At 42.9% G+C, this 122,451-nt stretch overlaps 7 protein-coding genes across 10 annotated transcripts in view; 6 read left to right on the top strand and 1 right to left on the bottom strand.

The window, feature by feature from the left end:
• The window catches only part of LOC106745985, a 17,494-nt gene extending 1,863 nt beyond the window's left edge, over positions 1 to 15,631 (top strand). Inside the window, exons 3-6 of the mRNA XM_014622074.1 lie at positions 11,681 to 11,870; positions 13,066 to 13,410; positions 14,210 to 14,624; positions 15,226 to 15,631. Of these exons, the coding sequence (XP_014477560.1) occupies positions 11,681 to 11,870; positions 13,066 to 13,410; positions 14,210 to 14,624; positions 15,226 to 15,631 (1,356 nt within the window). The remainder of the gene's footprint in view (positions 1 to 11,680; positions 11,871 to 13,065; positions 13,411 to 14,209; positions 14,625 to 15,225) is intronic.
• A 9,875-nt stretch (positions 15,632 to 25,506) lies between these two features.
• Positions 25,507 to 103,812, top strand: LOC106746131. Of its 2 annotated transcripts, XM_014622366.1 has the most exons (6): positions 25,507 to 25,776; positions 89,022 to 89,350; positions 90,380 to 90,869; positions 91,993 to 92,294; positions 95,953 to 96,208; positions 101,071 to 103,812. In XM_014622366.1, the coding sequence occupies exons 3-6, from the start codon at positions 90,609 to 90,611 to the stop codon at positions 103,486 to 103,488; spliced, it is 3,237 nt and encodes a 1,078-aa protein (XP_014477852.1). In that variant the 5' UTR covers positions 25,507 to 25,776; positions 89,022 to 89,350; positions 90,380 to 90,608; the 3' UTR covers positions 103,489 to 103,812. The 2 variants fall into 2 exon arrangements, with proteins under 2 accessions (XP_014477852.1, XP_014477853.1); XM_014622367.1 differs by lacking the exon at positions 89,022 to 89,350.
• A 4,573-nt stretch (positions 103,813 to 108,385) lies between these two features.
• Positions 108,386 to 110,639, top strand: LOC106746120 (uncharacterized protein CG13380). Its single transcript, XM_014622345.1, has 3 exons — positions 108,386 to 108,555; positions 108,900 to 109,085; positions 109,208 to 110,639. Exons 2-3 carry the CDS (start codon positions 108,918 to 108,920, stop codon positions 109,277 to 109,279), a joined length of 240 nt encoding a protein of 79 aa, XP_014477831.1. The 5' UTR covers positions 108,386 to 108,555; positions 108,900 to 108,917; the 3' UTR covers positions 109,280 to 110,639.
• Positions 110,640 to 110,977: 338 nt separating this feature from the next.
• On the top strand, positions 110,978 to 114,253 carry LOC106746122 (ATP-dependent DNA helicase II subunit 1-like). Of its 3 annotated transcripts, none has more exons than XM_014622350.1 (9): positions 110,978 to 111,076; positions 111,536 to 111,702; positions 111,853 to 112,024; positions 112,147 to 112,579; positions 112,680 to 112,779; positions 112,940 to 113,183; positions 113,290 to 113,451; positions 113,566 to 113,790; positions 113,931 to 114,253. In XM_014622350.1, exons 2-9 carry the CDS (start codon positions 111,550 to 111,552, stop codon positions 114,053 to 114,055), a joined length of 1,614 nt encoding a protein of 537 aa, XP_014477836.1. In that variant the 5' UTR covers positions 110,978 to 111,076; positions 111,536 to 111,549; the 3' UTR covers positions 114,056 to 114,253. The 3 variants fall into 3 exon arrangements, with proteins under 3 accessions (XP_014477836.1, XP_014477835.1, XP_014477834.1); XM_014622349.1 differs by lacking the exon at positions 110,978 to 111,076 and adding an exon at positions 111,108 to 111,255; XM_014622348.1 differs by lacking the exon at positions 110,978 to 111,076 and having other exon boundaries at positions 111,529 to 111,702.
• A 284-nt stretch (positions 114,254 to 114,537) lies between these two features.
• LOC106746123 (guanine nucleotide-binding protein subunit gamma-1) lies at positions 114,538 to 115,995 on the bottom strand. Its single transcript, XM_014622352.1, has 2 exons — positions 115,796 to 115,995; positions 114,538 to 115,663 (listed from the first exon to the last, which is right to left on the bottom strand). Exon 2 carries the CDS (start codon positions 115,656 to 115,658, stop codon positions 115,446 to 115,448), a length of 213 nt encoding a protein of 70 aa, XP_014477838.1. The 5' UTR covers positions 115,659 to 115,663; positions 115,796 to 115,995; the 3' UTR covers positions 114,538 to 115,445.
• Positions 115,996 to 116,522: 527 nt separating this feature from the next.
• LOC106746002 (T-complex protein 1 subunit theta) lies at positions 116,523 to 119,779 on the top strand. Its single transcript, XM_014622091.1, has 5 exons — positions 116,523 to 116,692; positions 117,101 to 117,403; positions 117,559 to 118,203; positions 118,624 to 119,064; positions 119,265 to 119,779. The coding sequence occupies exons 1-5, from the start codon at positions 116,633 to 116,635 to the stop codon at positions 119,454 to 119,456; spliced, it is 1,641 nt and encodes a 546-aa protein (XP_014477577.1). The 5' UTR covers positions 116,523 to 116,632; the 3' UTR covers positions 119,457 to 119,779.
• A 611-nt stretch (positions 119,780 to 120,390) lies between these two features.
• On the top strand, positions 120,391 to 121,508 carry LOC106746017 (single-stranded DNA-binding protein, mitochondrial). Its single transcript, XM_014622116.1, has 4 exons — positions 120,391 to 120,537; positions 120,627 to 120,717; positions 121,078 to 121,197; positions 121,275 to 121,508. The coding sequence occupies exons 1-4, from the start codon at positions 120,526 to 120,528 to the stop codon at positions 121,472 to 121,474; spliced, it is 423 nt and encodes a 140-aa protein (XP_014477602.1). The 5' UTR covers positions 120,391 to 120,525; the 3' UTR covers positions 121,475 to 121,508.
• Positions 121,509 to 122,451: the final 943 nt, after the last annotated feature.

Consider the following 122,451-nt stretch of genomic DNA (forward strand, 5'->3'; position numbering starts at 1 on the left):
AATATTATAAAGTCGGGTTAGGCAATCATCGATCAATGAATCGACGTTCGATTCTTTTTTCATTTAAAAAATCGATTGTTTTGTCGATGTTTTTGAAACCGATTATTCCCTATGTCAAGAGTTTTTTTTGTTTCGATGTTACTAAATTTTATTACTAAAAATTTTAATATCTTCACCAGTCTTAAATATAGGATATATACTGATGTATATAGTCAAAATTATCCATTTACAATTGAGTATTTTTTTAAATAGTATTCTTAAATTTATTTGATATATTAACATTCTTGATATTATTGACCAAAAAGACCATAAACGAATTGGCTTTAAATTGCAAAGACTGTAAAAGCAGAAATAATAATAGCTAGAATAATAAAACATAATTGCAATGGGAACAGTCTACATCACTCCGCGTAATTATCGGCCCTCGTCATCTCGATTCCTCGTATCCATTACAATAAATATTTCATTCCTTTCACCCTTTATGCTTTTTCCCCGCCACAATGTGCTCCGTCTATATATTCTTACGTGCATGATACTTCCAATATAAAAGATGTCATATTTCCTTGTATAACTTATTAAGTTATTATTTGCTTGGGGTCTGTTTCTTGTTTCTGCACTGACTGTATTAACTTAGACTAATTCATTTTTCATCTCTTTCTTGAGATTTTATGGAAAGAGAGGAAAAGAGTACTGGTGCAAATAGTTTGTCAAAAATACAGAAATTAATCGATTATTTTCGATGTTTATAAGAAAAAATCGATTGTACAAAATCGATATTTTTGACCATCGATTATTTGGCAGACGACGCTTTCTTTGCCAATGCCGATCCCTACTATAGAGTGTCAGTGATAACAACCTTACATGCACATTGCTATTATTATTTTTATAATTGAACCATAAAAAATGATTAGTTGAGGCTGAAAGTAAATAAGTTATATCATAGTAATTTATCTCAATATCGAATATTTCATTGTGTTCAAATAATAACGGAAGGAAGTTTGATTGAATTCACATATGACAATGAACAAACCAAGCGCGTATTGGAGGAAACCTGAATGTATTGGGAGTACAAATTAGTTCATAATAATAAAGAATCCCGTTTCATTCACCAAAATGCGTTCGTCGCGTTAATTCGACCAAACTTTTTTTTCCGCGTACAAATATCGCTGAGAAGGCACATCGAATAGTCCCTTCGTGCGCACACGACGATTCAAAATGACGGTGCTATTTCACAGGGCGCGAGCATGCTAATGCAAAAGTTATCAGTGGCACGTGACTCTCTACGACGGCAGTTGTACGACGTCGTTATTCATCCTATCCGATCCCCCCGCGTTGATCTACGCGCGCGAACGCGCTTTCGAACTTTTTCCCGACCGTAAATTTCCGACCTCCCGATGTGCGACCGTTCGACGTCGTCTCTCCTAGCCAAGCCCCGATTGCGGAACTTGGGAGAAGTTATCCGACGTGACATGTCCCGCGGGAACACGTCTCGATAAGCGCGATACGCACGAAGGGGTGCATCGAACGCGCGCGCGTCGACTATTTGCATGCTGATGGATGCGCTACCGATCCCGTTAGCGAGTCGCATCGATAACGGACAACGACTCATATCGCTGCCAATAAACGCGGGCTGGAATGCGAGGAAATTGCCGTCTTCTTTGCGTGTGTATGTTTGCACGCTTGCGACCATGGTTAAAGGCGTTACCCTATTTGTTAAGGAAAACTGCGCTTTTCGATTTACGTCAGTGTTTGCCTTGAGCGCGCTCCGGGTATCTTTATCTCGGGTCCCTTTCGATTCGCGCGTATCGTAATAAGCGGCGTAATAAAAGTGAGCTCAAAAGGGATCTAATATCGGTTACGTCAGCAAGCAAAGTCACAGAACTGTTTCATTAGATGTGTCTATGTAATGACGCAATGAAGAGCCAACGGAGAAAGAAGATGGAAAGAGGTAAAAAAAAAAGGGGGAGGGAGAATTACGCCTCGTATTTTTGCGACGAACGGAAATAGCCGTCGGCTGCCCTGGCGCTGAAGACAGGGCTTCTTGTAACAAGAGAGGGCGGGGAGAGGGGGAAGGGTGTCATATTTCAACAGCGATCCGTGCAAACGTTTGGCGAGGAGAGTAGCCCGGTGTGTGTTGAAATTACCCGCCGCGTGTCTGTAAGTGCAGATATTTCGCGTTTCGACCGGCGGAAAGGAAGATGCAAGCGTGAGTCATTTCGACGGAAACACAACTGACGCGCCGATAAACGTACCGCGCGATATCTGCGTCGGCTCCGAGTATCGATCATGCGACTTTTACCTCAGGGAGGAAGTGAAAAGTGAAGTTTCACGTGAACTCATGATCGCGTAACTCAGCGACGCATGGAAACATGAAACTTTTCATGTGAACTTTCTCGCCATCAAACTTGCTCCGGCGGAAAGGTGAAAAATCTAGACATGTGACTGACTGGCGCAAAATATAATGTTGCTACGCCGCTGAGACGCGAGAAACGTAACATTTCTAAGATCATAGCGCTACTTTAAGATTGGATGTTGGTTAGATGTTCTAACGACAGGCTCGTTTCGATTTTACACCATTAACCATGACTAACGATTTTAATTTTTTCACATTCAGAGTTACATGACTAATAATGAAAAAGTTTACGCGGAATCGGTAGAACGGATCTTGTAGTTTGGATCTTGTGTCGACCCCTCTATCCTCTATCACAAAATACCGTTGAAATTACCGGTGTTTGATTTTCCTCGATTTTTCTTATTTGTTTAAGATGGTCGGAAAGAAAAAGTCGGGGGACTCCTTTTCATATAATAAAAAATATACAAGATTAAAAATAACATGTGAGGATATAATAAATGTACAAAATAATGTATAAGTTTGGTGCTTTTAATTTTTTTTTTATAATTTTCTATAATACGGGTATGTCTGTTTTGGTGCCCAGTTTCTAGAAACGTCAATTTTCAAACATCTTAAAATATAATTATTTGCAAGAAAATATATAATAATTTGCATAAAACTCACATATTTTCATAAAAGTATTGCTGGTTCGGATCCATGTATATAATTTTAATTTTACACTTCCAACAAGGATTCATGACAGAAGCTAAAAACAAAATAGTATATCGATTTCGGTGCTTTCCCTCTAATGATTTTTCTTCATTTTAACGCTCTTAAAGGGTTCAGCCCTGGAGCGACAAAACACACACATTTATCTACCATCAATTCCGTACTGTCGCTACCTGCCAATATATCAATAACATTCAGTATCCGAGAGATTCGGGCAATCAAAACGTTGTGTCATGTTTTTGAAAACATTGGATGATGCATGTAACGTGGCGAACGTCTAAAAAATTATCCACGGCGGTTAGTTAAGGTCAAACGTAAAGCTTTGCTCGGAGACAGCTCTCAGAATGAAAGTGCTAGGGAACAACTGACAAATAGCCCTCTTAGAAGGATACACCCGCTTCGTTCCGACCTCTGTCTACCTTCCCGCTGAGTTGTTGACGAACGACCAGGTCGCAAAAAAAGGGATGATGAAAGGATGAAAGAAGAGTAGTATTCCACGGTAATAATGCCGTCATAGATCCTGCCACAAGGAAGCTGGGAAATCGAGGATATCCATTCGACGCACATTCCGCGCACTTCATCGAGTGAATACGGCGAGATGTGTCTCCTCCAAAGTAAGCAATGAACTCTAAGGGTCCATCGATTCTGCATTATTGCCTAGCCCTGCCTTTACTTTCCTCCGGATGCGCGCCGGAGAAGCTTCCGCGCCAATCTCGGATCAACGGATTTACAAAGCCCAAAATGTGAATATTCACGTGTGCAAATAGCACAAACCAGATTTATACCTATCCATTAAAGGATTTACAGAATAATGAACATTTCTCTCTTTCTCTCTTCCTTTTCTAACAAATCCTCGAGTTCCTATACTGAAAAAAGTGCTACATTCAAGTAAATAATTATTTCAATCATTTTGAGCAAATTTTTGACTTGAGTTAAATAAATTTATAAATCAAATAAATATTATTTGAGTATAAAATAAGTGCTAAATTCGAGTAATATTTACTTGATCCAAGTAAAAAATTTGCTCAGAACTATTGGAATAATTATTTTACTTGAATGCAACACTTCTTTCAGTATATATATTTCACGTTTTAATTTGAGTCTGAAGGCTTAGAAAGTACATGAATTGAAAATTAAGAGATTGAATATCCAACTGTCTGAAAATTCGATGTAGAAGTCAATGAGCTAATAACGATGCGCGATGTCTGAACGAATATCGTGCGAATATTACGAATTTTCAGATTTCCCGAAATCGTGCGAACGATTATAAACTGCATAAAAACGTCGATTGCGGCATTGACTGAATATAACGCGCCGCACGTTTTCCGCTAATTTCCGATTTCATCGAGCATTCCGGTGCTATTTGCCGAAATCTGGACGGAGCTCCGCATGAATGAGCGGCATACGCGAAATTTCCCGCAATCCCATATTCAGCCTCAGAAATTACAACACGGCCACTTGCACGTTTCCGTGAAATTATTCGGTTGCAGCCCTCGCAATTTTTACACGCATACATACACACACGCATTTCAGTTCGTGCGGCAAGCTGGTCGCACGAAACGTTGTTTGATGAAAATGTCATCGGGCATGCGTTAGATCGAACCCGGTGAGTAACGAGGTTTCGTCCCTTGCACACGTACACACGCACACGACGGTTTCGCCTACGAATCTGCCTGCAACATAAATAAAATTGAAGCTCTGTCCGTCTGTCCTATCTGTCCGTCCGTCCGCCCGGTTGTTTGTTCAGGCGTCACGTAAAAACGGCTGACCCGATTCTCGCAGAAGTCTCGCGGCGTATCACATGGGCAATCTAACTTGGAATTTAGGTGACACGCCGTGTCGGAGATTCGACTCGATAGGCGAAGGTAACGCGACGGACTCGACTGGGGAATCAGCGATGGCGCGTTTACTGTCGATTCCGCGACGGGAATTTCTCACGCGACAAAAATCGACCGAGGTTCGAGGAATCGATTTCGAGCGTGGATTTTCGTCAGCGTGGGATTCGCCGGAAATTTCGAAATCAACATTCCTCCCGCCGTCTCGGCGTAATTTTGCGGGGGGCTCCAAGGGCGTTCGCCGATCCATCAAAAGCGCGACGCTTAAATACTTAGGCGAGAAATTTATATGTTTGCCGCGCGGAGCGCGCGCCACACTTGTCGGTTATTTTACGATACTTTGAGGGAACTTCTATATCTCTGGAATGTTTTCATTACATTCTTCGCTCGACATTCTTCTTGCGCGCGCGCCTCCCGGCTCGATTGTTAAAATCGCAAGCTCGATTTCTCCCGCAATTAGGTCAAGCGTGCAGATATCTGAAAGCGAGGCTCGACTCACCACTTTACGTTTTATCGGCGCAAAAGCGGTGATATGATAGCATGGTACTTTTATCATCCTCCCGTAAACTCATTTCCGCTGTTGATCATCCGATACATCGAGAATATAACGCGACCTAATCCGAAACTATGTTTTCCGTCGTTCTTACGTAGTTCTTATATCGAGGTTACCATAATTTTCATTTGTGACACTAATTCTTCGTAAATCTCCGTCTAGGTATTATTTTTATTTTCAACACACAACTTTAAATTCCCATTGTGTTCACGGCAAAGCAAAATTAAAAGTAAAATGTGAATCAATTAGAAGAATAGGGATCGCATAATGCGCGTAGGACGCACAATATCCGGCTGATGAGAAGCGCGCGCCGTCGAGTCGCAACGTAAAGTAATGCAGGAATTTATTAGCTCGGTGAGACAGGCAGAAAAAAGTCTTGCATCCCTCAGACGCCTCGGGAGACCATTTCGAGCCCGGCGGTAGACTACCGCGCGCTTCTCTTCGGGGAACCTCGACCTTGACTATTTCTAACGTCGCACACGGCAGACAGGTGGTGCCTCGGCGTCTACGCTTTCTTTCTCCTTACAATAACGTACAACCGTTGTTACGCAATCGTCGTTATCACAACGCGAATACGTAGCCTACGTTTCACGGGGCTCACATGACGTAAAGCTTGTTACGTTCCCGGTCGGTTAAACTCGGCAAGCGCTTATTTCGATAACTCAGAGACGCGCGCGCGATGGACGTGTGATACGGCCGCTCAACGTCGTTCTTAAGTGCCTTTCATCACGGGCAACGAACCGTAACCAGATTTTCCGTGTATAATTTTCGTCGCGCCGTCGGGAGAGTCAAGCGCGATCAAGTTGTCGCCACGGAGCGGAGCAACGCACACGTATGGATCACCCTGTACACCGATGATTAAGCGGTTTAGTTTTAATTGCCACTACCGGCTAACGAACAGGCGCATGTACGTCTCGGCTGTGGTCATTACGTCTACTTTGTCTCGGTCATCTGGCCGTAGATCCGCTCAAAAGTTACGCGCACAACGCAGACTGTTATCCGACACAATCGATGAGCAGCGCGCCGTCACGACGGGGTTGCCCCCCCCCCTCTCCCCCCGCTTTTCCATTATGCCGGCTGCGAGATCTCTCCGAGATCTATTTGTCGCTTCTCCGACTCGTTAAAGTCAAACGTAAAGCGACTCCGGCGCAAAAGCTCGTTCTATCTCTTAGCAGTACGATGACGAGTCGCATCTTCCCCGTGCGTGTGCGATATTGCGCGCGTTATCACAATTGCAGGGTGCTCGACCTGCTGAAACCCCGGTTTCCACGATCGTACGGAAGCATTCGCGCAGCCTCGATTACTTCGATAATTCGGTGATTCAACCGGCAACGTGATCAACCGGACGATCGATCGCGCGAACGCCTCTCGAGCGGCGCGTTTCGCACTCGAACCTGAATTGAAATTTTAGTCTTTATCTCTTAATGGAAATCCCTGCATGTCAGGTCTAATTAGTTCTACATTAAGACCGATATTCATAATCGGATCTTATATTTAAGACCGTTTTAAATTCGTCTTCGGATATCCCGTAATCCATTCCGTAGTCCAATGAAATGAGCCGCACGGCATCTGAAGATAAACTCAAAACGGTCTTAAATCCGACTATGAATACCTAAGTCTTCAAAGTTCTTCTATTTTGGTCCTTTGATGCTACAAATAGGAAGTTATTACCGTTTTCTTCACGTTTAATGTAGAATTAAAATTTCGACTCGGAAGGTCTCAACTTCCCTTTACAGCATCAAAGGAACACTATTAGTGCTCCTATGAATTATGCTACAAGTGAGACGTTATTTCCGTTTTCTTTACTTGGTGACTTAATGTGGAATTAAGTAGACTTAATGTAGAAATAAAATTTCGACTCGAGAAGCAAGTGAATCTCGTGGTTGCAATCGTGTTCCCGTTGAAAGCCGAACTACGAGCGAAACAACTTTCTCAACGTGCGATTGCTTTGGAACTTTTCGTCGGCGCGTCCTGCTTCCCGCGCCCCATGATGTACACCTCCCTATGCCGATAAATTCTGTCGCGTCGCGTCTGCTCGAAGATGCGCGACGAGTAATTGAACTTTATTCCGCGTCCGTGTGTTCTAGCTGCGTCCTTGAATCTCGGAGTAAGTTCGCGCCACAAGTGTCCAATAAATCAGCGGGGCTTGATGGATACCTGCCGATGGATCGCCGACAGAGCGGTCGTCCGGTAACCTTGAGTCTGCATAAAAGTTGCGCCACACACGTGTCGTGCGGAGAGTTGCGTAACGCGATTACTTTGTGCCGAGAAACATTATCGAAATGTTCCCCGCGGACAGAAAATTCGTACACCTTCGGGCGAGTTGTAGCTCGTACAGAATGTGCGTGAGAATCATTCGGAAGCGTTTAAACGAAAGATTCGTCTTGGTTTGCTAGATTAGATCTTTATGTTATATCTTTATATTATGGATAATAAGTAGATAACACTTCTACACATTAATAGAAAGAATGTCTAAAAAAAATATAAAATATTCATTTAGTAGGTGCTAATAACATATTTACTTATAACAATATACACATTTTTACACTGAGAACACATTCTTTTCAAATGAGAAAATATATACTTTCTCAAATCTGTAATTTTTCATGAAAGCAATTGTTTATTTAATTTAAATAAAAAAAAATTAGAGAGATTTACGAAAATAGATGTTATTAGTACCGACCGTGAAGAAACATTTTTTATTTCCTACATATTTTTGTATACTCTCTTAGTATACTCCATGCTTGATTTCACAAGTATATTTTTTATTTCTTATTAGATTCTTATTTCTTTAGAAGTTTGTAAGAATCTTTCAAGTCGAGTACTGAAAAGATATGTAAAAATCCAATTCGATTGGAAGAAGAAACGAATTCCATCCAAGGAATGCGAAAATCTAATCTATAGTCAAAAGGGTTCGGACGATCTGGAGGATCTCGTGTATACGTGGTATTTCAATAGTTATTCAAGAAATGTATAGCGCAAAACCAACGCCAGATCAAATCCTATCTCGCTTGATTGATTTAGCCGTTGCTCGTATTCATGACGTATACGCGAACGATAGATATGTACGTATATGTGCGCATTCACAGAATCCTGGTCAGCATTCAGTCGACAGCACTGATTGTATTCAATCGTATTACCTCAAAACTGACAAGATTAAAAAAGAATAGACGAAAAGAGGCATCGTCACATTCAGGATATGAATATCGGTACGGTGAACACAGTGGTTATTTTGCAAACTAGAAACGAGTTCGATCGAGCTAAGTTCGTTACGTTACCTTGACAAAGGTGGAAAAATGATACGCGTATATTTGTTGCATTCTTCTTTTTTCCTTCCCTTCTCACGCAATAAATGTAGGATATAACAATAGACTTTTTCAATTTGAAATACTATTCATACATGCATAACCATATCACATTCCATTATCAATTTTTAATGAACATTTATGTTAAATCATTCAGATAAGGTAGAACGACTTAACGATATCCGTGAATCTTCCGTGTACTTTTCGTGAATTATGTAAAATTTAAAATACAAAAAATGTAAAATATATTTAAAGCGTATTCAGTACCTCTTTCTCGAAAGCGTCCTCTAGAATGTCAAGTAACCTCTCAAGACCGTGAGCGCTTCCGTTTTGTTAATAAAAACGCCTGTGAGTTCTTGAAAGGAAGGATTAAAGAAGGATTTTATTATCTCAATTGTCAAGTTCTGACTTTCATCCGCGTCAGGCTCTAGTTGGATTCATCTGACTCTCGAGATAAGTTGGATCGTTTCCTTGCAACCGGAAAATGCAACCGGTAAGAAGAGGGAGTATAATATAATCCTTACGAACTTATAATCGGATGATGATGGACGATGAAGTATTGGATTAGTTTCTTATTTCATCAGGACTCTCTTCTCGGATAACTCGCGAGAGAGAGAGAGAGAGAGAGAGAGAGAGAGAGGAAACTTCGCGAAATCGAATCATCAGTATTGTCGATCGAAAGAAATAGTTTCGATGGTATCGGTATCATTGTCCCGAGTTTTTCTTTACGCTTATGTTACTTTTTCAAAGTTGATTTTCTTGAATAAGAAATTTCATATGAAAAAATCACGACTTACGAACCTGCTTTCCGTTCCATAAAGAATTATTCCGTAAGACTGCAAGAAAAAAAAAACGCTTTAATTTCGCTCGCCGGTCGTATGTTTCAAACATATTCAAGCGAGTGCTGCACATCGCCGTGCTTTCAGGGATACATAATCTACTTTCAAGTATATAAATTCGTACAAATGTAAACGAAATAACGTAAGTTACGCAGCTTATTTTGTAATCCACACATCGTGTTTATTTCCCTCGACAATTTATTGTTCTCTTATTGACTGTTTTCTTTTTTTCCTTCGCCTCTTTCAGATATTCATCGCGCGATAAAAGTGCCTGCCCGTCGTAAATTCGCACCTCCCGAGACATTCATCCTCTAAGATTTACACAAATAGTTCCACGGCATTTGCAGGCACGTTTCGTTTCCGAGCGAACGCTCTTCTCGAGTTTACTAAATCCACGCCACCCCGGTTATATAAACGCCGATAGCTTCGGGGCTCGAGAGATCCAGGTTACGGCGTTCATCCGCGACTCGTAATCATCTGTAACGTAACACGGTAATTTACCCGCGTTAACACGTTGAGTACCACGCGCATTTCGGAGGAAATCTCGTTCAGGCTAAAAAATTAAAATTTTTTGATAAGAAATATTTAAGTATGTTAATTATACGATCCTGAAATTACTTATTAAACTAAGTAATTTTTTTAGTTTTATATCGTACTTTATACTGTCAGTCACCGGTGACTGACATGGCACTCAACGTGTTAATGAGATACACGGTGCCGTCTTATCATTAAGTGCGGATCAAAACACATGAGCGTGAATATGCAATTTCATGCAGAACAGTTTTTCTCGATTATTGCAATTCAATTTTTAAATGCTTGAAAATTTTTCATCTCGAAATTTTCAAGTTCGATTTAAAAATCGATTCTTAATTCTTAATTTTAGCCTCTGATGTTTCGTTTCAAGATCTACTTGTCCATTCTGCTTACAGATCTCGATATCGACGTAGAACGGGAAGCAAATTGCCAATCGCCCGAATGAAATTATTATAAAAATTATACGAGTCAAGTAAAAGGGAAAGTTGAATGTCACCAAAGACGCCGATGATACTTGGTTATCGCGCGATGATCGATGATCAGACGGCCAAAAAACCGCACGACACGTAATATTTTTACCTAGGAGCGACCGCGAAATCGGGCGAAGTTTGTATGAAGAACGATCAAAGTGCAATAAATCGAACAACGACGCCGATAAATGGGCGCCGTCGTTGGAAACTTTCCGCTCGTATCTCGTCAATGCTATCCGTCGAAAATCTCGCGAACTTTAATAACGCGCTATTTTTTTTTCTTTTGTGCGAGGGAGTGGGAGAGAACTCGCAGATCCTGTACGGAGTTTTAAAATATCATACGAACGTGATTCAAGAGTAGCTTCAGACTTTTTATTCAGATCTACCCTCGAGTCTTTCATGATGAAGAATAACCGCCTTAACGTGCATGATTAAACACGAAAAACGGGCTTGAGCCGCTTTTAAGAAGAACATATCAAGAGAATTTTTAATATCTTCGTAGCATACCCGTGTTATATATTTTTATCGCAATTTTTACCCTTTATCAGAAGTCATTTCCTAAAAGATTTCTCGATGCGTACGCGACGCACATCTCAAACGGTAAAATATAATTATATAGATAAGAAGTAGATAACACAAGCACTCTTACACATACACTGAAAGAAAAATGTCTGAAAAATAAAATGTACATTTATTCGATAGATACTGACATATTTTCTTATAACAATATATATATTGATGCACCGAGAACAAATTCGTTTCAAGTGAGAAAATAAACATTTCCTTAATTATAAATTATGAATTTTATAAAAATGTAATTATAAATTGTAAGCTCGACGGTCCTAGTTTCGAATTCAAATCCGCGTTATACCAATGCGGAAAAATATCGAAATGATCGTCAATAGGATCGTGTAGAGATTAATCCGTTCCGATCACCGGCATTATTCGCGAGAGCGGAACGACCAAAGCGCGTCGTTCAATTTTCATCCGTAGCCGAGGCCAACCGCGATCGTGCTCTCCGTTGCGTCACGGAGACTCACCGCAAAGGAGAAATACTATTATCAAATAATGGCGCTGTCAAAGGGAAGAGCGGGAAACAGAGCTGCGAAGAAACGGACAGCGGAACCGACACCGCGTCGCGGAGTTCGATCTCGTGTGAAACCGACGGGCCGTAAACCTCCGAGCACTCCGTATCGGCGACGACAACCGTACGATTCCATCAGTATACCTCAGCTGGTCTACGAGCTGCTCACCATCGATAAATACAACCGAGGTATACAATTGGCATCATGCGCTATCATTACGCTGCAGTAGATTGCCGTTGAAATGTTGGCGTTATTTTAAATCCATGTCACGAAAACACACATCTAATTTCTTTCTAACCACGATTTGGAGTTTCGTCACATCGTTAGTGATCTACAAGGTGTAACAATGAGAAAAAAAGATAGTGTGTCAAGTATAGGCAGGCAGGCAGACAGAGAAAGAGAGAGAGGGGGGAAGGGGAGATCCCTTTATATTACACAGAAAAAGATGCTAAATTCATTTAATCCAAATGAAAATTTGCTAAGGAGTATCGGAATAATTATTTATTTAAACCTAGCACTTTTTTCCATGCAATTTATCTCAACGTGGTAATTCCTTCAAATGACGGTAAAAGAGTAACACGAACGCATGCGGAACCGCGTGTCAAGAAGATTGCTCTTTGTTCGTGTCTCTACGTCGATCCATTCGCGAGTTACAGCCCTCGGAATTGTTGGCTCGATCGAACTAAGAAGCGACACACCTTCTACTTGCCCGAACTGCACGCTAATACACAATGTACTGAATGAGTCGAACGGGATGAATCACCGTACGTGAAGCGGTTGCAAGGACGTGAACAAGATTGGAAATAAGGCTGCGCCCGACAGTGGGGTGCAGTAATCTGTACGATAACGGAAATTACGAATGCCGACCGCTCCCACGCGCAACGGGAATCCCCATGTGTTGTCGCTCTCCGTTTCGGTGACGTCGAGCCGATCGAGCGTGTCGTTTGATACAATGATCGATATCTGCGCTTCTGTCGTAACAACTTCAAACAAAGACCGTCAGAAAGCTGAGGCTTCCGTACTCCGGGTGGACCTAGTTAGTCCTTCTTCCGAGAAATAAGAATCAATTATGTTGTTCACATCATTATATTGATGTTCACAACAATCATTGATGTTTAAAGTTTTTAAAATATCGGTTATCCCATAACATAAAAAAAAAATACTCAGAGATTAGTGATATCTATTGATAAGAGAAATTCTGATTTCTCTGTGAGAAACTAAGTATATCTTAAATAGATCTAAGATGAATAATAAGAATGTTGAATTTGATTTATTACACAATTACACGCGTTATAATATAGCTATAAGCGGTATTGTCTAAAAATATCAAAGCGTCCTGAGACTGTAGAGACTGAGATAATGTCTTTACGTTTGTTTTCGCAGACATAAGGAGATCTCCACGCTTCGAAACACCTCCTCGAAGAACGCGGCAATATCGAGAGCAGCAAAGATTTCCACACGGTATGGTCGGCCACCACAATAACTCGGAATCCATTCGAATGCCCGAATACATGACGGAATCTAGACCCACGTCTGTTGAGAGCCTGACGGAGGTGACGGATGCTGGGAATAGCTCGGCTCCTGCGAGTTCCGCCAACAGCAGCGTATCAAATGTCTCGATGAAACCGATCACGCTGGCAAACTCCCTTAACAGTGCCAGGGTACTCCTCAAGAAGAAGTCTTTAGTTCAAATCATTAACAATTACATTAAAGCGGGCATCGAGGAAGGTGCGTTTCCAAGGGGAACTTTCCCAATTGTGCGTTATCGCTTCAAATAATATGAAATAGTTTCTCCTTCGAGATTAGTAGTAAAAAGAAAGGCTCGACACATGTAGCAACCTTAGTTGCTTACTTATTCTCCAATTTCTTGAAGTAGATTTCTCTCGCTTGGAGTTTTCATTCCAAGCGAGTGAAAATGCCGCTACTGTAAATCTCTGGGTTACTCACTTCAAGAAATTTAGAAAGTAAATCTATGTAACAGGATAATTTTGTTAATTTTTCTTCCCAAAGTAGCGTGAAAAGCTTTTATAGTGCGCACGCACGCATACATAATTAAGTCGCATATAAATAAAGTAATATCTACTATTATCTCATAAAAAATGCCGGACCTTTGCAAGTCTCTCAAACGCGAAATAACTGTTCTAATTATTCCGATATTCTTTTACAGTCCGACGGTCACGAGCTCTTTTATAAAAAAAGAAAAGCTAATGTTCTAATTATTTCGATAATCTTGCACAGTCCGACGGTCACGAATTCTTCCATAAAAAAAAAAAAAACGTCGTAGCACGTGCAACAGTCTTTACGTGAGCAAGCGGAGTGCAACGACAATTCCCTGAGGCGGATGCATTGAACGAGCATGCGAGTCGACGTGCGCGAACGAGCGTGAACGAGCGAACAACGGCTGCTGGTGCGGCTCGTTCAGTGCATCTGCACCGCGGGACCCATCATTTCACGCCCGTTGTACATAAAAGTGCCCCTGATCGCAAGGTCAAAGTTCTCGAGTGACGATGAAACGGCGCGATTGCAGGGAAGCGACAAGCGAAAAAGTACATCCGCAAGGCGCTGTCTTTCGGCGTGAGATCGGGTTACCTGATCCCGGCGGATGCGCAAGGCCACCTGCTTCACGTGTGCCCGACCTTGGCGAGTTCCAGCAGGAAGACCAGCGACCCGGAGTCCCGGCGGAAACGGCGCATCGCCCGACACGGCGAGACGCGGGTAACGACGACCGACGATCGGAGGGCGATGCGCCGGGGAGTCCCGAGGAGCAAGACGTCGCGTCGCGAGGACACGACGACATCAGGTAGAAGAAGATATAAGAGACACCCTACCGAGAGTCCCGCCAGTAGCTTGAGCGCGAAAAACGACGGCCCGAGAACATCGCCCGCCCGGTCGAGACTGCGCGAGAAAAACAAGTCTGGTAGCAGCGGCGCGCCTAGAAATAGGTAGGTCGGCTCTCCGTCCGTGAAACAGCAGCAATTTCATTAACTTCGTGCGATCTGCCTGCGTGAGATTTTAATCTCGCGCGAATAATACCTACCTCGGCCTCGTAGTTATTGTTTTAGCATGCAGCAATAATAACGACCGTAAAACAACGAAAATAAATCGCTCTGGATTAAAACGCAGCGCGAAACAGTTTTTTTATATTTTCTCAGCAAAACTGCGCCGTCGTCGAATGCGAAAGTCGAATATTACCTCTTCGTTTCTTCGGTGAAGTCATCCTACCGCTGAAAATATTCTATTTTTCCATTCCTAATGCCAGATAATGCCTTGAAGAGTTACATTTGATTTCAGAAATCTTTTAACGGACTTCAGCTCGTAACACGGGTGTCTTCGTAAACACATCAGGAGTACCTTAATCGATTTAGGCGCAGAAAGCGAGAACAATATAAATATGTACATCACGGCGAAATTAAATTTCTTCTTTCACCCGTATTGTACTCTCTTGCGGCGATGACGCAATGTTCGCGACCTATATTGCTGTAGACTTTTTGTCAGTGTTCTTCTCGTGTATCTGCATGCCTGGGAAAAATTTTACTTATTCAGACCGTGTCTGTTTAGCAAAATCAACGCGAGGGCCAGCAATAAACGGGAGCGAAAACGGGGCGACAGCGAGGGCGTTGAAAAGCCAGTCAAACGACGTCGCACAGCTTTGTCTCCGAGACGCGCCGGAAACAATCACGTACCGGTCGTGGAAAGTTACGAGAACGCGAAAGACCGGGATCGCGATCGGTATAAAAGCAACGGGGATAATCACAGGGCAACAACCGAGAGGCGGAAACCGACGTCGAGTCGAGAGAACGAATCGAGGATAGAGGGACAAAAGGCTGGGTTGAATATCGACGATGATCGCGATGATGTCGGGCGTAAAATGGACGGCGATGACGACAAGTCCGAAGAAGCAAGTGTCGAGCGTGACGCAAACGGCACCAACGGGGAAACGGTTGCTTAAGAAATTGACCGCTCAGCCGAGGCCTACCTCGGAAACGAGAATCTCCTCCCTTTTGTACTTATTTATTGTTTGTAGAATGTATTTGTGGTGTACACTTTCTATACATCCATTTTTGGAATTACACTTTCACACTGCAAGCACTGCAAGCGTAACACGTGATTTTCTCCCATCACACTGTTTTATCGATTTTGAAAGAAAAAAGATTGTTACGTAAATATATGTGATTTTATTAAAAATTGGTTATAAATCTTATTCTGTGAGAGATATTTTTATTGAGTTAACTGAGAAAGAGGATACGATAACGCCATCTGCAATGTTTGCGATAAATAACACGAGCAAGCAAAAAGTTATAGAGAAAAATAAACTCCAGGTGAAAATGCAAAGCATTAGCTGTGAATGCTTAGTATCGCACAAAAAAGTCTTTTTAATATTTGCCGTGGGAATTTTTCGGCTGTCATTGCGTCAAAAACGCGAAATTTTATTGAACAGAAAACGCCCGTGAGATCGTAGATGTCCGACGATCGTTACTTCGCAATCAAAACCATTGCTATTTTAATCGAATACAACGAATTGCCGCTGTCACAAACATTTCAATTTCATTCTATGATCAAACAACGCTACGGACAAAATCGCGCGTTCCGCAGTATTAACGGATTTAGAGCTGTCGCTGTCGAGTCTACTTCGCATTTAAATCGCAATTGTCTTTATAAAAATAATCTGCAAAAATTAGTTTACATTGATAACTCGAATCGATCATTCGAACGATATATAGAAATGACAATCACATGTGACTTTGTGTTGTTAAATAAAGGACGAAAGACAAGAGAAGAAAGCGGCGACCAAAGGAGCCGCTGGTTGCGCTTCTCCTTTAATCTTCAATATCTTGGAAATTCCTCGACAAAATTCCGCGCCACGACCGACTGATTATTTGGAAAATCCGAGAAATCTCAGCAGACGTGTCCGACGTAAGAAAATTTCCCACGTGATCCGACCTGCCAGGAAATATCAGAACCAACAGTAAGCACAAAATGGCTCGCATAAAGAGACATCGAAACGCGAGAAGTCGCCGGAGAATGAGTGAGTGATTATCTCAACGCGCTAAAGAAAGAAAAAAAGAGATTTCTTCCCTCGCATAACGGAATTAGAGTATAATGTCTCTATAATTATATAATGTTAACTATAACGTGTCATCTCAACGCGCTGAAGAAAGAAAAAGAGATTTCTTCCCTTGCGTTTCCATAACGTTCGATAATAACATAATATAATTAATATAATTAATATAATATAATTAATATAATATAATTAATATAATATAATTAATATAATTAATTATATTATTCTCTATATGTTTATAAAATGATATGCGACAGACGCTGGCGTGTATGGTCTTTAACGTGCGACACTGAAAGCAGTTAAATAATCGTGTCCGTAATAAATTGCGTTAATGAGTATAAATGGATATAATGGATATCATGATGTCTCATTAATTATGTTAAACCAATAATCCGCTTCATTTTGTATAACACCGGCATTACATATGGTCTCATACCGTTCGTAAAATCGGAACCGTAAATGCGTACGAATCCGCTCGTATTATTTAACGATATCGGCGGGGATTTCTCTTCTGTGTAGCTTAGATAATCGTTGAATAAATTACTCGCGAATTTACTGCACATCCCAGATATCTGCGAGACTCTTGGGGCCGCGACACGCCAAATGCTCGATCCGAGGTTCGTCCCCTCAGGTGTAACGTAAATATCCTTTCACTCTAACGTAATCCGCAGAGCGGCGTTATCGCAAGCCCAATATTCCGGAGTTGATCTACAAGTTTCTCGTCACGGAGGAGGCTGCTCGCGACGCGGGACGCGCTTTTGCGACAAGGTGTCGCTGCTGCGGCCAAGGACAACGCGAGGAGGTCGTAGATTCCGCGGATTTTCCGCAAACCGCCGACGGAAACATGGGTTACAGAGCCCGCAAGAACACCGGTAAGGTCTCGAAATCTCGCGTTCTCAAACGGCATCGCTCGTCGAGGGATCTGCCGGCTGCGTACCTGCAAAAATGCGTGGGCGGCGAAGGTACGGAATTAATCGATCGCGTAATTATAGATCAAAGTTAAATTGGCTTGACGAGAATCGGGGAATGCGAGGATGAATCTTGCCTACCGCAGCTATAAATATCACGCATTGATCGCGGCATTTTGAATATGTTACATAGCTTTCGAAGTGGAATTTAATAATAGCTCCGTAATATGATATTGCATTGACGTATGGCGAGCGTATTATTTTAGTCGCCCACTGTTGAAAATTCAATCGTAACTTACCGAAACGAGTATCAGCGCGACTCTGTCGAGAGTAAAATCAAACGATCGATGTGATAATTTAAACGTCTAATCGGAATTATATCGAACGATAAAATTATGTCAACAAATTCTCGTGATCTGTGAAACGTAAAGTCCGCAAATAACTGCATCCTGAAGAAAAAAAGGACCGATAACGATGTATTGCAGCTACTGTAAGGAATGGCAACGTCTTATCTCGGATAAATAACGTGAATCTCCCTTAACAGAGACGAGAAAAGCAAGAAAATATATAAAAGAAGCGTTGGACTTCGGTGTCGAGTCCGGCTACCTTATTCCCTCTGATCCCTCGTACAAAGTCTTACGCGTATCCTCGGATCTGATAAGGAGAGATTCACGGAGGAACAGGATAAGTACATGCGACAAGGCCGTCGCTCAGGAGCAGGACAAGAGTCTGCGTGACACCCCGACCAGGCTCGACGACCTGCAGGTGCAGGAGCAAAGGAGGAGAGGACGCAGGAGGCGAAGGCGAGGACGAGGAGCAAGATCGCGAAGTGTCTCGCGCCGTAGGGGCAGTAGGAGGAGGAGAAGGAGGAGGAGGGGAAGGAGGAGCAGGAGCAGGAGTAGGAGCAGGTCGCGCAGGAGGAACAGCAGGTAAATGTTCGGAGTGCAATGCGAGTATGGAAAAACGTAGACGCGTGAGAGTTGTATAAATTGCAAATTCGACGGGAGTCACTCGTGCTGAGACGATAACTGAGAGTCCGACGACGAGCTCGGTTACTTTTAATCTTTAAGTTGCGACTCGAATATTGATTTTACATTGAAGCAGACTGCAAAACTGGATAAATAGACGATTTATTGTCGATTTAAGAGCGACAAAACTTTAAATATTTATTTAATAATTAAGTTAGTAACAATTGAGACGGTAAATAGAAAAAGACATATCTGCAACCCAGCGAGAAGTGGTTCGCGTCGATCGATGTCGAAATCGATGGTGAAAAGTTCAAATCGACATCGATTAAACATCGTTTCGATCGACGAATCATTTCTCACTGGGAATGTAATCGACGACGAGCTTGATTATTTTTCAACCCTTAAATCGCGATTGGAATGTTAGTTTTATGTTGAATGAAATCGCGCAGCAAGATATACAGACAATGTAATAACAACGCGCAAAATATTGCGTTGAATAATTAAACTAGAAGCAATTAAGAGTAAATGGAAGAAACGATACCTATGCAACGTGGAAAAGTCCGTGCGATTGCGCGCATCATCGTACGCCGCGTGTACGATCGATAAAATTATTTTTACAGGCGCATAATCATGTACCTATATACGTGTATGTGTGTGTGTGTGTATCTGTATGTGTCTCTGTTGGGCAAAATAATTAGAATCTAGCGTCATAATCGCTCGCACGCTATCGCACTGCGAACCACCTAAGTCTAGAGGCGCGATAAAACGCTCAAAGGAATTTCCAGCCCGCAGAATCCCGAAGAGGTTGCCGAGGACGAGGTGAACGATTACGAGATAGATGAGAACGATCCAAAGAGCAATATTCAGGACGGCGACGTAGAAAGAGAGCCAAAGACCGCACGATCGAACTCGCCTGACGAGAAACAATCCACGAAGAAAGCCGAGGAGAATACCTCGGACTTATCCGTCGACGAGGACGAGACTGACGACGATGAGGAGGAGGGAGAAAAGAAGGTGAGCAGCGCAACCAAATCGTAGCTTTGTTTACAAATTTAATTATAATCCGCGGAAAATCTCCCGTAATAAACAACAATTCCTTTCCTCTCATTTGATATCACATTTACTAAATGTCTTCTGCGACGGAAAATTTATTTTGTATAGAATCGCTAGATTCCTTTACTTTTTTTTTTAATATATCGGTTTACTACAAACTCGTACGTGTACGATGTCATATGTATGGTCATGGCTAGTCTCCGTGTGTATCCAATAAATGTATACTTGTAATCTGACAATAAAACAATTGCGTCACAACCAGTACTCCGAGCGACTATCATTCGCCGTATCCTGAGCCACGCACGTCCAACTTTTTTTGACATTCTATTGAAAATAAACCGGCTGATCGAAAGAGGTACGAGGGAATTGTTATTTGGCCTGTGTGACCCCCTTTTCAAAATTATAGCCGGGGACCAAAGCGCGTTTCACGACTCCGCGAATTTACGCGATTGCTCAAGAATCAATTTTCTCCTGCGAATTTATGACGTCGATCGGGAGTGAAATTCTTCTCGAGGTCGCCGAAACGACGATCCTGGTCTCCGGTTGCAGCAATGAGACGGACGTGTGGCGCATTGGACACATTGCGTTAAAACGCGGAATTCGTATTTAATGATAACACTAAAAAAAAAAAAGAAGAAGAAGAAGAAGAAAAAGACGAAGAACAAAAAAAGCATTCTTCCAGCAAAAAATCCGTTTGTAGCCCGGGTTTGTTTTATTTTCTCGCACCGCAGCCATCGATTACGGAGACCATTCTACTTCTGAAAAACGAAACAGGCTGTTGACCAACTGACTGGAGCTTAGCAGCTGGTGCCCAATCCCACACAAGCTGCGGACAATCCGTGTTACGCCGCGTATCCGCCGAAAATCTGACGAGCGAAACTGATCCGAATTGTGCGCTTTGCGAATCCTTTTCCGTATCCCGTGCAAATAGGAATCAATCCAACCGGGTGATCCTGCTGGGACAAATAGATCGTGCGCGTATGCTACCGTAAATCCCGAATAAGGGTTCTGACCCGAACGATCAAATACGGTCACTGGAGACCCTTCATCCACTTATATATACTAAAAAGGTAGAGGTCGTACGAGAACGGAGATAGGTGAACACCGATGGACGCACGTATGCGTGTGTATACGTACATAATAAAATAATAATAATAATGTATCGAAGGTCCGCAGTCGCTCGTAAATTCGTGGAACGTGATCGATTTAAAGAAGTTCGCAGATGTAGGTCAGAAACTGTTAAGACGCGTGACAACAATAACCGACCTTCGCGTTAGGATCTCTTCTATTACTGAATGTATGTTTTACGATTTTTTTCATTTTAAGAAGCGTTCTCCGCTCGAGACTATTTGCCCCACGATTATTGGGAGCACGCTCGATGTTATGTTTATCCTCAATTTTTCAGCTGGATATTTTATCGCTTGTTAATAAAACCATTGACACATATGATGCCCTTAATTATAAAAATTAACTAATTATATTAAAATATATGGAAAATATTTGTGTAAAATACTTTATGGGAAAAGAGAAAGAGAGAGAGTTTTCATCAGAGTTCGCCATTCACTGAGGCTTTCCCCTGATGCGGCATAATGGTAGCAAAAAAAGAAAAAGAAGCAAATGAGACAAGGGTCAAAACAGCAGAAAGCGAGAACGGTGTTCTTTCGAGCGGGCAACGGATGAGTAATCCTGACAAGCGAGCAAACCGCGCAAGCATAGGGACAAATTGGCCGTTAGTCAAACCACGTGTAGATCCCCGAGGAGATCTCGATCTTCAGCGCGTGCACGTGCTACGCGTGACAAAGTGCGTCACAGAATAGCATCTTCGGAATCATTGCTTCTGACGAATAAAGAAATAGGTGAAAAGACGGATAAAGAGCGGAGAAGAGGGAGAGAAAGCGAATGTAAAGGTCTGCCAATGGGTTACGGAAATCGTGTCGGGTCTCCCTAGTAGTAAAGGGCGAATCTTAATTGAGCGAACAAGATTAGACGAACGAAGGCGACGCCCAATCGGGCCGGTCACCCATGTGGATAGCCGCAAGAAATACGAACAGGCGTATCCGGAATCCTCGGAATTTCTGTCCCGCGACACAGAAGGCGTCAATAATACCTTCCAGTTCCGGTTGAGGAATTTTCGGGTCGAACGGATCGTGCGCGAGTATTCGTGCGACATGACTTGATCGTGTTTGATAGTGATAGCAGTTGTACACGTACATACACACACATAGATACGTACACTCATGTGTGCACGCGCGTGCATTCAAATACACACATACAGTCGGTTAATTAAAAGTTGCAACACTTTTTCTCGATGAGTTTTGCAACACGTCTGTATCTAATAAGAAAATGTGTATTTCCCCTGAGAATTGCTAAAAACAAATTCTCATATTAAATATGGGATAAATTATGAAACTCGACGAAAATCAATGTAATCTTCAATCAACCGACTGTAAATATTGAATGGAAATATTGCCGATTGTAATATTAAATCAAATAGTCGACTGTAAATATTAAATTAAATATGTAAATATTTATTTGAATTTAATTGAAGTGAGGTTGGAAGATAAAGGTTAACAGGTTATATAAGCGATATAGAATGAAGGAAGAAAAAAACGGTTTCGACTTCTCTAATCAAGTCGTTGCGAGTAAACGTGTAGATACGATGCGTTCGATATGGAGCTCTAAACCAGAGGTGGAAGGCATTATTGGCACCTTTTATATTACGAACCTTTTTCTTGCTTGATCCTTTGTGCTGGAATATCCTTGCATGAAACGACTCAAGACTTCACTGCAAACAGGAAAACGATAGGTATTCCTTTATTTGAAAGTTTAACGAAAATTTCGTATTCTTATCATCAGCTCTGTATTTCACGCGGCGTATAAAACGATGCTTTGCTTCAATTTGAAACAGTCTCAGCGAGTAAACCTTTCGTCTTTATATTTTTTCAGAAAAAAATTCGAGAAACTAGGAGCTTTCGAACTTTGGAGTTTTCCGGCAACCTTAAAAAGAACAAAATATTCGCTTCGAGTTCCGAGTCTGCGACACACTTAGTTTTCTATCCTTTCAGAGACAAAATTACTTTTCTTCGGTGGTAAGACATCGTTTAACACATTCGTTAAAATTAAATCAGTCGTAGCAAATTATAATCAAGATAAATTACATCAAGTTTTTATTTTTCAGAATTTACGATTATAAATCAAGTCTGTGCCTTGTCGTTATCTGTATTACATAATCTTCTCGATAGAACCTTTCGATGAAACAAATGCATGTGAAAATACATTTCCCCCGACAAATAGTTTTTTCATCGATGTTCGTATTTATAGATCAATCAAGCTCCCGAACGACATTAATCACTCTCACTTGTGCGTCATCGAATAATTGATGAAATACGTTGGTGGCGTTACATCACCAAGTTCGTGTCAGTCGATCGGCAACGATATAGTGCGAAGCCCACGATATGCCATAGAATTTATTGCGGGTTACGGGTACAAAACTTTACGTAAGTCCAGCTTCTAGGTTACGACACCAGTTTCATTCAATTGCACCGGAAAACACCCACTCAGGATGTTTCCGGTGCACTTGCGCGAGCTGAACAATTGCATGACCTTGACTAGTTTTCAGGCTTCGAAATATATCGACGGAGCATCGTCTTACTTCTTCTTTTTATTACGTTGTCTATTCGACTCTCTTTCTCTCTGCTCACTATCGTCACGTTTTCAAGCATTCACCGTCGCGTTTCGCTTCCTATTTACCAGCGTGAACTTTGTTCTCTTTTAACGCAGTAAGGAACCGTAAAAACAGCCTTTTAGCAGATACATCAACGACAGAGATAACGGAGGGGCTGAGTGATGTCCTTGTGCCATTAGACTCTGATTCTCAAGATTACATTTCACGTTAGACTACAATCCTGCCCACGCTTTCTATCGCGAACAAACTATATAAGATTCTAAAGAGGATCTCTAAAGCAGATTTAAGCATATGAGCAACGAGCACGACGAAAACGCGCCGTAAATCTGGTTTACAATGGATGCTTTGTTTCGTATACAATACAGCAAAATACCTGAGGACCATCGTACGTATCATCCGTTCAGAACATAAGTACGTCGCGTTACGCATCAAAACGCTCGTGCGCGCTTCACCATCGTTTCCTCGACTCTTCAATCCCGTCATTTCCCGAGAAGCGTCTTATCGGTACGACGGAGGGATTAAACGCGCAATACGAGGTTATAGTACATCTTGATAAGACCGCCGTCAACGCTCTTTTTCTTTCTTTCTTTCCACTTCTCGGTGCCGAGGTGTCACACCACGGCATTGCAGTGTTCCTTCCAACTCGCAGTCATTATTTTCTGGAACTTCTACAGAATGTCAGAAAAATTGATTCCATATATGTTTCCAGAGATAGAGTCTTCTCTCACTTGCGTATTGTGTGCTTGCGATTGAAAAACGCGGAAACATACGTGTGTAATCTTTTAACCCTTGCCGTTTTGCGCATATGAAAAGCCATATATTGATACTCGATCTCTCGTTGAACTTCGACGTTTAAACGCGCGAGTTTGCACATCTGCGAAGCACGTCGTTCAAATGTATCTCGTTTTTTACCGCTAAATGGTGCCGTTGTTTAATGTTTTTGTTTCCTTTTTGGTCGAGTCTGAAGTTGGACCGGTAGTGTATCGGTGGTGTTTTTATTGTATTAATAAAAAAATAATAATAATAATATCACATACATCCATCTTGTGTTTATCTTTATATAGTATTTAGAATTTTCTGTTTACGTATCTGAGTTGGAAACAGTAAGTTCGTTCACTCTTCGTTGTTTATCCACGCTCTTTTATTTAAATGTGCAAACATTAGATGTCTATGAAAGGTCAAATATACAAAAAAAAATGTTTCCAATATTTTTCCGGAACTCATAAGATCATAGATAATTATTTAAAAAATTTGAATTTCTAGAAAAATGTACGCACCAAAGTGTTAAATACTCTTTTCTCCTGCTTTTCTTCTTCTTTAAAGGAAGAGGAAGCAGAGTCTCTTTCTTTTTGTACTGCTTTTTCTCTTTTCCTCTTCCACACTTCCTGTTATTGTCACGATATTATTATGTAACGTTCATAGAAGAGGACTCGCCCTAGAATGCAAATGAACGCTTTACCTATCTCCCTCGTTACGTCTCCCGGTTTTCAAGATTTTCTCGCGCGACGTAATCCCCCGCGTCCGCGAATACGTACGGTCGCATTTACGAATTGCACGTCCCTCGTTCGTCCCTCTCAAGCTGCAATTACGGAGAACGAAGGATTGCGGCACGTGACCTTGACTAGCCCGTGAACTCTACCCCGAAATTTACGAGCGAACGCGCGCGCGTACTTTTTCCCCGCCTTGCGTCTTCCAGCCGTCGATTCCGCATACCACCCCGCGCTCTTTCCTCTCCGTCGCGCGTATTATCCCGAGCATTGTGTTCGTCCTGCTCGCACCCCCCTCGCGCTGCACAAAGCGGGAAGCGGATCGATCGCAGGGCTGCATCGCGCCTCTTCGTCGACGGGTCGTGCAACGGGACGTTTCCCGCTCCGACGACGCCCGGCGTCGTCGGTCGCCCGACGATTGCGCACCACGTGGACGCGAGTTCGCGCGAGAGTCCTCTGGCGAACCGCCGGCGCCGGCGTCGAGGGGGTTGAACGCGGGGCGATATCGGCGGTGGTGGTAAAGGTGGAGGCAACGCCGGCGTCGGCGGCGGTGGGCATCTCGATGTTGGCAGGCGCGCCCGGACACGCATCCGACACTGTGCGCCCTTCTCTCCCTCGACGCCGCCGGAGAACGGTAGAAGAACGACGACGGCGGGCTTCAGTCGGCACGCGGCGTCGCGACGCAACCCAACGCGCGTGCATCGTGCCGGACGCGCGCACCTGTGTGCTCTCTTTCTCTCCGTCTGTCCCTCGCCTCTCTCTCCCGACTCAATGGGACCGTCGACCTCTCCTGACACAAATCTGCCCGGCGAGTGATTCGTCTGTCGATTGCCGAGTGATCGAAGGGTGTGCGAGAACGGAGGACGGAGGACACTGCGGTAGTGCAGCGTCGCGCGAATCGTCCTAACGACGAGCCGATCTTCTCTCTCAGGTGAGTCGACAAATCTACCTGTCCCTCGGCGGCTCACGATCGCTTTCGCGTCGGAACGATCGGTGTGACCCGAGCATTTTACGCTCGCCGCAGGTTTGCAAGTTTGTCGACTGCATTTTTTAACGAACGTCCAGCGAGTTCCGCGGGGCGCTGAAATTTTTCTCGAGCACGTTTCTCTCTCGGGGGCAAATCGTCGGGCTCGATTTGCGATCGCACGCGGCGGGACGTGCGAAACGCGTCGTCCGGATGTTCGCGCGTCTCGTCGGAAATTTCAAGTGCCGTTTCGTGAGGCGGATCTTTTTCAAATATGGTTATACGTTGAACGAACGACCGAGTGAATGTGTAATACGCATGTGTAAGTTCGCGTCTAAACGCGAACTTGCTTTGATAGACCATCTTACGAGCAATATCGGTTCGAAACGTTCTGTTCGTACTCGTTATGATTTCGTTTGCATGTTTGCCGATTCGTAACGAGGAAAGTTTGCCGTTCATCGTTCATCCCTTGCTCACTCGCTCAGTGCATACCTAGACTGCAAGCTCCAATGGGTGCGCCCATGTACGGGGTCAACGCGCACCACTTGTACATACATGCAAAGAAAGCAAGAGTTTAGCGGCGCGAGAGTAATTAACACGCCGCGCACGGCCGACACGCGTCAAAGGGAATAATTTTGTCACATCGGAAAAGCCAGCGAGTGTAATTAAAAGATCCCACTCGCGCGATTTAATAATTATCGTCCCTGCGACAAATTACATTTAATCGTGCCCTCTCGCCCCGCCCGTTTAATCTAATCGATCATTTCGCTCATTAAACTGACGCCTTTTACTCCATCTGCAGATGTGTTACGTTGTATGTGTATGCCGAGATGTTCGCCGAGAACGATATCTGTTTACTTCTCATTTAACCTATTTGAATTGTCATATTAATTGCTAATCCCGTTGCTCAACTTGCTACGCAAGCCAACAGTGCTATATAAGCTAATGCGGGGGTTATTTTTTTTTTTAGTTTACGTTTAATCGTGGAAAATATGACCTCCACGCGTATATGTATCGTGCAGAGAATTTGGGAGGAAAAATTATACCTAGGAAATTTGCATTTTTCCGAGTTTGCAATTACCATATCATATATCACGTGTATGTTGTTTTAGAATTTATTTTACGACGGATTTTTAATAGCGGAAGTTACGGAATTACGACTATTCGTTTACGAAACGCCTATACTGAGAAACCCATTCAGTTGAATCAACTAAATTCTGGTTTGGCTATGGGCAAACACATTTTTTGTTATAGGAAACCAAGGTTTGGTTCTCTGAATCAAAGGTTTGGTTCTTTGAAACCTCTGAAACTTCAGAGAACCAAACCTTTGCTTCAGAGAATTAAATCTTGGTTTCTTATAACAAAAAATTTGTTTGCCCATAGTCAAATCAGAATTTAGTTGATTCAACTAAACGGATTTCTCAGTCTCTAGCGTTACTTACGTTTCCCGCGATGAAACGAGCGTAAGTACAAATCATTTTGCGCGAACAAATACTTATGAGACATTCCCTTTAAGTTCGAAGTAATGTAATTCGAACAAGTGCTTAACTAAGTGATATTGAAACAATTATCCTCCGGCACCGTCACTGTCACCCTCTCGTAAAAGAGCTAAATTAGATTTCGCGTCGCGTCCGGGCCTTTCTCCCTTTCCGAAAACAGAATTTAACATTTTGGTCGCGTACGCGACAAACTTTCGAGCAGAGAGATGAGCGGGGCCGGCGGAATTCTTTCGCCGGAGACACAAAATCAGCCGGAGGGCTTCGCGCACAGACGAACGGATCGATTCGCCATGGCAATTACTCTCGCATGCATATTACGAACGAACTGGCGGCGGCGGCGGCTTTAAAGGAGAGATATGCATTATGCATTGTTAATCTAACCGTAGCCGGCCTCGCCAATTACACGCACGTAGGCATCGTTCCCACATTACCCGGTGGCAATAGCATTGAATTTCGTTCGTACACGGTGAGACACGCGATAACGTAACACCTGCCGCCCACACCGCGAAGACGCATTTCGAGCACGTCTCTTTCGAACGCGAGGCGAGTCGAGACGAAGCGAACGTTCTCGCGTGACACGTCGCCGGGGAATTTACATACGGTAATTGAATCAATCGTTCCGCAATAGTGGCGAAAGTAATTTCCTCGCGGACGAAACGTGGGAATGATGAAACAGCGCTTTCGCGCAGACAGAGGGTAATTAGACGGCCGCGTGGGTGATATATTGTTATTGTCGGAGATGTCGTGTATAAAATGTGCGAATCAACGGAAGAATAAGTATCGTTTTCGACGCTCCCTTTCTACTCTAATTATTTCGCGCGATGTGTATCTCAGCTTAAGGCCGCGCGCTCTTCCGATTGAATTGCATTGCTCCCGTCGCACTCGGTTATATTTATCGTCGAGAGCAGGGAAGAAAAGCTGGTGCTAAAAAAATCCTGTAGGAAAGCATTTCGTGGAAAACGTCTCCCAAGCAAACGAACAATGAGATTTCGACGAATAACAATTTTTGAAGGAAACAATCGCCGCCCCGGATAGAAAACAAATCAGAATCTAATTAATAACTGGTCAAGAATTCTGATTACTGTTCAGTATTTATCCAATATTATTGCCTGCTTTCTAAAATGTAATTAATATATTAACACTAAGAAGCAGTCCATAGTCACTGATCGTCATAATTAAAAGTATAGCACCGCAAATCAGTAAAATCTCGTTGATGGAATCAGTTAATAGCAGCGACTATTTGCATCAGTGAAACCTGACTGCAGAAGATAATGAAAAAAATATATTATTTATTTATTTTTTTTCTTTATTATCTTAACTAATCTTAATTATTCTTAAGGTATTATCAGTGATTTTGTGAAAAATATTCTTAATTATACAATAAAAAATTTTGTATTAAAGACGGTCTGATATTTTATATTACTTTAACATATGTGTTAAGAAATACATAAATGTAATGTTTAATTGACATATTCACGTTGTCAATACATATCAACACTGATTTATGCACTTTTTTTAACATTCCCCGTGTTAAAATAACACAAAATATCAGTGAACTGTTTTCAACATAAAACTTGTTACCGTGTATATGTGCCATTTAATTGATTTATATTGTACTTGAAAGATACGATGATGGGACTTGAATCTGGAACCTCTAAGCTCTTGAGTCCGCTACTTTACCAGCTACGGCAAATGCAATGTGTGGTTGAATATGTACACATATATGTATATATTTGTAGTTTTGCAATAAAATGTGTAACAGTAATTCGCAGTAAATTTTCTACCAGTGAAAGTCAGTGATATATAAAGTGGTAGAGCTGGATGGAATTGTTTCTACTAAGAATCAATAAACATTCATTTATTACCAATGAAATACTCTTTTACTAATTCGATCGGTGCAACTTTTATTGATTTGATTTAAGAGAGCACTGTCCGACTGCACTGCAATGACTGTCTAAAACGTACGAGCTAGAATATCACCAGTTTTAAATCAAGACATAAACCAACTAGCGTTTACCAATCTATTCGGCCCGGCTGGTTTCTGGCGAGTTTTCGGCTAGTTTCATCCGAACATGATTTCCTACCGAGTTATCGAACAGTGATCGTCTAATAAAGCCTAACCAATGAAAACTGATTTATTTCTGGCTAGTAATCAGTTTTTTTTTTCCCGGAAATACTTCCACTCGGAATATCCGCGAATACTCACACGGTCGGCACTGCATATCGAGCAGAGAATGCCGCTTTCTGATTTTAATTCTCGGAAATCCGAGGGTCTTTACGAAGCCGTCCAAGTTGACGCGAGCGAAAACGAAGGCGGCACGTGGACGGACGGATGACAGGGAAATCACACGATCGCGTGCGCTGAGGCGCGCGCTCGCGCAAGTATTTCAACCGTAATCTAATGTAAGTCCACACCGAGCGCGAAGGAGAGGAACGACGGAACAACGGACGAAGTAGATTGGCCCGTGCCCGATAGGCACGTGCCGGCGTACGGCATCTTAAACAACAAACTAACTTTCGCAGTTCCGAATATCTTTAGCCGCCGATGTTGGCCGAGACGCCGCGCTGACCCGGCTTAAACCCGGAAATTTCCCTAGAAATTTGTCAGAGCGACGTTCGCGGGGATGTTCCGAGATCGGCCAGATAGGTAAAGTCTGAGATTGCTGATGAGCGAGCAGATGCGGACGGGGGATAATCCCGTCTAACGGGAGGATTACGTCGGAAAAATTGGGCGATCCGGCCGCTTCCGCAATGATATTGCGACGTATTGAGTCGAGTTATTCCTGGTTCGTCTTCTCCCTCACGTTTTCCCGCGGGATTTCATCCTTCTCGTGTTTACGTCGATTCTTTTATTCAACTCCGGGTCTCACCGTTACATCCTTCTTCTTTAACTTTCATTTCACATCCGCCGTCGATCGATCATGGGTATCTCTCTGGGTGCCGTTCGGGGGTCGAACTGTCAATACGCGCTTCACCAACGGTTCAAATCAGATCGCGCGGTCATCTGCATGTTTTATATCAAATGTTTGCATACATCTGCATATCCGCCCGCGCTTCGTTGAAAAGTGACGTCGGAAGCTCCACGACCGTAGCTCTCGTGGTCGTCTCGTCCTTTTACATTCGCGCACGTCCGCCGAGATAGATAGAGACAAAACACCGGCCGCGTTTTGGGAAACCGTGTCACTCGTATACTTCAACGCCAGTGTAGCAAAATCCGGCCTGCGCGCGGAGCCGAAAAACCAGAGAGAGTTAAATCCGCCTATGGACAAGAAGGGGGAGAGACCGAACGAAAGGTCAATACGTGCACGTCGACGACGTCGGAGTACAGAAGTGTGTCCATCGATTCTGTCCTCGCGACATCCGGGATTCCACGGATGGAGAAAAACGGCACGCCGCGCGAGAAATTAGAGATCGGAATTGCGCGCACGAATGCGCGACGCGCGATTCGCGAACTTTACCCGCCGCCGTTTTATCGTCGCGATCGCGCGAGACAGACACGACCGCTCGCGGAGAAGTTTCGCGCACCGTCGGAATGTACAGCTGCGGGCGAACGTGATAAATCAGCGGAGGGAGCGCGCGCCTCCCTCCTTACTTTCGAACTTCAAACGAAACTATGTTCGAAATAACCGGGCTGAGAGAAGAAGATGGAACGTTCGGCATCACGCCCGGACGATTAAACGCACTGCGTCGCGCGACACGTCTCTCTTCCGGGTGAGTTTATACAAGTTGACACGTGCCGAATAAGCTTATCGACACCCCTCCCGCCCGCGACCGAACGAGCACACCGGCACTCGGGGTTCTACTCGTAACACGTGCCGTGAGAAAACAGAACGAAGGGTCTTATCTATGCGAAAGGGTGAACCATTTGTTGTCTAAGCGGTCCCGACGGATCGCCGGGAGTAAAATGAAATCTACTTTATAACCAACGAACGCGGAAGTTTCTCGCTATAATCGACGGTGTATACGAGAAAAATGTGTTTCGGGAAAAATGTATCGTTAGCCAGAAGCTAGCTAACATTTACTAATCCGTTTGGCCCGGAGGCAGGTTTCTGGCTAGTTTTCTGGCCATGAAATATGAACTAAGTATATGCCGAGTTTTAACTGACCAGAAACTAGCCAGCATTTACTAGTCTGTTTGGCTACACGGTGAAAAATTTTGTGTTAAAAACGATCTACTAAAACTACTAAAACGTGTGTAAAATTTTGTGTTAAAAACGATCTACTAAAACTTTGTGTTACTTTAACATGGGGAATGCGTTAAAAAGTTAAAGATGTAGATATAATGTTAAATTAACACATTCACCTTGTCAATTATGATGTACCGGTAAGTTATATTGTTTTTGTTCTAATTTTAGTATATCATGACACAGAAAATTCCTTCTTTGATATATCGAATTATTACGAGTAGCTACAAGTTATGAAGGAAATTCTTATATGGTCAACTTCTTGCAACTTAACCTTTTTTTTCTCATTCACCTTCCTTTTCACACTTCCTTGCTTTCACCTTTATTCGCTTGCTCTAAGAACCACCGTAGAAAAAAAGCCGACTTTCGATATATCGAATTCAGTTGCTCTTCCCTATTTATATCTAAGACTCTAGTTTCTAGACAGCGATCAGAATTCCTGACTGGCTAGATTCTTATTTGTTTTCTACTCAGGTAGTCGCGAAACGCGAGCAATGTCGTGGAGATACACTCGGTTGTAAACATGAGAGGGAGAAAAAGCTACCGGAAAGCGAGCCGCGTCAAATTCGGTATTTTCCGACCGAACATTCAGCAGAGCCGCCCTATTCTGAGCTTCGTTCGTCTCGCATGAAGGTCACGTGCGATGTTATTTCAGCTTGAAAACGAGACGACCGCGTATATATTAGTGCGAAATGTGCAGTCAGAATACGTAGCGAGTAAGGCCAACACGCAACACATATCGGGGAACGCATAGCTCCGCTGTTATCAACCACGCGCCTCGGGGGGCCACCCTGCATCCTATTTCGCGTACAACGTTCAACTAATAATCGATATCCCCTATATGCCGCTTTTTTTCCTACATAGTCCGAATCTAGATATGAGCTGATATCGAGCGTCTTTATATTTTCTTACCGAAAAGAAAATATCGACGCCGAATATCGTGCGAGGAACAGTGCGCGGCGCGCTCTTCTTCGAGTCTGAGATGCTCTGTACAAGCGCAATGTTTACTCGTTATAAAATAATAATAATGTTAATGATAACTTTACTCGTCGCATATAAAGAAAAGTAAATAATAATAAATAGTAATAATAATATATAATAATAATAAAAAAATAATATAGAGTATAAGAGAACGTAGCGGATATAGACGAAGCAGCAGCATCGTAGCTGCTATTACTGCCCTGCTTGAAAAATTGTAGTGATCCTAGTAGAAATTTCGTACATTTTTGAGCAGTTACCGGACAGTTACTAGACACGGGAAAAAATCTAGTTGCATTAACCAGAAAGGGAACAACCAGTTCTGGTTGAAAGGAACAGAATTTCTGATGAAATTTGTTTGGATGCAATAAAATGTATTAAATTTGAAGGAAAGTCTTCTCAGTGCAGATGTCGCAAACTGCACATATTTTACCAGGAAACCTGTATCAACCACTGAGTAAAACTAGATCAAGTTCTTGTTCATTTCCTATGCAATATTGTTACAACTCATGAAAATGCAATGACGCTTGACAATAACTGGACGTCTAGGAAGACTGCATACATTTCTACCAGGGGATTACAAAGTGAGACAACATGAAGTACGCCTCTCACATTCCATAATAATAAACTCATACTGTTGATGAGTTGATAATAAATTTAATAATAATGAAACCGTACAGAGAAAGAGAGAGAGGGGGAGAAAGAGAGAGAGAGAGAGAGAGAGATAACAGCGAAATTGGAATCGAAGATGCGAGTTTATTTAACTTAAGAGTATGCTCGCGAATGTGAATATTTTCCGCGCTACCTCGTAATTGAAAAGAACTAATCTCGGACTCCACTTTGATTGTTATACGTGAAACAACACAGCGGGAGAAAATGAGAGATGCAGCGGAGTCGGTACATTAATGTTTACATTTTCACGCGCGTATGCGCACGTGCTAATCAGTGACGGAAACGGAAGACCGTCCCACCCGCGCGTAACTTGCCTGAAGGCGCCGTATTGTTGACTTCATCTTTTTGAATTAAGGCTATGTCGCGCGCGATACGGTCGATAAATATTACTGACGTTTAATTATATAGACTATTAACGGGGCTCGCGCTAATAATCGTTACATAACATGATCGTTTAGACAGGAACCGGAGAGAAAGCGCGACGGCGGTGGCCGCGCGCTACACACCGGCGTTTGATATCTCGGTGTGTGTAAATCTCTGCGGATCGACAGATAAAATTCGATATCTCGCTTCGTCTCCCCAAAGCTGCAGTCTCTGGTTACCGTGCTTTTAAAAGAACGACAGAAACGTCCCGCGTCCGCGATACAATTCTCGTTCGAGTTATACCGGAAGCTTTCTTCATAAAACGCCCGGCTACCATTGTGGAAGTTAAGCGAAATTTCATTCAGCGGATTAATCCCCGGTACAATTACGTTTGAAAATTAAGAATAGTGGGTGGTGAGTGCGGCTGAATGTTGCGATAATGGATTTGCCCGACGCTTTCTCGCGTTAAAAGTTATCTCTGTCGCCGCAAGGTGGGATAAAAAAAAAGATCTACCTCACACGCGCGCCCGCGAAAGCGTTGCAATTTATTTCCAAGGCAATCCGGTTGCACGAAAAGGGTTTTTAAAGCGATACGATACGAGTTGATTGACGACGTAATGACTCGAAGCAAGAACGAATAGCCGAGAATTGTCGGAAAGAATGTTTATTGTCGGGAAGATCGACGAAACCTATCGCTCGCAGCACTCGAGCTGGTGAGGCGAGCGCGGTGAGAAATGTTCAAGTTCGACTCGAAAAACGGATGTGCAGGCTTCAGTGCAAGACTCACGCCGACGTGCCGAGCATTTCGCGAAGGATGACAGTGTCTACGTTCGATACTCGAAGAGGGTATTGCTCCACTATAAACCCAGATTCTATTTTTGGCACGCAGTCTAGGCTTCCGACTTTACACTGTACCATTCACGTGACGCGGCGCGATTGCACGTGCGCTGCACGTACGTTTTCCGGGTTTCGATCGTCTATTCTCAATCGTCGATTATCGTCCGGTCGTTTTCGAGTTTTATTTGATTTTTTTAATATACACCTCGCCGACAACGATCTGAGAGAGCTACCGAGTAAAGAGAAACTTTGCTTTGTTACGCTCACTTGACTCTGTTGTCTCCAACGATTAAAAATCAAAAGATTGACGTGGGAAATCACATCGAGATACGTTTAACGCGGTTATCGCGGGTGAGGTAAAGTTATATGAAGCAGCCAACATCCGATATTTCGAATCCCCGAATTCTTCCGATCCTTTTAAATACTCGTGAACTTTCGCGTACCCGCCGTCAAGCGCTTTAACGCTTGATGGGATTTTCAACATCAGTCTTTCGTTTTAAATCGCCTGAAATAGCAAGATAAAGTAGACGTAGTACAAGGTAAAAGACGAGGAGCTCCTTCACGCGCTGCGTATATACGCACCTATATTTATACATATAGTGGCTAAAAAAAGCATTTGCACGCGTCGTCTTTTTTTAATTTTGCGTGATGAAGAAAAACTTCCCGCCACTGTGCTGTTGTCTTGCTCGATCTATTTTGACATTAACGAAAGATACACTGGTAGAAACGAACCTTCAAAACAAATGAAATAAATAGGAATTATTTTTCATCCCCACCGGACGTATCTGAAGTTTCAAATTTCAATGCGAGTGCACGATATTTTGATATTTGTAACGTTATATTTGTTATATTGTAAAATGCACGTACGCGCGCATTCACGAATATTGACTCTAATGAAATGGATTCTAACGAATAATGTTATTTAATCGGACGGAGTGAAATTTATTTCGCTAAGGTAAACAACTTCGCCGTAAAAAGTCGCCGGGAACAATGTCACTCGGGCGCGCGAGATGTAACAAAGGTTTCAACTTAGACGCGATATAATGCGATATATATAGCGCGTTCAACTTTATACCTATAAATAGCGCCGCCACGTATTGGGAGCGCGCTGTTAGCACTAATGATGACGCTTTACTTATTTGACTCGTGCCTTTCAGAAGTTTATATCCGCACGAAGAAGGAACTATTAGCGTTAACAATATGTCCGTAAGTCCAACTATCGCGCTGCCGCACGGCAAAATCTATCTACGACAATAACGTACTTCCCGTATAATTTTACTTTGTGGTTATAAGTATTTTAAAATTATCAACTGGTACGGGCTATAAATGAACGGCGTGCGATTCAAACGCGATTTGTCATCCGTGCGGGTACTGTAACCGAAAGGGAAACAGAGAAAAAGAAACAGATCAAACAATCGATAGATTGCGACGGCTGCGCAGTTATTACCTTCGTTCTCCCCGCAGAATGATTCTGCGTAATAAAGACTCGGAGAGGCTATACATTCGTAACGAAATAACGTGTCAAGCGACGCGAATTACCGATCGATCTTTCTCGTGGAAGGAATTAGCCGCGCTCGGCGTGCATAAATTTGAACGGGGAAAAATTCGCGACGGAGTCTTTCTCTTACGAGAAGTTCATGAAAAAAAAGCGTGATAGGCGATCCATAAATCACGTCGCGCGGAATCACCGTCACTATGGCAGTTCTCGGTCTCGAGAAGACTCGGTCGGCAGCCTTGTCGGCGAAGCACAGCCGAGAGGAGGAGAAAGAGAGAGAGAAAGAAAGAGAAAGAGAGAGAGATGCGTGCGTTTTATATCGCGAAATTCAGTCCGCTCGTAAAGACAGTTGGATATAAAAAGAAAAAAAAAAACCCTTCTTGGCGGGTCGAATTGATCGACGCGTGGCCAACGACGAACCATACTGCGAGAACAATACGGTCCGCCGGTGCTTTTATCGCCAGCCTCGACGTCGCCGTTGATTTTACAGCGGAACGAAGTCCCGTCTTCGCGCTCCCCGTTACATGCACGTATGATCCTTTTTCCCGAGAATTCGCCAAGTCCGGCGCGAAGAACGACGGCAACGTCACTCTCCTTTCCCGTCCCGCTGAAGCGAAACATCCCGACGACTAATTCCACGATGGAGAATTATTCCGGAGTACGAAAGTGCGAAAGTGCGCCCCATCCGACTGAATTAAGGGAAAATTGAATTTCTCTCGCCCGGCAAGAACCGAACGTTGTCCAGCTGCGTGTCGATACGGTTCGTAACACTTTCCAGTGACGAATTGACACTCGATCCCTCTGTCTCTTTTTCCACACCTCCCTGTGAAGGGTCCGTGTTGATATCGATTCGTGATAACTCGGAGATCCGGCGTGACGCAAATCGCTTTATCTCGTCGTATCGTTCCGGTAACGATATACATCGCACCGTGTCCAAATACATCATACCCAAAAATAGTTTCCAGTCCTATTTTTGTGAATATAATTCTTTCCGAAATTAATCCTTTATTCACAACTAGTATATAATTCCCGAATTGATCCAACCCAAGAAATTAATATTTTTAATTTACACCAATTATTTTCTCTTCTACATTTTTTCTCCGACGTTTAAATATAGTTATCTTGATAAATTATTGACGGTGATCAATGGTGACATTAATGAAAAAAAAAAGAAATTATAGGATACGCAAGGAAGAAAGTTGAACCTTCGTAGCTTTTCTGAAATCCGTACAACGCGTGACTATTTTCGATTTCACAAGAAAGAACGCGTTCCGGCTGACGAAGTAAAAGCGTCCTCGAGACGCGCGAGAGGCGGAGACGTTGGACAGCCCGGACGTGTTTCGGACAGTTAAATACTCGTATTTCGTTGCGGCGGAGTAATTTCTCGCGCGATAAATACGCCACGAATGTCGAGACTGTGAAAACAACATTGGCGAACGCACACGACGAGACGCACGGAGCCTGCGACTCGTGTAGAATTCATTGGTGCGACAGACAGAGGCAGACGTGCTCTCTCCAATCGACTGCCGCTAATTATAATCCTCCTGCCGATTCCAGCGGCAAAGAGCCACGTGAAAATCGTGCTGCGTTACGCGAGATATCGATGGAAATCGGTTTAACACGTTTCATGAAACGGAACAAAAAGCGGCAGCACAAAATAATCCTATGACGTGTAATCCTGACAATACTGTGAAAACAAGAGAAGAGAGAGTGAAAGGGGTGAGGGGGGGGTAGGAGAGAAAGAGAGAACACTTGCAGTAAATACAAACGACCAAACACAGTCGTGCAAAAATATGCGAATTACGTAACCAATCATGCTTATCACGGAAACGCGATCATGTCCCGCGATAACAGCGATACTTAAATCGGATGAGTATCTATATTCACCCACGCCCACTGAAAACGATTAATCGAGTGCTGCCATGAGAAGCGAGCTCTTCACTTAAATAAAAAAAAAGGAGAGAAAAATGAAAAAAGAAAAAGTGATGTTTAAAACCGTGTTTTACCATAAATCATTTTCCTCACGTATTTTGGTGGATATTAATGCTTTTAATTCTCTTACGTTTTATGTTTCACCCGCGTTTCTCTCGTATCGTTTTGCATCGTCGTACGATTACTGCGCGAAAGTTCTTTGCCGACAATTTTAATCAAGCTTACAATGAGAAAGCTGCATTTTGTGTTTATTAATAACAACAAATAACGGCAATCAAATGGCGAATGTAAGAAAATACACGTGATATTTCCAACTGAAACTTCAATAGTAAAATCGTATCCGATATGCTGCGCAAATGGAAATAAGAGTAAAAAAGAAGCGTACCGATAATTGAAACGAGAGATTAAAACACACCGAATATCTCGTCAATCTCGTCAAGTTTCGATGCTTCCGCAGCTTGCAGGCTGCCGTGCTATTCATAAAGGGACTGCGCAACTTCGTAACTTAATTGCACGATCGGCAGCGAACAGCTCTTTTCGAGAATTCGCTAACTTCTGCTTAAGTCGCGAGAATTTTCGCAATAGGGAATTGGCTGAAAAAAGATGCCGGGTTGGAAAAAAAACCGAGTGCTAGTCGCTCGAATAGAATCGGATCGAGCTTTTAGACGCGCCATCGGATCGAGCTTTTAGACGCGCGAGATGTAATGTCTGTTATTTTATTTAAGAGAAACAGCTCGCAGCCCGTCAGAGGCGCGTCGAAAGCCCGGAAGGAAAAACAAAGAGAACTTTGCGCGAGAAAGAGGAAAATTCTCGAGATAAATAACTTTATTTATACGTTGCGGGCGACCGCTTCTAACCGCCGTATATCGAATTATTCGCTTATCTGTCACGACACGCAACGATGTGATTTTTCTTCGTTTCCATACCGAACTCAATAATTCTCCCAATTTTTACTCTCTTACGCGTATTGTCTCTCTCTCTTTTGCGTATTTTTATCCTCGAGTGCCCATTTAGCACGTCGCGAATACGTCAATTAAAACATCCCGCTTCACGTCGCGACGACAGCGATCAATCATACTATCGCTAATTAGCATTGACAGAACACCGGTTACGTGATTTGCTGCTAAATAAGGAAGCTATTACCGATCTTGCGTCATGCGGAGACGACGAGAAGTCGTCCGTGAGACGTACGCGAGTCTACGCGACACGCCTGCAACGGAGGCGGCGGATAATACCGATTACGTAACGTGGCAGCGGATAGACGCAGTGCAGGTGTTTTTCCCGACGTGCTCATCTTCCCTCGCATTCTACCCCGGCGTCTTCCATCTGATCTCACGCCACGGTTCGCGAACATGAAGCCGATTGAGCGAATTAAGCTAAGTGAAAGTAAGCGCGTATTTTTAGGATTGAAACTGAGGAGGAGCTCGCGTTGCTCGGCTTTTCTCGTCAGCAAAGCTTGAAATCCTTCATGGATCGCAGTACTTTCTCAACTCAATACATTTTACATTCATTTTTTCTTTTTCTGAAATTTCAAATCAAATGTGCGGACAAACATCTTAGTTAAAAAAATGCACGCAGAACATACTGTGATTTAGTCTGATGGTGTTTACGTCTCTTGTGCGCTTTTACGGCCCATTTAATAAATTCGTGTTTGTGCCGTGTAAATAACATTTGGGAATATCCGATGAAATTACGTGAGTGCACGAAACGGGGCTGAAGCACGTCGGAACTCATCGTTAATAAGAGCGTCGTAGCTATCGATTCTATTCGATTTGATTTAGCTAACCAAGGACAACCTCGTTACGCTAATAAAAGCCAGAACTACGGCGCTGTTTAACCTTGCATTACGTGCCATTTGTCTGCCTTTCCTTACCGCTATCGGACCTCCATCCACGCCGCTCGAATTTATTCACAATCAGATACTCCCATTATGGCACTCGAGTAATGAGGTTCCCAGCCAATCCGAGTATCTCGCACAATGTGCGAACGAAATCGCGTGTTCCATCTACGGTACGAACTCTAGTAAAATTTTGTTGCATCGAACAGACAAGTTGAATGTCTGTCTCTAGCAATATAACACGTAATTTTTCTTCCATTACGCGAAACCGTGTTTGGTGAAAATGCGGATTAGTGATTCTTTTACAGTACAGAAATAATTAAAAATTGTAGAATAACTATTTTCCTTTTTTTAACGAGATTTAACTTTCGAAAAAATCAATTCCCAAGACAGACTGTCATATGTCATTTCTATGGCGATTAGTTTAATTTGGAAAGCCAGAATAATAAATAACAAAATAAATTCTAATTACTACATACCTTAATAGCAAACAGTTAAATCTCGTGCAACGCTTTCGGAAGATTGATCAGGTCGATTTGTCATTCGAATGGCCAAGTTTACCAACGGACGCGGCATTAGATATAGCCATAATGTTAAACTAACCAAGCTGATCCGCTACGAAATTCGATTAAACTCGAGCATCTTTATCAAAGACGCCAACGTGTACTATGCGTTATTTCCCGGTAAAATAAACATACAAACTTCGATGTTTCAGAAGGTTTGTTGACACAGTCACATCACGATAATTCGCGGCTATTAGACAAGATCGATATATCACAAACGCAGAACATCAATTTACTTGCGACGTTAGCAAAATCGTTAAAAAAACCACGAGAATCCCGTCATTTTTCTCTTCCTTTTTTATTCCGAGTGCGTTATCATTTCAAGCATCGTAAACATCTTTAGAGGAAAATTTAATTTATTCTTATTATGCAATATAATCTGAGATGAGATTTTAATTCTACATTAATCCTGCAAATTCCGTTGAATTTGAAATTTCTTTCCTCTCTCATATCTTTTTCAATTAGCAAACGATAGAATCAGTGAAATAATCAGTTCAGAGATTAAACATATATCAGTGAAATAATCAGTTCAGAGATTAAACATATCGCGGAATAATGTTATGAATAGTTTCTGTATCGTTGCGGCGCATAGGTTGCGACATGTTCAAACAGATTGACCCGCTGCGATATCTTAATTGGACATCTCACTAGGCACGGCTTAGTGTAAGTATTTTCGTCCGAAGCTTTCTACTACAATAATGGTACATTTTGCACGTCTCATTGTTGTCGTTTGACGACACGGATAGAAACGTATACAGCGTATTTATAAAGATCTCGGTTCTAGTGAAAGAGTTTGTAAACAGTTGGATTAAAATATTTAGAGAAGTTTAATATGCAGAGTGACGATGAGATGGATAAAACAAACAGAGCGCAGTCACGTGAATAATGAATCACGTCGCTCTCTCACCGAGAAAAAAATCGTCCAACTTTTACGGACAGTGCGATCACATTTTTTGAGCTTTCAGCGTGGTCGAATCGATTCGGGCATACACGATGGGCCTGCAAATATTACAATTACGATAATTCCGCGAACTCGTTCCGGCATCGTCCACTGTTCTCCCGTTGAAAACCGTTCCTGTCTCGCCGATAGAAGACTGAGAAAATTTTCATGCCGCCGTAGTCCTCGCTTGGAACGAACCAGGTCAGATCCAAAATTTAAATTACCCCAGAGACCTAATCTCACATATGAGTAGCGGTGAAATTCGCGTGCGTGAAACCGTACAAACCGCAAAAAGAAAGAAGAAAACGAGGAAGAGGAGAGAAACGAAAAATACAAAGAGAAAAAAAGAGAGAAAGAGAGAGGCGGCGAACCTTTCTCAGGAATATTGCACGGAGTTTACGTTGCTATCGTCTGGTATAAGGGTTCTAAACCACTGGCCTGATCTCAAGCGGACACGTTCGCGTGGCACAATGGGGCTAATTTATGCGGCGAGAATTTCTTGCGGTGGCAGAAGTGCCTCGCAGCGGGGCGCAACGGGGTTGAAACGCGACCGCGTTCCGCGCTTCGCCGCGTGTTTTTCCGCGTGCGCTGCCGGTGATTCTTATTTGCCATTTAATTATTACTCATCGTTGGCAACGGTTGCTTAACGTCGCATAACAAATGAAACTGACGTTTACGTAATGCGTAACTTTGTCTTTCCTTTTCATAAACAACGCACGCGTAGGACGGGAAGTCTCTCCGATTACTCCGATACTTATTATTTTTCATATTTACCTTGTTAAAATAACTACTGTTATTTTAACAAGATAAATATGAAAAATAACAATAGTTATTTTAACAAGGTGAATATGAAAAGTAATAAGTTAACAAAACGAATATATTAATTTAACAAATATTTGTATACTTTTTATGTACTATTATTATTATATTTTATAATCCATTTTATAATAATTATAATTTTGTACTATTATTATTATATTTCAATATAGAAATAAATTGAGTTAATTAAAACAATCGGCAAATCGCTTTTCGCGGAGGTCGGGCGAAAAATTCTACGAAGAGCTCCGTGGCTGCTCGCAAGATACAATAATATCGCGAAATTTCCTACATAAGAGAACACGAGCGGCGACGGCCAGGCGTCGGCCACCATCTTCACCTCGGCGAGCCTTTTGATGTTACGGTGTCGCGTCAAAAACCCAAGAAATTGCCAGTAGCTTTCATAGCGGCGAAATGAAATTATCGGGACGCGACGCATTTACCACGAGAACGAACCTAATTGAGCGGGCACAGGCTTGAAATTTATATCGCATTAGACGTCACCGATGTCGTCGAAACAAAAATCGAGGTTGCGTGCCTTCGGTTGACGTTACCGTGCGCGTTCACGGACCCTTTGACGGGCGACTTGAAGAGCGCGATAATGATAATGACACGTTTCGCGAGTGACTTCTGCGAGATCGACGGCGTCATCGGATCGCCGCAGGACGAAGTAAGCATTCGCAACATAGACGCCGAGTCGAGTGAGTTAACTTCAGTGCACGCCCAGTGCAGCCGTAAAATGTTCGAGATAAGCCACGTACATTGTTTGACTAATCGCACAACTACCGTTTCTACCCTGACGTCGAGATAAAGCTAATTAACCTACCTACGCTCTTACATCCAGATCGCAGACGTGCGCGCCCGATACGTGACGTGTCTGGACGATTTAGACGCGAACGGACTTTTCGAATCTATGTTCGCCGGTCGCACGACGGTGTCGCGACGTTAACGAACGAAATGCGCAGCGAGCACAATTTTTCCACCAGCGTCCACAGCGAAACTGCATCGCGAGAAAAATACGTGTACACGCAGCGCGCGCGTTCCTCTCCACCTCGCGAAGATGAACGACAGGAATAGCTCTTCCTTTCGAAAAAGCCCAGTACTTTCGCGGAAAACTTTGCACACGGAAGTTTCCTCGTGGATTATTATCTGGAATTGGAAGCGGAGAAATGCGGAACACGCAAAACGTCGTATTCATTTATCTCGCTCACGAGGCGAAACTACGCAAGGCAACTATGCGAGATACGCGAATACTACAACCGTTGTACACCTGAGTGTTTACAGTTTGAAAATGGAAGCGAGAGATCTCATTTCAAGTTTTATTCTCCGTACGCGCTCTAATTTGAAATGCATGCCCGGCGAACTTTCATAAAGAATGGAGGAAGTGGAAATAATCACATCTGAGCGATAAATTTCAAATCTGACGCGGGCAAACGATATACTCCGGTCGGTGTCGACGCCGATGCTCGTTTTCGTTTCAAACGTCTCAAACGGGCTCTTAAAGGCTCGTCACTCGAGATTTTTTGCCGGCAGCGCCGTGGAAAATGACGTACCTCGCTTTATTATTAATATCTAATCTGAATAAACGAGATCTCGTCACATAAAATGTCACGATCTCGACGACGGAAATAGATCGCCATAACCCGCGAATACTCTCATCTGCGAAGTGTATCAAGTTCAAGCATTATCGACCATCCAGTTAGACATTCTTTCACGATGCCTTATGCACGCGCGCTTATTTATCATCCGTGCGAAAGTAACACGCCCCGCTGTTCTGCGGAACGCTTCTTATAGCCGCAACATCCGTACGTGTGTCCATTACATCTCCTGCATAATCCAACGACTTCCGATAGTTCACGATAGTCTTAGGTGGCTAACACAATATATACCGCTGCATCAAGAGCAAATCGATCCATCGCATTTTCATTCATACGAGCAAACGCGAGGGAGTGCCGAGTTCTATCGCTTGATTAAATTCGTTGTTAGTGAAGGTCCAATCGAAGGGATCGACTTGAACCGTTCTTTTTCACTGCCTCCCCCCCCTCCCCCCTTATTTATACCTTTATCCGTTTTTCATGCATACGGTCGATTCAATCGTGCATTATCGTTGATAAATGACAATTGAAGAAGTAGAAGTTTCTTTGTAAAACATGTAAAGAATTCCGAGTCATATTTCAAGTTCATAAAATCGAGAATCTCCCCCGAACCGTGAGATGGATGTGCATATTCAATATAAAAATATTTGATTTTGTAACGAATGAAAATAATCGTCAGAAATAATCGTTTTCCACATCAACGGTCAATAAATGGCGACGCGGGAGTGACAATCGCCTTGCTTTTATAGGACGGGAAAGCTCTCACGCGATTTCGGCAATCGGCCTCGAGCGAAAATGTGCTTTCTTTTTTCCTACGGGAAAGCTCTCTTTTCGCCTGGTCGGAAACTAGGTCGCCTCGTATAGTCGAAATCTGACACGAGCCATTAACGAAATCGAATCACCAACTTAACAAGTTCTCACATGACATTCCCTGAGTCGAGCTATTGTTATTTTCTTCGGCGTCAATTTTTTATTAACACTTTCCGCAGGCGGTTCGTGCGCCAGCGAGCGTCGCGTTATATCGCCCCGCCGATATTCGCCAACTCGATATTCGGATAAGATCCACTTAAGATGCATATAATGCATACCTCGTATCTGTATTTTTTACGATAACGAGTCTCGAACCCGTTCGCATAGTTTAAGGGCTCGTATTTCTGGCATTAAAAGAGAACGCACCAGGGCAGAATACAGGAGAGATTCTCTCGTGCAGTGTAAATATCGTACTGTGCAAACTTAAAAAGTTTCTCCTACTTCTTTCTTCTCCATTCTGAAATATTGCATCTCGCGAATAGGATGTCGCGCATACTTTTACGCCCGTGTGTGCGGGATATGTTGGGCAACTGGGAATAATTGCTCGTCGAGGAAGAATTTATCCTTTTCTGTGGAGTGTAACGACAATTAACGCTTAATTTTGAAAGAGCGGTCGAATGCGATGTGAAAGATCGCGTAATTGCCACCGTCGCAGCTCCTACCATTGTTCCCTTTAATTACGATTGCGCGACAGTGTTTTCTGCTATCGCAACTCGTGCCTCAACGAAATTATTTATGCCACACTTGGCAACTTCTGCCTGAACTTTTTCAAACGGAGCTTCGACAAAAAGTCAAAGCTGCTCGGAGTCCGCGGAGTCTCGTTCGCAGACAATTGTACGCGCCGTACAACTCGTGTTGCGGTTGCCCCCATGAACAAATCGATGAAAACCTATTAACGAAACGATATCGAAAACAGCCGTGACCTCAAAATCAGGCGACACCTGCTGCGCGTCCTTTATCGTTCACGTCCTTTATTATCTAGCGCTACAAAGTATATACCGCACCGTGTCCCATCGATTGCTCTTGCGCCGGCACAAAGGAAATCGCCGCAATTAAAAGCAATTTATAACTCGCCATGTTATAATGGAAAAAGAGAGAAAGAGAGAGAACTCGTGCGAATGATAGCTTTGAATTTTAATCGTCCATCCCCCTCCCCCCAAAAGAACGTGGTTTGTTTCCTGGTAAAAGCGCAGTGAATATCATTGTGCTTTTAGTGTCGCTTCCACTTATATAACTCAAAAAACGAACGATTTTTCATTTTGAAAGCTCTTCGCGACATGAAAAACAATCTTCGACATGTCGTGTAAAGGAGTAAAGACGAGGCTTGTAGATTTATTTACCTTTTTATCGCGCGCGCGCACGCACACACACACACGCATGTGTATTCAAATGCATTCAAATATTGTCCCTGTTTCAATTTCATGCAACTAATGAAGCGCAGAAGTGATAATAGCTAATTCGCAAATTTGAAGATCAATAATAAGTACCAGTTTATAATCAATCCCACGCTTGATCTGTTTAGAGTCAAGCAGATTACGATAATCGCGGCGATTTCGCCGTGGCGACCGGTTTTAACCATTGTATCCCGAACGAGCGTAGTATCTCGCACGAGGCGCATTTCTAGAAATAAAGACGCGACGGCAGGTGTATCGCGACGGTGTGTAACGAGTCTCGAGCTGGAAGGTGCAACGCGGCACGGTGGATGGAGATAACTACGGGCGTTATGGGAATACACGAAGGAGCGAGAGAGCCAGGCTAGAGAGAGCAAATCGGGAAAGTAGGCGGGCAGAAAGCAAGGATAGAAGGCAAGGATAGAAGGTGGGCAGGCAGGTAAGCGGGCAGGAGACGTAAGGGGAGCGTTGCAAGGATGATGCCCGCTGACCTGAATAACATGACCCGTATTTGTTGCTGCCGTAGGTTGCAGGATACCCCGGCGCACCAGTCCGCGAGAGGTTGTCGACCTGCGTGGGCGTCGCGCTTGCGTTTACGCTCCATGGATGACCGTCGAGCTAATTGAAATTCGAGCGACGGCGGAGTATACCGGCCGCATATTAAATCCGTTGGAGATACGCGCGTCGCATCGTCCTCGTGGTATTCCGGCGTTTGTTATCATCGGCCAAGCGAGCTACGAAATTCGCGCGATATGTGCCACCGGTTTCACCGTGCATGTGTTTGTGCGCGACGGTGCTCTCGCCCGCGACGTATTGCATTATGCACCGTGGTTCCCCGCAGCATGCTGTTCTCGTAAATATTTACGCGACGGATTGCTTAAATATTTTGCTTCATGCGTTACGCCCCATCTAACGAAAGAGAATGAGAGGGAGAGAGAGAGAGAGAGAGAAAGATTGAGCGTTCATGACGACAAGCTTCACGATGGTACGCGACAGTTTCTCGATCAATTCGCGTTGGCAGCCGCTATTTGCGACGCACATGTGCATGCGCGAGACGGAGACGGAAGTCGTAAGTTCCGCATCACGAGTCGGGGCGAGAAAATTGCATACGAAATTCGTCGCACCCGTCGCTCGCTCGTTCGCGACCTAACCGACATCGAGCGACGCCGAAGAGCGGGAAGAGCGATGCTGTTACGTTTAGGAGTACCTCCGCGAGATAACTGTATTCTCCTCGAGTGCAACACGCTCGTCTCGCGACCAAATTTTAACCGTACGCTGCTCCCCTTTCTCTCCTTTCTTTCCTCCTTCTCTCTCTCTCTCTCTCTCTCTCTCTAGAAACGACGCGTAATTGCTGGGTCGCTGCTCGAACGAGGTGTTATAATGAACGTTGTAGTACGGATAATGGGCTTAAAAATATGCGCTCAACTTCTGCTCGAACTATCGGCGATAGCGAAGTACAACAAAAGCGCCAAGTATCGGGGATAATTTGCTCGTTCCGTGCGCACGGCGGCTGCGGCCGAGGTTCGCGCTCGTTCGACGACGAAAAGCAGCGCTCAGCGGGAAAACTAACAACGAGAAAAGCAGCAGATAACAGGGAGTGCGGAAGATTCGTGATGTTCATCGCGTTTCATTGTGTTTCCATTTACGAGTTTGAGCAGAGAATAAGAGCCAAAAATCGCGTTCGCATGGCGACGGAAGCCTGCTTTCGAAAGCTTTGTATATCACGAACATATCGAATGTAAATACGAAATATTAAACGAGAATATTAAATATCGGGCGAGAAACGTTCTCCACGACTTCTTTCTGTCGGTTTCTCACTTTAAGCGCGAAATAATTATTCACATCGAATTGTTGAGCGTTATTGTACCGAGAAACCCATTTAGTTGAATCAACTAAATTCTTGTTTGCCCATAGTCAAACAAGAATTTAGTTGATTCAATTAAGTGGGTTCTCAGTGCACGTATATTAATACATATATTGTAACACTGAGTTTAGCGTAAGTTAGCAAAACGGTCGGATGGACAAAATCAGCGGTCACGCTTGTTCGCGCAAGAATTACATCAATTGAGCAAATTATGCATCAACGCGGTGATAAATCGTGTCGGTGCAGTCGCTTATCCACATTCGCGACATATATCATCAGATCAATTAATATCTCGTTACCATAATTGCATAATTTGCCCGGCCGACTCAATTCGAGCGAAAGTCTCGTTGACATAACCGCGTTTTCCCCTCAGTATTTGCACTAAATTTGTCCGTTTTTCTTCTCTCACATTTTTTACCGTCTCTCTTGCACAACCAGAAAAATCAGTCGAACGTTCCGCTGGGGACTTATCCCCTCGTATTTCAGCGAAGTCACGTAAGCTGGCGGTGAATACAACAGAAGAACAGAAAAAGCTTCGCCTTTTTTTGTCCCGCCCACCGAGTTCTTTTCACTGTTTTTTCGTATCTATTTACTGTGTAAGACCGTTGTACGTATCAGCACAATACAAAGCATCAGCCGTGACGGTCTAACTCCCAATGACAATGGCTAAACCGAATCAAACGGGAAGGGATGATGATTAATACGGGATCAAGGTACTCGTTCGATTGTGGAAAGCGGTAATATGTACACCCGAAATATCATCGGCTCGCGAATAAACGCCGACAATCGTTATCGTCCTCTTTCGCTCGCAATTACGCACCGTCGCCGGCGTTTAGACCGTCACGGCGGATCCTCGCAGTCACGCTTATCCGCAGTACCCAGTCGCCGAGACATTTTTTTACCTTTGCCAAAGGATATGCGTGTCAATTTGACGCCAGCTTGCTCCTCTTTATGATGAAAATATATATCCGCCGAGCGAGTCAAGAGGATTTCCCCTTATCGCTCGCGCGCCACGCGCGTACTTTAAGAAGGCAGAATCGTCTGCGGGCAGTGAGAGAATCGTTCTCTCATCCGAGCTCTCGTACGGAGTTTGATTTACGGCAGTTCTGCCGTCAGGGGGAATCGACCTTTCGAGGGGATGGAAAAGCAGGCGAAGGTCGCGGATAAAAGGGTCATCAGCCCCGATATCGCCTTTGTTTCTCTCTTCCTCCTCGGGGAGATGTCCCGCCACCGAGTTCTTCGGCCGCCCGCGATCCCTCCCGTCGATAAGCAAATCCGCGTGGGTCGACGATCCCATTCCCTGTTTTCGTTGGTCCCCCTGAAGTCACGGGGCGTTACGTACGGCACATCGACGCCGATTGTGCGTCGTCTTGTAACGCGAGCACGGCACGTTTATTTCGTTTGAACGCGGCGAGTCTTCGTTACGCGAGCGAAACGGAACATAATTGAGTGCAGTTTACGTTGGAACTTCTCCAGTTGCGAACTCCCGCTGCGAAAGCGAGGTAACGAACTTTGCCTTCGCTCCCATCTCGTTTCGGTCGCTGATATTCCGCGTTAATTGACGCGGGCGATGGTAAATTCGCCGGCATCGGGCACTTAGTAATATAAGCCCGTGTAAATGGGACGCGTAGTCGCCAAAAGTCCGAAGCCGGCCGAACGGAGGATCGCCCGCGAAGTGCGTTGTCGCATTTGCATTAGATCCGAATTAGCTTCGGGCCGACTGCGAAGCTGCATCGTTACGTCGAATTTTCGACGTGAGAAAAGATACTGCGATCGGCACAGTCTAGTAATTGCGATTAAGAATGTAAGTGTTAAAGCCAATTACGTCGGTTCCCTTTAGTCCCTTAACACACGGTTTTTCTACGATTAGAAAAAAATAATGTAAAACATCAAAATAGTTGTTTAATATTGTGTTATGCCATAACTTTAGTGTAATTTTAGTGTAATTATCTTTCATGCTCGAATTAACATTATAGTTTTAAAGTTTCGGAAAAAAAAACCGGGTTTCCTTTCAATTTTGCCGCGTTTTGTTAACTTCTTCATGGAAAAAAGTAAATGTGGTAGGTTTCAACCGAACACAATGAATTTTGCTAAACGAATTCTTACACCTTTGGGACAGAAATAAATCTGGGAAAGAAACGGAACCCATTCACGGAAAAATGGGAAAAACGGGTTTTCTCTGAAGTTTTAAAACTATAGTTAACACGGGCGCGTGCATCACAATAATATAAAATAAAGCGCTGCCCGCGAGTTAACTCTTGCGTATTAAGAGATTAATTGTCACATCTGTTTCATTAATTTGATTTATACTTGTTGACTTTGATACGTAAATAATATTTTGCTTCGTGACACCGCTAAAGAAGGTCTTTGTATCTGAGACGTTTGGTTTTGTAAATTGAAGATTAAACATTTTAATCCTGACCATTGGATTCACTTTAAATTTTATTTCTTTTCAATTACACCAGTGAATTTGCGCAGAGATTCTTATGGGCCTTTTTTTCTGGACTTTGATTGGATATCGAAAGAGCCGTCTTAGACTAGTTTTCCTTTAATTATATTATATCGGTCTCTATACTATCGAAGTATCCTCATGCATGTATATTTGCCGAAATTTCGAGTGTTCTCGGAACGCGAACGAATAACGCAACGAGTAAATGGAGAATGACGCAATTATGCAAATCAGACGGATCATTTTAATCGTAATTGATAAAGGTTGGTAAAGATTGGTAATGTAGTACTTTTTCAAACTATCCGACATCATGCGATCGAGTTTTGGACATGTTTTTCTCCCTTCTTCTTTCGGAAGCTCCTGATTAATTCCCAGCCCCGCTAAAAATCCGTAAATCCCTTTCCGCACAGCCCGACAAAGAGCACCTCTCACGCGAAAATTAATGAATGCCGGAAAAAAGCTGGCGGCCATTTGTCAGCTATAAAAAAACGCGATGTCGCCCGCGCCGGAAAGTCGCGAGAGTCGCGAGAGGATTTAAGAAGTTTCCACTTCGAGTTCGGCGACCTTGGCCTGTATCTCCTATCGCGAGGATCCCGCGGTCGGCAAGTTTTAAAAAGTCCACGCGAAACGGTAAACGTCAGTCGGCGGGTTCATTATCGGTATCTGAAAGTGAATTTCAGCGTAAATGGGAAACGATCTTAGCACTGCGGCGATAAAGAGCGCGACGGACTATTCCACGGACCATTTCCCTCGCATTTACGAGCGTTAAACGGGGACTGCATTTCATTGTATCGAGATGCAACGTTATCGCGACGGAACGCCGACTACGTCACTGCGAATCCTCCGGCGAGAGACGCGACGAGAACCCCGCCGGGTTTTATTGGCTCATAAATCGGCCGGCGTGGTATCGAACCTAACAGCGTGTACGTTCCGTTTCGACCGTGTCGCGATCGTAATCGTGAGAACGTGCGACGCAGAACGTTCGACCATTACTCGCGACATGTCATCGATAACTTGCCTAATTACGTTCGCGTTACGGAGGATAAATGACGGACCGTCCGAAACGAAACGCGTCCAATCGCCGTTCCGTCCGTTTTCATTATTAATATCTGAATCGTGTCCGCAGATGCTGTTCGCGACAGCAATGAAAAACGAGTCGAGGTCGATTGAAACACTGTTAAATTACAAAAACCCACCGGGATGCGACAGACACGCGTTGCAAAGTACCGCGTCAATTTTCAAACGTCTACGTCGAATTTCAAAAGAATTTCACTCTCCGTCTGTCTTGCCTGTCACGTCGAAACGAGGCGTCAAGGACGACAATCGAGGCGAACGATTCGCTCCTCCAGCGGGGAATCGATAACCGGTCGAGAGAGAGAGAGTATTTGCGGCTCCGCATCCGGGTCAATTAAACAAATATCGACGCGTACGCACGTTCGGCGGCATCACGGTCTAAATCTAACTTTTCCAGGACAAAGCTGCGTTTTCTGCACGAGCCATGTGTGTCAGGGCTAAAGCACGCGTATGCGAGGCCGGCCGCCTTTTGCTACGCAGTGACGCACGCAAATGCGTCCGCGGTCCTTGCACCTTTAATCCGGAAATGCCGCTTTCGGGATTAGCAGCGTGGGTGGGATCAAGGGGCATGATTAATAGGCGCGCCGTAACAAATGTAAAATATTTATTTACATCGCTGCACTCATTCGCTAACGCGCTCGAGTGTGTTATAAAAATAGCGCAAAGTATCGAAAAATTTACACGTCGGAAATTCCCTCTCGCCGGAAAAATAAAAGAACGTATCTGTTGTTTCATCCAACAGATACATCGATAAAGGGGTTGGTTAAGTAACTATATAAAGTCAGGCGGAACGACGCAAAAAAAAAAAACGAAAGATCCACCTCATTTTAATTTTCAGGAAAATTAAAACAGTTCGTTAAATGTGGAGAACTAATTACGACTCCGAACCGAATGAGAGTTTAATCAAGCATCTCGCGATTATACGATGTACAGAAATCAGTGATTCGTTATTTATTTGGAAGAGGGCAAGTTCGTTATACCATCCGCGATGTATTGGAAAATTTATATTTTACCAAAAGTCAAACATTCGTCAGTTCTTACGCTAGATTTATTGTTAATTTCATGTTACGTTCAACGATAACAACGTATTCCTTGATAATACGTAGCGTTAATGTGATCGAGTCTCCATTGAGACTCGATGAATATCGTCTTTTTTACCGGAAGAAGAGCATCACCAGTGCGCACTTAACATTTCTGAATAATTCAATAGACATCGCTCGAGCGTATTCGCACCAATCGGAGCACTTCCGTGATCTATCGATTCTTCGGTCGAAATCCTTTGTGCACGAATACGACTCTAAAAAGGTCAGCTCCTTAATTTATAATTCGAACAGTCGCTTGTGGTTCAAAGCTGCGCGCAGAAATCGTTGGGCATGCGGTATCACGGTACCCTTATTTCGAACGTTCCTTCCGCTCTTTCGCGAATGCGGGAAACACAATTCCGTTTGAAACTGTTAATTTCCTTCTTGCCTCGCGGCCACCTAATCCCTACCGCGGTACAAAGCGATCATCCAAGATTCCCGCATGTGTCGTGTACATGAAATATTCTTATTCCTGTGCAACGATCAGAAGTGGTTAATTACAGTTGAAACGAGTCGAAAGTTTAATTGACAGTTGAAGTTTAATTAGCATCCGTTTTGGTCGCGATGAAAAATTCCGTTTCTCCGTCGCGATCGACCGTTATAATTCATTTTAACGTCTTAGATTTTGCAATCAATTACGGGAGTGGTCGTTACCTTAAGAATATTACCGCGTTGGTTCGTTACCTTAAGAATATATTGCTCAAATAATGAAAAAGTTATGAAAAAAGTCAGAAACTAATTTGCATTGCATTTAAAAGTTACACCAAAAGTTTGACAGTAATTCAGAACCTAAATCAAAAGTTATTCCACTTTAAAGGAGATTGAAATAAGTTTGACAAGAATTCGATGAAACTTGCACTATGTATATGAAATATTATCTAACTCATTGCTCGTATTAGGAAAAAAATGGACCTTTCGAAAGCTGAGATATTTGTAATTAAAGTTAATATTTTTTATGTGTTCCTTAAAAGATTAGCGTGATATTTTTAATTTTATTTTTAATATTTTCTAAATTATAAAAATAAGATTTTAATGAAAAACTACTATAGTATTAAAGACTAATATGCCAACATTGTACACCAATTTCAGAATTCAGGATCGTTTTGAAAATACAACGGTGCAAAATTTATAATAATATCCAAAATATATATACGTAAATATTTAAACACTTATTTCTTTTTATCATCTATGCATCTCTATTAGATCAACTAATGCATAAAAAAAGCATTAATAAGAAAATAAAAAATAATATTTTCGTATTTGTAATATTGTGTATATATATCCATCTCAACTTCGTTTCAAATTAACATTTATTATTTAAGCAATAAAATAAATGTATAAGAACGTAATTTTTCTTTATAAATACTAAATTTATAAATAGTCCCTTTGATGCATCAATGAAAGTACGACACTAACGGGCAATATATCCTTAAATTGCTCATTGCGAAATTAGATATCGGAAAATCCCATATTATATAGAACGCTTATATATATATTACGTATTTTCATAACTTTACCGCGTTTTACGCGGAACGGATCATGTGAATGCATCGAGCAGCAATTTCGACGAGAGGGACGAGAATTTCTTGCATTCCGACAAGATCTGCGATACTCGAGGATGTAAGCAGAGGACAGTCATATTTGCGACCGAATATCAAACGACTTCCGACTGCCCGCCGATGTAACCCGGCGAACATATGCATTCGCAGCGAGATTAGTCTGAACTTTGTTCGTTTTTTGTCGACGCTTGAACGGGCGTCTGTATAGAATTGGAATTACAAATTATACCCTTCTTCTTCTCAAGTGTTCTAGACACGCGGCCTTGCTACTCGAGCGACACTTACTCGGCGGCCGGTATAGATTTCAGCAATAAACAGACCTATCTCAAGCAGCGTCACTGTTATCTATCTCTCTCGAGCGCGTTACGCGGGTATTGCTTTACCCCTGAACTACATTTCACCGACGTTTGTGCGAAGAGTGTGTTTATAGATTATCGCCATATGAGCGACGTCAAAGTCGTCGCGAGCAAACGAGAACCTGCCCCGCGGATCCCCGGGTTCGCGTTTGAGAATATTACTCTCAAGTTTATATTACTGTTTTAGTTTCTTAAAGCCAATCCTGACGAATTGCGGGGTAGAGATTCAATAAACGCCAAACGTTTTCCTATCGAAATTGCAACAGCATATTAGTATTATTTCTTTACTCGCTTAAGATGCGTTTAGATAATAATTTTTCATCCTAATATTCTTTCGAAGACTTTCAAAGAAGAAATCTCACATAGATTTTAAAATAAAAAAAAATTTTTGAAGAGAAACAATTACTTCCCACTTGGATATCCGAGATTGACCTTCACAGAGCGTGGTGATTAGGAATTACGATATATATTCAAGATAATAATAATAATATACGCACACGCATACTTCTTTGTTTATAACGAAATTTCTTAAATTTTGAATTTTCCGCAGAATCCTAATTCCTAAATTCCAAACAATCTTGAAATCTTGAATTGCGAGAATATACGAAACGACTGGTGAAACGAGATTTGCTCTAAAATGGCGTCCTCGAGACCGACCCTGAATTGTCTCTACGGCGCATCGCAGCTATCGACAATCGACCGCTTTATTTTCCTAATTTCACGAAACAACGCAAACCATGACCATGGACTACATTTCCACCTTTACCGGTTAATTGCAAGGTTCCGCGCACCTCAGCTCATTTGTGCGTCTCATTTGCCGTGACAGTGCGAAAACTTATTTGCGACGGCGACAACGCGTATTGAGGATTCTCTTGATCTAAAAATAAACGCCGGTGAAATGTTCCGCGCGAGATGGTCAAGGCCACGGACGCGAAATAAATTTCCGACGCCGACATTGATCTAAGTTATCATTGAGAATGCGTCTATTTTTAAATTTTCCTTCGGGTTGAAACTGAGGAGGATAGCAAAATCGGCTTTGCTCATCGCGAGCCAGATTGCGAAGCTCTTTAACTATTGACGGAATAATTAAGTCTAAATCTGTGCTTTCAACTTTTGTATATTTTGTAAGAGATAATATTGAGCATATTGAGTAAAAGGTAACTTCTGCAGGAGTAACGAACTTATTAAAATTCTATAAGATCCAGATTCTCTGAATTGTGATTTTTTCTCGAACTTAAAATGGGACACATCAGGATAAAACGTGCATTCTCCGTGTCGTTTTAAATAATGAATTTTAATTTAATCATTAATCATTCCTCCAGTATGCGATACATTTTCTAGAAATCGGGATCGATACTTCGTGGCGAACGGTCGCGGATAATCCACTCGTCGACGAGCACAAATTTCGCAATCCCCGTGTGCTTACTGTGCGAAATACACGATGCGGCTCAGCCGCGCTTATTTTCGTATTGTCGTATTATTCTAAAGCAGCGACAGATTATTTCAGTTGACGGGTGAAAATTCAACAATTCTCATCTATAACGAACGAGCGAGTATAGCTGCTAGATCGTTGGACGGCGAAGTCAAATGCAGCGAGATTAATGGTCCTACCGCTGGCCTTGGCCGTGTCATCGCGGAACGATTGTGATTACCGTTTAATCCTCCAATAGCGTAACTCTCGTTGCATCCGGCGTTTATATAACGTGTTACAAACACGAAGAAATGCCGAGATATTCTGTTCGTTTACAAGTGAAGAAAAGTACTTATATAATAAATTATCGCTCGTGCACGAACGTTTGGCGCTGACGTTACACCCGAAAACATCTTCGCTCCACTCGAAAGATATGATTTATTGACGATCAGATACCATTAATAAGAAAGTAAAAAATTAAAGATCTGAGATAAGAAGAGAACGACGGGAGAAGCGATTTGGGACTACGCCAAATAGTTCACTAATCTCAGTAAGGATGTGGCTGGTGCTGTTAATATCTTATGACACGTTCACGTACGTTTACGCGAAAACGATCAATCTTGTGGAATATTGGCACTACAATCTCGCGAGTATCCAAGTGTCAAATGACCTAAAAGCGGGAGTCGATGAATTTTAGAAGCATCCCGAGTAGTAAAAGTAAAGCCAAACGTCCACAGGCAATGTTCCCCATTTTTCTCCACTCGATTTTGCATCCAATATTGGTATCAAATTGAAATATTCACCAAGCTAATTAGAAATATATATATATATATTTATAATATATCTTAAGATTTAACGATTTACCTTTTCCGAGAGAAAGATTCCAAAGATTTCAATCCTGACAGATTATTTCATCTGTCGGGATTGAAACTTTTGAAGTCGATTTTCTCTGGAACAGTAAGTGGTTATTTGTAATCAGGTTAGCGAGATTACTTTAGTTAGATTACTTTAATCTGATATTAAAACTGAGTATAAAATTGGGTGGAGAAAAGATGGGGAACATCTTGGTCACACTCTTTTAGTTCTGTATTAACTTCTGTATTAATTTTCAAATCCCATCGAACTTCAAAGACTAATGAAAAGTCTCGAGATATAATATTATCTTTTCACTCAAACATCACTCCAAATTTCAACATATGCTGTACAAACTTTATTGTTTTACCTGAACTATACAGTTACTTACTGCATCGTTCTCTCCATATTGAAGAAGTTCAGAAGAAGCACTTGTTCAAGAATTATTTAATATCCAATTATCTTAAAATATTATACCTGCATTTAATTATATAACTTATTCAACCATAAATTGAATATATGAGATAAAAAAATATTTAATAATTTAACGATTTAATAATTTAATTATTTAATTATTTAATAATCTAACAAATTAAAGCGTGTAAAGCGATAAGGAGGGCAACACATTTTTATTCAAATTCATAATCTTTTTTTGGCATTAAAAATTTTAATAAAATATGAAAATCTTAAAAGTTTTGATAAAGAAGAAACTATACTAAAGGAAAAAAAATAACAGTTATGTATCTAATGCTGTTTATTAATAGAGATTTAAATTTGGATGTACTAAACAGAAATAAAAAAAGCATTGGCAGATGTAGGCAAGATCGTGATTCAAAAACATCATTAGACATAAAAATCAGCATTTGCAAAATTTATATTAGATTGTAAAGTCAATATTATAGTTGTGAATTATTTTGGATCTTTGAGAATATAATTAATTAGACTTATATTCATGAACTCTGCTATCTTAATTCGACTGTTTAGATTAATGCTTCTTGTGTGAAATAATATAAATACATGTATACAAGTTGACAAATAATCGAGATTCGTGAAGCTATAATTATTATTATAAGCTATAATTATTGGTAAAAATATGACGGACAATGAATGCCGGCCTAAGTTTCGATTCGGGTATCTCTTTATTCTCGATAAATCTGTCAAACGTCCGTTTAAATCGAAACCTATGTAATAAGTGATTTGACATACCTGCTTACCTTAGGAAATGTACTATGTATTGCTGCTTGTGCCCTGGAGACCTACATCCTCCATCTTGGCCTCCGATCCAGCAATTCCTCTCAGCTATTCCGAATACTCCATTGTGAGACTACACTAACACTAATATTGACACTGGCACTGATATTGGCATTATGAAACTAACACTGGCACTCGCGTGAATACAATTCGATCAGAGGAAATTACCGTGTTAACTACCGCAATGCTGACGAGAGCCCGATTGAATGTTACAAGAACGACGAAATATTTGAATCCGATAAGAATGAAAACTGAACGCACCAACACACGTAGCCTGTGCGCATACGTGTTGCTCGTCATTTTTGAAATGTAATGAAAACACTTGCGAAACGTAATGGAAAAGTCTGCGATACACGGAAGTAACTTTTGACCGCTTTGAACGTACGAGATTTTTTAAAGTATTGATTGTTATCATCGCACGACCGTTTGGTAGCAAACGACGCCAACTGACTAAGTGGCTAGCGCCACCAGAGTCACGTGACGGTACTCTGATTGGCTGGCATGATTCCTGCTCGTACGAACACATTATTATCGTTTATCTAGGTGAATTTGTGAGATTAGCGGTCACCACTGTTGGTATTTGTGTCTCGAAAATAACATCAGCTCGTAATTTGTTATTATTTTGGTGGCTTTTTCTTACTCGAGGCCACTGACGAAGTAATATTAAAGGCCGTCAGCCCTGAGTAAGTTTCCTGCGGGGCCTTGAGGGGCCCGAAGATAATTAAACGACCTTACCGACTATTTTTGGTCATTTGACATCAATACTTAGATTGTGATATTAATTTTATAATTTACGGTTACTTCGATGTTCTATCGATATATATATAAACCTACAATGAAGTATACTAAATATTTTTATGAAACTGCATTTTTGCAATTATCATCTAAGCTCGTTTGGTATAAATTTACCGACAAATTTATCGACCAGAGATTATTAAACAGCGAAATTTTTCTATGCTTATATTAGTCTTGTAAAACTAATAATCTTTAACATTATCTCGTCGGTATTGGGGCTCCCTACGATTGACTAAAAGAAGACTAGAAGACTAGAATTTTTGTCTACTTTTGTAATTCGCGCGTTGCTTACTGCATCGTGAACCGAACGGTTCTACGTCACGCCGACGAATGAAGCGCCACCCTAACATCGCGGTATAGAAGTGAGTTTCAGTTCGCACAGTAAGATGATTACAATAATTTGGTCGATGTTTGAAATATTTAATCGGGTCGCTTGTCTGTGTCGTGTTGTTTAATATGTATTTCCATAATTTTCTGATTGAATCGCGAGTGTTAATGTCAGTGTCAATGTCACGAGTGAATATCTGGAATGCCATTTCCAGACGGGACAGCTTGAAACACGATGCTACATCGAGAAGCTAGAACAGAGAATGCAGGATGCTAAAACGCGGGAAACGAAACATCATATATTTTCAGGTGAGTGAAAACACATTTATTACGCGTGATATGCAAGCCAATGTTAACGGATATTCGGCGGATTTACTGAGAATAAAGAAATATCTGAGTCGAAAGTAAAACTGGCGTTCGTTTAATCTATACCTGTGCTTAATCTATACCTATATCTATACTTATTACGTTTCCAGACAGCACAATGTCCAAAATCGGGACATAAGATGATTTTAAAACGTCTTGTGTCTCGATATTGGACATTGCGCTATCTGGATTATTTTATACAAGAAACACTGTTCGATACAAACAACCGAATAACGTTCCGTAAATAGCAATCTGTGATTATGTTTTCAACCCAAGAGATCCTCTAAATAGTTCACAATTCACACGACACGCGTGTCTGAAATATGTCTCAAAGACTTCGGACCTCTTGTTGTCTTAGAAACGTCTTGACGACATTTTGAGATATTTTAAATATCTAATGTTTCTCGGAAATTATAAATACCGGCCTTAGAATTTAATATAAATCTTGCGAGCATTCATTTGTGATTTCGGCCATTGACTCTTCAAATTCGACCAAATGTACAAGAGTTAACGTCATAAAGCCAAAATCTCGGCTCGAGATGCCAAATGCACGAGAAGTCAAACGCTGATTCGTGCGTGAAATCATCGCGCTTTAATCTAATATGCCACTGCGAATTTTAACGGAAAGTGAATAAACGCGAACTTCACCTAAAAAATCGATTGTGTTCTTGCGTATAACGCGGAGGCGTCACGGATGGCAATTGTATATTCATTTCCATTATTGCAGCAAAATTCGAGTGGCGGAAAGCTGGGCGAAAAAAGAGGTAACTCGCTTCGTGCGAGATTTATTATTTCGTAACTGCTGCACAATTGCGAGAGACTCATCGAATAAATTATTATCCGATAAATATTATAACCGGGACGCTATTCTTGTTCGAAAATGAAAACTGACCCGCGTCACTCGCAGTGATTTTATATCACAATTCACTGGCCATGAATATAATTGAACGAATCTCTCGGAAGGATTAACAAAATCCATCACAAATTGTTTCACCAAAAATTTATGAAAAAATATGAGATAGTTATATTTGTAACATTTATACGCTCGAATTAAAATCACCTGTTTAAATAATAATAATAAAAGGAAGAGAGAAGAGGGGGTGATATTTCTGCAGAAAGTTTGCTGCGAAGAAATCCGGGTTTATTACGGCTGTTCGAATCACAGTCGACTTATATCACCTTTCCTCCGAAATTGAAGCAGGGTTGTTGACCGGCAGCCGCCCCTATCTGCTCAAATCCCGAAACGACTGAAACCCAGCAATTGATGCCCCGACCCGGCACATGCCGTGTACCAATACGAATACGAAGGATTAAATACTCATTTATAATTAAATTGCCTGCCAACGCGGAGTCGCGTCTCTTCTCTTGCAAGCCTCTCTCTCTCTCTCTCTCTCTTCCCGTAATGCCTTCCTCGTTAATTTTCTATTAAACTAATTAATGCGCCGTCGGGGATCCAATTAATTTTCAACAATGCGAACTTTCGACTTGCCCCAAGTGTCGAAGTGACGTCACGCGACGGCGCCTGACTCGCCGGTTGGTCCACATAAATCACCGTGGACACGTGTATGGATCTTTATAGCTCGCGAAAAGGCTTTGTAGATCTCCGCTCGCACATGAGAGTCACGTACCGGCGGAATCGCGTCCGGCGGACGGGGTGAAATTGTACCGGTTGCGTCGCGTCGCGTCACGTCGCGTTGCGTCGCATCGGTGGCAAACATACGCCGTGCCGGCGCGAAATGAAGTATACACCGTGTACAAAGGTTCAATAACGTGGGCGAGTATTCTTCGTTGTCGCGTTATACGCTGTTCTGTTTGCCTCGCCCTTAAGCCCGCGCCAACAGTGTCGTTGATGGACTATTTCAGACGATCGCGGAGCGAGCAGAATCTGATCTCCGGTGCTTGAACGCAACGTGAAAAAGCACCGTCGCCCCCACGTTGTAGTGGATTAAAAGAGCCGGTGCGACGCGCGACAAAAAGTTCCACTGTTTGCTAATTTTGAGAATTATGCCGTGGTGATTGCTTTTTTCGCCTAGGCGAAACTCCCCATCGCGTTCCATCAATTGAGATCAATTCGAATAATGTCAATTTAAGTGAATTCCCTTGAACGGCATCGCTAACATCAGCTGTCGGGTTTAATCACTTTTTAAACGACGACTTTATCGCACAGCCTTCTGCCGTTCTGCTTCCACCTTGGAAGCGGTAAATGGATTTATTCTACGGAAAGAACTTTCGGTCGCGCGTATCGCGACGAAATCGCATTTGTCCGTATTCATTTTAGATTACCGATTACCGATTTTGTTTATAAACAAGCGATGTCCCTTAAGGACATTAATCGAAAATCAATGGCAGGTGCATCAGAAATTAATTGCCTCTCCGAATTTATTGACGAGGGCAATTTCACGGTAGGTTAGCGCAATTACCGCGATACGGTCTCGCATAATTAAGGAGGGCCCGAAAATCAAGCGCGATACGCGCCGATGTCAACCGTATGATCGCGCGCGAGTTAATCGCGAGTAATTATCTGGGAGAAGCGCACGACGATGTACATACCAACGTAGATTCTATTACTAGCCGCATCGATCGGTATAGGCAATATCATGCTCGCTTTCATGCCCTCCCCGGGAACTCTTCGTTCGTAGACGATCGAATTAAAATAAAATTCGAATTAGGTTACGATGGATATAGGTCACCGTCGTCTCGTTTATTCAAACTTTTCTAGTTTATCTCTCAAACAAGTCTCTCTCCCTCTCCCAGTCCTCTCTCTCTGTCTCTGTCTCGCTAGTATTTCGCAACTTATCGAGTCCCATTAATTTTGAATACCGCAATTCGCAGACCGTAGAATTGCTGGGAAATTAATTAAAAATTCTTTCGATCTCCTGATTGAGCCGACGGAAGGCCAAGATCTTTGTTTACTCTAAATTACAAAATCAAGGAGAAAGTCTTTACTACGAAACGTAAGCAAACTCGCCCTTAGTTTGCGAGGCACAATAAGAGAGAGAGAGAGAGAGAGAGAGAGAGAGAGAGAGAGAAATGCAACCCGAATATTTTCCGTGCTAACGTCGGTCTCTCGAGCGACAACTTGGAACCATACGACACCGTTGGACCAGCATTTCTCGAGCTCGTGAAAGAAAGCAAGAAACTGCTATCGCTCCTACGACGTGACGAGCCGGTAATCGATGCGGTGCAAAGAGAAAGAAAAACAAAAAAAGAAGAAACCAGGTAATCGATCCTTCGCGTCTGCGTTCTTACATCACTTCTTACAAATCGTCGACGCTCTCGGCGTCACGGTTGACCCATTCATCCGTTCCATCGCCCGCGAGATAGCCCGGTATCTTTGAAAGGACGGCTTTGTTCGACGAGTGTGGATTTTACGGGATCAACGTAAGAAGATCTATGTGCGGAATAAAGAGCGGATCTACCGAGTCCTGGTTTGATTAATTCATTGCTATCCGTCCGCTCTCCTCGCGAGGGGATGTCTCACGGTGTGTGTATGTACGTACGCGCGAAAAATGTCTCGGACGTTGTCCTCGGGAGTGTCCGTGTCTGCTACTTGCGCGATATTCTCATCGAAGGACATCGCGTGATATGATATTACATTGACGGTACCCTTTTAATCGAGCAGACGAAATACCAGGTCGCGTCGCGAACGTCGAGCGAGGAGCTGCTTTCTCTTTGGAGGGCACTTACGAAATCACCTGCACTAACCCGGTGTACGATCGCTCAAAGCAGGACGGTGACGGCGAAATAATCGGGTATAACGTAGTCTAAAGAGACCACCCACGGCCCGCTAATCACACCCGCGAAACTCTCAATTACACTCGCGGTCTCGAGCACACACCGGTGAATTGGGGTGATTCTTTGCAGCGTATTGTTGCATGCGCGCGACATGCGCGATAAATAAACACTTGACGGCCGGTATGCCGAGGTCTATGGAATATTGCTTGTCCGTTTGACTTGTGCGTCGTAAAGTCGGGCGCGATTGCTCCGACAGGCAGCGGACATTTATTAAAGCGTATAAATTAAACGAAATAGGCGGTCATAATAGTACGCTCGTACAAGAGCCTCTCGAAGCAAGATAAACGTTATTATGTACGTTATTATATACACGTGGTCGTGTCGTTATACACGTCTTGTGTATATTATGTTATTATATAGTTTATTATTATCATTACGTTATTATATTGTTACATATGAAAATGATAGGATATTTTTTTTTTATATTATATCTCATATTTCATATCTCTCGTGCGAAAAATGTATGATAGAGTATATAGATTATGTACGGAGATAGAGAGGCGCAGAGATTAGGTTTCACACGAATGGTGAAATTCGAGGGAGTCATGTATGAGTACTGTGTTAATATTTGAGAACCCAATGAAATCCTAATTAGAATTTAATACGTTTCCCCACGGTAAGGGGAATTCTTACATTGCAACAGGATTGTGCAAAACGAATCGAATGACGCCGGGCATGTAAATAATTTTCAAAGAATTTTTCAAATGCAATTTCTCTCTCTCTCTCTCTCTCTCTCTCTCTCCTTCTCTCTATCCAAACACTTATCTTTTATTCTCTTGGAATTTGCATCTGTTAAGCACCATCATATCCGCATTAAACATGTTCATCGTGAGGATCGACTGAAAAGAGTATTGATAATAACGTGAGATAAATTTTGAACGGTGATGGTACAGCGAAGTTAACGATAAAGTAGCGTGCACGCGCGAACGCGCATAATTACGTTATTAAACGTGTAAATAGATCATGTAAGTGGAAGCGATCACGGGTTAAGTGAACAGTATTCCAACTTCAAAGCGGCGGATCACGAGAGTTAACCTGAACCATCGCTGAAACTTATAAGGCCAAAGGCAATACACGACTCAGAACATCGCTCCCTTTTCGTGCAGCGAATACCGTAATACCACGACCTTGTGTAGGCCGTAAAAGCGAACATAAAGTTCAATGAGACATGCTTCATGATGGCACATACGCGATACGCATGATATGCGTCCGAAATAGAAGAATGATGTCACGCGTTACATCACCATAAAATCGAATTCGGAGTCGGATAGACAGTTTCTTTTTTCTGCTTTTCGTACCTCAAGTGTGACGTGGCGCGCGAAATATGGATTTCAATTAACGTCGCTTTAACGCCGAGGATAATATCGGGAAAGACAGATAATATTGGAATCGCATCATTTGTTCGGATGAGACTTTCCGACTGCATAAAACGATTCAAGCGTGAATAATGCGGTACGTTTTATTTCGCTCAATTGACCTTTAAAATAGACGGCATTTCGCGATCCCGCAACTGCGATCCCAAAAGGTCGATTTACTTATTATCCGGACAAAATTTTTTATTACCACGCTGTGACTTCATTGTACTTTGAGAACGTGACATTTGAATAACTCGACGAAGAGGACCAATACACTAATCGCCTGACACATGAAGAAGAATTGGAAAACAGGCCCGAGGTGTTTCATGTTCAATATGCCGTCGTCTTCGTCTTCCTCGCGTAAGGCGGTGATCTGCTTGTCTTCGTCAATCACGTAATACTTAACCCACATATAAAGCAGCCCTGATTCGCGATACTGGGTGACAATGCGCTCAAAGGACACTCGGTACGGATGTTCCGCCCTCGTGAAAAAGAATATAGGAAGCGTGTATACGGGTCGCGGCAACGTGTATATGCGTAGACTTCGGTCCGTCCTGGTCGCCCAATTCATTCTATCGACGGTAATATGTTGGACCACCCCCATCGTATCGTTTGACATTATTGCATCAAACGCTTCCTCCGCTCGTTTCATGACCTTATATCTGTGAAGGAGAAACAGTATCTGGTTATTCAATCGGCGCGAGTGAAATTCGACCAAACCCTCAGAGACCTTCGTAACCCACGTGGAACCTACGCGCGGCGCAAATCTAAAATAGTGATTATCTCTCTCCCCCTCCCTCTCTCTCTTACTCTCTGTCTCTCCCCGTGAAAGTTTAAAACATTTTTATCGACTTTACAGCGAAATAAAACTTCGTACGAACTTCGGCTACCACAGCACGATGCGATAAATATTTATTGATTATCCTATAAATAATTGTACATGTAGTAACTAGTAGAGTTCTGAAACGTTCAAAGTTTTATTAGCACGAAATGCATTGTGAGACGGCAACACGTTATGAAAATTCAGACGGTAAATATACTTCGGAGTATACTTGGAATAATATATTTTTTTGTTTTTCCTATTTAAATTGAAGCTTTACCTCTGTTCAGTTCTATTTTTTCTGAGATTATATATTGCTTATGAGAGATAGAAAGAGAGAGAAAGAGAGAGAGAGAGAGAGAGAGAGAGAGATGACCGACATTTCGTGACTAGTCTTTTACTGGGTACCACGTGTTATTTTCTCTACTTGATCTAGATGGGAAATCTCGATTATATCAGATATTACCTGTCGTGCAAATCAATGATGACCGGATCGTTGGAATCATTCAGGATTTGCTGGACAATGGGGGGTCCGCAGAGAGGCATACCCGAGTCCCGCAGTTCCCTCAGGTCCTTCAATAAATCCTCCGTGTCCAGATCGGCCAATGAGCTCGTGAAGGTGCTGTTGTAGACGATGCTCAGGTTCAGAGAGAAGATTATCCAAAGTGCCAAGACCGCGCGCAACGACATCTTCCTCGGCAACTCGACGCCTTGGCCCAGCATGATCTCGTAAATTTGCATGAACTTTAGCCGCTCCCTAATTAGGCCCATATGGGCCAACTTCCTGAGCGTGTACAATAGCAAGACGTACAGGAGCAGCATGACGATCGCGCATACCCAGACGGAATAGCGGAACGGCGTCAGCAGCTGTAGCACCGGGTAGTCGAGAGACCGCCGACGTGCCTGGGCGGCGAACACCAACGTTCGCTGTCTGTACAAGCAGATGACCTGCAGACCCTCGAGAACTTCCACATTTTCCGGTATCAGGCCGAATACCATGTCGAGTTCATCGTTGAGCAGCTTCCCGGCGGCTTCCGGCCAACTCAGATTAGCGTCTGTATAGTGCGCCTCGATATTGAAGAAAGACGTGAACCGCTCGATCAACATACCTCCCATGGTCTCGTAACCGTCCGTTTCTGAATCGAGGACAAAGGATTTCGCTTCGTATCGGGAGAAGATGCGGAACAAAGCGGAATCATCGATCGGACGGAATTATTAATCTCCCCCGAATACCACTAACGACGCGTACTACCGACACCTTATTTGAGGCAGATTTCTATTCAGCTTACCCGACAGCTTCAAGTGATCCTCGTCGCGCCAGAATTGTACGGTATCGCCGGCCACGGCGGCATGCAGCAACGTGCACGGCTCCTCCGCGCAGAACCGATAGAAATCGGCTGAATACGGTGCGATCCGGCCGAGATCGTTCCCGGACGGTGAACAATGGCCGATGGACCTCAGGACAATGGTACGCTTCATAACGGGCACTTGGACCGACCCGTGGTACGAGTTGTTCAGCGTGAGGAACGCTATGTCGCGAAAATCCGCGCGCCATAGATCACCGGCGAATGCGAGCACCGTTTCCTGCGTGGCCGCGCTCACGAAGAGATACTGCGTCGTGTGCAGTATCACGTCGTTTTTTCTCTCCTCGGCGAGCAACTGCCGCCGTGACTCCGTGAACTTCTCGCTGGCGAACACCACGTAGCTGACCGCGCGCAGATTCCTAACCCACAACGGCCGGTTGCTCACGACCATCGCGCGATCCTTCATGAACCGCCGTATGATCTCGTTCTCGAGCCGGCCGCATTGATAGCATATCAAGCCGACCCGATTCCCGTCGTTGAACAGACGTAACGCCGTGTAGTTCACGCAGGGGAACACCGTATCCGCCGACGCCGTCGCGTCGTACTGAATAAATAATTCCCGATGGTGGTCGTCAGCGGCGCGTGTCGCAGCGAAAACAACGCAGGGGAGGAATACGCGACGGAGAAACCGCGACGTGTATCCTTTTCCAGGGGTTTTCATCGGTACGCGGGGATAATATGTGCGTGTGTGCAACCTCGCACTCAACTCCCGCCGAAGTGTTCCGAAATGTCGCCACGGCGCGATATACACTCGGCGGGATAACATCTGATTTCTGCGCCGACAGCGAAAACGGTCGGAAGCGCTTCGCGGAAGCTTTAGCTCGTAAAGTAAAATTGCGAGACAGTCGGATCGCCGTTGGCGAGAAATTATACGTACGTGCAAATAATCCGTGGGATGTTGTGAGTGAAGAAGCGCGTGAGCTTTCATTTTCTCCGAGATTATAGAAATCGCGTGTATGAAATTGTCAGGTGTAGCGACGAGCGAAAGGAGCGTGACAAGCAAACCGACGGAAGGTCGATAAAGATTGCGACGTCACAGATAGACGAGCAGATGGATGTGCGCGAACTTCGACGAAGCTCGTGTCGTTTAAATAAATCGCAATGCGTTTGGTAACGCGCGTTCGACGGCTGCCGCTACATCGGATTTAAAATTCTTACATAATTCTGAAAAATCAAGGAAGGAGAATTGTGTGTATCAAGAAAGAGGAGAGAGAATAATTATATTTTCTACCATATTAATGCAAAGATGATTCACGGTAAGAGCGATTCTCGTCATCTCGTCGGAGAGCCGTTTTTACATTTCAGATTTATTAAAATAATTTGACCCGCTTGAATAAATAAATAACGTCGAAATGATGAAATGATCAAAATAGCGATTCACTGTGAAATTTCTTTTCATATTTTCCAGCTCACAATTACGACTGGCTTTTAATTCAACGTTTAGATTGGATGAGGATTTAAAGTATTCGCTCGTTTAACCCATACATCGCTATACATCCACACGTGCACTTATTCATGCGCGACGAATTAAACTACTCGCGTCATTCCCCTGACAGCGTGTAATTATAGTTCGTATTAAAGAGCGCCCGACTAATTGCAGTCATTTTGCAGAGGCGACTTTCGGCAAACATAATAACACAATAGCGTGGTTCGTCTTGCAAACACATCTCTGATATACGTCGAGATATAATCGATCTCCGGCGGATGGGGCGCAGTCATAACTCAAGATTTATTGCGAGGGGGGACTTTCAGTGGTACGACAGTTAAATCGCCCCGGCAGTGGCGCTGATGAGCGAGCAGAAAGATAGCGCGCGATGAACGCTCGTCGAGAATACGTTAGGAAAGTCTAATCTTGCGGTCGGAGACTCCGTCATCCCTAATATGTTTAATCAATCCTCTCATCCCTATATGCCCGACGTCCCTAACGTAAAGCCCCGACCCTCTTTACATCCTAAGTCACGGGTACTTACGTGACCGAATGAGAAAATCCTTCTGTATACATATACATGGAAATAGCTCGAAATTACTCGTTTATTATAATCACACTTCTCGACATCACGACTCACAGACATTATTGTCATTGCGCCACCGTCATTTATTATTCGATTCGTATCGTAACTTTTTATGAACGTGACCCGAGATTGCTTCCACCTAGTAGCGTTTAACATTCTCTTTTGCAGAAAAATAGAATTTCTCCACATCGCGAAAGCCTCGAGTATCAAACATCAAAGAGAGATTCCGACGGAATTTTCGGGAAGAGTATTTAATACCTCTTTCATCAAACACGTCAATTTACGAACGCTTTATGTGCCTAAGTGTGCGTATTTCTTTTTTATGTTCTTCTCTATTACGCGTGCTGGTTTATAGGGATAATCGTGCCTCGAGATGAGCGCGTTGGCAGTAAAGATCGACCGTGACCCTGACGCCCACGGTTGAGAGAGCTTGTGATCCATGGAGGGTCAAGTGCAGCAGGCACCCCGCCAACTGTTTGCACATCCGTTTCGACGAATCCCGGCCGAATGTGGGAATCTATATCCTACCGACGGAAATATAACGCATCGGAAATAACGTTAGGCAGGACATGTGGATGAGAATAATATTGCAGGACAGGCGATCGTTACCGCGCGAGGTGCATCAGCGCGAGGCGTAAATTGCGTTCCGGGGTGCTTTTCGGAGGTGCGGATAATGTAATCACGATCGAGTTAAAAACATTTTAGAGCGGATATCCCCGACGTGTTACCGCTGATGCGCCTTTTCATGCGTGTAGCTCCGTATAGTCCCAAGTTGATACCGATCGATCGACAGATCGATCGTTCAATTTCAGTCTTTTCACGATCGGTCGTGAATCCGCGACATCGGTACGATGTGTCAGTAATAACGCAAATCGCGATCGCTCTTGTCATCCGTAACTAATAAAAACATCGAAGGATAAAGGATCATCTCAAGGCAAATTTCGGGACAAATCGAAAGCCGCGATACAACAATTATACGCCGCGTCGTCTCGTGCTGCAGGCGAGCTTCAGCAAAACAGGGGCCACGAGCGATCGAAGCTCCGTAAATTAATTATGAGGCAGATTTTATCAAAGCCGACGTGTATCTACCGGGACATGGCGGCCACGTTCGCGCATGCAACGGTGTCCGAGTCGCGCGGTCCTACGATCGAACTGCGCCGGCAGCAACAATAGTGGAGAAAAAGGGAAACAGATGAAACCGGCATTTTTCTCGCTGCGAGAGTTCCAGCGAAGGAACAGTCCCGACGGTTTTTTCTCGCTAAATCGATGATCGAAGTGAAAGAGAACGTTAGCGACCGTGGCCTTGTGGAAAAGGAAGCAACTAGGGAAAAAGCTTTGTGGGCAACGGGTTCAAGACCGGAGACGCGACGCACGGCGACGCGACGCGGGGCGTCACTCTGTCTCCACGTGCGGCAACGTGCAACTTTCTTTCCGGTTGGTTACAACCGGCGATATGTGCCGCGAACAATGATTGGATAACTTTTACACGGGAGCCCGAGAGAGAAAGAGAGGAGAGAGGGGGAGGGAGGGGGAGAAAGGCACTCCGCAATTTTAACTTTAACGATTTTGCGCGAAAAGACTCTCTCGCGCACTCACGCTGCCTCGATCTTTCCTCGAGGAAAATATCGCGGAGAACCGGCATTTCCTTCAACGTTTTAATATTCGCCTTTGATAAATATCTCAATGATCAAATTGAAATTCTGCGAAGATGAAATCCATTTGGGATTTTAAACGAACGATCGTACTGTAAGCTCTTCTGCTTTCCTTTTCTCTGGCAGCACTACAGTTTTAAAAGCTCGGAAAAAGTCCGGCTTTTCCATTTTTCCGCAATATTTTTTTTCGGTCTCTTCCCGCGGATGAATAAATAAAATTGAGAAAAAAACTGCATTTTTCAATTTTTCCACGGATATTTTCAGCTTCTTTCCGAGGAAAAGTGTTTCGCAACCGCAAAATTAAATTCGCAATCTTAGAAAAAACACAATAATGTTTAATTAGAAGAAATACTCGGTGCAATAAACTTTCGGTGTTTGATACGACGTTGTTACGGTTATTACGCCAAAATAACCAATAAGGACAATTCCTTGTATTTATCCGACAACGTGGTCGGTTCCTTGCGATCTCGCTATTAATCTTCCCGCTAATGTATACAACTGTTCTAACCAGATGCTTAAGCTGCTTGTCTTCAATTTGTCCGCGTGTGAAATTCAATAGGAGCTATTCTAACGCCTCTATTTACTTTGTTTACTTATTCGATATCTTATTACCTTCAAATTTTATATGTTATCGATAGAGAAGCTAACAATACGTTGTTCTTCTCTGAAATGGAGGATTTTCAGAGATTCGCAACGCCAAAGAACCGTTGAAGAATTGAAAGCAATTTTTTTATAATTTTCTACTAGAACGAGGGAAGATTCCACTCTGTAAATTCTTCGATGAAGCTCGAAGTTAAACACACAACGGTACTGGATATTCTTAATTCATCCGAAATCTTTTGCACCTTGCCTTTCACTGTGCTTCAATTATATTGCTATGTACTTATTATTCCCTCACTCCAGATTACCTGTGGAGGCATATTGTGATATAAAATCTAGAACAATATAATTGCTTCTACCATGAGGCTCGTTGATCTCTCTATCGATAATCATAACTTTGATTATTTTGAATAACTCTGTATGTACTTGCGTCATGATTACTAATTTCACTTATTACGTTCATCAATTACACATTTTTCAAATGTGGTTTTAGCATTTGTAGTTTTTAATATATGAATTGTCGCTGCGCCAGGGGAATTTTTCTTTTCACAACGAATAAATAACGCTTTCTCTTTCTCTCTCTCTCTTTTTCTCTTCCTCGAAGAGCCTTGTTTCTCGATTTTGACGCCGAAGCCCGCGGTTTCTTTCATGGAAAAGTCGGCCAATTTGTCAAAACTCGGATGAAACTTCGGGCTTCGCCGTGTTCATTCATGCGCGACACAATGGTTTAGCACATGGACGCAAACAAATTGTCGCATGTCCAAAGGAGTACATTATCCACCGCGGGCGTAAACAACGCAGATAAATAAGTCGAAAATCGCCCGTAAAATGCCGAGCGTGCATCGCGACGATAATTCGATACATTCACGCGGCAGACAATCAACTCCGAAATTCGCGCCGTTTCCGCCGGTCTATTTCGGTACGGTATGTGATAAATCAGAGCGGCGTGCGCGTATCGCGCGACTCGTATACAATGCAAACGAGCTCCGGCGAGCATTACGATCACAGTGGTGATTAACGATATCAGTAATAAATCATTTTAATTCCGTCCGACGGCGAAATAAGAGAGCCGCGATTTAAGAGCCTGATCTTTCGCCGCCGGTTTCCCTTCGATCCGCTCCTCTCTGCGTAAATGAACGCGACCTGCCGTTTAAACGTGCGCTCGCAAAGCGGCGGCACCACAAATTCGGCCGCGAACACGACCGCTAAGTTGTCCCCGTGTATCCGCGGCGTGTCGAAGCTCACGTTACCATCGAGCCGTCGGAATACAGGTTGATGCGTCAATTTGCCGTGCGTTCGAGCAGTACCGAAAATAATAACGCGAAGCGATAGGCGCGTACGGGGGCGAGCTGACGCGGCATCAACATCGCCTCGTTTATCATGGGTTTGCTAAAACGCCCGGCAAATTGACGTAACGTCTACGCGTCCTCCTTACGTCGCCGCTCCTGCGACATACCTTTGAATGTCGTATTGGAACCGACAGATCGCGCAAAAGTCAGGGACACGTCGAGCACACGTACGAGAGATCGTCTCTCGCCTCGTCGCGCTCCGCAAACATCGGCTCGGAAGGCGGACAGTTTACGCGTCCCGACAGATACGGCAGTTCGAGGACGGCGCGCACGCGGTGCAAATCGATATCCTACGTGCTCGAGGTTCAATGTTCTCGCCGCGAGTCCTTGAATGCCCTCAAGGTATCGTCGATACGGGCGATCCGCGGCGACCTAGAAGTCGCGACGCGCGAACGAGCGTCGGGCGGCAGCATGAAACGGATCACGCGAGACCGATTGGTGATTTCATTGATCCGGGATAATTGTTCGTTCGCTTCTGCCGAATAATCTGCGTCAGTCGTGAAAGATGACCCGGCGAACGATGTTCCCCGGACGTTGCGCGCGCGTCTGCTTGGATTGTATGCGTCGTGTGAGTACTATACCGTGTTTATCCGTGTATCGATCTATTTACGAACGTAACAATGTTTAACCCGTACGGCGTATCTCAAGCTGGTACGCGAGTGGGCGCGTCGGCGCATCGCGTGCGCCGTGCGCGTTTCCGCCGGAATCGAAGCAGCGAAACTGTGATATTCTCCTGGATTTTAGCCGGTTTTCCTCTTGGAACGTTTATTGTTTCCCACTTCCTCAGCGCCGTCCTCAAACTTGAGATACGCGACGTCGCGACGTTGACGCGCAGGAGGATCGATTTCATCGCGAATTTCAACGCCGAGGACGAGATAACGAGGATAAAAGCCGCTTGACGTGTATCATCCGCGCATTAGTTTCGGAATTAATCGGGCACACGGACGCTAACAATGAAGTTATAACGGCGGATAATAGCGTCGGATGAGTCAATAACATGTTTAATTATTTAATAATTATGCATCGTGTATATCGCGCGTAACGGCGCAATGACGTCGATGATACTCACAACAGCGTAACATACATATTATCGCTCGGTATTACCCTCGCGTATCCCAGATATTTTCTTGAATGATTGTAACACGTGACTCTCAAATTATGCCGAAACATTCGCGTCGAATCGAACACATCCGACGCTTCGTTGAAAAACTTTTCCCGGCAAGACGATTAATCTCCCGCGAAAACTCGTTGCGGTAGTTTACATAAGAGATCGAAGCGTGGCCAATCTCACAGCGACATTACGTTACCGTCGAGAGTAAGGAAGAAGAGTATCCGTGAAATAATACAAGGATACACACGAAACTCCGACCGTCAGCCCGATCTAAACGCTACCGGTGGAACGTGTGACGACGCGCGATTACATCGGACAAATCTACGATTCACGCGGGCGTATCGATCTACCGGCCGGTATAATCGGCGCTTTTGATTCTTTACGCATGGCTAACAAGTCGTGACGCGCGCGCACCAGCTCGCTTTTCCCGAGGATATTATCGGCGCGACAGACGTCGGATCACGAGCGATGCGATTGCGCGCCGCCTCTATATTTAGCGGCGGACACGATCGTATCCTGATTGCGCCGTTGCTTTTCGACCGGCGATTATTTGCGATCCGCTTTGTCGCGTCGCGTTATCGTACCGTGCATACTCGTCCGGCGGGACGCAGTGGATGTGGGTGTTCCACGGCGCCGTGATGGTGATGACGCAAACGTCCTAACGCATCGAGTCGCATGAACAATGTCGTTCGGCAGTAAGCTCGCACGCTCGACGGCGATGGTGCCGCGCTGGAAAGGTGGGAGATACGAGTGCCGACAAGTCCCGGTGCAGGTTTAATCGCGCTTCTATCATTTATAAGTTGGCGCAGGGTCACGCTGAATTATGCAAACGACACGATCGAGCCCCGATACAGTGCGTTATCGGGCAATTAGTCGAGCGACGGCGACTGCGTTATTACGTCGTTCATTACGCCCGATGCTCCGAGATACCTGAAAATTACAGCGGCGATACGAGTAATCCGCTCCGTAATCAGCGCGATAAATCCCGAGTTGAAATTCCGATGCTATTTTGATGCCCCTGAGGATAGTTCGCACCTGCTTGGCGGACTGTTTTCAGAAAGGAAAAGTGCATCGAGCAGGCATGAGAACGTCTCGCTTTTCCAACTTCTTCTCATTTTCGAAGCATCTCGCTTTTTTTCTTCTCATTTCTAAGAAGAAAGAAGTTCACTTTTCTCCCTTTGTTCTTACTCGATTTTAGCCCTTCCGAAAGAAGAAACTCGATCACTGAAAATCATGTTAAATAACTTGCTTCTTTGAGGACAAAGCAAAAGATTCGAAGAAAGTAGAATGCAACGATGACTTCGACAATACAATGTTCGTGAAGTGGAGAACTACGATTTTATTTTTAGATTATTTTTATCAGGTTTCTCGGAGAAACAGACGATGGCACGAGCACAATTGACTTTGTTTTCTTTGAACGGCATAGTGGAATCGATTGTCCACGATTTGCCAACGTTTGTCCACCCGTAATTCTTGTTTATCCGCCAAGCTAGAACGAGTTATTACCAAATGAACCCTAGAAAACAAACAATGATCGTCCGGAGCACACCTGACTGTTGTCTTTAAATTACATAGTGGAATCGATTGTCCACGGCTCTATCAGGCCGGGATGAATTATTAACAAACGAACACAAGAAAATAACGATCGTCGTGTAAAAATACACCTGTGCTTCCTTTAAATTGCATATTGAATATTATTGAATTTATCCTTTGAATATTATTCTCAAGACTGACTAAGTTGGCTAATTAGTTAAATAACAGAAAAACCCGTACTTTTTTCAATGTAATGTAAAAATGTATTTTGACGATACGATTTGCCACTCATTAACTTTTGAACCTCTAATCGTACAGATTTAATTTTAACGCTACCTTGAATAACCTCCTTTCGGCGTTAAAACGACGAAAACTTGAAAAAACTTAAGACACCATCAAAAAGTCATAGTAGGAGTACATTATATTATAATTGAAATTGAACTTGTTTCGCTGTCTTGGCTCCTACTGCGTTGTAGAATGAACGGTTTAATCTAGGGGAAAATTTCAACTCGGGATAAGAAGGTTTTTATACCGCAACGTGCCGCCCGAAATTGAATTTTTCGCCGTGCCTTCGTCGTTTCGCGGATTTTATCCGAGAGAGCCGCCCGCTCTTTATCGGAAGAACCAGATTTCCGGATGCTGACGGGCGGTAACTTAAATTTCATAGATTATTCAAATTTCCCGCAACTAATTCGCGTTCCTTCAGCTTCCGTCCCGATCGGCGGAGCTTCGAGGAAACGGGCATACGTGCGTCGCATCTCAGCATGGCGCTGATTACGCCGCAAACGCAACACGACAGTACACAATACGTCCCCTCGTCGTCTTGAATGATTTTTTTCCCACACGTGCATGTCTCGATTGCACATTTAACGCTGGATGCGATCTGTCTGCGATAACGTGCCGTGTGACCTTCGCGCATGAGACAAGCAAAGCACAAATTCAGACGGCTACATTTAACGCTAAATGTGCGGTCAGAGCACGGCCCATAGCGTCACTAAATCTCGCGGTAATAATTAAACTTCATTCACCGTGTCGAGCTTTACTTGCCTGAATATTAACGCCCACAGTCTTTCTCTCTCTCTCTCCCTCCGAGCTGCTGAATTACGTTGATATTTTGCGGCGGTTCCGCGACTTGTTTTCCACATTATATTCACAAACATTTAATATTGTTTTATGTGTTAATGAATTAATTTTCGCGGATTTCGCGCTTGTCTATTTTTATGGCACGATCTCGATCAGCTTTTACGAGGGAGGCCGACCTCACTCGTCGGTTTTCCAGCGTGTCGCGGGAGAAAACTCGCGAGGGGCATTGCGAAACTTCGCGGGCGTAAGCGCGACGTAACGATACAGCGCGGTTGACGAACGCGGTTTCTCTCATCGACTTTGCTTATCGATCGAATGCACCGACGACTAGACGACGGCATCGGGTGAAATTCGATACGCGGACTCGCCGGCGCGATTTATAAGCGATACTCGACGGGGATACGCTTGGGAAATACGACTGCGCCGTCCAATTAATCTCCCCCGAGTAGAATCCGCCATACTTGCGCCGCCGGGTAATCAAACATGTGGCAAATTCGAAACGTCGATAGACACACGACGGGTCGGAGGAGTCGGGAATGCTACGCGAGATTCCGCCAGGATCGATAACAACGATGGCGGATGGATTAATTAATGCACGGGGATGCGCTCGTAACGTGACATTGACTTTCCAGCCGATAAGCCCGCACGGACGATCGCGTATCGTGTAAGACGAGCGCGCGCGAATTCCCTCGCGCGTCGTTTGACGGCTTTTACATCATTTCGTTCCTTTCATGCCGTGTCGTATACCGCGACTGTGAAGTGAAACGAATTACGCCAAACGTATTCGCGTGCAAACGATAAATTAAAGATATTATTTGCGCGATAAGCACATTTTCCTCCCCGCTCCCTCTCTCTCTCTCTCTCTGTATCTCTTTCTTTCTCTCTTGTCCTCTGTCGTCGAATTATGCGAAGATCGCTATGGCCGACGACTATCACGTTCCGAATCTAATCTCGCAGGCTGTATTCTCGAATTAATAGACTCGAATATCCGACATTCCTCGACGTGATAGATGCGTCAGACACGATGGACACGAAATAGCGATCGAGAATAAATCACTTGTAATTCGATTTTCCTACCCTTGTCACACGATGACACGACACATTTTTGCCGGGAGATTTTTCGCGCGCAATTCAGCGTGGACGATCGAGAATCGTCGATGATGAATGATAGTAACCGGCAGAAAAGCGTTTTCACCCAAAGCCACGGGACGTCATGTATGACATCATCGCGTGGTAACATAATCGATTTTGCGGGAGTTACATCAAATCGTTGCAATAACGCGAACCGGCAACATTCCAAATGGAAATGAATCATATCAATAAACAGATATATCTATACCTGCTTTGTGAGATTCAGAGATGATTAGATTAATTAGACTAGTAGGCTAATTACTAATTATAATTGTTAATACAAACATAGAAACAAATGCAATAATATAAATTGATCTAAATCCATATTGAGCCAGCCAGTATCGTTTATATTTATCATAAAAAGTGCCTCTTATTTGAAATGTAAAAGTTACTTTTCATTGATTTCATTATGATGGAAAATATTGCTATGATTAAACTTTTTAAAACATACTTCACAGAGTTTTGTGAGCTAACTCGTTAGAAATTTTTTAACATCGCTTTGTCTGCTCCGCTTTGTAAGATTATAGTTTTTATAAGATTATGCTTTTTTAAAAGAGAACATCTAATAAATTCCATGGATTGCCTTGAGAGTTTATATGCAACTAATTCACTACATACTGAAGGAAATTTTGCAAAAGTAAATTGGTAATCTTACTATCTTTCATTTTCAGTCAATACTCATATAAAACAGATACATAGATATTGTTAATACTTACACTTCATTTTTTATTTTTTCAATTAATTTATTCTGCTTAAAGTTATTGTATTGTATAGACGTTATGTAGATATTCGCAAAAATATTACCTTCAAAATAATTGAATTATGTGTATACATTTCATTTCCTTTATATAGATGGAAGCAATTATTTTACCTTAAATTCTTTCTAAAGTGTCACTTATAGACTAGTATTCATAGTCAGATCTTATATTTAAGATCGTCTTAACTTTATCTTCAGATACTTCGCAGCCAATGAAACAATCGGTACAGTATCTGAAGATATAACTTAAGACGATCTTAAATATAATGAATACATATTTTAACGACTTGTCTTTCTAGAAATAAATATTTCTTGTCAAAATATCTTATTTGAATATGATATAAATCAGATAAAACAATCTACGATTTAATTCCACCTAGGATGCTCACCGGGTCCGCTGTGCGATGCGTATTTTTTCGGATTTACGCGAAATTTTCGTGTATTTTCTTTTTATCTTGTTTTGCGAGCGTTTATACAGCATTGCAATCCAACATTACTATTGTGCGGGCTTTTTGCCGTACTGCTAATTCGCTACCACAAAAGCGACGTAACGATGCGTCTCAAAGCTCCGCTGTAAATTACTGAGCTTTCCACTTTTCTTTTGACTACTTCTACTATCTGTCATAAATAATCAGTAAAATGACGGATTAGGACCTCGCCTTTCATCTCCCGTTTGGTCGTATCGTAAGAAATGCTCTCGTTGCAACGCGATATTAACGATGAAATTATTCACAAGAAAACCCTTTTAACGTCATCTGTCGCGTCGGATCGTCGCTAATATCACATAGTTTCATGGAATTCTTGCGAAGTCAACGCAAAGACGAATTAATAGCGTATTATTATCTCGTGCTACTAGGAGACCTCAGTATGCATAAGTTCATTGAAGTCCATCGAAGTTTCGTCGACCGTGACGAAATATATAACCTCCGTAACTAGCCGGTAAAGACTTACCGAAGCGCACCTCGGGACAGGAATTTAAAATAACTGTAATTATGAGTAAATTCTTCACCTTGATGCCTGAATGCGCAAAGCTCGATAGTCTTGGAAACAAAGGACGCTTATTATTTCTATCGAGGCTTCGCCCGAATCTGCGAAAAAGTAGCGAAGCGCAATGAATTTGAGACGTGACGCAGTTCGGTGTAATTTTTATTCGCTTTTGATTTCCTTTAAGACAGGAAAAATGCTGTTGAATAAATAGAATTTCCAACAATACGCGTAATTGGAATAAATATTCTTGATATCAATAGCGATATCATTAAAACTCATACTTTAATTATTGAAACAATACATAACATAGTATACTGAGAAAAGTTTCCATCGGATAAACCGATCAAATGATATATCCGATTGTTATTTTTATTGTTCGACCAAGTGATGGGTATCTTCATGCGATGAAGTATCCGATGAAATTACCGATGCAGTCAGCGATGAAACCTAATCGGGAAATTAGTCGTCCTTTATATATCCGTTGGGATTTTCATCGGATAATGATACGATTGGATCGGATAAAATGACGAAATGACTGGACGTTTACACTTGATCGGATATATCCGCTTGTTATTTTTTAATTGGATTATCCGGTCAGATATAATCGGATCTTTTTCTCACTGTAGTTTTAATGATATGTCATCGAGAATTAAGAAGATTTATCCCAATTACGCTACTGTCGGATATTTTATTGATTCAACATTGTTTTCCGCGCAGTTATAGATCTCTTCATTTGACTGTTCGCACCCGAGAGAATAAGATAAATATATTTTGAGATCGCGCTCCTCTCTGAGTGAAGACGTGCGCGAGCCAAACCAAAAATTTTAATTCACGGATCCTAAAGCTAACAAATCACAGGGAAAGACAAAAGGTGACAAAATGTCTCAGTCCCGAGGGAGTTTCTCCGGGATAGGTGCGAGTTCGTGTTCGCGTTGCATTGAATAAACTTCAACCGACTCGCAGAAATCGATCGTTCTCCCGCAACAAAATGAATTTGCAGTTAGCGCGCTTTTCACTGGGCACGCTGCGAGGTGCACGGATCCCGCATCCCGCATCCGCCGGGTTCGACGACGAAACGCAGGTAAACGTGTAAAAGACAAATTCCGCGATAAAAGATAGGTCTCCCGCGCGCGTTCGCTTCACGAGGGGACGAGCAAATATTTTTCCTGCGAGCCTGCACGCTCGGGGCTGCGAGCAGGTAGTCCGCTTTCGGGCGGTGGAACGACGAAAAAGTTGAAACAGCATAGAATATACACTCCTGGTAGCTCGTCTCGCGGGCTAATGGTTTCAAAATAGCGAGTGGGCTAAATTGCGAAACAGGTAAACTTCCAATCTGCCGTACGCGCCTTTTTAGCGGCGTGTTTCCTAAGTGCAACGCCGTCGCGGTGGGCGTAGGTTAATGGGCAAACGGTTATTTTAAGCGATCGTTTTTTCCCCGGTGAGCGGAGCGCGCAAGCATCCGGTATGTAAGCTGAAATTTCTTTGAGAGCGGCGGTCGCGCGCATGTCGCGATAAAGCACGCTCACCAACAATTTCGTATTGCCGCGCTTTACGGGTAGAAAATACACGGCATGCGGCGGTAACAGTCCGGTGAGAGGCATGCATATTTATGCACCCTTTTTTCCGAGCCGACACGCGGGGCAGGAACGCGCGTTCCACGCGAGGCAAAAATTTATTTCAAATTTATCCCGGATTTTATCCCGAATGCATGTATGCGCGATTTCGATTTTAATCCGGTTTTCCCTCCGAATGAAACCGACACTGGGGTATGCGGATGTGATTAATTTTTCGCTTCTATTTTTGTTCCATTTTACGATCAAACCCGCCCCATTATACTCGACGCTGCGAAGGGCACATATCTCGGATTCATCGTCCCGATATTATTATTGTATGAACGAATGAACGCGGAAAAGAAAACAAGCGAAAAAGCTCCCTGTACTGAGTGCCATTATCGTAGATTTAATTGCCCGTTAAAAATTCACCGTTTACAGTGTAAAGCGACGCAACGGCGCAGCGGCACGTAATAATAACGCTCGAAGTGATTCACGTTCGAATTTTGCGCCGCCGCTACACACGTGTGCACAATCGTGCACTGCGACGATGTAACGTTGCGCGCGCGGAAATGTTTAATCGCAAATACCTGTCCTACGGGCGGGATAGATCACTGCAAGGATTCGATCGCTTTTCACCGGGGTGTTCTAATTACATCGTTGCGTTTTGGTTCTGCGCGCACGACTGTCCGTCAGCTCTCGCAGTTTACTCGTGACCGGCTTACGTGTGTGTGGATGTGTACATCGGCCGCAAGATTGCACTCGAAACACCGCAGCCGTGTTGGTAATCCCTTTTTACGGTTCGCTTACCGAACGGTAATAATCGCGAAAGTACTAAAATTTGCCCCCTCCCACCGATTGTGGTTCCTCACTCGGATGTTAATTTTAGAAGCACCTCAGGACCGCATCACTCATTCGTCGCTTGCTTGTCGAGGGAATTTCGTACTTCGCATTTACCGTGAAAGAAAACAGCACCCACGGTACGTGTATGCACGCAACGACGAGGGGGAATATAAAAGACCGCGGTTACTCCGCGTCGGTGCGAAGTACGAAGCGCGATTTTGCGCAATGGCTTTTAATCCTCGCGTATTCCCACGCTCCGCGAACCGCTGAGGTTCGATTTTCGCGATGAATGTCGCCGGGACGTTATGTAACAATTGGGACGCTAACGATAGTAAATACGCGGAACACAGCTTGCCTCAATGCGCGACGCGTTGTTCGTCGGGTGAGCCATACACATTCGGAGTAAGACGTGGATTTCCACTGCTGAACATTACGTAACTAACCGCCCCGGCGCTCCTTTCGCCACGGCAATAATGCGTTTAATTTCGGAGTACTGTTAATTAAGGAAGCTCTCGACCGAGCTTCGTGGCCGAGGTTTTCGAGCCGAAGTGATTTATCGTCGCGTGTCTCATCCCCGTCAGAGAGATAACGAAATAACCCATCGCCAAATTTGCGGGAGTCCTTAATGGAGGAGTACCGACATCAACGAACGGTTTGTCGAAGAAACTGTTCCCGGAGTTGACTCCCACGATAAGTCCGGAAAATATTACGTCTGGATGCGCGAAATTATTCATCGGTGCGACGTCGTATTAGCATTAATGCATAAATTCTACTATTTATTGTGCCTCGATCGATCGCACTTCCTCTCCGCTGCATCTCTAAGCTGAATTCAAGGATATGAGAGCGGGAGTGTGTAAACGCGCTCTCTGAAATTTTTCGAACCTTGTGCCGCCGTTATTGATTATTTAAATCCCGCGCTGCTGTGTCGCTTTTCGGAGTCGCGCCGGTTTCCTGTTGCCGTTGCAAAGGAACTCAGCGTTCCAACACGTAGCACCAGGAACTGCTTGCCTCTCGGCCGGATATTAACACAGGAAGTTGACTTTCGGTCAATATCGGCGGCTCGCAGAAATTACGTCGCGAAATTCAGAAACGCGTCCTGCACGTCAGATCACGGCAACGGAGGCATCCACGAGTCCGGATATCGCGGACGTCCGGTCAAACGAGATCCCGCCGTGAAGATATTAAATGCAAATAATAAATAGGTCAAGCGCGCATATTTGCGTCTGGGCGTATTTGAATGCTCTCGGTTCGCTTTGACTGATGATGCACAAATCAATTTGTACGTGGAAATATATATATATATATATATATATTTAGCCATGGAAAGACTTCGCGGAATTGTATTTAAATATTTCTCTCCGATCTTTTAAATATAAACGTATTCCTCTGTAATAAAGAGGAAATTGTATTTCCCGTAGACTATTTGCGGAGAAATAAATTGGAAACATGCGCGCGTGAACGTTTGTTTCGCGAATATTTCCCGGATATCGAAGCGTGCGATTAAATTCTTGCCGTTCGTGTGAAAAAAAAAAAGAGAGAGAGAGAGAGAGAGAGAGAGAGAAAGAGGAGAGAAACAATGACACAAGTATTTTTCGGATGCAACGTCGAACCTTTCGCGCTCGTTCACGCAAGTGTAACGAAGGAAAAGGTAAACGCAGCGAAAAGGGTCACGTTTGCGCTTTTTCTTCGCGTTGATAGCGCGAGAAATATTTGTTTCAACGACAACCTCGGACCGACGAGCGAGAATATTGTCTCCGACGAAAATTTGAGTTGTTTGCGCGCCTTTGCCGAAAGGTTTACGTTATCGGCGCTTTCGTTCTCGCAATAAACAGCAGTGGGTCCCCTATGTCGACACGCGTTCTGCCGCCATGCGGCGAGCTTTCCGTTCGAACAGCCGTAACTTATACCAATTAGCGTAACCTTCGACAACATCCCCATCGTACGCGCAATTCGTGGCGATCTCCCCTTCGTACGCGCGATATCAAGGTCGTTATTTTCAGGGTCTTACGGCCGAATCCACGGGGTTTTCCGAGATCCTCGTGATTATCGGCGCATCGCGTCTCGTCGAACGTGACACGTACACGGAGCTTTTACGTTCTACTCTTCTCTCCGTTCGTTGTTCTCGAGGACGCGAGCATCGCCGGGTTCCTGCAGGATAGCCATTACTCACTCAAGTTTAAACAGCGATGTGGAGAGCACGCGACATCTCGGACATCACGCGACACTTCGCGCCCTTCGAAAGACGAGCGAAAAGCACTCGAGCGAAACGAACGAGTCACGCGCTCGCGTTTATGGGATAAATAATTCGGCGCAGTATCGGCGAGTAGTCAGACAACCGAGAAAATTTGTGCGGTTTCCTATGCGAAGAGTGAAACGTTAATTAAACTCGAAATGCTTACGGTGCGCTCCAATTAACTCGGTGGCTAATTTTAATACGATTCGCACACAGCTGCCTTCCGCCAACCGTTACAAGACTTGAAATAATTCTCGCAAATGTATCTTTCCAACGAAAACTCGTTTCGATAAACTATGATTATTATGGCTCTATTAGAATATAACCAAGAAAGAATATAACCAAGAAAGAAGGAAATAATAACTAGTAAGAGCCAAATTGCGGCTATTGTAGCGATGTAAATTATTATTATTATAAGCTTTTACTTTCGTTCCATCGTAATACACGATGAGAATTTATATCCTCCCACAATAATAATTTATATATATCGCTGCAACAGCCGCGATTTGGATTTTACCGATCATTATTTCTTTCGTTTTCCCAGTCGCAAAAGTAATGTCATAATTGTTGTTTACGTAATGAAAAGAATTGTCGCGAAATGGCACGTTTAATCTATCGACAATCCGGTCTTCTTTTTTTTTCCTTTTTTTCTTTTTTACACTTCGCATCCTCCCAGCTGCTTCTTATAATAAAGGCAAACGGTGTGTTCGCGCGGGGCTGTTGGAGATTTGTCACTGAGATATTTACATCGCAAGGACGAGACGATTAGCAATGCATGACTCGATGAGACCTAAATCTGAATATTCATGCCGCCAAAGAGTGGAATAGTGAGAGGCGCGAGCTATGCTCGGAATAAATATTCCGCGCCTTTGCACCGAGACCGCCGTATTACCATTAAAAAACTCATGTATACATTAAACGGAATCTACTGGCTTCACGCGCTTTACGGATAATCACTTCGCTCCTATCAGAGAAAATCACGAATGATCTCGCGCGCGACGGAACGAGGGAGAGAGACCGCATGTTTTTCTGCCGCAACCGCGGGACGGTGACTCGTGAGTAGCGATTCGCAAAGATTTCAATGCGCGAATGCACCTCCCCGCCTCCCGAAAGATATATAACGAAGTATTAAAAAATTCTCCTCGCTCTTCGTGATTTCCGTGGAAAAGTCCGCGAGCACACACGAATGAATGCGCGCACGCATTTCGCATGGCCGAGTGAGGCGAAGCACTAAACCGATTAGTAAATATTCCGAAGTCGCGAGTGACCCGCATTTCCCGAATAGAACAACGCAGAAAGTGACGTTCGCGGAACGTCGTCTCGCACTGTGCGTTCTTATCGTCGACATGTAGTACTGGACGAAGCATGAAATCGAAACCGTGTTGATAGACCCGTCAACACAGAAGAAATAATAATAATAATCTCGCCATATGCTCCGTTCCAGTGCTGTATGTCGATGGTTCTTATCAACTTGAAATTCTCATGCGAATTCCTCCCGAATTTCGATCCAAGGACATCTCGCACGGCGGATCGTGGTTCTCCGGCGCGCGGAAGCGAAACTAGTGCCAAGGACGAGCAGAGGAGGGTGGTCGGAACATTACCCGTTCCGCTGCGCGACGTGCCGTAAACCGCAATTAAATCACGGGGATGTCGCGAAAGAAGCGCAGTCTTCGTCGCGTCCGCCGCAATTAGACGTCCAATTCCTGAGTTGATTATCAGACGGATGCCGGGTGCACGGGCTCTATCGGAAATCGAAACGCTTACCCGCGGTGGACCGCGACACACCGTCGTGGGGCCGCACGTGAGCGGATGAACCGAAATCCAACGTATCTTCGCATCACTACGTTGAAACTTCGTAACGCAATTTGTTTTCCGTTCCGACGATCGACTGCAACCTCGTGCGCTCCGCCTCGATGCGCAGAGTGCCGGTCGAATAACTATTCCGGCATTGTTTCGATGCGTTCTCCGGATTAACGTTCTCGTCGGCGGGGAAAGCTCGGTTGGAAACGCGCATTCCCCGGGATATTCGTACGCGCCACGCTAACTCCTTCCTTGAGCGAGATACTTTTTGTCAATATTTGATAGCGACGGATTATATCACGGTTCGTAAAACGCACGTTTGAGGCTTCGGAACGCAGCTTCAGGCCTCGAACACTCAGTTTACTTATCACGGCTTTCATATGCGGTGTGCAACAGTAATATCTTGAATAAAAATAATATCCCACGTTTTTTTTTTAGCGTCCTCGATTTGCGAATTTTCGTAGCGTCCCGGGTACGTTTCAATCATTTATATTCCGGCCGAAACTTTTGCAACGGTTACTCTCCTCGTCCTCTCTTTCTCCCAGTTTTCCTTTTTGCGTAAATTTGTTTCAGAAAGAGTGAGGTGTGCCACGAGTGCTTCTTTTCATCCTCTGTGCAACCTACTTCCTTAATAGAAATCCTTGAGACCCGGGGAAAAGAAAGCTGAAGGAAGGTCTTGGCAAAAAATCAAAGAAGGGAAGAATCCACGAGAAATTTTGGTTCGTGCGCTCTCGCGTTTCCCGCGTGTACCCCTCAGCGCATTGATACCGGAGAGTAAAAACGCTAAATATCCAAGGATTCGCGAAGAACGATATTTACGAAGGCCCCCGGGGAGGCATAAATAGAACAGGTGAATTAAAAGGACCTGAAACCCGAGATTTATTACTTACTCTGCGGAGATTCGCTCGCCGCTATCTTTGTTAATCGGCATCCGTAGCGGCTTACCCCAAGATGGAAATTTTCTTTGCCACGATTTATTCACGCTACCCTTCGCGACTCACTCGTTCGGATAATCGATTGCGTCGATCGCGCTGAGAGCGGAAGTGAGGGGGTGGACACTCGTCTAACGCGCGAATAATGACGGTGAGCGATAAGTAGGCGATGAAAATATGCATCTGCGACGGAACCGTCGATGTATTTTCCGTCACGATGCCCGTGATGGAATTTTGCGACCGTCGCGAAAGCACACTTGCTCGTTCATAACAACACCCGACGGGGTCCATTTATAGACTGTCGGGCGGTTGACTGGGCTCGCGTACTACGCAAAATTTGACTAATTATATAGACGAATTATACATTCCTCAGGCGGGGGAATCTCGAGGTAACTTTTCCTTTACGACGACGACTCGAGCACTCGCGCTACTTTTTCCCGCGACTTCTTAGCTTCGTAATAATAAACAGACTTTCTGGATAATTAATCACAAAGCGTTCTCTACCGCCAGCCGCACACAGATCGCGCTTTTGCCCGCGCGATTATATTATACATTCCGATTAGGAGCAACGTCATATAATCCAGGCGGCCATCAGTTTTCCGGTTAACCAATTTTCGCGCCTCGTTACTTCCTTGCTGCTTTTACTGGTTGACAGAATGCAGGAAGACCGATCGAGCGTTTAGTAACAGTTACGACGGATTACCCATTTCCCTCGACTGGCTCGGCCAGATTTATATACACGATACGGTGTACGGTACGCTCCGTCAGCACGATACCTAAACCGAAGTCACGGAATGGAAACCGGCTGGAAATATCGCTGGAAGATACCGCGCTTACGCGCGTAAAAGGTCAACTGCGCGCAACCGGTCGAAAATGTTGCAACGGGCAACTTGGCGCGAACTTGCCTCTTCCAGCCTCCGGTCGAGAGATTACACGAGCTTACACGAGCTTACAAGCTTACTCTTCTCTCGCAATCGCTTGAAAAAGTTACCAACCTCCCGTCCCCTGCGTATAACGCACGCCCGGGGGGAATTATTCGTACTAAGATATTGCATATTTTAATAGATCCTTCGTGACCTCGGCACCGCCTCTCGGTGAACGTATGAAGTATTATTCGCAGCATTTTTTATTCGAAATCTCGTAACGCATCGAGAACACGAGGGTGAAGCTACCTCTCTGAACGTTGGTCACGCACCGGCGGATCAAACGCACGGAACTACCACCCGCTTGATCCCGCACGCAAGTTTTGCAATTTCTGGGAAACTATAAAACCCTCGTCTCCTGCCACGCGGAGAAAGTTAAAGGGGGAGATTTTAATTTATCCCGCGCGCGAAACCGCAAAGTATAACACGATTTTGATAGCCTCGCGCACTCCGCAGAATTGGAAAGCTTCCGCTCCGAGGCTGGCTTCCTCCGGTCTGCGAGTCAAGATAATACAATAATAAAGAAAGTCGGGACATCTCTCGAGCGACTTTACATCGTATCTACCGTCAATAACGCGTCTTCAACGCGGCGTAAAAAGCTGCATCGCATGCCCACGCAGCTTTATTCTGCAGGGTTCCGACGCGGGGGAGGAAACAAGAGTGAAAGTTTTCGATATCGGCCGCGTTAACTTCGATGGCGTTTGATATCGCCGCGAAACTGAATCCCTTCCCCCTCCTCATCTCCTCCCGTTAAAATTGCATTCCTCCTCCCTAACAGCGACGGCTCTATTAATAACGATTACGAGCTCGAAACTAGGACGTAATGTTCGAATATGCGATGACAAAGAGACGGCCTATTCACGACCTGATTATCCTGAATAATAATATCATCGACATGCCCTGATTTTGATCGAGTCCTCGACTACGTCAAAACCACAATAGGATAAGTTCCCGCGCCCTAGCTCTGTACATAAGCTCGCGCGCGTGCCGTGTCACCTTTCCGGGTCGCGTTTACGCGTCCGACGTGACGTAATTTTGACGAGGCTGATTGCGATTCTATTCCGCGGCGAAAGACGACGGAGTAGCTACCCGGCCGAATCCCCGAGGATCACTCGTCGCGTCGAGAACGAAGGAGTATCGGACTCGTCGTGGCGATGCTCGAGAAGAAAAGAAAAAAACCCACGCTGCCGATCTTAATTACACCTCGGGGCCGCAGGAGCGCTCCATAATTGCGTGGATTCGACATTAAGCGCGCCGAGCGCTTTCGTGGCGCGTTCCAGGCGGAGATACGTCTTGGCACCTCGAAATTGATTAAATGCTCTGACGCCACGGGTACTGCCACGTGAACGCGTTCGGCAAATTGCCCCGGCTTGATTCCGACGGTATTAAAACTCCATTCACCCCCCGAAGATCCAGACGTCGTCGGTCGCCGGTCCGTCCGTGCGAGCATTAACGTTCCGCTTCATCCGAATTGCAAATGCCGGATAATGGCTGATGCACGGGTGAATTTCAACGGGCGCCACATCCCGACTATCGGCCCAGGATTCGCCTTTTTATTCGCGAACGAACGCGAGCGATTATTCTCTTATTATTAACGCGCGGTGACGCTCGTAAAGCCCGTCTTCTCTCATGCAATCAGCGCGCTCCTCCGCTCCTCTCCGCTCGTATATATTTGCGGATTGATGGAGGTGTTTGTGAGGAGGAATTCGTCATTGCCGTAGATCGCGAACGATCGTTTTCTCAAACGGGGCGATCGTATAATTCGTCAATTCGTGGGTGGACGCGAACACAATGCAAGGTGCGAATGGTTTTTTTCTCATCGAAAGCGACGAAAGCGCGTGAGAAAAATTTCAAAGGGAGAAAGAAGAGATACACGCTGCTTGCGTTTTTTTGTTTCGAATAAAAAGAAATTACTTAAGTAAGAATTTCGTTTTTATGTGTTACGTGCACGCTGAAATCGGCCTCGCGCGACAGTCCGTCGGCAATTTTTTACGCACGTGCTACTCTACAAGACAATTTTATACAATAGCCGCGCTCTATGAAAGAAAGAATAACTAGAGGCGCCGGTGTAATTTTCATTTCAGGAAACGAAGGGGTACGACGAAGTCGGCGGAATCGTAAACAGGAAAAGTTGAATAGAATAAACGAAAGAGAGAGAGAGAGAGAGAGAGAGAGAAAGAGAGAGAGGGTCAAGGACGGTAACGGCACATCGTGGCATATCGAGATATTTCCGTTTCCTGTCAGGGAATTTACGAAACTCGACGTACTCATAATTTTCGACAATTTGATCGCTCCGACATAAAGCACAAACGCCTCCGTCACGAGGAAGTCTCATTAATAAAGAGGGAAACCTCAGACTGCCGAACATAGGGAACCACAATGCTGCCGCAAGGAATATACCGCGTCGTGCAAGGTCAGTAAAACTAAACCCAGCCGCAACGCTATTACGAGCAAAAATTGCATTTTCCATATCAGCTAACCTGTCCCGCCGAAAACGAACAAACGTAAAACTGCCGGGCGGTTCTAAAATTACAGGAAATAATTAAACTCGCGGAGGAGCAATAACAACCTCTTTCATAAAAATGCCTTGCTGTACATAACAGCTTGTTTAAATTATCATTAAAAAGGTTTGCTCCCGCGACTCTGAGAAAATAAATGTTTACGATTTCAGAAACATTACACAGTAATATTACACTTGAAATATTACATTAAGAATATCATGCAGAGGGAGACAATTACCACTTTGAATATCTTCGGAAGATAAAAATATTCTATTAATGACTAGGTGAGGATGAAAAATTTATATTTAGTATTTCCGTTAGGCCCGCTAGGAGATATTCGTTTTCCCATGTTAAATTATACTGCACACGTTATAGTGAATTTAAACCAATCAATAGATTATTTATGCTTGTGAATAATTTTAATGGTGTAGTTAAATTTATGTCATTATCTTCATTTAAAACTATTATTATAAACAAATTTTTGACTTTTTATGTCTATGTATATTTATAATTTTATTTATATATTTTATTTTTCTCCTAAATGATCACAATTATGTATATCAGAGGGCGAGCTTTTCCGTAAATAGGTAAGGTAAATAAGTTTAAATAAAATAAATTTTCAGTAGGTACCCGAAGTAAGGACTATCGGCATCAATGTAATTTTTGATAGATATATTTTTCTCTTATTCTTATATAATTATCTTGAAGATATTCAAGATGCAATAGTTATCGCTTCATCCTGTATATCGACGTTGCATGAGAAAGAGAAAGAGAGAGAGAGAGAGAGAGCGAGAGGGGAGGGGTAGAGAGGGAATGCTCGCGCACGCAAATAATATAGGATTCGATTCCTTCATATTCAGCCTCTCTCGAGTCGTGCACACAATTGCTAATCCAATTATTAACGTATCCCACGAGAAACACGGTTGCTCGCTTATTTACAGCGTCGAGCAGCGGCGCCAAGCTCGTCGAGCGTCCGCGCGACACGGACGCCGTTAGTCGCGAGTGACTCACCGTCAATCTACCGTGTTCCCGACGCAACCTGGCAGTCTGGAAGACTTCGCGTCATGCCGTCGCGCGGAGGAGGACGCGTCTACGAGCGGAACTTGACCTAAGGAAGGCCGAGGCGTAGGCGAGAAAAGTGCGGACCGCCCGGACGTTGCGAGAGCGACAATGTCAGCGCTCGTCACGGACACGCTGCCGACCACCGTTGCCGGGGAACTGACGACCACACTCATACCCACCGTCACCAGGATCGACCCGCAGCTGGACGTCAGTCCCATCTCGGTGTTCCTCGCGGTCTCCATAGTGTGCATATTATCACCCATCACGGTCACGGGCAACTCCATCATCCTGGCCGCCTTTTACAGATACAAGAGGCTCAGGACCGCCTCCAACTGCCTTCTGGTCTCCTTGGCTATCAGCGACTTTGGGGTGAGTTTCTTTTTCGTGCTCGTCGTATAGCTTGTATCACCCTTGTGTATCTACCAGAAACTTGTTTGTCACGCAACGCTCAAGAGATAATAATATTATATTATAAATTTAGAAAACACACGTAATTCACGGAACAGTAATAATTCATTCTTTAAAATACAGTCAGTGTATTATCGCAGAGAAGTAGCCAATAGTCACTGAAGACCATAGTTATGAGTATAGAACTGTAAAAATTTTGCGGAAAAAGTCTGTCGATAGCAGCGACTGTTTCCATCAGGGAAATCCGACTACAGAATCGGTGAAAAGAGATATTATTTAACACGTCTCTTTTCTCTATATTATCTTAATCATGCTTTTAACAACTGTCAACGATTTTACCGATTTTATTGAAACATCCTTAATTTTATTTAATTGGTTTAATTTACTTCGTGTTTGAAAAACACGCTCTGATAGGATTCGAATCCGAGAACTTTAACTACCGTACAAATTACACTGAAAAAATTAATGTCAACATTCAAGGCTCATATTCTTATATATAAGCAAGAATATATAATATTCCCGATGAAAAATAAATAAAAAGAACGATATCTTCAAACTGATACAATTCTTAATTTGAAGATATCGTTCTCTTTATCCAATATTTTCTCCTCTCAATTTATAAAAATTATTCTTTAATAACAAGAAAATCACATTTTTAGTGGAATCATACAGAGTTCCTTCATGTAAGCAAATTTTATCTCCACATAAGTTTATATATTCTCATTTATACATAAGGATATGAATCTTGAATCGATACTGATTTTTCTCTGCGTCTGATTCAATCAGTGGCATTTTCATTGATTCGACTTAAGAGGGCAAGTATAAATCACGCAAAAGAGACTATCGTCGCTGTTCATTGTCCGATGATAGGTCACGTTAGTTTCATTGCCTCGCATTGACCGAATTGACACGTTCGTGCATTCGGGTCGCCGCTGCAAACTCGGCAAATCGCCTCTGAAACGGAGACCAGCAATATTAATCTCGCGGTCGCGTCCCTTCCGGAGTCCGGTTTATGGGCCGGCTCAGGGGCGCGACAGCCTCATTCAACGTCGCAATAACCTGTCGTCCTGATGCTCCCGTGCAGGTTGGCGTGTTTATGCCCTTCGGGATGCAACTGGAGCTCTCCGGTCTTCCGGAGAACGGCGTCAGCACGCTTTGCATCGTGCCGTACTGCATCGTGATCGCGCTCTGCAGCGTGAGCGTCCTGGTGACCGTGGCGATCGCGGTCGACCGTCTGACTTCGTTGGCGCAGCCGTTGCGCTACAAGAACATCATCACCCACAGTAGCATAGAGAAGTACATCGCGGTCTTCTGGATATACGCGATCGCGGTCGGCCTCTCGCCCCTCATCTACGCTCAAATCATCGGCGGGATGCAGCCGAACAGGTGAGCATTCTCTCACGCAGCGAAGCACCCCCTTCGCAACATTTCGCAGCCGTTCGCGGAAAATTCCCTGCAACGAGTATCGCAAGGCTCGCAACGTATCTAGTTGGCGGATATACGTTAAATAAATAAACAGCAATTTCCTTCCGCGTAAGGATTACTCTAAATAATAGATTCAAGGACCCTACGCTGCGGGGTACTTTACTACGGGGGAACTGCCATTTTACTGGAATTACCGACTCCAATAAAACCTCCCTAATTTCGGCTCGCTCGGAGTGGCGTGTACGAACTGCTCAATTGAAAGTAAATTAACGCAATGATTAACGCAATGACGTATTTTAGTTCTTACTCTCGCGAGGAAAGGTAAGGGTCATTCGTGGCCCCAGCAAGACGCGCGCGTGTTTATATTTATTATACATTGTTAGAATATTTCTGAAAAATATATTCTTGCTTATTGTTCAAGGTGATTTTCATGCCCTTTCCTTGTTTTAATCAAACAGAATGCATATTTATATTTGGGCCATTCATGAGGTCACCTCACTTTTCTGCTTACATCCTGTTATTTCACCTTTCCTTGTGAGGATTAATTCTCGACCTTATTTTTCTCTTTCATTCTGCTTTATTTCGATAAATTTTTGACTGTACTGTACAAACAAGTCTAGTAACGCTATGATGTACTGTACAAACAAGTCTAGTAACGCTATGATTCTTAAATTGGCGTTAAAATAGCTTTGTGTACCATTAAATTCGTTCGTTTATTGCCCCCCCTCTCTCTCTCTCTCTCTCTCTCTCTCTCTCTCTCTCTCTCTCTCTCTCTTTCTGTGAAACATTTTCTTTCGCTCTTCAAACGTCAATTATGACATCACGAACGAACGAGGGCGAACGGAAATAAAGAAGCAAGGAGTTCGCGTGTTGCTCGCAGGTGCAGTCAAGTTATCGCGAGGAACAGGTGTCGCGAGGAAAAACTTACCTCGTGATTAGGAAGGCCGAGCGACACGTGTAACATTGTTATCGCACAAGGGAACGATCGGGAGGCGTTGTCTGATGTGCGTCGCTCACGACGAGAAAAACCGTTAAATCCGCCGATTGTGATACGTAGATGCGAGTCACTCGGAACTCGCGCTAATAGCGTCCGGTCGAATTAACCCAGGCAGAACAAATTTCTGAAAGACCTCTTAAGGACCTGAGAAATATTTAAAAAATAATAGAACGTCTTTTAGACATCTCTAAGACATCTTTTAGAAATTTGTTCTGCCTGGGGATGTTTCGCTGATTAACGACTTCGAGCTGGTCGGACAGTCCGTTCGTATGATGTGCGCTCGTTGCAACGAACTTAAGCGGATGTTCCACGTGCAGCGCCTACAGCTTCTACACGAAAAGAATTATCAGAGAGAGAGAGAGAGAGAGGGGGAGATTGCATTCAAGTTCTATTTGAAAACTTCTATATGATTTAGATATATTTCATGCTGCGATGCGTGCCGCTTCGAATAGAGCGAATACGTATATGGATGGCATAATATCTGAAATCCGGCTACGTGCAGAGTATGTGTGCGAGGTACTACGGTGAGATCGTAAAGGCACAATCGTGTTACGGAATGTGGGGCGACTTTTTTCCTCGGGTCGGAGGTCATTTTTTAACGCTCCATTATCTAAATCCCGCTTCCCGGTGCTTCGGTGGAAATAAAGGGAGCTGCGTCAAAGGGCTTAGCGTCACCTCGCGGCGGTAAGGTGGTTTTAATTACGGCAACGTAACGCCGCGTTATTTAGCAGTTCTGTCGGAGAGAAACGATGTTAATATCGCGCGACGGTTGCGAAGATATCCTCTAGTTGTCATTTTACCAGAGCGTTCAATGTCCCCCGGCTCTGTTTTCGTTATTTCCACGAAGAGAGGAAGAAAAGAAACGTCGAACTTCTCGTTATCCGCGACGATGCCGCGGCGATGCCTTTTCTTTCCGTCCTCTCCCGCCCCGAGTGTTCAGAAGTAAACTTCGAAATATGGGATTCGACGGCGGGTGGAGAGATATTATCGCGCATAATTTTCTATTTTAAAAACCCTCGTTACCTCGTTAACCCGCGAGCGAACTTCGCGGACAGTAATTCTTCGGGAACGAGCGCAATTAACCCCGGGCATTTATCGCGAGCGACCTTTTCAACACGGACCGGACGTAAATACGAGGTAATTTTCAGCGCGGTAATCAGCGCCGCGTAACCCAATCGACGGCACGGCGTAAAAGTACACACGGGGTGTCGAATTACATCGTTCTCGGGACTTGCGGCGGGTATTAGCTTTGCGGTATATTGCTTGCGCCGCCCCGGCGAGGGAGGCGAGCTCTCCTATCCGCGCGTGAGCTCGCAGCTTGCGTCGCAGCCTGTGCACGACCGATCAAGTAACGCGCTAAAACGTGGACTACAAAGGGTGACAAGGAGGTTCTTTACCCTGTGACGCGTACCTTCGCAATCAAAGCAACCTAAGGGGGGAAAGCTGCCATCGATCTTCCGTCCGCGATATGCCGCACAGTTCAGCAGCTCGCAGCCCCCGTGTATTATATATTCGACACACACTGCACTTACGAGATATAAATTTATATTAACATTCTCGGCACGTTGCGTTATCGTCACGTGCGACCCGCACGTGAGAAAGTTGTACGCTGACGTATGTGTGTCATCTCTCTAAAACTGCTGTGAACAAAATGCATCTGTAAAAAATCAGAAACCGGTTAAATTCGCCGGATAAATCTTTATTGACCTTGAGAGTGTCACGATCGTAATATTGAAATAATATCAGAGGTCTTTCAGGCCGGTATCACGAAAAAAATGGTAGAAATCGTAGTTTTTGTGATCTTTTATGAATTATTAAGTTTATTGCCAATTTTTGTTTTATGAATCTGATCGCCGCCAGAGAAAATCAATTATCTCATTGGACCAGGCTGGTAATAATAGTGGCAACATGGACCTGACTTTTGTTCTGAGTAACAGAAATAGTGGAGTATAGTGTCTTTCGCAAAATGTGGAAGAGGGAGTAAGCGAAAGAAAATGCGTCTAAGTCTGATAGGCTTAACATGTTATTGTCAGGATTAAGCGATCTTCTCGCGCATATCTCAAGAGCGACTATTGTCTTACATTATTTGTTCATAGAATAAGGCACTTCACGGAGAGAGAAGATATTTTGTTAAATTTGATATATAAGTATAAATCTAACAAAATATGTACTATTATATATATATATATATATAAGTATATATAAATATAAATCCAACAAAATGTATCATTAGAAAATAAAAGTACATATACCTAACATTCGAGTTAGCGCCACGTCCTTCATGGATTTGTTTTCGACGTTTCGTGAACGTTTCAGCTCACTTCTTCAGGATGCCTGAAATGAATCGAGGTGAGCTGAAATGTTCACGAAGCGTCGGAAACAAATCCACGAAGGGCGCCAACTCGGAGGCCAAATCAAGTATTTATTCACACCGCGGAAGTCTAAAGGATCATAAATACATGTAAATATAAATTCATAATAAAATACAAACATTGTTTCCCCCTCTTCTCACGGATACTATATGTAACGCGCATCTTTTAAATATTAAAAAAAAGTTATGTATATATGCATAGGCGCCACGAAATGTGTGTTATCTCATTTCCCGTCTGATTTCTCCCGCAGCGCGCACTGCAGATTCGACGCGGCCGTGCTGCCGCCGGTCAGGGTGTTCCTGGTCGTGGCGGTCTGGGCGCCGAGCGCCCTTGTTCTGCTCAGTTGCTACATGTACGTCTACCTTGTCGCGCGTGCACATGCACGGGCGATTTACACGGTGGAGCTATCGTTCAGACATCAAACGCAGACCTTGGCGCTGCCTCGTTACGGACAGACGCTGGCAGTCACGGTCGGCGCGTTTCTCATCCTGTGGCTTCCATTCCAAGTGAGTAGCAGCGCGCTCGTAAACAAATTCCCGTCTTCGTGAGAGATTTACAAGCTCCGCGTCCAGGCTCGTTTATTCCACGAGCTTGCGAGGAACTCAGCCGCGCGTTTCCGCGTAGCGCCCGTGTCTGACCACTAAAACTCTGTCACCACTTAGACGTCGGACGACATCAATTTCATTTCGCCGCTGCTGCGTTACGTTCCTGTACTGTGCGCGGGAATGGGGCTTAAGTCTGATATAGTGCTTAGGCGGGATCCGGGCCGGGTGCGCGTTTTGCAGCTTGTATATTCAATGTACCTGTCACGGTAGCGACAATAATATCGGCGAAAAAATTACACGAGGAAAAGAGAGAGAAAGAGAGAGAGAGACGCATGTGAAGTACGCGAACGTTGATTAAAACCGATGCGTAATCTTACGTATAATTAAATCGCGTTATTGCTCCATCCTATATATAATTTTACTTATGTGCACATGTGTGAGATTGAAGATCGTGTAATTTTCGATCTACTCTCTAAATTTTTTGGAGTGAGTTCTAGATAAGAGTGATAATATTTTCACTCGCTCGGAGTGAGCTCTCACTCCAAACGAGTAAAAATTTACTCCAAGCGGGTGAAAATATTGCACTCTAATTTAGAACTTACTCCAAGAAATTTAGAGAACAGAGAATAATACAGCATATATGACGCCGACTGTTTAAGAAGCGCGTATCTTTAGTAGAGATCAGGAATATCCCAATATTTTTACTTCGATGAACTTCAAAATGCATCTGGTATATCCAATCTGAAAACTTATCCCCTGAGAAGTACCAAAAAACAAATTTTTCCATCGGATATGAACATTTTGCAAAATTCATTGTAAAAGAAAGGTATTTTTTTGCCATTGATTGCACAGTCCGGTGATCAAAGGTTGCAACATTTTTATTTCAATGAGTTTCGAAACGCATCTCGTCTATAAAGAAACGTATATATGAGAATCATTAAAAAATAAATTCTCCCATTGGACGCGAAATGCGTTGCGAAATTTATTGAAGTAAAAGATAGGCGACTTTTAATTATCCAACTGCGTTTTAATTCATTAGGAAGAAAAACGCATATCTATATACTTTCCTTCTGTTACATGAGCATTCGCGTCAAAATATCATCGCTACACGGAAGAAACAGTTTGGTCGGATTTATCTGAAATATAATCTGAAAAACGAACCAAGTGCGACTTTTGGTTGAAGGAAACAGAATTTCTGGTTGTAAAACCGAATTTGACTCATGAGAATGATAAATTCTGCTTCCTTCAACCAAAACGCGCTTGATTTGTCCATTTCAGGTGAGTTTTCTTCCTTCGACCAAACTGTTTTTTCCGTGGATGGTCTCGCCTATTTTATTCGGCTTTTTCTTCCCCGACGACCTAAAACCCGCTTATAGGATAACGCTTCCCGTCCAAAGTCGCTGACGTTCATCTCATCATCTCACAGACGATTACCTCGGGACACAGCAGGTAATGATTTGTTTACTCTTCGACACGACCTGCGTCATGCCATAATACCGTGCACTTTTTACCAGCGTTATTTTGTCAGCTGAACCGGGCCTACGCGTGTGTACCACTTAAGAGGATCAGACTCGGGACGTTTATTATGTGGTAGCAGGTAAAACGCGTTTATCGTCTCGCGTGGAATTTCGTTTCGCGAGATGATGCGTGGCACTACGATTGCGAGACGCGATAAATTCGCCTCTCCGAGCTCGGCACTTCGCGTTTATATTGGCGAGATCAACGCGCTCCGATACCGGGAGAACCGCGAGAGTGGAAAACTTAAATGAAAATAAAAGGTCAGCCGATACGCGATATCGCTACGATATCGTATCCGGCTCGTTGAATGCCTTTACTACGGAACGTCTTTACTACGAAAAACGGGAAGAAATACGCGCGAACTTTGTTGCGAGATACCCTGGTCTGGTCTTCCGAGCGAAAAATTTTCATAATCGCGCGACGTTACGCGGACGACGACGGGAGTAATTTCGAGGGACTTCACATATTGCTGATCGCGCGAGTTGCGTCTTACTTTGAAAACCATACATTCCGTAAACACAGTATGCAGTAACGTATCCTGAATTTTTGCAATTTTTGTGCAACGTGGGAGTCGATAAAATAAAATCTAAGAGTGAAAATAACTTTTTTTTAAAAGTAAATTTTTTCCCCAGAATCATCAAAAGTTTACACGCAGAAAATGTTTGCTGAGTAATACTAATAACACACTAATAACATAGTTTAGAGTTATTTTGCTCAAACAGGATTGCATTAAAGTTGAAATCTGTATACGACAGCAACATAAACGAATAGAGTTTGGTCAGGTATATTTTTAATTTAATGGTATATAAATATATCATCGCGCACAAGGGAAAATATCAGAAAAATAACAAATATCCCATACTAACATGCATCTTCGACGCTGCAGCTTGGATTGCGTTTTATTTCCAACGTCAGATGAAAAAGCTTTTATCTCGAGTAATAATTATTGTGTAACGTATAGTATTATTATGTATACCCGTCCATGATTTAGTTTCCACCGAAATCTTCCGCTTCAATCCGGTTCTACTTCGCGATGCGGAGCGAATGTAGTACACGAATGCAGTGTTTCCATCAGAAATGAAGTAGTAGCGAAGAAGATTAGCATTTCCTTAATTTAGTTCTACAACTTAAATTTAGTTCTACATCGGATTAAGTGCGAAGTGAAATTGGCTTGAAAGTTTCGGCGGAAATTAGAACTTATGAGAACAATAGAAAGACGGGATACTCATTTAATTGCATTTTATGTGACATAGGCTGTGGCGCCGGGAAAGCGATATGCAGTTGGAGTAATTGTGTCGTAATTAATTCGCGTTACTTTCCAAATTTTCCTATATCGCATTTGAAATTATTTCGACGTTATAGATATATCTTAGCCGGGAGCAAGACTATACTATGGTGCTCTTTTAGTTCACGAATATTTATACCTTCGAGAAAAATTCTTTGCGTGTAGATTGATTGGTCGATCAACGATCATCGAGAAAAGAGTAGATCTACCTGACCGGTTGACAATGGTTGCGTTCAGCGAGCACAACGGTTGAGTAATTCGTCAACGTAATTGGTTTAAATTTAAGGATCTAACAATAAAAATCAATAACCAATGACTGCTCACTGATCACTTTTTCCGCTAAACGCAGCTAATGTGTTAAGTGTCAGTTTGATGTTACAGTAGACTTCATTTTCCAATTAGGCGCATTATTTTTGAATAATTATACATCATGACTGCTGGAGATTTGGAGATTTCATAAATCGTTGCCGATTTATGAAATTATCAATAGCCATGATGCATAAATAATGCTTCTGACTGAAAATTGTGAATGTTACTATGCCTAAGGGATGGAACGGCATTAATGGAGTCGGCTGTACGATCGAAAGATCGACCGAAGAATAAGTAAGTTCGAAAGGAACGAGAGGAAGAGGAATTTCTTCCGCCTCGTCTTGTCCTTAGCGAGCGAAAGTGCCGTCGTAATTTACGAAAGTACAAGAGCGTGGATGTGACAGAAGCGGTAGTTACTGACCACGAAAAAGGGAGGGAACGGCGCAGTTAACCCCGTCGCACTTCGGCCGCGTCTCTCTTGTTGTTTCCTGCGAACGCCGCGCGCTGAAGAAACAGGCGAAGCCATGGAAACAACTGCAAATATTTCCACAACCTGCGGACCTCTCTCTTTCTCTCGCGGCACGGGAACATTGTTACTGCAAATTCACGCGATTCGTTTCCAAGTGTTGTGCTCTACGGCCGTCTTGCAGTACAGCGGGCGATCGCTTGGTCATGCGGTAAATTTCGGCGCAGCGCGGAAAATTCGCGCGCCCTCAGGCAGCACCGTAAACAGGTTTAACCATCGCCTTTGCGCGCGTTGCCAAAAAAAAACAATACACGCGAGAAATGCATCGTGAAGTAATTGTTCGATACTCGGCAGGCAGGCAGGAACTTCAAAGGGCGCGTTCCCTCGTATCGGCTTTGGCGCTTGCCGCTAGTCTCTTCGGAAATCGATATTATCTTTTTCGGCAACGTCGTCGCCCGAACGTATCATTGCCCAGAAAAAGAAATTAATATCGATTCAAGACTCATCTTCTCATATATAAGCAAGAATATATAATATTATACGAATATAAAACACGCTTGCACACATGAAGAAATTCTATGTACAGGATGTTTCGTAAAAGGTTGACTGGCTATATGTGGCCGTGTGTACGTTAATGCAAATGAAAAAGTTTATATCAACATAGTGGTTGAAACGCTCAGATGAATTAAGGCCGTGTAAGGATTAGGAGAAGAATATTTATGTTATCATAACGGATGCTGGTTTTCCTATTGGACGATATTTCACACGATTCATATAAAAGTATGTATGTATATGATTTATGCACGATGTTGCACCTCCACATTTCAGACGAGATTCAAGACCGTTTTTGAACAGAGCGTATCCTGAACTATGACTGAGGACCATCACGACCAATCCGTCACCCAGATATCATATACTTGTTATTCAAAAATAATTTTCACGAATTGGGAGAAAAAAATATATCGGATAGGCAGAACGATATCTCCAAACTAAGAATCGCATCGGTTTGAAAATGTTCTCTCTATTCCATATTTTTCCCTCTCAATGTATGAAAATTATTCTCGGAATAACCAGAGATTTTTAGCGCAGCTATATAGAATTTCTTCTTCATGTAAGCAAGCTTTCACATAAGATTATATATTTCTGCTTATACATGAGAATATGAAAATCTTGCTGAAATGATGTTAAATCTTTCTTTTCCGTATGGGCTCGGCGTCGTCAACACACGCTCGTCACATTTTCCAGACCTGCATGCTGGTGGACATCTTCTACGGCACCAACATCCTGTCGGACTGGTCGGTGGTGTGGCTGGGCCTGCCGATCTTGGCGCACAGCGGGGTGAATCCCTGGATCTACGCGTTCCACCACGGCGAGATGCGCGTGGCCGCGGGTAAAATCGCGGGCGACCTGATCGCCTTGGTCTGCCTGATGCCGAGCCGTTACGGCTGCTCGCCGACGCGACGCGGCACCAACACGAACCTGGAGCTCGCCGAGATCAACAACAGCAACGAGAGCAGGCGGCATCCGGTGGAAGACTGCTTCGCCGCCAAGCATCACGGTGTGCTCTACGCTAGCAGGAGGTGCTTGGAAGTGTCGGCTAAGCACAACACCAACGTCTCCCCTGAGAAGAACGACGCCGACCTCGTGCCCTCGTCCAGTAGCCGGCACGGCGACATCATCGAGGAGAACATCCACGATCTCACGAAGATGCTCGATCCGAAGTACATCATCGACCGGAGTCACGTGATCGACTCGAACCACAACATCGACAAGATCAAGAACCTCAAGTACCTGTTGGACCCGACCTTCAGCAAGATACGCCACCTGAGACGGCTGAATCGCAAGCGGATCAGCAGCAAGAACTTCCCGCTCATCAGCGAGCCGAAGTTCATATCCTACCAGAACTTGAAGAGCACCGACGGGGCGTACAGCAGTCGCAAGTACCTCCAGCTGAACGCGCTCTCCGACCCGATGCTGAACGCCGACAGTCCCGGGATGGACGCTAAGGACTTCAACGAGGTGCTCTGCCGCAACAACGTCGCCTGCGACAAGTGGAACTCCCACCTGTCGTCCATGTCGGACTCGGACATCAAGGCGGCCACAGGCCGCGCCTCGCGGACGAGCTCGAAGCTCTTCCCGGCGAGTGACGCGGACAGCTACGGCTGCTCCGTGCAGAACCTCGATCTCAATCAGAGCAGGTACGAGGGCGCGCTGGCCAGGCACACGATGATGCTGTGCCAACAGATGGAGGATCAACGTCGAGCCAAGAGCTCGCCACACTCGCGACGGAAGCTCCGTCGGTTCGGCCGCGCGAGTCCGAATTTCAGGCTGCGAGGTGACTTCACGCCGTCCTCGTCGGCGCCCAACAGCACGAAGCCGAGCTACGCGAACAGTCCGCGGCGGAGCGCATCGCCCGGCCACGTGACGATCACGCCGAACAAGCTGGCGAATCTGATCAACCTGGACCCACCGTCGAGAGGCGCACACACCCGAGTGGACCTTACTGCCAGAACTCTGACGCAGGCACGAAGGAACTTGGACTTGCTGAAGCACTCCGAGTCGATCAGCACGATCGACCCGACGACACGCGTCACGCTGTTGGAGCCGTCCAACCTGATGGACTCCTTGATCGTGCCGACGATACACTCGGAGCCGCCCAGTCCCATAGACCCTTTGCCCTCGGCGCCGCTTCAGGGCGAGGAGGCGCAAAGCCTCGAGATCCCGATGCCCGTCGTCGACGTGACGCAACGCGCCAAGTCGCCCTTGGGCAAACGAAGCAGCCCGGTGCGGTATTCGGACCCGGTGATACCGACCGTGTTGTTGAATATCGAGGACTTTAGCGAACCGTCCGACATCGACAGACGCGAGACCTGCAGAGACGGGTCGGGGAACGATCTGTTATCCGGCGCCACGCCGACCTTGGAGCCGATCGATCTGTTCGAGGCGCTGCTGAGGAACTCGGACAAGTGCAGGGACGCGAGATTGCCGGAGCCTATCTTCGCCGAGCACGACTCCACGAGATTCAGCTCGAGGCGACCCTCGGACTCGAAGTGGTCGGAGTCGTCCAGGAGTCAAGAGGTCCTGTCGAGCGTGACCGAGCACCCGACCGCCTTCCCGTCGTCCTACTCGGTCAACAACTTCCAGACGTGCTGCAACAGCGGCAGCGACCTCAACGACCTCACGTCCCTGGACCCCTTCATGTGCCCCGACGCACTCACGTCGTCCCTGCGCGAGTCCTTCTTCAGCGCGCCGTCGGTGCCCGACTCCGACATCTTCACGTCCTTCGAGGAGAGCGACCCCGGCCTCACGCCCGGATTCACCCCGGACTCCGAGCGGGACGCTCCGCCTTACAACTCGGTGTCGACGGCGAACCTGAAGAGGTGCGCCATCGAGGCGGTGATGCAGAGCCGGTCCACGGAATCGGTGCACCGCGTGAGGTACCCGTCGACCCGGTCCTGCGCGATTCTCAGGCTGGAACCGTCCGTACATTCCAGCAGACTGAGGGTCAGGCCCTGCACGAGTTACATCCTGAAGGACCCGCCGGTCAAGAGGAACCCGCGACTGGCACCCCTCGCCATCCCCACACCCACCGACATCTGCACCCCCACGTTCGACGTCGTGTCGGAGATCAAGGGCGACAACGGCGTTGGCGTTCGCGTATGAATTGCCCGCGTGCCGAAATGAGGGATCCCCCCTCGTCATGTATTGAGTGTGTTCCGAAACGAACGTTTGCTAGTCACGAAGTCCTGTTCGCGAGGAACTTTAGGCGCGACTTCGCCTCACCGATGGAAACCGGAGGCCTTTGTATCTCGTTCGTTAGCTAGTCATTTTTAATATTAAACCTTTGGACCGTCGTGTATCACACTGACACTTCCGTTTAGACGACATTCGTTTCAGAGTTATCTGAACGCGGCGATGTCTTTTTATTTGTCTTCTTACGTGTCAGCGTTTTGTTTTTCTTCCTTTATTCGTCAACATATTTTTACATCCTTGTATCCTTCTACATTGAAAGAAGAATTTAGTAATAAATAATGATTAATAAAATTTGACGAATATTTGCCGATCATATTATTTGATTATCGCAACCATATAATTTAGTTTCGAATACTAAATATATACACGGAATTACACATTATATATACAATATGCGGAATTAAATTATTTGATTGCGGTAATCAATCAATTTGGTCGGCAAATGTTCGTCAAATTTTAGTACTTATTGCCAAATCCCCTCTTCAGTATATTACGCTCTCCGTCATTTCTCATATTAGGTAATTTTCATCGTCGATCTAAAATAATTCATCGGTGAAATTATCAATCGCGTCTACGAGAACAAAACTCGGCGTTTTCGAGTGGAAACAGTTTTAATGAGCGACCTTGTGAGAAACGTGGTGCTAAATATACAATAGAGACGCGGATATTACTTTGTAACTAATACGATGGGGTATCTTAGGTAGCCGATGTACCTCAAGCTGGATTGTGATGGTGCTGCGAGTCTTCGAAGAAATCATAGATCACTAACAATGCGAAGGAGAGAAAACTCCACGACTTTGGCGTCGCTGTTTCGACGGCTGTTCGAGTTAAGCTAATTCGACGTGCAGGAACGACGGTGGATGAATCGCTGTTTCACCTGAGGGAGTCAACTGTATATTTAATAATCCGAGCGATTGACCTGCGTTCGTCGGTTGACCCGATCGATCGGCCGAGTTGGCGCTACGCGCGAATAATGTTCCGTCTTAAACATAAATTAGTTCACACATATATATCGTATCGAGATAAAAAGAGAAGTTCTCTCTGTGCGGTCCAAATATTGCCTGTGACGTGCGATGACGTTTATATTCTGCGAATCGATCCGCGAATGATCGGCTGGTTACTCAGGCGTTCTGTGAATCAGAAACGCGCGTGCCAAGCGAATTATATCGAACCTCGAGTTTCGCAGCAGCCGTTCGACTCAAGCTTGTAACCTGTTATCGCTTGTGTACCTGATGAAAGATGATATATTTGTTGACTTGAGGAGAGATCGTGTGAATATATATATCTCGCGGAATATTTATTACCAAGGATTATTCTTCAGCGGAACTTGGATGGCTGAAAGTTTTCGGGACGGTCGCGGACGAAGCGACACTTTGCGGAGCCAACGAATGCAGTCCGTATTTTTCAACAATCGTACCTTTTCGTTTCGATCTCGCCCTCTACCATTTCGCGCGGGTTCCTAATCTAATCTAAATATTTTAAGAATAAGCAAAGTGTCGGCCACAAACGCGAATTTGCTGTTAAATTACGTCCTACGACAAGATTCGTCGCGATTGTCAAACGGAATAATAATGCAGAAACTAGTCCGAGCACGTATTAGGAGCATTCATCTTTGTTAACTGTGAAGTTATTCTCGGAAATATTCGTTGACAGTGACGTGTGAATGTCAATCCGCGGAATAACACTTTGTTGCGTGAACGTGCTAGACGAAATTGCGTGGGAGACAAAATTGAGTTTAGTGAAAACGAAAAGAGAAATAACTATCGAATGTACACGCAGTTATCACGTACGGCAAAAGGACCAAAAAAAAAGAGGCAAAGCAAATATAAATTTGGACGCGAAGTAACGTAAAACAGATACTCGTTCCATGGAATATAGCGATTTCGGAAACTACTGTGCGTGCATGCGTGCGTATGTGTGTGTGTGTGTGTGTGTGTGTGGTGTGTGTTATTTTCCTCGTAACGTTCACACAACACCGTGCACAAATATAAATGTATATTGACATGTCGATTTTTCCGCGAGCATCTCCGTGAAGATCTTTAACTTTTGTATTACATCGCTGTAAAAATCGCTTCGCTAGCTCGAACGAAATTCGAGAATATATATATAAGACGCGTGAGATAGAAGGCGCGTCCAACCCTCACAAATGAATGCCAATTACATACCGAAGTACTTTTATACGTAAGATAATCAAGAGAAAGAAAGAGAGAAAGAATGAAAGAGAGAGAGAGAGAGAGAGAGAGAGAGGAGGAGATCACATGTAAATGTAAATTATTTTTATCGTGTGTACTTACATACATTTTTCAAAACGAAGTTTCCTACATACTCCATGTACCTAAACTACGGTGTCTCCGTGCGCGAAGATTTGCGATAGCGATTTAATAGCCGAAACGTGCGTTGGAGAATTTTACGACGCACATCAACAAACCTCGGGCGAGTGCGGGCAGCTGAAAAAGAAGACGTTTATTTTTTTCCTCGCGTTCAATGTCGACTGATCTTGCGATTTGTCTTCCATGCGGCGCGAACGACGTGCAAGTTTTAAATAGACGCAGAAAATCCAGCCGCGATGTTTCTTTCTGGTTCTCCTATGCCTCGCGATAACATAGCGGTGAGTGCTACCGACGAATGTATTTTTTTTCACTTTTTGTTCATTTGGAAGCTCAATTTTCGGATGCGCAAAGTGTATTTCAAATATTAATCGTCGGGACGAAACTCTCCGCCGAATTCGAGGAAATGCCCGGGAAAAGAAGGATCGTATATGAAATTTGTCCGTATATGACTATATATAATCATGTATGTCCATAACGAAAAAAATACTTAATTATTAAATTATATGCAAATACAGTCGACGAAGTGAATGCTTCTGGCTACTTGTGCTTTTGATAGTGCATGATATCAACATTTAATTAAATGATGTAACACCATTTTCTTTCATATGGACATATATGATCATATATGTAACCGCATATATGGACAAAATTCATACATGATTTTATATAATTATATATAATCATATATAATCCTTTTTCCCGGGTGTCTTTCAAGAATGTGAATTTTGAAGTGACACTTTCCGAAATATCTTCAGATATCTTCAAATATATCTCACAGCACTTGATCGCTATCTTACGGCCTGGTACAGAGAGATTTATATTGCAGCATTACAGTTTTATTTATCTCTTCACGGGACACCGTTACAATGCAAGCTCTGTAAGGATAAAGCTCCAATATTCACGGAAGTGAGACAGGCACTGATATATTTTTATGAAATACCTTTACTGTTGTTTATAGATGTTAAGCGTCAGAGCGAAGCCTCGATTCCGGGCCCGATAACGGATCGAACTAGAGTTGAAACGCATGTACTACCCTTTCTTCTATATTAGATGAGTATGATTTTGAAATTGTCGCTTCCCACCGTGCCGTAATCAGCATTGCAGCGCGCGAAACGACAAGGAAATATTGATTGAGGAAGAACGAGTGAGAAACTTTACTAGTTAAAAAGAGAAAATTTTTGATCTACATTAGATAGTCCTTTGTCCGCTTGAGAGAACAAATTTGAAAAGAAGTGAAACATACTTACGTATTAATCTGTCGCATAGGACGCGACGGAGAAAATCTAAAGCGAGAATAGGTGTGTAACGTGGACATGAAATTCCTTTGGTATGTCCTGCTAGTTTCAAATCAATACCAAATTTCCCAGAGAGCTCGACCAGCGTGATAAAAATTCAACGGGAAGTTGAGAAGTAACGATCAATATCGCCTCATTCTTCAATGTCGATTACGTATAAATCATTTCTCGGTATTTTTACATATAAACCACGTTGAAGAACGCAACGTTGGATCGAAAGTGACGAGAGAGATTACATCTGAGCACTGTAATTATACAATCACGTATATGTTTTTGTATATACGAGGAAAAATACAATACATTAATTAGATCCAGACATAATGCGTTTCATGATTCTCCCAACTTGCGCGATCAATGAATAACGCAACTGGAAGTGCCGAAATCTACAATGACGTACAATTTTCAATGAGCTTATAATGATTACGGCTTTATTTCTTCGAGAAAGACGATCTTCCGTTGATTCCAATGTATTCGATTTTTTATTTTTAATTTATCAACCTCAATTAAATCAATTATGAATTCACCGAGATCGAACATGCTGTTCCGATTTCAATTGTGACGTTCACTCCGTTTGGCTTTAGAATTTACAAATAGTCCTTTTCCTTTTTTCCCGTGCTACTTCAGCGTGCTCATATTGCTCCGCCTTTGCTTTATATTTATATAGTTAGTTTACAACTCGATGCAATTAATAGAGTGTAGAATGTAAAACTCAAGAGTGCGGATAATAGAAAGTAGAATAGGTTGAACGTCTGTTAAAAGAATCTTCGTATAAAGGCCACTATGCCCTATCAAAGGATCTTATTTCACCTAGCTTAGGAGAAATTGCAAATATAAGCAGTTTTTAGTTGAGCACCGGACCACCGGCCACGGCTTCTTGCATTCAGTAACCGCCGGGAATAATTAACTCGGAACTCGATTCGTCAGTCAAGTCGGAACTCCGAAGAAACACGGTCGACTACTATAAACTGTAAATATTAAAATAGAATTTAGTCTCGCAACACGAATGGCATCCCGTCTCTTTTACGTTCGTTCGCTTCATGTAGAGAATATACCTCTTATGTAATAATTCCCTTTATAGCCCTTTATCATAAATATTCCTTTTATTTCCCTTTATTTCATTTGATAGCGTCATTTTAGCACACGATCCCGTAATTTGAAATTCAACGTATGATTTGAAATTAGCAGAAGACCGTCTTCGCGTTCCCAGCAAGCTTCACTCGGTTGTTTATTTTCGTTACGTCTCTGTCTCAGTTTTGTGAGGGCAGTCTTGAAAGACACAGCTCGGAAGTTTCGGTAGATGTACATATATATTCGACAATCAGTTGCGTATTACTTCCTGCGTGCTCTTCCAGGTGAGTTGATTATCTTATCTCTTATCTCGACTTAGGATATTTCTTGAACGATAGAATTCAGTCTACGGCAATCTGCGTTAACCAACATGTGTCTATTGTGTTACTAATAATAAGAAAGCGTCTATGTATTTTCTAAGACGTAGACTTATTGTTTCATCGTTATACTGTAGCAAATACCGATAATTGTATTGTTTGTATGGCACAATAGAGCGTCGCAATGAATTACTTCATTTGTTCATATAACGATCCGATTATTTGACTTATGGGATAAAAAAATCTGTGTAACTTTATTGTATATAAACAGATAACGTCTAATATTAACTGTCTTATTTAAACACTTCTAGGTTTTGTCTATAAATAAAATGGATTCTAAGTTCCTGAACAAAAATGACATGATGCGCAGCCAAAAAGATAATCCAAGTATGTCGTCTGATTGTATTTGTTACAGACCACATTCCAATATTATTTGTAATAGATGTGGCTTTTGGATAAAGGGAAGGGTACGTTATTACTGCCCGCAGCATCCCAAGGTACTGTATAATAAAATTGTTTTAACATCTTTACCTTCTTAGAAGTTTCGGATAATTTTTTCAGTTCTCCCAAAGTGTTGCCAAACATTTCGACTACAATCATTATTTACTTTTTATTACAGATAGTCTTTCTACATGATCATCATCAATGTCCTCGTTGTAAAAGCTATGATTTCATGCTCACAGAGATTTAAACTAATAACAAGTTTTTTTACCAGTCTCCTTAACATACACAGCTATGATTGCAGATATTAGAGATATCTCTATACAAAAATTACCAAAAAAATTAACTTAGAGTACTATATTGTCAATATAGTATATATTTAGTTTGTTTTATACGTATACACATATGGCAAGCTTTAGTTCACAGTTTAAAAGAAATTATTGTGACTAAGGCAGCAGTTTCAATTTGAATGTTTATTTATCCGTAAGACGCAATACCATAGTGTATACATAAATACTTAAGATTATAATCTAGATGAAAACAAAAGATATTATTTTGCATATTTTGACGATAGTTATCAGGTAAGAGCAAATGGAAAGATTAACTTTAGAAATCGATAGTAACTGATAGTTTATGTCCGACATAAAGTTTCATTGCATATATTAAGATTAAAAAGTCTATTACATATGTTAAGATTAAAAAGGAGGCTCCATTTTCCTATTTTCTTTTCGAGTGATAAAGTGACCATTGTATGATATATAATGTGAAGATTCATCTAAAGTACAAAGATATTAGCTAGACGTGTGTTTTAGTATTAATTTCTTCACATATTCCATATATTTTTGTTTAGCTATATTTTTTCTCTTTATTATTATAAATCATGTTTTGTCATAATCAACAAATAATATTAGCTTGGATATGGAGTCTATTTTTGATAAACAATCACTTTGACAATATAAATAAGTATAAGGATATAAACAGTGTTTATTTTCACAAGGGTATAAAAAATCATCATTCTCTCCAAAAGCATCTCAGAATTACAGTAATTAATATAAAGCTAAGGATTATATATGAAAGACACACGTATGAATTCTTGCATAGCTTATGCTAGAATCTACAAACATTTTATATTGATTTCGGAGTAACATTTCCAACATTTTCGTGTGTCACACCACTTTAATTCAAACATCTGGATTGAAATGACAATGGTTACGTTCAGCGCAATAAAACGATCAGTGAGCGGTTAGTAATTATTTGTCTTTACTATTAGATTCGTAAATTTAAATCTGAATTTTCTTGAATTCGGATTATCGATCTTTACTGTTAGATTCCTAAACTTAGAAGTTAGGTGACGTATTACTCAACCGTTGTGCAATCGTTGTGTTTCTTGAACGCTAATATACGTACTTTATATTAATGTTAATTAGAAATCGGTTATACTTTTATTTTTCTTTGAATGATGAAGTGTTTATGTTAATAAAATTCAAATGTCAAAGTCCTGTTATTGAGGAATTCAGGTAATGCGTAATATCCAGATATATTTTTACTTTAAGGGGAATAATATAATTTTAATATAAAACTTTGTAATAAAACTATATGTCGTTGTCAAATAAAAAATGAAGCATCATTTCTTTTTTTATTTATTAGATTATTTTTCTTCGTAAGTCGTGTTTTAAGAAATAAAAGACAATTTCTGTGTTATCTAAACAACTTTAATATTAGCGCTGGAAAATGAGTATAATCGATATGATTTAGATGTACTTTTTCAGGGAGCGCGTCGGAAAATGAGACTTTGAAATCCTTAGGCCAAGTCTACAATAGGTGCAGTAAACTTTAAGCCGAAGAAATTGACCAATCCGAGTCGAACGTGAGAAGAATGATTGCGATTCGTTAATTTCTTATGGCTTAAGGCTTACTACATCTATTGTAGATCTGGCCTTAATCTCATATTAAACTATGAATAGAGGATTATGATCGGACTAATCTGGTAATTTAAATCCTTTCTCCGGTTTATATGATTAGTCCGATTATTCTGCTGTGTGACCGTGTAAATACACCTTTATAGTTTTATAATTTCCTAACAGATAGCGTGTTTAACAGAAGTGAGCAGAAATTAGTGTGATATAATAGTGTGGTATAATTAGTATAATTTTTTACTAGCCTGTCAATGGTCGGTGGATCCTGCTAACCTCTAAAAATCTAACAATTCACTTGTGAATACAGCAAGTATGTTCGTTTTCACATTTGATCCCTATCATAATTGTTATCTTAGCTTTCTAAATTATTGTCGCTTTTACCATTTATTTAATCGTGACTTTAATTGTATTTATTTAATTATGATAATTTAACATAATTCTTATCTACGACAACATTAAGTTTGTTTCGTATTTTATACACATTTTATGTCTGAGCTATATAAAATCTTGTTTGCTTTGCTTGGTACTTATATTTTTTATGCTTCTAAATATCAAATACTTATCAAAGTAACAAATTGTGGTGATGGTAGAGATAGCAGTCAATATGCAAAACCAAAATATGGACGAGGAAGAAGATTTTGAAATGAGCCAATGGTATGGAGTAAGAGAAGCTACATTGTTTGTGGTTGATGCGACACAAAAAATGTTTGAGGAAGATCCTAAAAATAAAATCAGCTGTATCCGCAAATTTTTCAAGGTTATTAAAATTTCGCAGATTATGTGTTTATGAACATCAGATATATTGTGATTTCTATGAATTTTCTTTCGATATTATTTTACATCGATAACGAAGACTGGCTCTTAAGTCTTACAGAATAATTCATTATAGTCTTCATTGTTCTTTTAGCTATACAAGCAAATTCTACGACAAAAGTTAGCGTCGAATATGCAAGATTGGATAGGTGTAGTGTTATTTGGCACTGAGCAAAAGGACCCAGATTCATGTTGGAAACATATTCAGACTTTGCAACCACTGAGAGTTGTCACCTTGGATGATTTACAGCACATCAGAAAACTAAGTAAACCAAAAACAACAAAACTCAGTTAATGATCAATGCAGCATGTTCCAAAGATACTAATTACAATTTCCATCTGCCTTATCTGTTTTTATCTTCTAACATTGTTTCAATGTCTTTCACAGCAAAAGATAACATGAGATGTTACCAGAGTATGCAGTCTGACGATACTTACCCACTTTATGATGTACTGTCGCATTCAATGGACATCTTCTTGAAGATAAAAACAGTGCTCACCAAACGTAGGATAGCTCTGATCACCTGTCACAGCCCTGTGCTGGAGGAGGACGAGAAGTATCGGATCAGGTCGGCAGCAGCGTCTTTAGCAACACGGGATATCGAATTGTACGTGATTAGTTTGGATGATAATTGGGTGCGCGATGGTTTCTACAAGGAATTAGAGATGCTGTCGAGAAAGACGGACCCAGCTGTTTATAGGCTGACATCTATGGTGGATCTGGTGCAGCAGATCCAAGCACCGCCCAAGAACATCGCGCAATTATCCTTCAAGATGTGCGACAATTTGGAGCTTGATCTAGTTGTGCGTACTCTGGGCAGGTATGGCTTCTAAATATCAAATACCATTGGTGACAGTATTTATTTCTTCTAATGTCACCGCATTATTCCGTCAAATAAAATTGTAAATTCGTGTTTGCAGGAAACGTAGATGCTTGCAAATGAAGCAGCTAAGTAAAGCGACCGGTCAGATTCTGTCGAGATCGACATACTTCAAAGGCGACGAGAATTTTTATGATGAGGTACATTTTACCCGCTTAACGCGTAAAACAAATCTGATTAGGCGTATATAATGAGTTAGATGGTATATAATGAGTAGATACATCTGAGATACGGTGTATCTTAGGTCCTTGATATTAATGATTTTAAGATATCACTAATTTGTCTGATTCGTGTTAATAGGAGAACAATGACGATGAAGAAGCTGACTTGCCTTACCTGATACCGGAGGAAGTCAACTTGGAAACTGAGCGTGAGATCGGTGGCAGAAAGCTGCATTTCACGCCAAAGGAGATTTCCAGAGTGAAGCACATACATCCGCCGGCCATCAAGTTAATCGGCGTGAAGCCTATACCGAACGATCTCTTTCGGTACCACGTGAAACGGCAGTACTTTGTCAGACCAAACAACGGTAGTACTCGCAAAGGTAACTTAAACTCCTAAATAAATGGAATGCACACTGACGGCACCCAGTCCATCGATGTCGTACCTTAATGCAACAGCGGAATGTCAAGCGTCCCGTTTCTCCACAGACAATCTATTGTTCTTCGGCGCTTTATTGAACAAATGCGCCGCCGCGGGCAAAATGATAGTTTGCACATTCACGATGCGGGTGAACACTCAAACCAATCTCTGCTATATGATTCCGAACGTGGAATTGGGTGGTTTCTACTTATCGAAAGTTTCTTTCCAAGGTATTTGTATATATAGTCTCCTTTTTTTATATCTCTTATAATACGATGCAATACTTGCAATACGATTGTTAACAAAGTATTTTATATTCAGTGAGAATAAATTGTATTTTTTAGGAAGCATAGGAGATAAGAGCGAAGTGTTGGATCATTACAGGACGCAGCAGCAAGTAACCAACGAGGAGGTCGAGCTGTGGAAAAGGACTATCGATCAATTAAACATGGAATACTGTCCGCACAAGTTCAAATCCTATAAATTGGAAAGTCAAATACAAATAGTGGAAAAATTAGCTCTGGATAAGAAGCCCGGTCCGCCGCCGAACAATACTATCGAGCAGTCGTGTGAGTATCGTATTTGGTATCGCGAAGAATACAGTAGGATACGAACGAATAGAAAAAGATATACAAGATAAAGTACACATCTCTTTGTTTTGGTACTAAATTTATATAAAACTATAAGCAGCTGGTAATTTTGCTTTCAGTTCTGAAAACTTATAAGGAAGTGGCGGAACTTGTTCCTGAGTTTAAAACCATGTATCCTAATTTGGACAAATCCGACGAACCACCAAAGGCGAAAAAAGCTAGAAAGACTAAAGCAACATCATAATTTTGTAATTGTGCATATAAAGAGCGTAGTGTACAATGGGTGGTAGAAATATGTTCATAAGAAACAGGAATAAGAAATTGACCAATCATGTTCGAATATAAGAAAGATTAATCGACTATGAATGATTAATTTCTTACTTCTTGCAAACATACTGCTGCTTATTGTCGACCACGTTTAATATTAGTATATATATATATATATATATATATATACTAATATTATATATATATATATATAGAAAGAGAGAGAGAGAGAGAGAGAGAGAGAGAGAGAGAGTAGAATCGTAGGTATCAGTACGTAATTTGTCAGATCATTCCTGTTAGGACAGAATGAGACCGAAACTTGAATGGAGAAAAATCGTACAGCCGCACCTTGATAATATGATCAGAAAAATTGCAATATATTTCTTGAAATATAATTTTATATTCGTATGATAAAGTATTTCGAAGAAAGGTATTAGCTGGGGAAAAGATAAAATCATATTTTAAATATATGTTACACTTTATTTAACACATATTTGACCAGGAAAGTATATATGTATGTGTATTAAACATGTTTTTCTTGAAAATAAAAATATATTTAGATATATTACGTGACCATTACTGTTGTCAGTCTCAAACTTTGATAAAGGCACTTCATCAAGGCACTGGAATAAGACTGATCTGTGCAATGTATGTCATGAAGATTCATTCAAAACACATTGATTACAAGTCAACGTCGATTATTTCACACGTTCCATATATTCTTATTTAGATCTATTATCAAAATGCTTTATTATTATTAATCATGTCCTATCATGTTTAATAAATAATAATAGTCTGGACATGGAATCTATTTTTGGCAACCAGACAATTATTTTTATGATTTTAATAGGTACGCGAATATAAACAGTATATCTTCTTTTATATCCATATAAAAATACATTTGTTTTTCCAGATATAACTCGGAATTGGAGTAGCTTTAACCAGGCTATAGATAGTAGGAAAATTAGGCACACGCATGAACCCTTCGTAACTCATACAAGATTCTCTATAAACCTTCAACGAGTAATTCAGTGATTCCGGAAGCTTCATAAAAACTTCGTAAGCACAAAATACACTTTCGTTAGCAAACCTCTCGGCACAAAATGCACTCTTGTTAGCAGAAACAAGAAAGTTGCTTCTTTCAACAGATAGTTTCACAAATATCGTTGTCCCTTTGCTCACGCATAGAATAATTTAATAAGATCACTTACTATCCTACTTAATAAAAAAAAAAAAAAGGAAGATACATTAGTAAATATGCTTATCATTGTTATCAAAAACTGACACGCAGTTACAGGTGAGACAAAAGTTCAAACGTTCCTTGCGTGTCATGCCATGACCTTTTTTTTCATTGCAAGCACGTGGGTTTAAAGGATAACGCACGTGCTTTTCTCACGAAAGGGATTGGACTTTTGCGACGAGAAGCCTACCAGCAGACAATCCTCCTGCTCATGCTCGGTGATGTACTTCATCATATCCTCCACGGCCTTGCTCACCGTGATCCGTTTGAGGGCGGCTTCACGGCGCAGCTGCTCCGTCACTTGACGCTGCTGTTGCAAATTCGAGATCACCATGTCCATAACAGCTGTGTATGCGTACGGCAGAAATTAAAAAGCGGATCACCAATTGAAATTTCCGTTCGCGTAACAGAAGAACGGCGAGGAGGTAAGTGGTAAGGAAGCAAGGGACACACAGGCGATAGGTGTATCGAAGCTACCTTGGACACCTGGTCGTACGAAGCCCGGACCACTCGTTAAACCTGCGAGACCCGTCAGCTGGATTCGATTTCACGCGCTTCGTTCGTGATTTCTCTTATCCACACTTCCTTGCCCGTCTGTTTTTTCTTCAACGAATCTGGATACGGTACACTTGATCCTTCCTTCCTGCCAATCCCTTAAGGCGTCCTCACACTTGGCACAACATTGGTGCTTTCCATTTGGTGGCACAAGTCGGCACAAGCATCATCCTATCTTTGTTATTCATTGAATGCGGGACAAAGATAAAATGATGTTTGTGTCGACTTGTGCCAACAAATGGAAAGCATCACTTGTCACGCGATATCGTTAGGTTAGATATTTTCTCTCTGATGTATTGTTATATTTTTACAAAAGTTGGACTATATCGCTGAGGAATTAATACTGTAAACGTGTAATTATTAAAATAACATTCGGTCGATATAAATATTTTCTTACAATCGAGATGCACAATTTACTACAGGTGGAATAGCCGAAAGTTTAGGTTCGTTAACTTCTAATGAGTAAACAGAAAATATATAAAACAAGATATATATCTGTAGTATTTTCCGAATAAATAATTAATATTACTCAAATTTGTGCAAAAAGCGCTGATTGGCGAGCAGATTGAAAAGCGGGGCCCCAGTGCGTTCAAAGTAGCGCCGTTGCAAACGCGGTCTTTTTACCGGCGCAAATATCCCTAGCCTAGATGGAAGCCCATCCGGAAGAAAAATCTCGATCGTGTCGCTCCGGAGCAAACGAAAGCGCGTTGTCGCGTGTCACATGCGAATAGGCGAAGATCTTCGAAATTTCCGACGAAAATGGCTATGCACGTGCCGAAAGCTCCCGGTGTAGCGCAAATGCTCAAGGATGGAGCACGCGTAAGTGTAATTTTGTCGCAATAATCACAAATTATCAGAGCTTCGCTCCGATGACTAATGGATGTTCGCTCCCGAGTAGGCTGCACGAAGGAGGGATCGGCTTGTTCTCACCTTTTATAGAAATTTTCACATTTCAGCATACCGGAAAATTTACGATTCAAGAGAATTTCGATTGAATCTCATTGAAGTGTAATTGATATGACAACAAGATATGGCAGAAATTTATTCTCATCGGTCACTTTTTATTTCCTGAAAATTAAATTATATTCGATTGTTGAGCAATAAGATATAGGAATGTATTAAGAATCGAATATATTTGACATTGTGTTTTTATTTGAGCCAAACTTGAATATTTACTGAGGAAGAGAAGTCTCCTTTAATAAGTCATTTATTATTTTGTATTCTCAGTACTTTTCCGGTCTCGAAGAAGCTGTATATAGGAATATAACAGCCTGTAAACAATTAGCGGATACTGTGAGGAGCGCATATGGTCCTAATGGCATGAATAAGATGGTAATTAATCATATTGAGAAGCTGTTTGTGACCAATGATGCGGCGACAATTATCAGCGAGCTGGAAGTGGAACATCCAGCTGCACAGTTGTTAGTCCTAGCATCAAAGATGCAGGAAGCGGAAGTGGGAGACGGGACGAACTTTGTCATCATCTTTGCCGGAGCGCTGCTACATAATGCGGAAGAGCTGCTTCGTTTGGTACGTTGATTTCTAGTCTAAAATATATCCAAAATATTTAGATTTAATAAATTGAAATAAATCATTTTAATATCACATTCATCGTGATAGGACACTACACAGAAAGGATTTGTACTTGAACGAATAGATAATTCACATAAATTTTTCGATTACAGGGAATTACAACTTCCGAGATAGTCGAAGGTTATGAAAATGCCCTGGCGGATGCGCTGGTAATTTTACAGTCCTTGGTTGTGCACGAGGTGACGGACGTGCGCAACGAGGAGCAGGTGAAGAAAGGGATCAGGACCACTGTCATGAGCAAGCAGTATGGGAACGAGGATATTCTTGCGTCTCTCATCAGTCAGGCTTGCATTTCCATTCTACCGGAGAAAACAACGTTCAACGTCGACAACGTGCGAGTTTGCAAAATACTCGGCGGCGGGCTGAACAACTCCCAGGTGGTGCAAGGCATGGTGTTCAAACGCCAGGTCGAGGGAGACGTCACGACGAAGACCAGTGCCAAGATTGCGGTTTACACCGGTGCCATAGACATCACACAGACCGAGACGAAGGGCACTGTATTGATAAAGACCGCGGACGAGCTGATGAAGTTCTCGCGAGGCGAGGAATCATTGCTGGAGAACCAGATCAAGGCGATCGCCGAGAGCGGCGCCTCGGTGGTGGTGGCCGGAGGGAAGTTCGGCGACATGGCTCTGCATTACATGAACAAGTACAACTTGATGGCTGTCCGCATACCGAGCAAATTCGACCTGAGGCGACTTTGCAAATCCGTTAGCGCCACTGCGCTTTCGAAACTGGTAATTTTACTCATCCCGATCACGCCTCTCTTCGGCTGCGTTCTAAAATCCTGCTCGACTAGCAGAGTAGCATTAATTAATCATCATGGTAAAAGAATCTTTGCTTTTTGCGTTCTGATTGGTCAGTTGAATATTACTCCACCCGTCGAGTACGGTTTTGGAACGCTTTTTTTATTTAATTAGCTATATGTTTCTTTATTAATAATAGTGAGACGTTTGAACGTGTCATGTTCAAAGTATCTGTCATTGTTACTCACAATCTTCAAGTGACAGACTGATTCTGTAAAGATTCACCTCTTGAACCAACGATGAATCATCGATGATTTTATGAATTTTTGCGTTAATAACGTCTTTATCCACTGTAGATCTGCCTTTGCGCGTAACGTTGACTCAACTGAACAATAACGTTCTTTTCTGAAGGTACCTCCGTCGTCCGAAGAATTAGGATACGCCGATACGGTGTACATCGACGAGTTGGGGGACACCATAGTCGTAGTGTTCAGATTGGACGGGAAAGAGAGCCGCATCAGCACGGTGCTCGTGCGTGGTTCTACCGAGAACTACATGGACGACATCGAACGCGCGATCGACGACGGCATCAACACGTTTAAGGGCATCACGAGGAACGGCGCATTTTTACCGGGTGCGGGCGCCACGGAAATCGAGTTAGCCGCGCAATTGGCCTCGTCCGCCGACATGATGCCCGGCCTGCAGCAATACTCTACGCGCAAATTCGCCGCTGCTCTGGAGGTATTCCCCAAGACGTTGGCCGAGAGCAGCGGCACTCACGCATCCGAAGTTCTATCCAAGTTATACGCGGCGCACAAAGAGGGAAAGAAGAACTATGGCTTTAACATCGACGTATGATCCTTTCATTTTAGTTCATACTCGGGATATCGTTGTTTATTAATCGTTTATTGAATAGTGTATTCAGTTGAAAGCAGCCAATACGGCTGTGACGATAGATATAGACGATAGACTGGCCAATGAGCGATATTTTTTGAAGGATTCAGCATCAGTATCAATAGAGATAATGTGAATTGTATCTTCCTGTCTCACAGGGCGCAGGAGCGTCGGCCTTGATAGACACCGTCGAGGCGGGCATCTTGGATTTGTATTTGACAAAAGAATGGGCGATGAAGTACGCAGTAGGCGCGGCGTGCACCGTCCTCAAAGTGGATCAGATCATCATGGCGAAACGGGCAGGCGGCCCGAAAGCTCCGCCGGGAGGTGTTCGAGAGGAGGACGATTAATGGAACGCAGAACGACGCAGCGTGACCAGACATTTTTACGTTTAATTTAATTTAGCATTGCCTTTATGCAAGTTTCGATGTATTCAGAATATCGGTGGAATATAGCGAGTAAAAGTGAAGAGTTTGGTGTTTGTACTCGCCGCTTAATTCCACATACGTGGAAATACGAAAGAGTCATGTATCGTGCTTTTTCTAATGCACAGCGGTTCGTTTCCTGGGGATGAGCAGGAATTTCTACGATTTTATATTTGCACCCGATACAAATTCCGACACAAAATCCGTCAAATTCTAACGGGAATATTTAATAAAATTGTTACACACTATTCAATGGCATATTCTTCCTTTGCTTCATTGTGTTTGCTTATGTTCAATTCTTAACATGAGAGATGATAATAAAGATAAAAATGCTTAAAAACATCAAGCATGTGAAGTTAATAATAAACAACAAATAACCCGATAAACACCAACTATCAGTAACATCAATGTTATAATTTCCCACACAATATAACTGTTACATAACACACGCGTTATATTGCATTTACATTGTTAATGGGAAATTATAACATTGACATGTTACTATTAGTGTTTACTGGGTAATGAAGGAATATTGCTGATATAAAAAGACAAGTGCAAAAATTGCAATTAATTAGCTCAGGCGTCATTTGTTTTTGAAAATGTTCGCTCTTATTTTTAAATAGCACTATCTTTCAACGGACATGAAAGGATCTTTACGTTCAAGTAGTGCTACTCAATGACGGATCAGACAAAGTTTATAATCTTTGATAGTACGACCGAATGTAAATCTGATAGACTTTAATTGTTATTTACCAGTGAGAAATAAAAATTTGTTTTTCTTGACAATGAAAAATGGAAATGCGTACTTTGAGAACGATAAAAAGATAATCGATCTTTTAAGAAGAAAGGAATCGTGCATATCGACTCATCGATAGAACATAACCTTCCGTTAGTGGGAGTCATACACCGGTGTCTGTATGATTCTTGACTTGCAATTTGATTATTGCTATTTTATTTTTAGTGGACATAAATAATTTACAGTGGGCTTGTCACAATGTTGCGCAGAGTGAGTAATACTACTTTAATTATACACAGACAAGACGTAAAATCATTTTAGATTTTGTATTTTTAATTTTTGTCATGTGCTATTTTTAGGTTATCTTAGGAACACGCAATCATATCGGTCGATTAAACAACGCACGATTTTTATCACAAGACACTAATGAAGCCACAAAAATAGAAAAGTGTAATTATACAATTAACTATTCTTATATGCGTATATTTGTGCGAGATGTATTAATTACGTTGTACAACGTAATATATAATTATATGTGTAATTCATTCGTATATTCTCTGCCAGTATTGAAAATTTATAATTCATGTTACGTATATTACAGATTTTTAGTATTAGCAGTGAATATACATAGTAATATATAAAAACAGCCAAGGTATATTATATGTAATTTCTATATACATATGTATATATATAGAAGTATAAAGATTATTGTTAAGTAATTAACATTTAAATCATTTAATATATAAAATATACGAATTACTGCTTAATATTACTCACCTTAACATAAAATGTTCTCTGTTTTGATTGCAGCTGTAAATAGTGTAACTTTACTGGGAAGAGTTGGGGCAAATCCACAGAAACGTGGTACTACTGAGCATCCAGTTGTAATATTTTCTCTCGCAACGCATACAAACTATAAGTATGAAACAGGTCTGTAATCTGTTTTGTTTTGAAAATTGAATAATGTTATGTACAAATTGATTATTCCGAAATGTCTTCGTTCACAGGTGATTTCATGCAAAGGACAGATTGGCATAAGGTATGTGTCTTCAAACCTAATCTGAGGGATGCTGTATATCAGTTCTTGAAAAAAGGCCAGCGAGTAATGGTTAATGGTAGATTAAGTTACAGTGAATTTAAAGATGATGAAGGAAATTCTCGTCCTAGTACAGCTATCATAGCAGATGATGTAATATTTTTTCAATGAGGGCATATGTACATGTAAATGATATATCTTTTTAATAAAATTAAAAAGGAAGAATTTTCCTTCAATCTGTGTGATGTGTACTATGTTTATAATAGATAACAGAACGTTCCAAATTTTACATATCTAAGTTTAGTAAAAAACTGTGGCGATAATACTTTTCATTAAATATCAGATTTAGCAAAATTGGGACGTCTAACTTGGGAGAGTCAGAGTTTTAGAATTACTATTTTAAATGCTTAGTAAATTGTTCCGTGTGAAAATATATATTTTAATAGATTGTATTTCTTCGGGTTAGGATTTGTGAAAGAATGATACAAACATGTTCTTAATAACTAAATAGGTCTATATTTACAACATTCATTATTTCACGTTTTCACCGTAACAAGTTATATAATAAAATCAGCCTAATCTCTAGATCTCTATTTTACACGTTTTACTTTACATATGATGCTTGAAACGATATATAAAATTTTCCAACGTTTTCCCGCTTATAATATGTATGTATAAGCGGAATAAACGTACGCAAGTAAATATATATATATATATATACACGCACACATATACACATATATATACGTTATATGGTATGTATGTACTTATGTATATATGCGTGTATATATACGAAGACATGTAAATATATACATATATCTATTTACTTATTTATATGTACTTGGTATTTCTTTTTCACATTTGTCATGTGAAAGTTATTTACACGACCGTTAACACAAGAGTCAATAAAAGATGTACATAGATATTCTTATCTTGATAACATTGCGCACTTCTTCAGAGACCGACAGATGTTCGTGCGTTTCATCTAAATAATACCTACTTAATTGTTAACTTCCCTTTTTCATGCTATAGAGATCACAGTATACAAGAAGCCAGATGTAGTTCCATATGTCATTTATCCATGTGCATTTGTAAATCACTTTGTAAATCACTTCCTCTCCCCCTTTTGCTCCCCCCCCCCCCCCCCC

The sequence above is a fragment of the Dinoponera quadriceps genome, unplaced genomic scaffold (assembly GCF_001313825.1).
Source record: "Dinoponera quadriceps isolate SergipeBrazil2010 unplaced genomic scaffold, ASM131382v1 scaffold1782, whole genome shotgun sequence".
Lineage (NCBI taxonomy): Eukaryota > Metazoa > Arthropoda > Insecta > Hymenoptera > Formicidae > Dinoponera > Dinoponera quadriceps.

What these genes read in the sequence shown, in the direction of transcription:
- LOC106746131 (XM_014622366.1), top strand. Translation starts at nt 90,609, where the DNA reads ATGTCAGCGCTCGTCACGGACACGCTGCCGACCACCGTTGCCGGGGAA. An exon ending in TGGCTATCAGCGACTTTGGG is followed by an intron (nt 90,870 to 91,992) that starts GTGAGTTTCTTT and finishes GCTCCCGTGCAG; the next exon opens with GTTGGCGTGTTTATGCCCTT. An exon ending in GGCGGGATGCAGCCGAACAG is followed by an intron (nt 92,295 to 95,952) that starts GTGAGCATTCTC and finishes TTTCTCCCGCAG; the next exon opens with CGCGCACTGCAGATTCGACG.
- LOC106746120 (XM_014622345.1), top strand. Translation starts at nt 108,918, where the DNA reads ATGGATTCTAAGTTCCTGAACAAAAATGACATGATGCGCAGCCAAAAA. An exon ending in ACTGCCCGCAGCATCCCAAG is followed by an intron (nt 109,086 to 109,207) that starts GTACTGTATAAT and finishes TTTTTATTACAG; the next exon opens with ATAGTCTTTCTACATGATCA.
- LOC106746122 (XM_014622348.1), top strand. Translation starts at nt 111,529, where the DNA reads ATGGTAGAGATAGCAGTCAATATGCAAAACCAAAATATGGACGAGGAA. An exon ending in ATCGAAAGTTTCTTTCCAAG is followed by an intron (nt 113,452 to 113,565) that starts GTATTTGTATAT and finishes TGTATTTTTTAG; the next exon opens with GAAGCATAGGAGATAAGAGC. An exon ending in CAATACTATCGAGCAGTCGT is followed by an intron (nt 113,791 to 113,930) that starts GTGAGTATCGTA and finishes TTTTGCTTTCAG; the next exon opens with TTCTGAAAACTTATAAGGAA.
- LOC106746123 (XM_014622352.1), bottom strand. Translation starts at nt 115,658, where the DNA reads ATGGACATGGTGATCTCGAATTTGCAACAGCAGCGTCAAGTGACGGAG.
- LOC106746002 (XM_014622091.1), top strand. Translation starts at nt 116,633, where the DNA reads ATGGCTATGCACGTGCCGAAAGCTCCCGGTGTAGCGCAAATGCTCAAG. An exon ending in TGCTCAAGGATGGAGCACGC is followed by an intron (nt 116,693 to 117,100) that starts GTAAGTGTAATT and finishes TTGTATTCTCAG; the next exon opens with TACTTTTCCGGTCTCGAAGA. An exon ending in ACTATGGCTTTAACATCGAC is followed by an intron (nt 119,065 to 119,264) that starts GTATGATCCTTT and finishes CCTGTCTCACAG; the next exon opens with GGCGCAGGAGCGTCGGCCTT.
- LOC106746017 (XM_014622116.1), top strand. An exon ending in AGCCACAAAAATAGAAAAGT is followed by an intron (nt 120,718 to 121,077) that starts GTAATTATACAA and finishes TTTTGATTGCAG; the next exon opens with CTGTAAATAGTGTAACTTTA. An exon ending in AAACTATAAGTATGAAACAG is followed by an intron (nt 121,198 to 121,274) that starts GTCTGTAATCTG and finishes CTTCGTTCACAG; the next exon opens with GTGATTTCATGCAAAGGACA.